At 38.6% G+C, this 144,179-nt stretch overlaps 4 protein-coding genes across 4 annotated transcripts in view; 2 read left to right on the forward strand and 2 right to left on the reverse strand.

Moving 5' to 3' along the window:
* The window catches only part of nefma (neurofilament medium chain a), a gene marked incomplete at both ends in the record, with an annotated part of 3,494 nt that extends 3,448 nt beyond the window's left edge, over positions 1 to 46 (reverse strand). The window contains one exon of the mRNA XM_079256432.1: positions 1 to 46. This exon is cut by the window's left edge and continues 1,004 nt beyond it. Within this exon, the coding sequence (XP_079112558.1) occupies positions 1 to 46 (46 nt within the window).
* A 30,531-nt stretch (positions 47 to 30,577) lies between these two features.
* On the forward strand, positions 30,578 to 103,466 carry ank1b (ankyrin 1, erythrocytic b; the record flags this gene model as incomplete). The annotated part of the gene is made up of 43 exons (XM_079256050.1): positions 30,578 to 30,703; positions 62,067 to 62,168; positions 66,051 to 66,149; positions 66,523 to 66,621; positions 66,920 to 67,018; positions 67,979 to 68,164; positions 68,364 to 68,462; positions 68,620 to 68,718; positions 68,907 to 69,005; positions 69,475 to 69,672; positions 69,951 to 70,049; positions 70,308 to 70,406; positions 70,718 to 70,816; positions 72,007 to 72,204; positions 72,326 to 72,424; positions 72,621 to 72,719; positions 72,933 to 73,130; positions 74,342 to 74,440; positions 74,867 to 74,965; positions 75,061 to 75,159; positions 75,761 to 75,853; positions 76,061 to 76,133; positions 76,311 to 76,331; positions 77,677 to 77,800; positions 77,893 to 77,956; positions 79,792 to 79,904; positions 81,875 to 82,099; positions 82,244 to 82,398; positions 82,571 to 82,782; positions 83,734 to 83,938; positions 84,112 to 84,208; positions 84,292 to 84,520; positions 84,706 to 84,834; positions 86,722 to 86,841; positions 87,901 to 87,985; positions 89,077 to 89,151; positions 90,111 to 90,242; positions 91,137 to 91,295; positions 92,372 to 92,443; positions 98,688 to 99,345; positions 99,430 to 99,565; positions 100,005 to 100,076; positions 103,404 to 103,466. The coding sequence occupies 43 exons, from the start codon at positions 30,578 to 30,580 to the stop codon at positions 103,464 to 103,466; spliced, it is 5,706 nt and encodes a 1,901-aa protein (XP_079112176.1).
* A 5,785-nt stretch (positions 103,467 to 109,251) lies between these two features.
* Positions 109,252 to 113,105, forward strand: LOC306768707 (eukaryotic translation initiation factor 4E-binding protein 2-like). Its single transcript, XM_079257124.1, has 3 exons — positions 109,252 to 109,548; positions 112,529 to 112,723; positions 112,811 to 113,105. The coding sequence occupies exons 1-3, from the start codon at positions 109,413 to 109,415 to the stop codon at positions 112,840 to 112,842; spliced, it is 363 nt and encodes a 120-aa protein (XP_079113250.1). The 5' UTR covers positions 109,252 to 109,412; the 3' UTR covers positions 112,843 to 113,105.
* Positions 113,106 to 114,881: 1,776 nt separating this feature from the next.
* On the reverse strand, positions 114,882 to 122,407 carry LOC306768129 (nodal homolog 2-A-like; the record flags this gene model as incomplete). Its single annotated transcript, XM_079256361.1, has 5 exons — positions 114,882 to 115,034; positions 115,134 to 115,864; positions 116,346 to 116,559; positions 122,231 to 122,247; positions 122,317 to 122,407. The coding sequence occupies 5 exons, from the start codon at positions 122,405 to 122,407 to the stop codon at positions 114,882 to 114,884; spliced, it is 1,206 nt and encodes a 401-aa protein (XP_079112487.1).
* Positions 122,408 to 144,179: the final 21,772 nt, after the last annotated feature.

Genomic DNA, 144,179 nt, shown 5'->3' on the forward strand with positions numbered 1-144,179 from the left:
TAACGCTCCGGAAGGGACTCCCTATCGTGTCCACCGGGTAACTCATCCGGTCAGAGGATGTGCGCAGGAATGATGGGGACGGTGCTGGAGGCGTGTGCGGGTGTATGTGTATGTGTGCGTGTGTGTGCGCGCAGGTGAGGGGTGTATGGCTTTCACAGCGACTGAGACCTCCCCCGTCTGCTCCTTATATATCTGGGGTTGTGTCGCTAACAAGGCAAGTCCAAGCAGTTTTGTTTCGTCCATTGACGGAACGGAGGGGAGGGCGCATCTCCCCCAGGCTGTCTGCTAATGGTCCCAGGTCCCGTTCAGCCTGAACCACGTGGGCCGGAAAGGCTATGTGGGTGTCCGATTTAAAGTAAACTCATAAAATAGAGAGAGAGAAAAACTCGAAATCAACCATTTAGGACGTTAACTAGACGTATTAATTGCAGAAGTGGTGAAGTTGTTTTCAGCACCATGGACAGCGACAAGCAGCTGACAATTATGTTTCATTGCAGATATTTGAATATCGACAGTTTTTATTACCGATTTATTGACTTCAGCTGAAAATTGTTGACTCAAAGTTTACTAAAGGAACATAGTTATGCTTATCTTGAAATTTAGGTCTTCTAAAATACACATTGAATGACTATATGTATACGCTATAAGATAAGATAAGATAAGATAAGATAAGATAAGATAAGATAAGATAAGATAAGATAACATAACATAACATAACATAAGAAAAACACAACACAACACAACATAACATAACATAACATATGCAGAAGCGTAAAGCTGTCCCCATCCTTTAGTGGAGGTTGCACGTATTTATCCATAGGTAAGTCTCCATTTTGTCAAATCTAGAAAGGATTGGGAGGTGATAACATAATTATAGATTTATAATAAATATGTACTAATATATTCTAGTTTTGTTTTGTTTTGTTTTTTTTCAAATTGGTTTAATTTGTTTTAAAACGTGATTAAATGCCATGGTATGATAAAATAGAAGTACCTGCACAATAAACAGCACATTTGTTTTGTAACTTTTTCTTGCTGACTTGACTTTGAGTTAACATTAACATTGTCTGTAGTTTTCCTTCTAGGATTATTAATAATACAGAACATAAAGAGTCTGAGTCAAAAACTTGGATAACAAAATTGTGCTGGTGCAAATAAATCATCTAAAACTTTAATCCTTAATGTGTTGCTGTTTATTAGCAGTTTGAATAGGCTAATAACGAATAATGAGGTGCAGGTTAAAAGTCTGTCCCAGCAATTGCTTCTATATATATTAGTTGTTCATCATTTGAGATATCACAGAATCACTGATAGCAGTTAATATCCTGAAAATGATCAGTGGCTGTGAGAGGGAACTTTTAAATATGCACATAGAAAATGTTAGGAGCATACTGTGTAGAGTCTTTAAGTAGACTTTGGTTTCTGGTAATCACCTGCAAGATGCAACTTGTATTATGCGTATCTTCTTGCCAGAATTATAGTCTTTTATTAAGCAACCTTTTATTCCAGATATTTAACCATCTGTTGGATCTTCATAACATTAGGTGCAACTTACCTGAGATATATTGGTTCATGGATTTAAGGTTGGATCCTCCCTTAAATAGTGTGGTCTCAGGGTGTTGCCTGCTTGAATATTTTCCTTTGCAACCAGCCACTGATCTCCAATCAGTCAAGATGCTTCACTCAAATAGCAGTTCACTTGGATCAATATGCAACAACAAGGAGTTGTCTGGGTGATGCATTAAAAACAGCTGCATGTACATTATTTTATTTATTTATGTATAGATTTTATACAAATCTATATGTGTTATGTGGATTTTTCTTCTGACATGGCGGCTTTTTATTCTGGGGTAAGTTCTTTCCATATAAGCATCTAGATTTCCATGTTCCTCCCTATCCCCTGCAAACTTATTTAAAGCTGAGCTAATGCATCAAACATGGCCAATTTTAGATTGCTCCAGACACAGAAATGCAGACAATGAGAGAAAGAGAGTGGGAGAGGAGAGAGCTAGACAAGGAAGAGGGAGAGGTGGTCTCAATGACATTCCTGTGTCTGCTTATTTTAATCACGTATATATATTGTAAATGAACACGCTCCGCCTACAATCTCCTTGTAAAGTAACCTTCATCAGTGCCCTCTAACTTTTTTCTTTTTTTTTTTTACTGTTGAGGTCCTGCAGGATGTCAGACACTGTCGGGATTTTGGATGCCCTGTGAGGGCAGAAGTGGCGTGATGCACATTTATGGATGAGGGTGTGGGGGTTGGGCAAAAACAGGGGAGTCGTCCAGCATCAGTTTTGGGCTTCAGCGCACTGCAGAAGGGTTGGAGTGTTTTCAAATGGCACTGCAGTGGAAACAAGCTGTAACACTCAGATGAGTCTATCCCATCAGCCCCAGTCTGTCCCAGCAGAGATATGTTCAAAGGACTGGAGTGCATTAAGGGTGCAAGCCCCCCTTAAATGGTGTCAAGGTAAGGGCATCTTTAAGTGCCATAGTGCAAAGGCATATGCAGTTGTATAGGCTGCAATGTCAGCATGACCTGTTATTCAACTAGTATACTGCACCGTTCAGTGGACTAAATATAGAAATGTGTACAAATGATAGTGCGGTATTTACTCCAAAACCACCCACTGGTAACCATATAGTGTCAGAGGTGTAGTATTCCTGAAGTCCTCTGAAATCACTGCCTGCCACTGAGCAGATATTTTTGCTTTGGAATAATCTAAGGGGAACTAATTACGCAATTTCCTGTTAGGGATCAATACTACTACAATACTAGTTCCACTGAATTAACTTACAGACTTCTTTAGTTGCTTTGCTGTAGGCTAATGTTACTTGTTTCATGATTCTTTTGTATTATTACTCTGGTAATTATAATGAGAGTCTAACTTTTTCATTTGAAACACACACTTTTTTCCTAAAACATGAGGTGTTTTTCCAAAAATCTAACTACTAAACATTGTCTTAAAGCATCACCAAAAACTCTGCATGAAATGGTCTAATAAAGCATCTCCTTGTCTTTGTTATCTAAAGTAAACATATTTTTATTCCTAGGTGCTAAATCTGAATAATGTATGTGACTGTCAGTTGCAGTCCTGGAGGAGAAATACATCTTGAGCGAGCACAGAGGTAGAATGACTCTAAGATGAAGACTAGAACAAACACTGGGTACTTCATGTAGATTTATGCTGATGATTCTCCCCTCAGCTCTGCTGCTGGTCCTCACAAGTGTACAACTTGCATGCACATTTATTAACGTGTGTATGGGAGGTGAAAAAGGGGAGATGATTAATGATCCATATCGTGGATGATGTCATTATCGTGATTACATCATACTCTCTTCTGCTTCTTTTTTACACTTGATCTTTTACGGTGTTAAGTTCATACCCAACCGTGATGACTGTGCTTTTCCACATTCTACAGTATTGGCATCAATTTGCTACAGCTGACATCAGTTACCCACCAGCAGTCATGGAGAGGTCATTTACAGCAAGCAGCACATAAACATGTCCAGGTCATAGCTATGCGCAGTAATATAATAGACCTGATGCAATGTGTGCTCGATGTTCTGTAGTGATTTAAGACCATGAACGCGACATGAGAAACCTGTTAAATATTAAAGCGAAAACATGTACAGCCCTTATTTACATAATAAAAATCCACCTTGCAATTCGGACAAATCAATATATTGTTTCCTATTAGAATGAAAAACATTAGAGATGTTTAATCAAGAATATTGTCGCTTCTTGAATTCAGTGACACCAACCTGATTAAAGTTGGAACTTGTTTTCAACAAATGGCACCACTCCTCTTTTAACAATAGGCAATAAAAGTATGGAAGCTTGAAAACCTATTTCAGGATCTCTAGGAGAGGATTATCTCATTCTTGTCGGATTATGTATTATGGTAAATGGAATTGCGTTTATATAGCGCTTTTCAAGTCATGCCAAACACTCAAAGTGCTTTACACTACATGCCACATTCACCCATACACTCATACCCTAATTAACAATCGGGGGGGGGGGCAACACAGAGTTTTATGTCTGTACTTTTGAGAGACTCTGTCTCTTTGAGGGGATTTTTAGTACTTAGTCCTTGTACTAACATGTTTTAATTTCAGCTTATTAGTTTCTTTGAGATGTTGCATCATACTATCATGCCATATAATGATATTTTGTTGTCCAGTCCCATCTATATTGAGATATATTTCTGCTTCAGATACACGATGAGCCAAACTATTTCTAAATTAAATCAAATGTTTTAATTTTATCATTTCACATGTTTCCTATGTTCTATAGTAAACAACGTATTGTTTTATAAAATCTGCAAATGGTTGCCTTGTTTTAGTTACACAACATTTACCCAACATTTAGAACAAGACTTTTGGTTATAGTCTTGGAGTTGGTTTAAACACTTTCGCAGTTTTAGTTTTGTGCTTTTAGTGCTTGTTTTAGTGCTTGAAGCTTTCAAATAGATTACATTTTATAGTTGTTCACATGAAATTTAGTCTGCATCTCTCCATTACATCAGTAGTGCATTTTGATTATTACATTTACAGCTCCCATTTGAGGTTAGTTGCACATCCGCTCACATTTTTCCAGAGGTTTTTCTGCAGCTTTACTGACACACCTATTGATCAAGAAAATCCACATGTGGCTTGTCTTTTAGCTTGAGAGAAAATAATGAAGAAAGATATTGAACCTGCTCAAGCTTAGATCCCATGATTACATTGTTCATGTGTAATTAGTGCCTATAAAGATGGTCCTTTTGGGATATACTACCATTATGATACTTTGAATTTACTGCTTTAAACTCATCATATCCACTGAACTGTAAATGGTGACTCATTAAATAGCAGAGCCAACATCATTCAGTTTAACACAGCTTTCAATAAAAGTGTTATTAATTTGGAAAAAACTGACACTGAAAAGTTATGAAATGTTTTAAAGTGACAAAGAGGTACTGCTATAAAGACACATCTAAAAATCCAAAGCTTAGACTGGAGTTTTAAATTCAATAAAGTAGCAACACTGTCAATATCTTTGAACATATCTAAGTTCTGTAAGGTCTGTGTATTGCAACATGAATCACAATTATATAAACACACAGTGACACCGAATATTCAATGAGCATGAAGTTTATTTGATTAACAACTTTTATAAGAACATAAAATACATGGTACTGACTCCTAAAGCAAGCTGGGGCATATTTATGCTAAGTATCAAAGTTATCTTGATATGCAGTTAATTGATTTCTACAACAATAGAAGTAGTTCCAGATAGAAAATGCTTTCATAAATCATCTTGTTGTTTGCTCCTAAAAACAAAGCCATCATGAGAGAAGTTTTCACATCCTTTACTAACCTCATTTTAAAGGCATCACAACGGAAATGCCCTATGTAGAAAATGTCCAGTGTAACTTTTACACAATTAAAAGTACCTGATAGTTAAATAAGCTCGAGTTCCTTTCCAATCTAAGTTGATCCAGTTGTAATATCCTTTAAACAAGTCAAAATGAGGCTCAGTGGTGTGTATGGCCTCCGTGTGCCTGTATGACCTCACTACAACACCTGGCCATGCTCCTGATGAGGCGGCGGATGTTCTCCAGAGGGATCTCCTCCCAGACCTGGACTAAAGCATCCGCCAACTCCTGGACAGTCTGTGGTGCAACTTGGCGTTGGTGGATGGAGCGAGACATGATGTCCCAGATGTGCTCAATTGGATTCATTCAAAAGCATTCAAAAGTGACCAAATCATCAGCCAGAAAGCGTCGGAACTGAGAAGTGGTCTGTGGTCACCACCTACAGAACCAATTCTTTATTGGGTGTGTCTTGCCAATTGCCTATAATTTCCACCTGTTGTCTCTTCCATTTGCACAACAGCATGTGGAATTGATTGTCAATCAGTGTTGCTTCCTAAGTGGGCAGTTCGATTTCACAGAAGTGTGTTTGACTTGGAGTTACATTGTGTTGTTTAGGGGTTCCCTTTATTATTTTGAGCAGTGTATAATTGCTGAGTCACTAAAACAGGCACTAAAAAGGCTCAATATTTCCCTGTAACATATGTATGAATATAAATAAAAAAGCAGTTTGAACAGTTACAGCCAAGTACCTGAAAATGGTAGTGTTTGCATAAATATTGCATTTACTGTTTGAATTATAACTAGAAAATTGTATTCTACAGTTATATACATTGATTGCATTAATGCTGTTTTTCCATCTATGCGATGTTATCATTCCACAGTTAAAATATCCTAAAGTAGTTAAACATAACTCAAGCTAAAGTGTGTCATTTGTTATCATCATTAGTCAGCATAAGAGTGCTTTACTCTGAGTGGTGCCCTTAGGGATGATTAGCACTCCCATTAGCAATACTTAAATATCAAAGTGTAAATGCAACTTTTATTTAAGTGAAACTTTGATTCAAAATAATTCTTCTTCTATAGTAGATTTGCGCAAAATGAATCAACTATAAGTTAGCTTTATTTGAGCAGAAGACTTCAGGCTGCAGTATTCTGCAAAGGCCAGAGCTAGGTTGGCTCCTGAGATGGATGAGTGAGAGGTGTGAGGCCAAGAGGCTCAGATGGTGAGGTAAGCACTGTGTGACAGGTTGTAGATAACTGTATGGGGTGATGATAGTGGGAGGTCTGGAGGCAGTGATGTCACTATAGGGGGTGTACAGGAAAAAAGAAAGGGAGGAGTTGCACTGAGATCTGCAGTTTATCTGCAATGCATCAGTAGCTCCTTTATCCCCCCCTCCTCCCCCCTCACAGTGTGTATGGATCAGGCAAAGGCAGTATCTTATCTTGTAGGTGATCCTCTGTGGACAGCTCAGTAGCCACAGAAACCAGTCTTCCACAGTCTCCTCACACAGAGAGAATCGCTGGCGAAACCCCAAGAAATAGTTATGTCACCTAACACACATATCGATTACAAAGCACTTGCACACATTTACACACACATACAAAAGTCGATCATTGTGAAGTCGAACCTGGCAGTCTGAAACAGGGCGTGTGGCGGTAATTTATCCTCAGGAGTCGCAGTAACTAAACAGAGTAGCTAATGTTCACTCTTCAATAATGGAAATAACTGATATTACAACATAGGGTGAAGATGTATGCAGACACAAATCACACAAAAAGCTCGTCTGCGTATGTTTAAAAAGCAGCCAGAAAAGTAACAGGCTCTATGTTTCTGTGCTTATTCAATAAAGTCAGCATTAGTGTCAGTGAAATGTATGGCAAACAAAGTGGAGAAGGACGTAAATCTTTTGCAAATATACGAACACACTTAACTTATTTCCTTGTGCTCCAGATATAGAAGTCAATACTATACTTAAGTTGTTTACTAAGTGATTGATATTATTGTTTGTGCTGAATGCAGCATATAGACCAACAGAGTTTGACCTGACAATCAGGCTTTTTATTAAACCCATGGATTATATTAACATTTGTTTTGACTTGCTGGCTTTCTATCATCAATTATCCTACGAGGATTTTGCTGTGTGTTCCAGATATTGTTCTCTTAATGACCACAAACAGAGAGCGATGTTTTAAGGAAGGCCTTGCCCTTTTACTGAACAAATAGTGGTTATTTTAACATCGCTAGCATCACTGGCTTTGTTTTTCCTGTTGAAATATTTTTAGATACTTTCTGCTGATATTCCTTTAAAGTTCAATTGTGCATGGATTTATTGGGGAAAAAAAATTGCATTATTTCACATCTTCATTTTTTGACAAGAGCCGGGGTTGGAGAAATGAAGCAAGTTTTTCGTGTCCACAGTCTGGGAGACTGAGGCAAGGGGTTTTCAGTCAGTTGTAACTTGTAACTTTGCCACCAAATTACTAAACTGGATCTTTTCGAAGAAAAAAAAACCGGACACAATTACCCTTTTTGAGCTTCTGTAGCCTTTATATACAGGTGTTACCTATTAATACAAAATGACTCTTGTATTCATAAGTTTTTAGCCAAATTTGGAAGTAAAGATTTAAGGGACCATGCGAGCAGTTTTATGGTCAATATCGTTTTAATTATTGTAATAGCCCACTGTTGTGGTTTTCTTAATGCATTTTTTACCAATTAGCTGTGGTCATTCGTGAATGTGCTGCACCTGCAGAGCTGGGAGTGGCACAGCTTATAGAAGCCTGCAATGAAATCTATCCATCTATCGCTCTCTCTCTCTCTCTATCTCTTGACAGCCATTTAACATCCCCATGGTAACTGTTCGTCTTACAATATTACACATATTATGTCACCCCACCATTCACAACACGTCTCGACTAACATTCTACAGTTTCACACCCACTTTAGCCTATTCAATCATTTTTGATAATTTTAAGTGAACTGGACATAAATACTTGTATTGTTTGCACTCATCTCTTTTCACAAGCCAAATCAGTAAATATACACTTGACAGCTAAGAAACCTTATATTCTTATATGCAAATTTGATTGATATATATATATATATATATATATGTATATATATATATATATATATATATATATATATATATATATATATATATATATATATATATATATATATATATATAATTACTATTATATAGTGTATATAATATATTATTATGTTTTTTGTAATATTATTACAAATATTATTATTTGCCATAATATAGTTTTTTTTGTTGTTGTTTTTTTTTTCACATGGGGTGTTTAATCGGTGCACATAAAACGATTCTTAGTCGACAAAATGTGCCCTATTTTTTGCTTTCAGAGTGGCCTTTTGTCCCCAAACAATGTGTGTCAGCGTGTACTGCAAGGCTGTGTGCTGTCAATATCTCCCAGCACTGTCATCCAAACATAGGCTTGCAAATAAGTCCACATAGCAGCATCCTCCACAGATTTTATATATGTGGGAGATGCAGTTCTTCAGGGTCAGGACTGACACATGGTAGAGAGCAGATCAGTGTCCTTCTTTCTTGTGTCTTCTTTATTCCTCCCACATGCTGACAAAGGCTTGCCTAATGAGGAGTCTGATGGTACTTCAGACTGACGTCAGCTGCTTCTGTTGTCTGGATAGAAAAGTGAACATTCAGTCGATGACAAGCAGATTATGCGAAATTGCCTCATTGACGATAACCACTCCCAGAACCTGTAATCATTTTATGGTATCATTTTTTTTCTTTTTCATTGGATGTAATCAGTCTGTATACATGTTATATTATTCTATTATAAAACTACTGACTTGACAAGTTTTAATTATATATGTAATCAACAGAGAGAACAAAGCAGTAACCTTGGCCTGATGCAGGGTGGTTGAGTTATGTCCATGATGTGGAAGCTGTTTTTCAGCACACATGGCAACCCACACTAAAACTGTCATGTTGTTGATCATGAATAATTTCTTCATCCAATTATTCTGTCTTTGATCTGTTTAAGTAAAATGTGTTTTATCTCTTTTCATCCAGTCATCCTGCCCTTTCTAATCTTTTAGGCCACTCATCACAGTAATGTATGCAATTTTCCTAAAAATTTTAATCACTCTGCAGCAGCTTTGGACCTACAAGTGTTCAATTTCCACAGTTTTACCTATCTATTTCCAACATACTGGTCATCCACTCTGCTTTTACATCATGTTTTTAATTTGCAGAGTCACTTAGCACCTTGCTTTTCTGCATTTCCCTGCAATCCTTCCTCTGATGTCTTCACCTATGCAGAAGCAAAGTTACTGTCTTCTTGTATCTTCACTTCCTCTTCCATCATTTCTGACATTTTAATGCAATACCTTCTGTGCATCGTCTATCAGGTGCCTGTGCTTTATCAGAAAATGACTTCATTGCATATTTTTTCTTGCACTAAGCACAAGAAGCTTGGGACTAATGGGAAAAGTATAAAAATGCTTAAATGTATGGCTACAGCAATGGCCAGATTGTAAGTTAGTCAGTTTGGCATTATTCATTTTTTAAATTTAACTGAGGAAAGTTGTTTTGAGTTAATATAAAAAAAAGCTGCAAATATTATTCACAGAATGTATCACACCCTCATGACTAAATAAATTAAAATGGTCTCAAATGAATCATCTGCACTTTTCAAACTCGGCTATGATCTGTAAAATACTTTATAATGTGTTTCTTATTTCAGCCATTTAATCACCTTCACCGACAAACCAATGGTGGCCATGCAACAAACCATCAGGAGAACTGAAGACTTGAAGATCCTGCTTGAAGACACTTCTGCATGAAGAGAGGTGGGAATAAACTTGCACTTAGTTGACAAGCTCTACCACAGAATATCTTCCAAATAAAACTGGCTCCTTCACCATCAACCTGTTTATTACAATTCAAAGATCCATTTGGAAACCTGTCTAACCCAGAACTTTAAAGTCTTGCCTCTGATCATGTGTGATTAATGCTGAATGTGGGTTGTTTAAAATCTTGGAATGCTTAAAACAAATATTCAGAAATGATTCCTCCCATGCATCATGGAGTTTGACAGAGCAAAATAGTGTCAGAATAAAGCTTGACAGGTGACGACACAGAGAAGAGCTCGGAAGAAAATAATATCTACTCAGCAGCATTAGGATGATTAGGATACAACACATCTTCAGGATCCAGCTGAGACTGTTCAGTGAGGTGCTTTTTCTGATTGTATTCAAACATGTGCTGTGTTTGAAAACTCAAGGGAAGGCTCACTCATATCCCCAGTTTGGGTCTCTGAAGCAGCTAAGCTTCTCAGGAGCTGTGCACCAGGTGGAGATGTGATTTACAAAGATATCCTAAGGGATAAATATGCTAGATTGTTTAAGCTGGTATTCCTCCTCAGTAAAATCAGGGATAGTGTCTGTGGTAGACTAAGATGGTGGATCTCCAGAGGGTGTCCATTAAATGCTATTATGAGAGTGGAGATCAGTATTAAGCCTCAGATTCAGGCAGAGCATTGCAGATTTGGTCTTTTTTGTAGCACAAATGACCAAGTGTTCAAGATGTGGCAACTCTTTAAAGTTTATTCTTAACAACACATTAAAAACCTGTTTTTTCCTTTATCTCTTTTAGATGATTTTGTCTGTGACTCTGTGCTCATAAATCAATGCTTCGCAGGTTTGGATTTGTGACTGCATGAATAAGCATGTTCATCCAACAGCTCATTGCTTTATGGTAATTTTCTATAAAATCTCCGTTGGATCAACTGTACTTTGCTCTACCTTCCATTTCTTGGCAATATTGCTTAAAAATTAAACTGTCTTGGCTATTTAGTGGAATTCTTTTTTGTCTGTGCCTGTGTTATTGTCGAGGTACGAGGTATCATTTCCAACTGTGAGAACTACTGTATACTGAAAAAAAAAGAATGCATCTGTGCGAGCCTACTGTGGGTCTACCTCTTGTTATTTCAAGCTCTTCCAGTGTTTCCTGAACTCGTCAACGAATTGCTGTGGAGGCAGATTGAGGTGCAGCAAAGAAAGTGGAGTCATGCTGCAGAGGTTGAGCTGCAGAATCATGATACAGCTGAAAGATGGGGGAAGAGAGGCGGGTGCTAGGGGAAGCGAGAAATAACTATGTAGTGAGAACTATGCATTTTAGTGTGTGTGCTTTGGGGATATTAAGTATCCATTTGGAACTCATTACATAACTGTATCTGTTGCTGCAGCACAAATAACGGCGTTGCAGTGAAGAGGGTAGTCTCTGTAGAATCGGTTCACTTTAATAAGAAGTTCTCTTTTCTGACACAATCACTGATGACATTATTGATGACTTCTATGAACGATTCCTGAATGCATGGCACGTGTATGGCACACACAAAAATGAATTTTTTTTTTAGTGAGGTCAGAGTTTAGCTTACAAGGGAGAACATCTATGCAGCAAATGAAAGCATTATGATTTGTAGATTAAACTGTATAAGTGCTCTGCTTCCCTTGCTAATTCCCCATGAGGAAAATATCTTTGGCCAATTTTTCCATGTTTATAAGCTAGTCAATACTTATCTGCAGCTTGCTGCTGAGTTTGTGGGATTTTAGGCTTTTTATTTCTGTGAAGCTGACTTTTGAAAGCATTAACAGCAAGAAGGTGGTGTGTGAACATTAAAGTGATGTGTTAAAACACCAAAACACTGAGATGTTGAAAAAGTAAAAACAGCTTGGAAAATCCAGTCAAATACGTGCATGTGGCAAACTGAACTGAGTAGTAATGTTTTGTTTTTTTGAAGGAGGCTTCACTTTTTGTGAAGGACACACATTTTGCACTGCATGCCAGAACAAAAATCTAAGTCATAAAGTGGGGAGAAGCCCTTGAAGAGCCCTTAGATAAAATTGTGGAGGGGCTAATCTCAGAGCAGGAGTATAAATATAATTTCCAAAATATTTAGTGTTCCCATGAGCAATGTGCCTCAGTGATAGTTAAACGGAAAAAAAAAGTTTGGAACCACTTTCCAGAGTTGTCTAATCCTTCATTCGAGACTTGATCATGGACTCGGTTACCTCTAAATCAAGCTTTAATCCATCACTGTGGTTGGGTTTGAGCTATAGTGGTTGTCTAGTAGCTAGTAGGTACTTGGGTTGGTATGACCCAGGTTCAAGTCCCAAGGCTGGCAACAAAAGATGCCACATCATCTGGTCACTGGAAAGGTGTGTTACCAGATTTAGTGCAAAATGACAAAGAGCATCTAGGAGTACCTACAGGGGTGATAAACTCCAAGTACATCTGATTCATCACATTTATAACACCACAAGCTTCTCACTAAAAAGCACCTTCTTTTTCTCTTGCACCAGAAGTACACAAGAGAACCACTGCTGTGACTATCAACACTCAAAGAACTGGTAGAAAAAAACAAAAAAACCCACTTTATTAAACCTAACACTAAACATAAAGTATCTGGCTAACACCATCTATCTGTTTAGTCTGGTTGGTTTCATGTTGTACATATGACATCATTGATCCAAGTATCCCCAACACTGTAACACAGTAGAGTGTTTCCAAAAATGTTCACAGTATTCTGTCAGAATTTACTTCCTGTGTAAGAGATTATAGTATCTGAATTTATGGCACATGGCATTGCTCTGGATGGTGAGTACAATGGAGATTTATTTATTTTAAGAAAAGGTTAAATAGACATAAAGTACTCCTGAAGAGTTCATTTGTGTCTAGTTAAGCAAAAACAAGCTGTTGTTGATTTTCAATGAATTTGCTAAAAAAAAAACAAAAAAAACAGAGTCTCTGTCTCTGTGGACTTTAAGGTCAAAGGAAATGTGATTCAGATTATGGCTGGAGGTGAACCAGAGTAAATTTATGAGCAGACATTTATAGATTCAGGTGCACAACCCCAGTGTGAGGTGCCAGGATAACAACATATTCAGATATAGTATGAAATCTCGAATGGCAGAGTCACTACCTTTACAAATATGTGTCTAATTGCACATAACTGTATGGTAGTGTATGTCTCTGTCTGCTACAGCAGCAGTTTTCTCTCATATTTTTCAGCCAGTTTATGGTAGTCATAGGTCAGCGGTGTCTAAAATCCCTAAAGCCTGCTGTCCAGCAGGTTTAGGACATTTCTTGCAGCAGCATGACTGAATCAGATTAGTGGGTTAACATGTTTGTGCAGCTCTTGACAACAAGATGTTGACAAAAGCCACTGGATTGGAATCAGGCATGTTGTAGCAGGCAAACATCTACACTGTAGTAGGACTGTGGTTGTCAAGCACTGGAATTGGACACCCCTGCTTTTGGCCTATATCACTGTTACAATGTAACAATTGCTGCTACTGCTGAAGTTGCATCACAAGCTTCTCACCTCAAACAGAAAATGTGGTCAAACATGAATTTAACAAAACTAGAAGACACAATGAACACCATGTGACATACATAAACCACATTTATGCATCTGAATAAGACTGCCTGGATCATCAGTCTTCACAGAGAACTCACTATACCAGTTTTAAATAGCTTTTATCCTGAAAGAGCCGTTTGAGAGATAAAACTGTGCTTAAAGCTTAAGTTGACTGGTTAAGGTTTAGGGAAACAAATGTTTGTTGGCAGTGTTACAACTAAAAATGTGCAAGTATGCGTTTGTGTTTGATATTGAGTCATTAAATGGCAGTAAATAATGATCTTTTTCTCTGTGGGTCATCTAAAAGTCAAGTCTTTCTTCTGTGGTCTTTATATTGATCCATTCTCATTTAATTAGATTTTTTTTCATCCCTTCTCATTCAACCTTTCATCACAGTATAAGCACAAGAGGAAAATGAAAAAGCATCTAGCAATTAGCAATCTTGAATGAATTATAGAAGGAATTGCAGAGATGCTCCATTCTTGCTGTGAAACAGTTTTGGATTGCTCTTGCACAACATGTGTGCATTTATCCTGTTAATGAACAGCTCATACCCGCTCGATGTGCTGTCTCTCCATCTAAGAAAAACTACAATCCTATGCAGAGTAGAGTTGCATTAAGCGAAAGTGGGAATCAATGGACAGAAGAAGGAGAGGTACAGAGAGGGTGTTACCTTAATGGGGATGAGTCATTGTTGTTGGAGCCTTACATCAGCTTTGCGCCTCAGCTTTGCTTCTGCAACTCCTTGAAGTTACCACTTCTCATGTTTTATTAAAGAGATCAAATCTTGCTTCCCTCCATTCCCACAGCTATTCATCTTTCCTTTGTGAGCTGTGCATTATAGACATTTTTCATTGTCATGTGCTGTTTGTAAATTTCCTGTTTTAACTATCATTTCTACAGCCATTTTACCAGATTTCTCCTAACAGCTTAAAAATAAACTTAAAATATTCTAAAATTACTGTAATGTTGAATAAAGTATGTATTTAACTATACCATTTTACCAACAATTAATGCAACTCAAAAAAGAACTAGTTTCCACTTTAGAAATATTACAGAGTTTATTTATTTTAGTTTTATGTCAGGGGTACATTTTTCTCAAACGTCTTTGTCCAATTTTGGTGATTAAGCACGGACACAGATACAGTTTTTTAATGTTTAATAAGTTTTATAATATGGTCTAGTAGTGCTACTGTGCTGTAACATAGTCAGAGTAGTATTCTGCTTGAGTAAGCCGTCTCTTTAGTTTGGGTCATGAAACTCACGCAAGCCTTGCTGAGAAGGGAAATGAATGAGCTGAAGTATACATTTTTTATGAGAATGAACCAGACTTAAGAAAACTGGAGTAGACCAGAAGATGTGTGTGATTTAAATGTGCATTTCAAATTTGACCATTATCTTTACAATACAAAATTAAAATAAGTTTCTCATATCACTCCTTTTAAATATTCACCTACCTCATCCCACTATGTTTTTTTCTTCTTGTTCTCCACTTTTTGGCGTTCAGAAAAGTAGCTATTTATTTGACTGTAACTAAGAAGCATGTTCTTTATTTCTTTGGTTGAGACATAAACAATAAATAAAGTTGAAGTTGAATAGACATCTTTCTGAAAAGTTCAATATTTTGACAAATAATGCAGCTGGACTTGAGAAGTGTAGCAGAGCACTAAAAGGTTTGGATATTTTAGACAGAGACATATGGCTTTCTCTTACAAATATGCTGTGCGTAGAACCAAGCAGAAAGAAACCTGACAGAGGCAAGGGGGCTCCTGTTAGGTGACTCACTCCCCTGTCTCAACGGTGCAGACGTGCTTTGTCTTGGCTAAAAGGAAAAAAAAAAGTAATTCATCAGCATTTTCTACCAGTAAGGAGGGAGAGGTGATTGACAGGGGGGTATTTATGAGTGGTGGGATGTAATAAATTTTGAATGTGGCCGCTTTCCCCATGTGCATGACAATCATGAAGTTTCATCTCCATAAGTTGTGCTTTTTCATTGAATGAAATTTTTTCTGTTAATGCATATCTCTATATTTTATCCACATTTGCTTTTGCGCACCATTCTGTCTGTGTCACTTATACATTTTCTTTACAGCGCTAACCTGAGGTCACTAAAAGCTTACATTTGGCCTTGGAAATCTCATCAATATTTAAAAACAAGAGCAGGTCTGATACATTCAGGCTGCAGTGCCACAAATGCTGACATTCAAACCACAGCATTATACTGCTAGCATGGAAAAAAATCCATTTGTTTTAGCTTTAGATAAATTTAAGAATTTCAGTGTGCTTAACAAAAAAGATTGATTTTCTTTTGTGAAATATTCAGTTTAACCAATAATCTTTTTTTTAATATTATAGTCAACAATACGCAGTTATGGCTTCATTGTTTCAGTTCTGTATTTGGCTAAAGGTGTAAAGATGGTGTTAAAGAAAGAGGTGGTTGTCTCAACTACTGTAATAGCTGTATATAATCACAAATGAATAAAACTATTCAGATTTAAATGGATACTGCTCTTTGCAAAAGTTTGAGAAAGTACAATTTTGCACTAAATTTAATGTTCTCTGCAGCTTATGTTTGCACAATATAACTTTCCAACATGATGATAGAATGACATTTATATGCATTCTTGATACCAGTTTTGTAGAGTAGCATAAAAAGGATAGAAAACCACATTTCACTTCATTCCAACTTTTTCCTGTTCTCTCACTTAACAGCAGGATTTTACTTGGCAGCACAACGTCCCACACTGGCAACTGGGTATCAAAACATTGGCCATACTGAAACGGTCCTGTGATTGATTTAGCAAGGAAACTCGGGAGGATTGTTGTAAAAAAGGGAATTAAACTGTGACTTTTTAAAACTAATTTACCTTGGGATCTGGTTTAAAAAGCAGTTTCTGGCTCCGCAAACCCTGGTTTTATGTGAACGACACGTTCACACTATAGAAAGAAAAAAAACAAAAAGCAGGTATAGGTAAACTTGTCACTGAATGGACATGGCCTAAATGTACATCCAAATAGTTGTATAGTCCCACACAGAGAGTAGTCAGGACTGTTTCTTCCAGTCTTCTACATACTCGTGCTTCACCTTTATGAGACTGTCAGCGGTACCGAGTGGATCCACCTAAAATTAGGCAATAATTGTGAAGCTAACCCTAAAAATGAGAAGTTCAATTAACAACCAATGAGACAAAAACTTGCAAATACACATGCAAAAAGGAAATTGGATTCAGTAAGTTTCAGTTACAGAACTTTACTTCTTTTTTATACTTCTTTTTTATTCTCCCCTAAGGCATCGTAACTCTGTTTTGTTTTACATGTTTCTCTTGTCGTCCCTCTCTCTTGTATTCCATCTGATTCTGTCTCAGTCTTATTTCTTTGAAAGTATATGCAGCTCTCTTGCTAGCAAAAGCAACATCACTGCTCCCTATGTCTTGCACCAAAAAATCCTCCCTGCAGACGCAGCGATTTTCCTGGCTGAGTGCAAGAGAGGAAGGAAGAAAATATAGCTTAATAAAAAAGGAGAAAGGTTAAAAGACACTGTGGTGGAGAATAAGAATTAAAAACAAAAAGAAAAAAAAAGAAAGGATGGCAGAAGGGGGTAAAAGAGCTGAGGGAGCATCCATGGGTAGGGGAGTAGGGGAGTTGGGTGGGGTGCAAGAATGGTTGTGGGATCAGAGCTTATTTTATGCTTTCGTTAACGTGATAAGGGAGCCATTTGCATATTATGGCTGTTTTACAGCACTACAGCCGGGCAAAAATTTATTGCCTTGTTTGAGCTGTGTGTGTGTGTGTGTGTGTGTGTGTGTGTGTGAGTCTGTGTGAGTGTGTGTGTGTGTGTATAGGTGTGTGTCAGCATGTCCTCATTTGACCTAACCAAAATACTCACAGATGCATAGCATTTAGTAAGAGCAGTATTTCAGGGAATGCTGTGTGTGTGTGTTTGTGTGTGTGTGTATATACACACACACACACACACACACATATATATACATATATATATATATATATATATATATATATATATATATATATATATATATATATATATATATATATATATATATATATATATGTATATATATTTCAGTGTTTTATGTCGAAGTAACTTGATTCATCCAATTGTGGTGAACTCTCACTTTTCTTAACTGCCTGGTCGCTGTCAATTCATATATCCTAGATTTCTGTGCAACAGAGAACAAGAGCATGGCACTTTCTTTTAGCCTTTGAGTCTTTGGCACCAACAAACTATGTCTGGGTTAGGCTTCCTTGGGCAAGTTGATCCTTTAGCTTCCCCTGAAGACAAAGGCCTGCGCTATATATAGTACAGGCCTTGTATAGTGGTATATATATATTATATAATCTCACAAATTTACACATTAATAGAGTCAGCAATTTTCTGCCAGCATTACTTCCTGGTTGTTGCAGAGGCAACAGTGTTGCTTTTAGCCTGGACGATGTGTCCTCCATGGTAAAGTAGGCTGGGCTGCAGTGTTTCCCCATCTCTGCTATTGGTCAGATAATGCTAACTCCACCCCTTTTATGTGACTGTGCATTGATGAAGATGGAAAATCCTGGGTTAATAACCAGCTTCATAAGCAATCCCAGTTTACAGTTAACGACCCCCACTACCTTCACATATGGTGTACAACAGAAGCCATCAACTTAACTTTAGTTAACAATAGGAGAGTGTAAAAAGCCAACTTCACATTTTCCAGATCACTGGAACAAATATTTTCTGCCTCAGCAGGTATTTTACAACAGTTCACACATTCACACATCTGTACTGAACAGAGGACTACAGAAACAAAATAAACTAAAAGAAAATATAATCTCTGTTGTAATTGTCCAACATACTGCTCACCTTAATATTTTGGATTTAACTTGACTAGATTTGAGGTTGTGTCATGTTAAAATATATTATGTTTGTAAAAGTTTTCCATTTTTTAATCTAATATAGCTAATCAATCCATTTTCCATTACTTAATATTTCAGTAGCTTACTGTAGTGCATGTTCACAAGTCACTCACAGATCACATCACAGAGGTTTGACTCATTAATCCCTGTCTAGATTAACTCATTTGGATATTGAAGGAAATTTCCTTTTCCCCACCTACAGTATCTTGTTTGGGGTGATGATGGACAATAGCCTGCTCAATAGAAGATTTATTGATTCCTTATATATTAAACAGAATTAAAATTTGACATTAAATTTGCCAGTTGTTGATAAGTTTTACATACATACAAGAGCATCTTGTTTGACAAGCCTATGATTTGTTTTGCAGAGAAGATCTGAGTCTTCACAGCATCAAGTAACTTTATAAGGTGAGTAAAGGTGGAAATACTCTCAACTCATCCCAGAAAAGAATTAAGGGAAATCTTTCTATGTTGGTATCACTTTCAGAGACGTTTTAGACACACATTATCCTTGCTCCCCTCGTCTCTCCTCTCCTTTTTTTCTGCCTCACTCCGTGCACTGAGCCAACGCCCAGTTGCTGCAGTGCAGCTGCCTTCCTTCTCTCTGTCTTTCTGCAGTGAGGAAGCAAAGGGATGGGGAAGTGAGTTTTCTATTCTTGTTTAATATGTAGTAATTTAAGAAAGAATGTAGTTTGACCCTTCTCCCAGTAGATTCAAACTGGTTTCTCTCTCAGACATAAAGGGGACTGTTCTCATTCAGTTAGATTCATGGAGAGAAGAAGTCTGAAAAAGGCTGGAACTGGTTCTGAGAAAGCACCGTTCCAGCAAGAGACAGCTCTCAGATGTTGAGCTTAAGATGTTCTGTATACTGTTCAAGCGGCCCACTTGTCATTAGTCCTCCAACATTTGTCTTATTTGAGCTGTCTTGTACGTAGGTCCATGTAACATTGGGGACTAGACTTTTAAAATGCTGTTCAAAGGGCAGTGACTTCACCAGCATGTCATCCCACTGAATCTGCCACACTGAGACTTGACAAAAAAAAAGAAGAAATAAGAGTCAGAGAGACTGGACGGGGTATTACAAAGTCTGCATGAATATGTCAGGGAGATGTACCCTCGGGATGGAAAGCTGAGCAGTACCAAGTACAGCCCTCAAACTCCACAGACTGATAAAAGTGAATGTACGTCAGACAGTTCTGGCATTCACATCCATTCATTTCTGATATTGAAACCTGCATGAGGCATTTTCCTTTCCTTAAGAAAAAACACTGCAGCAAACAAAACATCAAGAAAAAAACTACAACAAACTTTACTGCTTCCTCTCTGTCGCCTCCTCCCCTCTGCCATTAAACTTAATGACCCCAAAGAGACTTATCTTGATCATCAGATCACCCATGTGTGTCTGAAAGTTTAGAGTGGGTTGGACTTCATTTGGACCAAAATAGAGATATGTGAGCCATAGCTGGGCTTCTGGGAGTAATTGAAAAGTGAGCAGATACTCAGTTTAGATCTTATCTTTTCAGAACGATGAGGCTATCAGAAACAGTGAAGAATTGGCTGAGATACTCGGGGTTAATGATAGAAAAGGGAATAGATATTCCCTCAAAAGACAAAAAGCTTTAATATAAGTGACATAGAGCATATAAAATACACCTGATCTAAGTAACTTTTTCACACAGTGACTAATGGAGGAGATAACAGAGCTGAGGTTGCCATAAAAATGAGTCTTGCATTATTTGAACTCTTATGTTCTTTACATGTTCAGTGAGTATTTTCTAGAGATGAAGTCAGGCTTTTAAATATAGACTGTTAAATATTAAACTCTTTTAACTCTGAAATCTCTTGGTTTGCCTTTACACCCAGAATTGCACAAAAACTAAATATTGAAATAACAAAACGCCAATGAAAGCGCCTGCATTTCGAAAAAAAAGTCTCAAAAAAAGTTTTTACGCTCTCATAAGGTTTATTTTCAGATGTTACAATATAGAAACATGTCACAAAAGTGTAATGGAAACACTTCTTTCACATTTACGTGTCTCCGGACGTGATGTGGGGGGTCATGACCAGTTAATTTACGGTAAAGGTGGTGCAATGCAGAACAAACAACAGAGTTTTAGGAAATAAAAAGCAGAAGAAAAGCTTTGAAAAGCCATGGCAAGTTCTCCACAGCAACTCAAAAACGCCAAAATAACGCTACGTGGCTGCCTTGCACAGAACCAATACAGAAAGAGCCCTTATTCTCAGAAAATCTTGTGAGACGGATGAAATCAGTAGCATATACTTGAGGGAATAATATGTGAGAAAAAGTATAAATGTGGGGGGAAAAAAATGTAAAAAATATATATGTGCATTAGAAAAATTGGAAATGTAAAAATAATGTAGAAATAAATAAAAGTGGAAATAAAATTTATGGATGTGGAAATTTAAAAAATGAACACAGAAAAAAAAATAAAAAAGGAAATAGAAAATAAATATATAAAAAAATGAAAAAACAATGTAAAAATAACAAATTTCAGTGGAAGTAAATAAAAATATATATTTATTTAATTTTATTCAATATGACAGGTTTGGCCATCATAAAAAGGAGGATGGAGCAGTTCCTATTGCAAAATAGAACCAACACAGAAAGAGAAAAATTTGTTCAAGCTCATAGTCATTCTTGGCAAAACTTTAAAGACCCAAATTGGCATGCATGTATTTGATCATTTTATGCTGTCTAAAATTAACATAGTGATTATTTTTATACAACATAGAGTGACATGTTGCATCACGTTCCACCTATGGCTTCCACCTCTTTATACAGTCTTTGGCTTCAACTTATTTTCTGTCTTCACAAATGACTTTCCATTTGTATTGAGACACGGGACCATGGCACTGTACGCAGATGACACAACATTCATTTATCAGCAAAAAATATGAGTCAACTTGATACTATGTTAAACGAGGAGTTTCATTAGTTACACAATGGATTATTGAGAATAAATTACTTATCAATGTAGGTAAAACAAAATGTATGATGGTTGGGTTGAAAATATTTTCTTAAGGACTTCCCAACTTTGTATTTAACTATTGGAGAGAATGTGATCCAGAAAGTAGGAGTTAATTTATTGGGTGTAATTGTGGATACTAAAATGTTTGGAACAGAGAGATAAATAATACACTGCAAAAAATGGCTCAGAGCATGGGAGTAATAAGATATTGCAAGAAATTCATTCCTAGGTTGCTTACCAAAAGATTAGCTCAATCAAAAGTATTACCTTATTTAGATTATGCATCAGTTGTTTGGTCAAGTACTAATGAAAATAATTTACATAAACAGCAAGTTGCACCGAATAAGGCAGCATGGATTGTTTTGGGTTGTCCATATGGAACTAATACAATTACAATTCATGACAATTTGGCATGATTAACTGTAAAATACAGATTTAAGTTTTTTTTTTCTTTTTTTGTTATCATTTATTCATAATATTATAGTTACAAAAAGTCCCGAAATGATTTACAGGAAATTGTGTTTTTTTTTTTGTTTTGTTTTGTTTTTTTTACCAATCAACATTATTGTACAAGACAAATAAGCGGGATGAAGTGTGCTCTGCACTTGTGTGAAACCAATCAGTTTCAGCGACCAGTGTTTTATCTGGCCATAGTTGCATGGTATGGATTTCCTGGAAAAATATTACAAAATGTTTTCAAAAAACCCTTTCTTTTCTTTTTTACAATCCAGACATGATGATGAAAGAGCGTAGATAATATTGAAGTAGTCATTTTAAAAGAACTACAGTTTTACTGAACAATTAATAGTGTTTTTGTTGTTTTTTTCTTTTTTTTTTCTTTATTATTGAGCTGTTGTATTTTATGTTCTGTTTGTGTGTTTATGTGTGATTGTGAGTGTGCATGGTGGATACCATTGTTTACAGAGTTTGTAATGTAATATAGAAGAGACCCCAGGAAAAATTAACTGCGGATCTTAATATATGAAATGAAACGGGGGAAAAAAAAGAAACCTGATAAGATTGGCATTAGGTTTTTTTTTCTTGCAAACGTGATTGGCTGTTCCCGTTGTTTCTCCTTCTGTTGATCGAGTTGCGTTAGTTACCGCTAGCTGGCGCTAAAGAGTGACGCTTGCTTTAGACTGACAAGCCGAAGAAGAGAATGGTGGACATATGGGTTATTTTAAATTAAGTAAGTGTAAATATTTAAATTTCAAATGCAAATTGAGTTGTCAATAATGGTTATAGTAATGGTCACTAAACAAATAGTGTATTTATTTTGCACACATCACTGTGCTATTTTGTTAGGTGACAGAAAAGCTAAAAGGCGTTGCGGAGAGAGGAGATGGCGCCCCACGGGGAGATGCAGGTGAGCTGAAATGCTCAAACTTGTGACTGGGGCCACAAATTAAATTGGAATTGTACAAAATATGGCAGTGGGGAACGTTAGGGAGTTGTGGTTGTTTTTTAGATTCCTTCTCACACCTGAGTCATATTAAATGAATTTGAACTGATGTCAAGTCCTGCCCAAACTTGTTGATTAATTAATGTGATTCAGGTGTGCTGCAGAAGGAAACATCCAATGTCTGCAGCACGACTGCCCTCCTTTAGGACCCACTTTAGCCATCCCATAAATATGGCAAATTGAAATCTTTAGCCCATATATATATGTATGTATATATATACACACACACACACACACACACACACACACACACACACACACACACACACACACACACAAATATATGGCTAAAACTGCCATATTTTCTAGGAATTGATTTCCTTTTGAATCTAAGGAAGGGAACCAATAACTTTCCATTCTTGGAATAACATTTGGATTTTTAATTTGGCCCCTTGGTTTTTTCTAGCAATGAACATGAACAGGCAGAATCTTAAAGAGATGGTCCGTGGCGACACATTCATATATTGTTTCCTGAGAGCTTAAATCTTATGTCAGTGTTACAACATTTGATTTTGGCTTGTGATTGTTTTTCCACTGAATCTTACTGTAGGTATGGTAATGGGTCATGCAGTGTGGTTTCCTCTTAAACCATGCCTTTATTTACCTTGCATGTGTCATTCATAAGTTTTATACCATCTTTTATTCCATATGGCTTTCCTTTCCCATTATACCCTTATCCCTCACCATGAAATGAAATTGACAGTTTCTATGAAGAAAGAACCTTCTTTGTCCTACAATGAGCGGCAGGATCAGACTTCAACAGTGCATCTCAGCTGTACCTCCTAATCTATGGAACAAGCTATTTGCTATTGCAGTTTGCAGAAACACTGCAAAGCAAACACATTTACTGTAATGTAACTCCTAGAAAAAAAAAAAAGAAAAGACAAAGAGAGAGAGGAAGAGAGCGAGAGTGGGAAAGACAGGCAGAATCGATGAGTATTGATTGGAAGCAGTGCGGGTCTTGTCCTCAAGTGCTCTTGAGCTGCTCTCTCAGGGCCTGCCAGGTAATCCAAGCCGCAGAGGTCAGCGAAATTCCTGGCAGTCTCAGCGAGGCAAGGCTGCAGCAAGAAAAGGATGAAAGTATTAGGCTCGAGCATTAGTGGGATCTATTTTAGAGTTAATCAGCTACTTTAAATGTGTCACATATTTTTATCATATGTAAACCAAAGAAGTGTAACTTTTGGTTGAAGATGCACATTTAGAGTGTAATTCAATAAAGCTGGTAAATTTGCAAGGTGCACCATCATCAGCTGTTTGTTGAAAAGGCTTTGACAATGAAAAAGGAGACTGTATTATAACCAGTGACAAACTGCCGTGTGTGCATGTCTCTTCATCAGCATTTCAGGCAGAAAGGGAGAAAGTTTGCATTACTCTTTTCCTGGACAGGAAGATGGTCGGCAGTACTGTGGTGTCTTGGCTTCAGCAGGGGTGACTCTGAGTTAATTTATTGGGTGTCTGCCAAGTGTCTCTCACCCTGAAGCACTTTGGTTTTCCCAGGATACCTCTGATGTGACCCGCTTCATTGATCAGTAGTGATTAACGGAGGAGCTGTCATGTACAACATACCTGTTTTAAAAAGAGCACCTAGATTATTTTACTTACTATAAAACCGTTTAGTTCTTTTACAGCAGTAGGAATTATTTGAGTCAATTTTGTTTTTATAATTTGCTCAGATGTTCTGTTATAATCTGTACAATGACTTGCAAAGATTGTAAGTTTTAGCACTTTATAAGGAAATGGTGGAAGATATTCGATGTCTTACAGAGAGAAAGATGAAAATAGCTGTCCCTCCATTATGTTTGAATGCTTAATATGTATTCAGATCACGTGTTGGAACAAAGTAAAAGTCTTTTGTTTTTTTTAAAGGCTTATTAGCTGGATTATCAGCAATATTTAAAACAGTAAGTCACATATGAATCCCAGACATATTTCTAAATACACAGGAATTGAGAGATGCATCTGGTATTTCAGCTGATCCATTTTACTCAAGCCTTGCCAGAAATGGTTTTCATGGAAGGGTTGATTTCAAGAAAGAATGCTAAATTTCACAGGAACTGAACTGAAAGTCTAACAAAAGGTCATAAAAAGTCACTGGAAAACGTTTTAACTTTGAAACTCAGCATTCTGGACTTGCTTTAGGATGCAGTGACATTTCTAATGCACGTTCTTGGAGCTGTTGCTGCTCAGCAGTTTCCCACAGCTGAGAAACTTTTCTTCTGGGCCACTGTGTAATGTTGCAGCTGAGTTTCACTGTATGCTTAGCGTCACACGCTAATAAGTGACTGATTCATTAAAGAAACACAACATAACATTACCATAAGAAAAGAACGCATGATAGGGACAAAACAAGAGATAAGACAGAAGTATAAGATTATCATTCACTTGCTGGAGAGAGTTCCCAGTACAGGTAGTATGCAAGATGGAACTAGCTGATGTTAGGGGGTGCATGACTGAGAAAGTCTACAAAAGTACTTTTGTGTGTCTTTAAAGGGTTGTGAATCCTTCCCAGTGTCAAGCTTTTTCCACCAAGATCTTGTATTGATCATGGGAGGGTCTAACCACTGCACAAAGTCATCTCCAGGACATCCCAAAGATTCTCAATGGGATTAAGGTCTGGATTCTGTGGTGACAATCCCTGTCTGGAAATTAAGTTTCATGTTCCATGACCATACCCTTTCACAATTTGAGCCCAAATCCTGATGTTGAAGAAAAAAATATATTATGGAAAAAACCTGCTCATCAGTATATTCAGATAGTCAGCTGACCTTATTCTTTGGGTACATAAGGGACCTGAGCAGCTGCTGCAACCCCAGATCATAGTACTGCCTCCACACGCTTGCACAGTAGGCACTATGCATCATGGGTGCGTCACTTCATCTGCCTCCTAGTACTCTGATGTGCTCATCACTCTGGAACAGGTTAAATCTGGACTCATAAAACTACAGGAATCTTTATACTAAATTGAGAACTTATTCTCTGGTTAGCCCAACTAATGAATGGTTTTTCTTCTGGCTGTACAGCTGTTCAGTCCCAATTCCCTGAGCCCCCTTCACACTGTGCAGGTGGAAAGGTTCTCACTTTCACTATCGAACATAGTTCTGCTGTTGTTTTTCTTTGATTTGATTAAAGCACAAGTTTGTCTGTTTGTTTTTCTGTCTGTTTGCAGCATAACTAAAAAAAGTTATGGATGGATATTGTTTAAAATGTTTGGGAAATCTTAAAAAACTGCACATGGAATAAGGAACAAGTGATTAAATGTACGTTGTGATCCAGATCACTGCCTGGATCCAGTGAAGAATTCTTCACTATGGGGTGATTGGAATAATTTTATTATTAGAGATTTTAACTCACAATTTTTGGCAAAAATAAAAAGTAAGTACAATAGGGTGGTGTAGGTCTGTGGTGTCTGAGTGCTTATGAAACATGCTTCATTTTGCTATCTGCATGAATACCTTTATATGTCCTTGTATTATTGGATTTAGCTAAATATTAGTTATTACAGCCCATCTGTATTCTTCTGTGCTCTTGTCCGTGTTTTAAACAGCTAAGTTGCAGTTACAACACAGCTCACAACACAGAAAATGAAAAGTATAATCAGTCCCACTTCTCAGTATTTATAAATGACTAGCTTTGCAGCTGATCTCACTGCAATACCTGCAGTATTCTACTTCCTCCTGTGTGGTTGATGCACACATTGAATATTTGCTGCCATCTACTGTTCACACTGTAAGTGTGTCTTCTTGCAGCAGTAGAAGGAGTTGTAGCAGTCATACCAGTAGGTTGAACAATAAAAGAACCAGTAAGTAGTGGAGAAAGTAGAGAAGTTTCCTCATATACAAAGTGATCGCCACAGATTATTCTACATCTAATGAAAGAGAAATTCTTTCACATATTTTTAGACATTCATAACTTAGCAAGACTGAATCTCAGAATATTTTTTTTAAACATCCTAATGATGTATATTATGAGAACTAAATGTGAAAGTGCATTACTTCAAGGTGGAAAGAAAGTCACGTCCTTTCCTATATCACCCTTTCCTGTTGTTCTTATTTCAGAAAAGGCCGTATGGACTCTATGCATTGGTCACAACAGCCTTGCTGAGTCCCAGAGCGTTTTGTGCTGAGGTAAGTGCAAGTCATCATCAAGGGCAAAGACCAAAGGATACACAGTCGACTTTGGAGTTTGGCCAGATGGCATGTGACACACAACTGGGAAGACATTGTGAAGGATATTTAGGTTGTTTCAGGGGCATCAGTGGAACACATCAAGAAGATTTATTTCTATTAATTTGGCAACACAAAATGGAAATTGATAAGAACGATAAGGTCCACCAATGAAGGAAAAAAACCCAAAGTCACAGATGACAAACCAAACAATTGAAGCTAGATTTAAATAAGGGAAGACATTGCTAATAAGTCATCAGTTTGAGAGACCTACATTTTTTGTTTATCTCTAAATCTGATTTTTGGGCGTTTTGCACCGGGCTTTATTAAGCTTATATTAACTTTGTAGACATAAAATGAACTTGTATTAGGGAATGCATAATGTGCATCACACATTTAGGACAATGAGAAAAGAAACAGAACTGCTTTATATTTGTATAAAACAATGTGTTTTTTAAGGAACACAAGCACCCACATTTACAAACTGATAATGAACCACAGGAGCAGCAGTAACATCCTTTTGCCAGCTGATGGTGTCATAACACAGAATACAACAGATGGCTGAAAGCATTGCAGTGCAATTTGAGGCTTGAAATGGCTTTTGTGTACTTGTAAATCATAGAGCAGCGTCCAATGGAAGTCATTTAATCTACTCAGGGATGTAGAGCATGACTTGCTTGCGATAAATTTTACACTTCCACAACGTCCCATATGTCGATTGATGAAACATAATTCACTCCACTGGCCACAGCACATCTACCTGCATCAGTTTACTTTTCTTTTATGCAATCCTTTACTGAGAAAGTGTAGAATTGTTTAGTCATGGTCATGCATTGTCATTTTGAATCTTAAATCTTAAATCAGCACAGTTTAGATCCTGTAATTGTGTTGTAACTTTTTAAATCAATGCAATAAAATAAGAGGAGCAAACACAAAACAATTGCCTGATTTTGCTCTTGAGTGACCTTTAGCAAAAATGACAACTTCAAAAGGTTTCATGGCATCATCTGGGGGGTCTTTAATTATTGAAGGGGATCTTTTTAATGAAGTGTTTTTCAGCTCTTCCTAAACATTTTTACTCAGACTTCCTTCAAACTTAAAAAGATCTTTTTATGATAAAAAATATTAGTTTGTGATGTTGAAAAAAGTTTTTCAGCTCATCTTGCTAACAGACTTATATTTTTGCCGCAGAAGTACTTTAGCTGCTGTGCAACACATTGCCTAACCTGATGTCATCATCCCTCTGATGCATTTAATATCTTGAACATCTCTTATTTACAGTTAAAGTGACTCTAGCTGTCAGAGCAGAGCCAGAAATAATCTGCAGGTTGGCAGGAGGCATTGTGGTCAAAGTGATGATAATGGGTTTGATGTTTCCTGGAATTATAGGATCGTCCAATCAGGAAGAAGCATTTATCCAGAGACTCTTTATGTTATTTTTGTGAGACATGTACAGACTTAAATAGGCACATGCTTCTCCTTATGGGTGATTTTTTATGTGGAATCAGCACTTTGTACCCTGGTAACCATGACGGCTTTTCCAGAAGAAGCTTTTGCATGAAACACATTCAATTTTTGAAATTGCTTCATTATAATCCATCAGAAAAATTACAAATATGTCACTCGAATAAACACAGTGAACAGTGAAACAACAAAGAACAAAGCGTGGAAGCTGCAAACAAATGGAAAAAAGTCATAACCCAAGCAACAAAGGTCTCAGCTGTATGCATTGGCAGTCTTGTCACATGGCTTCTGTGTTGGAGACTGCTTGTACTTTATGTTGCTACATCATTCTGCAGAAAGATGATGCAGAGGGTGGAAGGCAGAATAGATGAGACAGTTTGAAGTCAAAAGATTTTCCCCACGGATCAGTGAGAATCATAAGACCAATGCACATTCTACCTAGAAAGAAAACAAATTAATATAAAGTATGTGGACTGCGAGATGAAACAGCTAAGATGATAACAAATACTAAGATTTAATTTGATAGATTAGGGATTGTACCAGTTATGTACGCTTATAACATTAAAATAAACCTTGTGTTTACATTAATGATTAAAAAAGTCGTAGTGCTAATTATAAACTAGATGCAATTGTAGAAAACTAACCTTGATTTTAGAAATATGTTTTAGTTTTTTTTGCTTAGATCATTACAGCAAACAAACCATTTTAAGGACTGGTTTAAATTGCTGCAAAAATGACCCCAGTTTTACAAGAATGTATCTTTCAAACATTACGAAAGAGCCAGTTTCTGTCTGGTAATGCTGCTCTCAACTCATTAGCTATTAAATTGCTGCCTCAAACATCAATGTATGTACACCCTCCTGATGGAAAGTGGTGGAATAAAAGGGAAGGGAGAGCACATGCAGTATTAATGAAGAACTCATGTTGATGGATTCTTTTTCTGTTTTTTCTCCTTTAAACATTGAAATTAAAGAGAACCAGGCTCATAGAGTTACAGTGCATGACTGTATCGTTGTATGCCACGTTAACATCAACATTTGATAACCTCTGTATGACACAAAACCTCCTGTTAGCCGTCAGGTACGGTGTAGATATCCATTCTTTTTTTACACGTCTGTTCTTTCTCTCCATCTGTTTTCAGGAGGGAGGTGCCATGGAAAAGCCACGTTCAAAGACAAGGAAGACGTGAGAGAGGGAAAAAAAATAAATCTGAAAGCAAATTGTAAGCCAATCCTTTTTTTTTTTTTGGTACGAATAAGCAACCAATGTTAGTATGGAAGAAATGTTTTGTGATGGGAAGAAAGCTGGAAAGAGATGCAGAGCACCAGTAAAAGACAGACATTTGACAGATAGAAATGAGAGAGCGCTGCAGCATGGTCCCCACTGAGCTGAACACAGAACTGCGTGACTGGTCTCTGCAAGCAGAGGGAGGAGAGAGGAGAGAAGGGAGGAAGAAGGAGGGGGGGAGGGGAGACAGTTCAGTGCAGTGATAGCTGCCTCGATGAGCAGCAGCCGTGGCACAGGCAGCAGCATCAGCACCACTAGCTGAAGCATCTTTCTTTGTGGATGCTGGAGGCTGTCTTGTGGCTGCTGTGAGATCATCTGCGCACACCCACAAATAGCTGGACACAGACGCCGCCACTGCTTGCCTTGTGCGCACATGTCGTGGCCACCAGAGAAGTGAAGCAACGGGGTTCTGGGGACAGAGGGACACAGGAAGAGGAAACAGGGACGACTGGTGGGAGTGAAAACAAGAAGAGGGCTGGAGCGACGGCGACTGGAGCAGCAGCAGCAGTAACAGCGGCACCATGGCGCAAGCCGCCAAGCAGCTCCGCAAAACCAAGGACCTCGCGGAGGCCGCCGCCCAGGAGCAGAGGGAGAAGGAGGAGGAAAAGATAAAAAAGAGGAATCGATCTAGGGACCGCAGGCGCAAGGTATGACTGGTTGTCTCCAGGGACAGTGGGGTTGATGGTCAGTCTCTACCTGCATCTCGCTTTGGCTGTCTCAGCCTGACTGCACCTATTGTGCATGATTGGTTAGAATGCAATTACACACGTATAATTATACAGTTGGTCTTGTGGCCTGAGCTGGAGTGTGCGATTGAGAATATATGTGTGTGTGTGTAGGTTTACCAGTCAAGCATAGATGTTCTGGTACAGGTTGTGTCTGCTGTCAGATATTAAGCTATGTGGGAAATAAAAGGAGGCTTATGCTGACTGTTTGTACCAGTGGGGGTGTGACTAATTCACACTGTTGGTTAAATAACAGAAGATGTCATGTTTCTTTCACCTATGAAGTCTTCAGTAGATGCAGCCTATTCACTTGAATGGAAAAATTGTTCCCGGTACATGTCTTTTTATGGATAAAAATGTAATCCCCTCTCCTTTCTTTTTTTTAGCTCTTCTCTCTCCTAACAAGCCGTGTTGTTCTAAGATTTGGTGTCTTCCCCCATATTGCTTTTTTTTCTCATTGGGGTAGATGTAAAATGGAGGGGGAAGATGGAGGTACAGTGTAATAACAGATGCAGTTGTGCATTTTTAGTGCACGATTGTGTGGCACGGGTCATTTAAAGGATAAATCTTAGTCTTGTCAGTGTTATTTTAGTTTAAAATATTCATATTTAGAATAGCTGAATGAACAGGATGGCACCCGGTGAGCAGAGGAGTTCTCATTCACCCCCACGTCTCGCATCTCTGGTTCACTCTCCCCCAATCCTGCTATGCCATTAGCTGCAGATTTTATTGGAGTTGTACTGCCTTGTACTTGTTCACGGCTGCATTTAAATGATTTTGGAAAACACGGTTCAGTTGTAAAGGGGTTTGTTGGAATGTTCTCCTTTGTTGTGCTTTTTTTTTTTTATAACATTGTGTTACTGGTTAGAAAGAGATCGTATAGGCAACTATGCTTGTTGTCTGTGCATGAAACAGGGTCATATGTTCATAAGTAAGATAGTAAGATAGAAACAGAATAGATAGGTGGGTAAATGGTTTATGGTGTATGGGAAAAATGGAAATTAGAGTACACGTGGAATCAGGAAGGATGTTGATGGAGTGTGCTTGTTGAATGCTAATCAGTGTGGGGTTTGCAGTGCTGTGCGGTTTTTCGACTTATTTGATCTGCTCAATAATTTTTTAAGCTAAATAATTAAGTGGATGAAGTCAAGTCATATTTATGTCCAAAAAGTTGTTTCATTCAGTTATAATACAGTGTTGTTTCTATTACAATGTGAGAGCTTTCAAAAAAGAAGAAATCCTATTGCTTGCTCAGTAAACAGTATTAAAACCTTTAACTTATGAAGAGGAGTATTTTCAAAACCTGCATATTTTGTATGTATTTTTGTTGATTTTCCACAATATAAATGCAGTTTTGTTGACCAAATCAAAACCTTTTGGAAAATGTCTTCCAGAGTAAAGAGTTCAACAAGCTTAAACCGTCATGTTTGCATGGGACGATTTGGCTCATGAAGACAGATTGTCTCCCTCTATTTCCTTGTTATAACATTATAAGAATACACAAAACCAGAGGTGGGTAACTTCAGTCCTTGAGGGCTGAAGTGCTGCAAGTGTTGGGAGTTTCCCTGCTGCAACACACCGGACTCACCCAACTCAAGTCAATGGCTAATTAGCTTGATGTCAAGCTCTACACTAGTCTGCTAATTATCTGATTTGTGTTAGGAGTACTGCAACAGGGAAACTCCAAAAGCTTGCAGCACTGTGGCCTTCGAGGACCATAGTTGCCCTCCCCTGCTACTAAACTCTCCTTTCCATACATGCTAATGGTGGGCGTAGCCAATGTTCTACTGGTGCTACTTGGTAATGGGAATTTTTATTTGTTTTCTATTTTTCTATATTTGTTTTTTATTTGCAGATTTATTCAAGACCAAAGATGCTGAGAAAAGTACACGTTATATAAGGCAACACCCCACGAATACAGAACTTAAGGATATTTTTGGACCAAACTCATTCTGACCTTGAGTTGGTGAGACAACTTTGAGAAGGAGGTGTTTTTTTGCTAAAGAGAATTTTTAAATGTCCAGGATATCACTTTACATTTGACTGAGATGCTTCACATCTGGATTTCAGGGCAGGAAACAGTTATGAGATCATCTGTCCGTCTTGTCAAAAGATTCATTCACACTGTATTTTTGTGATTGAGAATGGAAAAACCCACTTGTCAAAATAATTATATTCATGTTTACTTTGCATCTGGCCAATAGCTACCATCACGGTTGCAGTCATATGATGTAATGATTGTCCAGAACAGGTTTGTCCAAAGTTGGCACTCAAGGGCTGCTGGTCTGCAGGTGTTCAATGCATTCCTGTTCCACACATCTGGCTTCCATTAAATGGATCCGACAGCCAATGATATTTTGCATTATGACTAATCAGTTTGAGTCAGGTATGTTGGAGCAGGGATACATGGAATACCTGCAGGGTTGTGGCCCTTGAGGACATTACCTTACAGTTGACTACTTCATTCTCAACAAAACAAAAAAAAAGAAAAAAAGCATTATTTTTCTATTTTTTTGTCCTAGCAGGCCTGGTTACACTAATCTTTAAAGGGCAATTTCAGTGCAGTGGTTTGTCTTAAAACCAAACTGGATACTTTAAAAAATGTTGTGTTTGTTTAAAGACTAATGTAATTGAATTAAAACAGCTTTTTCTATCATTTTACTTACAAACTGTAAGTTTGGTAAAAGTCAGTAATTATGAAGACTGCTCAGATCTACTGAGGAAGGCTGGCAGATTTCAGGTAAATATAAACAATACAATGATACAAGTTAAATAACAGATAAACTCAGAGGAAAAGTTTGGTATATAATATAAACTATTAAAATAATTTACTTACTATAAATAATAACTTACGAATGGTTAGCGACATTAACATATGTTGACATGGGCTGTGATGCAGGGTGGAAATTCTGCATTAGGTTGATCCAGAAGCTTCTAGTTGCTTAAAATGCATCTCTTTTTTCTCAAATAACTGTAGAATATAACTGTACAAAACAATATATTTGGTTTTGTGCTTTTTATTCAGTTTAGCACATAATGTATCATTCAATTAAAAATATTTCAGCTTATTAAATGGTATGAAAATTTAGTTTAATCTTCTAAAAGATAAGGGATGTTTTTTGCCACATATATAATGTGTGTGTGTGTGTGTGTGTGTGTGTGTGTGTGTGTGTGTGTGTGTGTGTGTGTGTGTGTGTGTGTGTGTGTATTATTTTAAAAAATACTTAAAAATGTACATTTGCATCTAGGTTACACTTATCTAAGCCATTTAATAGAATAAATAACTTTTTAAAGCATGACTTGTATTAATGATTAGCTGGAACATAAATGTTTATTTTAGGCCAGTCTTAATATTATCTGTATATCTTATATTCTAAATAAGAAGAGATAGGGGTCATCCATAAATTTTTATTCTTGCTGGTTGGCTATCACAAGGTTATGGCACATGTCATGCAGCATTTAAAAGAGTTCATAGCAAAACCCCATCCCTCTTTAGCTGCTTCTGACTTATTGGCCCATTTTTTCTCACCTGCAACTCACTCAACTATTTTTATATTCACTATGTATCTGAATCTATGTCTTTTTTTTCCAGTAGATTGTTACTGCTGCCAGAGGGAGTGCATATAGTAATGGGTCAGAAAGGGAGGAGAGAAGGCACGGACTGATCTTAGTGTTCATGAATGTTAATTTGCTCCACTCGATGTAAATCAAACTCAGCAGCATGGGATCTCTCTTCTCTACTCCTCCCCTTAAACAAAAGATTTTCACCACAGTGACAGCAGAGATCAGAAGTCAGGACTCACTGGATGGTATTATAGTCTGAAAATCTACAAAGAAAGTAATAATACTACCTAAGCTTCATCACATGCAGCTGCAGGGTAGTTTGGAGGTGACTGCTGTCATGTTTTTCACTTCTGGAATCCTGTTTTTAATCACCTAATCTTTCATAAAATTGAATGCAGTCTACTTTATCCCAACACTGAAGATCTAAGTTTAAGTACATGATTAACATAATTAATCAAAAAGCAAAATGACTAACGGAGAAATGGGATTTCTAAAACCTGTGTGACAAAAATCCAGCAGAGTAAATTCTGAACAGATGGTCAAACTACTTTTTGAACATCCTTTTAGGTACAGGACTTGGAAAACACATTGTAAAATATGTGTTCCTCAATTATAAGTGCACACAGACTGTATTGTCAAGTCCAGTGTTGTATATGTTCTTAATTTTGACCTTGGAGTTTTATTCTGTCCTGTACTTCTTGCTGCATAACTTGGCACAGTGACACCTTCCTCACACTGGGCAATATTTAACAGCTGCAGGGCACCATTAACCAAAAACTCAACAGGAAGCCTGACAGCTGGTAGGAGTTATCCCCAATCATTCATGTTAGAGCTTTGGGCCTCATGAAACACAAACCTTATCATTTATTTATTCTCTTTTATTTTCTTTCATATTTTTGATTATATCAGAATTAATTCAGAGAATGGGGCTCATAAAAGCTATCATCCACGGACATCACTACTGGTAGCTTTGTTCGTGTTCATCTCCCTGTAAGCAACAACTTGAACCAGTCTGGGACATCAAACCTTTTATTGTAGTACTCAGTGTGAGGCTCCTCAGGCTGGTGCATTCCCCCATTTTCTCTAGGCTCACACTTAATACAGTGATGGATCTGCTAATGGACAGTGTGTGGTCTTTTTTTGTGAGTGTGTGCGAGTTTGCTCATGTTTTCGGAAGACGTTTGTGTGATTGTGCATGGGGGCTCACATGCAGTTTGTGTGTGAGCCTGTGTGGCCTTCAGGGTATCTCATTCCCTTTTTATGTAACCTTATGGGTACCAGACACTAATTAGCCAAAGCACCCTTCTTTCCTCCCTTTTTCTGCCTCTCTGCCTATTTTTGCTGTCATACACACAGCAAAACACAGGAGAAAACTTTTAAGAATTTATGTGAATCCTGACTTTGGTTTTTGTGAGACAAATAATGTGCAGAAATAAATGAATAGAAATGTTTTAAAGAATGCATCACACAGCTGTGACTCAACCATTTCTCCTATGACCAGGGAAAGCAACATTTTAATTGATTTATATTAGGTCAGACAATTATAAACTACTGCAGCTCAGAAATGAAGACTAAATCATGCTCCATAACACAGCTGCTAAATGACTTGATATGCTGTATGTATTTAAAAATGTCAGGTTTAGTACATCTGAACTATACACGAGGAATTTACAGAGAAACATGTTATTAAAAGTTTGCAGACACATGCATATTTTTGTAAGCCAGCATGAGTGTCATCATGGTGGCTGCTTGTGCTTTTTCATCCTCTCAGAGAAAAGGGAGGGTAGGATGAACCAAGGTCGAGCAGAGCAGAAAGCAGCTCTCTGGCCAACCCAAAGATGCTACAGGCTATATTTACCTGGCTTCCTAGGATTACACCTCCTCTTAGAGCAGAGCTTCCCATTTACCTACACATCACTACTGTGTGCGAGCACCTGCTCTGATAGTGTATCTGATGTTGGACTGGATCTCATACCTGCTGAAACAACACGATTCCAGAATAGAAACATGATGAACAATAATTCATCAAACCTTTCTGCTGTTTGATCTAGTGTTTGCCACATGTTTGGTTTTCAAGAGATCAAATGGTTTTTAGGAAAGTCTGCTTTTTTAAAAACAGCAGTTGATTTTTTTTTTTTTTGTTTCTGTTAATTTTTTAGTGATTGTTGGCCATCTGCCTGCACTGGTACACCTCTGGCTGCAGCATATGGATAGTACATGTAACACAAATACACAAGGATGAGCATAGGCTTTCTGCAAGAGTTATAGCAAAGCATTCATCAGCACTGGTACCAAGGCCAGCCTATGTGAAGCTTTGGTACGCAGAGACATGGTTTAATGGCTGGAAACCTTTTGGCAAAGTTTATTGTGACCCTTTGGCCACCTGAACTGCTGCATGAAGTGACAGATGTTGCTGTGATGATTACAATCTGACGCTGCACATGGATGAATGTTGTAGAGATGGATGAGGGCACGTCTTGTTGATGAGACATGTAACTTGCTCCAAAGATCACCATCTAGACGCAAAATGCTGGAAGGGAAATGGCTTGTTGCTTCATTCACCCTGCTTTGTTTTGGCCCAGATTTGAGTGGATGCTAAATTAAATAACAACACAGCATATCTGAAGAGATAAGATTAAACAAGTAAGAAAATATGAGTCACACACTAAATGTGTTCAGAATTACATCTTAGGTTCTAAAGGAAAAGAGGCATATAAAATATACATTTTAAGAGCACATCCTCTTTTTTTTTCTCCCTGATTGACCCACATGTGGATATATCTCCACTAGTGATGCATTTGACTCACCAGAGCTCATTAGCAAAATGATGTGAGCGCTGTTAATTCCAAAGAATCATTAGAGGAAAAGTGAAAGTGATGCAGACTGGCACAATGCCACACACACAGACATGTAGACGAAGAACACACACACACTCACAAACTTCCAGCTATAGCAGGGCATTATGTAATGGAATTAGTGCTCCTGAAGGTCTACACGGATCATGTGGCCTGCAGGAGCCAACTAATGCACTGAAGAAGCCTCTCTCAGCCGTACCCTGACTCCATTACTCTGGTCGAAACATATTTTTACAGTGCATGTGCAGGCTAAGGGTTGTAGTACTTAATAAAAAAGAATAATAAAAAAATATCATATAGTGTACGCCATGTAGTTGTGTTTGTGGATAAATGCAAAATGTGGGGCAAAATTTTGTCTTGTTATCTGTTTTGTTTAGCTCCTTGCGGTTGTTTTCAGGCTCTAAGCTAGCCAAGCTGGATTTTAGAAAGTGATGTTAACATTATGTGCCCTGTACTTATTTTTTAGGTCTCTGCTAGAGAATTGCATACAGATGATTAAATAAGTGTATTCCTGCAGGTCTGTTTGAATACCCATGGAGTCATAGTTATAATAGCACATAACACAAATAAAAACAACCTTTCTGGCTCTTCCCTTCAGAGTGAATATGAACTTCCATTTGGATTCATGCAGCTGTAGCTTCAAAGCTCTTTTTAATCACAGTATAATATGTGAACATTACTTCTGCAAAGACCAATTCTGATTAGTTCAGGCCAAGCGCCAACCTCTAGCCGTTAAAAGTGAAGCCTATGCGGGAGTGCATAAAACTGCCGTTCCCCTCTCATCCGCTAGGGGCTGGCTCCAAAACAGAGCGAATCCTGATAGACTCCCATGTTAAAAAGGTCAACTTCACAGCAGAAACACCCATGTTTACAGCCTGGTTCAAAAATCTATTTTCGGTTTATAGGTCACGTTTTCCTTCATGGCAACTGTTGGGGGAGTGAATGTTTTTTTAACTTGCTTGTTTAAAATTAATTTAATTTCAAAATTCGGCATATTTACGGGCATGTCTTTTTGATTGACCGGTACCCATTCTTCCGCTTCAAGTAAGAAGAACGCAGAATAAACTTGGTTTTTAGTTGGTTAACAACGTGACTTAGCTTTAGCCCGCTTACCTCCTTTAGCTGGTTATCTCCTGTTATCTCCGGGTCAGCTCGGTTAGCTCTTAGCTACAGAAAGCTCAGAGTTCGCTCAGTGTCAATCATCCACCATGACATTCACAGCTGCCCTCTCAGCTCCACCTCTTTGCCCACATTTGTATTTTCCGGGCGAGACGACACGCATTCCCCTGCCAACATGGCGACAGTAGGAACCGCCCACCGAGCTTCAATTCAGCTCTTCAGAAACCTATGGGTGACGTCCCGGAGGCTACGTCCATCTTTTTATATACAGTCTATGGTTAAGGCTGAAAAAAAGAAATAATAATAGAGGTTTTAGTTAAGTCAGCTCCGGCAAGGTCGCTAAAATGACCATTAACCACCAAGTTTGGCACCATGTCTTCCCCCAATCCACAGGTTTTATAAGGTTAATGATATGGGAGGAAAAGCTGTTTAAGCATTTTTTTTAATAGTTTACTAAAAATCTTTCTGTGTTGTAAATTGCTTTTGATTATAGATTCTATGAGCAAATGTAATTTTTATTCTCTTTGTATGGTTTTAGAAGGCTTCATTAGCTAATGTTGCCATAACAGGTTTGCGAGCTGCTTATAATTAAACTTTTTCCTAGACTATATACATTTTTAGCTTGTTACTAACCACTAGTGGGGTTAGATTTAAAATATTTGTATAAGAATTAAGTTCCTACCTTTTGTTGAAAGCTACATCTGCAGTAACTATTTTTGTATGTATCAGTACATGTGTGTGAACAGTAAGAGGGGTTGTTTTGTGCCTGTGGAATTGGTTTTCTCTCCTCTCGCTCATCACTCAATAACCAATCCTTACTGGTGAGTGAAACACGTGTACACACATACGCTCACAAAACCACATAAGATCAAATTAATTGGATACGAAAGGACCATTTATATTCAAAACTTTTTAAGGGTTATGTCACTAAACTGAGTTAAAACATAACGTCAGCAGTTTTCAGTGATCCCAGCAAAGCTCAGCTGCCATTCATTCGCTGATAGCGCTTCACATGCTGATCTGAGAGAGCCACATGGCAGCAGGGTTGGGAACAAAAGAGTCAGGGTAGAGAGCTTGAAGCAGACCGAGACTCAGTGTTTCTGCTCAGTTGACACAAAAAACTTGCGATTCTTTTTTATAACTGTGAATATGATTCCTTCTTTCTCTCTGGTTATCTTTGGTTTTAGGTTAAATATTTTGTTATCCACATTACATATAAGAAGGAAGAGGAGCGATTATACAGCATGTTTGCCTGCTCTCCTTCTCTACTGTGAAAAATGCACTGGGCGGAAAATCCTCACCGCACTTGTATAAATACTTCATTGCTAATTCAATTTTAAACTGCAGATGGACGAGGAAGTGTAACAACAGTTTGTTCCTCTTCTGTGCACTCTATCAGCTATCTGTCCTTCTCTCTTCTTGTTCTCATTTCTTGCTGTATCCATTTCTCTGCATCCTCCCATTTTCTTGTGATCCTTCACCTCTCTCTCCTCCCATTACTTTGTCTTCCTCCATTGTGCTGACTGTCAGCACCATCTTGGAACTGAAATATTAATATTATTTCTACTCTGATTGTGATGGCCCACTTTTATACAGCCATAAACGAAAATGAGAAAAATGGTTTTGATTTACAATGAGAACATTAAATATTTATGTTTAGATGACAGACTTCATTCTAATTTAGCAAGTTGCAATCTAAGTGACCCTACGACCATCCTGAAATTAGCTTCAAACAAGGAAATTTTACTTGAACTGCAAATCATATATTTCAAAGCTTCTTTTTAATAGATGACATGCAAATATCAGTGTGCGTTTCTGAACCATTTGCTGATTATGCTGTTTTCTTGTTGTTTCACACCTTGCATTTATATTAACTGGATTATTTTATCCAAAAGCAACTTTCAGGTTATGACAACCTTTAAGGTTCAGTGCAGTAAAAAAAACCTCCAGTCCAATCATTAAGTGCAGATCTTTTTATATCCATTTAAATGACATAAAGTAGTTATGGTAAACCAATTTTATGCAGTCACATGCATTTATTTTATGTAGTCCATAAATAGGTGCATGAGTGTAAGTGTTGGTTAGACAAATTATTGTTTAAAAGGTGTTAGAAGAGAAGATGTTCCTGAAAAGATAAGGGTTTAAGAGAGTGTTAAAAGATTGTGGCACCCTCCTTTTTCTAACCACCAAAATGTAGGACTTCCCACTGAAACACTGGCAATGGATTTGCTGGGTTTTGGGGGTTGTATGCTCAGTGGCTTGTGTTTAGGATATCTTCTAATATTAATCAGAATGCAGACTTTTCACTGCTTATTGTTGGTACATTATCCAGATGTCAGATACCATAACCCAAAGTCTCCATGCAGAAAAATACTTTGTAACAAAATGATCTGAGCAATTAAACCCTCAAGTTCTAAAGTTTCAGGATGCTGTAACCAACTGTGAGTGATTAATGTTTGGAAGTGGTCATTTCTCTCCATGAAATTGCTTTTAAGAGTCAAATTTTGTTCTACAATAGCCAAGGGAGTCAGTCCTATTGACCTGGCTACTGGTTTGCCTAATATGCCTCAACCTGTGAAGGCCAGAAGATCCAGAAACAGAACAGTCTTGAAATATTGGTTCTTTTAAGAGTCAGCAGAGAGGTAGCTCAGATAAGTCCATAATCCAAAATACACTTTCAAAGCAAAGTAGTTATATGGTTGTGTTTATACAATTTATACTGTACATATTTTGTTGCCCTCCTTCTGAAAAGTCTGTCAAATGTCTGCATACTCAGGATTCAGAGACGTTTAGAAGGATTTCACAGTGGAATCCCCAACTTGCTGCTTTCAGCCGAACAGACTCTGGATCCTTCTCTACCAGACGCTTCAGGCTAGAAAATAAAAGAAGCGGTAAATGGACATGGAAATGTAGTCTATCTTTGACCTCTAAAAGTTTTATTAGGAGCGTATTATTACTGCTTCCTTTCAAAAGCTTCCTTTTTATGTGAAATGTTTGGATTTATTTTCAAATTTTTGCTGTATCATGCATGACCAGCAGATTAAAATAATCTGTCTCCATTTCTGGAGAGTCCATATGTTTGGTGCTATTATTATTGTTGATTAGTTAGCATGTATTGCTTCTGCAGCACATCACACCAACTGCTTATTTACTGCTTGGCCCACAGATTCAATGTCTGTAAATAACATGGAGATTTACTTGCTGGAACATCTAATGCTCACTGGTCCTTTTCTGGTCCCATCTGTCTCTCCATCTCTTTATACTCCTACAACATCAACAAGATCTTGTTTGTGGGCTGTTGGTTCAACACTGATGCTTATTTAATTTTTTTTCCAGGATTTACATTAAACTAATAATATGATGAAAACAAATCTAAATATTCAACAGAAATCAGAAAATCTATTCATGTCCATTAAGCCTGTTTTATTTTCCACCAACTGTAAGCCATACACACATTGCAATGACTTTTATAGCAAACAAACCGGGTACTGGATCACAAATAATTTATATTAAGTAGCAGTCTTAACATGGAATTCAAAGCTGAGATCAATAATTAAACGTTATGACGGTCCTGTGGAAGAACACCATGTGAATCAATATTTATGATTTCAGTATATGCAATATGGAAAAGTTAGTAGAAACACAGGAACACATGGAAGAGTAACCTCTCAATATTTCACTTGAACAATATCTCAATCATTGAACTGCAGATGCAAATGAATAGCGGTGCATTCAAAGGATGATTGAGAGTTTTTTTTGTCTACTAATAAAAATATCCTCCAATTTTTCTACTTCCTGTTAGTCTCTTTCATCCAAGTTTACATGAGCCAGCATCTGAGCCAGGCTGATGAAGAAACTGCAGACAGTGAGATATTCTCTCATCAGCAGTAAGTTTCTGCTGCTGTATGATTCACAATATGATTCATTCATATTGCCAGCAGTCTGAAGCCAGTTTGAGCAGCTGACTAAACTGCCGAGTATCGCCCAGTCTCAAAAGTACCCCACTTGACTTGTCTATTTAATTTTTTCCCCATACCCTGTCTCCAAGTTTTACATACATGGTTTCATGCAACTGTTTGCTGTATCATAACTATGACGCACACAAACAAGTGCAAGCTAGAGTATTTGTGGTTTGTGGCCTGATTCTGATGAACTGGCCAATTTGACTCAGCTCTTTTAAGGTCAAATGACTGACAGGGTGACAAGGTGTGTCCTGCTGGCTTTGCACCAATGGTCCCACAGGGAAGGCAGGCAAGGTGAGAGGAAAAACACGCACCCTCTCAGATATGCATATAGCATACATTAAAAGCACCCGTTAATCCTCTAGTTTAACCGCAGCCTCTTCTCATTCATTACCATTCAGTAACTGTACTCACAGAAGCATGTTCAAACACAGAAGTGATTGATTACTCTGCAGTTTGCATCACCAGCTGGAAGTGGAGAGAAGACAACTTTTACCTCGGTAAATATAGCACAGAAAGTTTATCTGTTTTGGGTTGATGTTTCTGTCACTGTGAATGCGTCTCATTCCAGCACAGTTTCAGAACAGAAACCTCAAACGTGACCCTTAAAACATCTAATGATACTAAAACACTTTGCTAACAATTTCAACTTGGTTTATAGATTTTCTTTGTCTGGTAAAAGCCTGACTTTTAAAAGTTGCTTTTTTTGGGGGACGAACTGTGCACTTTCTGTTCACGTGTATAGTACACACCATAGACAACAAGCGTCAGCAGCTGCTGAAGGATGATTGATGGTGCGTTGAATGAAGTGCAGCTTTCTGAAAATGCAGTGTGTCAGCTTGTCTAGCCCATATTTTTAGCCCTCCCTGGTGGATGAGGTTTATTATAGCCTGAGCTTTAGACAGAGCTCAGTGTCTTCTCATTGTGACATGTGACATAGTCATGCTGCTACCAACTTTGTTACACTGTTCATCATAGGTCTGGGTTCATATTAATTGAGAAATTTAGTGAAATTAAAAAGGATGATGTGAGCACTTGTCAAAATGTACCAATCCTTTATTTATCTTGAGGGATGAATGGAGCTATGCATTGTGATTGATTCAGCAATCTGATTGTTCTCAAAGTGTTAATGTCGCTGTGATTTGTCTTTTTTTTGCTGTTGTTTCATGTGTTTTAAAAAGTCCTAATGAGTTCAGCCCCGAGCTGATGCTGTATTTCAGTTCTTCTCTCTTGCTCTGCATTGTTATGCTGATGAATTGACAGGCTGTGCTTTCACCCCTACTGGACCTTGTGCTTCAGGCCTGACCCTGCTATCTGGAACTTGCTAGGTTGATGAATAGCTCCTTGTGGGCTAAAACGCCCCATACTGTATGAACATGTGCAGAATGCTGAATCATGGAGAGATGCTTTTATCGATTTCCTCCAGAAACGGATGCAATCTTTTGAGGTCTAGCACACCATCAGTGACAACCTGTGGCTGCATGTAAATGCCATTATTGTCTGTTGTTGGTATGTTAAAACGATTAGCCACTTCTGTGATTAAGATTATTAAAACTGGTGATTTGCATCACTTAAAGGCGACGTAATCAAAGCTAATGCACAAAGTGCATTAAGCTGTAAGCCAGAGCTTGGCACAGCTTTCCTTAATGTTATTGCTGTATCATTGCTATTTTTAGAAGCTGCAGGGATCCTTACAGTCATCATGGCAGGTGCGACCTCACAGCTCATCCATGCCCTCTGTGATCTTGCCTTTTACCAACTCCTGCTTGTCCTCAATGACTTCTTCTTTGTTCTCCATCAGCTTACTTGTGCTCCCATCACTCTTTCATCATGTTGCTCACTGCTGTAAATCTCCACCCACTGGGTGATTAGTGATAACCTGCTGTCACTAACACAGACATGCACAGAGGGGAAGCCTTCCTGTACTTTGGCTAGAGATTACACACAGGTATGCAAACATGTGTCCATATACAAAAGTTTTTTTGTTTTTTTTTTCATTAGATGATTACTTATAGACATAAGCTGGGATCAAAGATCTTTCTGGTAAAATGAGTAGTGATACATCTGTGGACTGGGTTGTCTTGCTTTTATACTTGCATAATGTTCCTTTATCTTGTGAGCTTACAAGGTTTTTCTACCTTTTTTGTAAAAAAAGAAAAAAAAGAAAAAAGAAAAAAAAAGATACAAAGTTGAAAGCATATGTACAAACACATAGCCTGTAAGGACATGACCAGATGATTAAACTAATAATGCTGTTTAAACAGGAACGCACTATTATAGTTTTACAAATAATCACTTTATCAGACATATATTTTTTCTGTCTCTTGTGAAATTTTCTTTTTTTTAATGCCCATCAATCTAATTTTGTTGTGTATGTGTGATAGTGAGGACTATATTATTCAGCCTGGGTACAGTTTACACATAAGATGTTGTTTGGCTGCAAGGCATTTGTGTATGAAGTAAACTTTAGGAGAGAAGTAAATGGAGCATTTTTTGATGAGTAAGTGGAGTTACAGGGATATGTGACTGTTGCATGCTCAACATTCTGCAAACACAAATCTGACATGTGCAGGCTTGTATGTGCTGGACTCTTTACATCCTGCAGTGAGGAACATATGTCAGCTTCTATGACCGCATGTTGGCAGCAGGGAGGAGAGCTGTATGTTAGTGTGTGTGGATATGCTGATATTTCTACGCATGAATCATGTGCCAGGTCTACATTTGTGTTTACAAAGTACACACACACACATACATATATATATTTCCTAAAACAGATAAATGGTGAGTACAGTTGTCTGGTCCTTATCAGTGTGCTTGCATAAGTTAAAATGTGTCAGCACTGGAGCCCTCAAAAGTCCTAATTCATGACACGGGCGATTTGGTTGTCAGTCAGGCATCACAATAACGCTGCAGCGCATGTCCCTCATACCAACCATCCTGTGCTTCTCAACCCATCTATATCCCCTCCCTACAGGATTATCTGACATCTATCATCCAACTGTGACTTCAGTGACTGAGTCATTCTGCAATGACTTTACAGTCCCTTCTGAGATGTATGGTTAATTCAGCTTCTTTGTTTTGTTACTTAGTTGTGGGTTTGTTTGTCATGTTGATGCTTTGTTTGTTCAATTGATTGCCCCCAAGTTCTTTCCCTGAGTTTGTTGTACTTGGTATGAGTCAGATTTTTATCTGCCTGATTTCTTGTAATGCTTCATTATGGCTCAGGACTGATTAACAGAAATGGCTCAAGAGCTTCTGCTATGTAGTTTTCTTACATTTGTTATCCCAGCATTCTGGAAACTTATATTTTTCAGTTTTCATTTATTAGTCATAAAATTGCACAGAATTTATTTATTTATTTATATATCTGTTTATTTATTTAAAATTATTTAACAAGAGACAGATGAAGAAAAAAAATGTTATTTGCAATTATAGCCTGGCAAAAAGCAAAGCCTTTTGAGGGACAGGGAGTCATCATTTATAGACATCCATATGTGTATTTTACTATATAATTAATGAAAACGTACCTAGGAAGCACTGAATTAAGACCGTTGCTGAAACATTTCCAAAGTAATGCAGACAGATGTATGTTGGAGCAACACACTGATATGAATATGTATGTAGTACATTAGTTCAAAACAATGTCACCAAGTTTATAGAGAAATGTAGGGACATTATTAATAATCTTTAAATGGAAAATTAAAGGCTGCTATCTTTGGTCATTCAGGTCTATGGATTTATTACTACACAGCGACTGTATACATGTTCTGTTGTTGCTCAACACACACACACACACATATATATATATATATATATATATATATATATATATATATATATATATATATATATATATATATATATATATATATATATATATATATATATATATATATATATATATATATATATAAATGAAGGATACTAATAAATGAAGTCTTCTCTATGCTGTTCATGGCACATACCCAAACAATGTGAGTTAGATTTATTTAGTGATGTCAACATTGATAGCGCTACTCTTACCTGATATATGAGGCTGTACACACATGCACACACAGCCGCAGGATTAATGATGGTTATGAGCATCCAGTTAGCTTGCCATTATTAACACATTCTCTTTTATAAACACCTGCAATTGACACAGAAACTAGCTTCTCTCATTCGTTCAAACAGGACAGTATTAACACCTGTAACGTTAGCTAGAAAAACGTCGGCTAACTACTACCTCAACACACATAAAGAGTAACTAAGTTTAATCGCAGGAGGATTCAGGAGGACTGGTAATCATAAAAACAAATTGCTATCAAGAAGAAGTTAAACATTGTGCAACAAATCTTGGTTAAAGCCAGACACTTGCACTACTATCGCGGTTCAACAACTCAGGCAACGCATCAATCAGCAGAGAGCGCTAAGATTTCTCCCTGTGTGAGTCGGGGAAGGTGGGACAATAGATCAATAGATTAAACCATTACGGCTAGGGGGTGTTGGGCGGGGGTGGTCTTGTGGAGGGGGGGCCCGACAATATTACTTTTTAAACCAGGTAGTGTATAGTTTCTGCACATTTAAAGGTTTTTTTTTTTTTTTTTTTTTTTTAAATTTAAAAAATGCATACACTAAAAGAAAAAAACAAATCAGATAAGGGGTGCTTTGCCTCAGGCTAGGGGTGTGTGTTTATATATACATGTGTATATATATATGTATATATATATATGTATGTGTGTGTGTGTGTGTGTGTGTGTGTGTGTGTGTGTGTGTGCATGTGTGTGTATAAATGTGTGTGTGTATAAATTACTGTCTTCAAGAATGTTTGCATGAGCTAACATACACAGTTTTTCACACCTTTATGACACACTACCTGCAGTAAAAGTGTGACTTTGCGGCTGTGATTTCTTTTCATGTTACTATAAAATATCTGATGACTAGATGTGCCAAATTCCAGAGGCAAAGGGTTTGACCATAGTCTTGGCATGAGATGGACTCAAAATAAACATTTGACATATTGATGGGGGAGGATGGGAAAGTAAAGGTAAGAGTAGTATTATAACAATGTGTTTTCTGCAGAAAATGGAAATAACGCTTTTATTTCCCACAAGTGGGAATTTAAAAGGGATGGGGATATTTTGCTGTGTGGTTGTGTTATGTGTTTATTTCTTTTTTTTTTAACTCAAGGGAAGAGCACTTCTTTAGAATTGAATGTACTGATAGTGTAATTACTGCTCTTTTTACAGATCTTATACAAACTGAGTTGTGTCTAAAGTAGTGACACAGAGCACTGTAATGATGCAATGATGAAGCAAATGCACCTCCAGGTCTTGTTATAATGAAATCAGTGACTTTGCATCAGTTTCTTTGAGCCAGATTCTTCAGCCCCGAGAGGTGCTGCTCTGTATCTGTTCATGACCCCTGACTTCTCCCTGTCAAGGCGATGCAACCAAAAAGAAGGTCTCTCACAGGGGAGCCATTGCTCTAAGACATCTGTCTTTCCCATCACACAAACAGAATGCTCCAACACGTGTATTCTGCCACATGCTTTCTCTTTCGCACCTGACCACTATTTTTTTGGTGCCAAATTTGCCTTCAATTTGGCTTTTCGGTCAAACCACAGCTGCATTTCTCAGCTGCCAAAAACATGTTTTGCAGTTTTATTGCAAAGTTTATTCACTCCTCGGCACTCCAAGGCATCAGTCAGAAATGTAATCTTGTCACTAGTGTCAGTGCCAGGAGTGTTCATCTTGGTCCCACGAGGGTTTTCGGTGTATCCCTGCTTCAACACACCTGACCCAAATTAAATGGATTCAACAGCCAATGAAGTTCTGCACGACTCATTAATTTGAGTCAGGTGTTTGTTGCAGAAATATGATGAAAACCTGCAGGGGTGTGGCCCTTGTGGGACCAAGATGAATAGCCCTGGTTTATGCTACTGTTTACCTTTTCATATAATAATAATGCTGAACAAAAGGGCTACTCAAACATTGATATGGTGAACCGAAATGTTTTTGGCCGGCACTCTGCTAACAGCAACATATGGACTCTTTCATTCAGTGGATTTTACCATCATAGCCCATCCATCCTTTATTTCTCTTTCCTGCTTCCTTTCCCCCTCCAAATCAATCAGTCCCATCCTCCCTTTTCTGACTGTTTTCTGTCATACAGCTTGTCTTTGGCTTGGTGAGAAGGTATTGCAATAGCTGGCCACATGTAGTTTTACATCAGTTATGCACACATGACTTTCAGACATAGTGGCTCCCAGCTTGTCTGTGCCTCCTCCTTTTCCTCCTGTCTTCTTTTTTAAACCGCTTTCCTTTCTTTTTTGTTTTTTCTATTTTTGCATCTTAGTGCACCATTTATTAGTTGCTTGGTTTGCTTCTCTCCAAACCAACCAAACTAAACATTTAGGGGTTTTTGTTGTTGTTGTTGTTGTTTGTGTGCTCATTTTTTCATCTTGTTAAAAAAATATCTGACATTGTTTAACTTCCTAATTCCAATATATTTATGATTTCAAACCTCAAACTGCTTTGTTTCTTGTCTTCACACAGATTTGCCGCTCGTATATTGCTGCATAACTATATTGATATTTGACACAAACACATATAAAAAGGTATGGACCAACCTTTATGGAGAAAACCGTAGATCAAAACATATCCCCACCAATGTTTTTTCACCATCCAATAACTTTTCTACTTTTTATTGCTTCCAAATAGTTTGGATTTGGCACAGAAAAGGGATGCTAGGGATGCTAGGGATGCACTAGCCTCTTATCATTTCAATCTCTTCCTTCTCTGGTGAGAAGTCATGATTTTCTTTTCAGTCTCTTTTCAGTTGTTGTACTATGAACACATACTTTGGCAAGCTTCTGGCTGTAGCTCCATATTTATGGCCTTCTTTTCTGCCAGAAGGCAAAAACTTGTGTTTCCCAAAATGTCAAAGTCCTATTTAAAATGAAAAGAGACTGTTCAAAGTTACACTTGTAAACCTGTAAACCATATTAGATCAAGTAACACATGATTTCACCTCAAGCACTAAAATGCGTTTTAGATGAGGCCAAATCCAGTCTGCTGAAGTGAGGAAGAGGCAGCTCAATTCAACTTCTCAATCATGGCTGTGGTGCTTTTTTTTCATAACACGGAGCTTCCAAAGTTGATTTGACAATCATGTACAACTTTGCACCAAGGGCAGCTATTTTTGTTTAGATTAATCAACTCCAAGCATCTCGGCACATTATTAAGAGGAAAAAAGTGTTTGAGCACGCACTTATCCTCATCCAAAAAAAAAGAAAAAAAGTTTCCAGATGTCCCAGTCTGTTTTTAGTCTGTGGTGACTTTCTGGAAGGCATTTTGTTATAGCAGGAACAGTAAAGCTTACAAAAATAAAGTTGAAGAAGGTATTGCAAGCAAATATGTACAATTCACTTCAATTCATTTAATTTCATTCCATTTTAGTTCAATCCAAGCTTTTATTGTCAATGTCTAAAGTATGCAAGTACATACACAGAGAATGACATATTGTGGACTAGTCCTCTTGTCCCCCACCTGATTCACTGCTGCTGTTGCATAATTTCCTCAGATAAAGACCCATTCATTAGCCTTTCATTCTGAGTGCTTTGATAAAAACTAAAAACATGGTAAGCAGTTTTTTTTTTTTGGTACGTCCTGAATCATAACATACACTGACAGACATCCAACACTCAACAAATTAAGTCTAAAATCTTGTTTTCGTAGTAGTGAGTCAGTGATGGCAATCCACTTCCTGTGTACAATTGAATATAATCACTACAGAACCTTGGACTAAAACTGTTAACTTAAAAAGTTAAAAAGGTTGATTGACAATGGTTGCTTAGAAGGGCATTCAGCAGATGTGTTCTGCCTGAGATGGGAGGGAAGTAGACGGGTCACTAACGGGATCCATCGAATTAACTGTTGATTATGATGTCAAAACTAGTTACAGGGAGTGAGGCAAGAGTCGTCATTGTGAAGGCAAAAGTCTAAGATGAATCCATGAGGTAGAAAAACAAGGTCACACACTCTGTGGTAAAGATGCTGGATTGCTGGCTAAATAGTAACAGACAATCTGGCACTGAAAAAGTGAGAAGAAGACACTTAGATATCATAAGAAACCAGCGAGCAGCATGAGTACAACTGTCTGGCACAGGTGGACGCAACCAGGAGCCTGTTAAGCAGAGCACCAGTCAGACCATGACATGAAAAAGGTGCTTTCAGATATCCACTGAACTGGCAGGAAACTTGACTTTGGTAGAGAAACGGAGACAGACTTATGACGTCATGAGCAAACTCTGAGAGTACATCTTTACCCAGCATGCTTTGCCAGTAGCATTTCTGCAGTGCTCATAAATATTGAAATAATATGAAAATAGGGAGAGAGAGAGAGAGAGAGGAGACAGATTGGAGGAGTGGAAAACAAGAACAGTTAGGTAGGAGAGAAACAGTGGCTGAAGGAGGAATGATGAAAAAAAAAAATGACCGGACAGGCTGTAGAAAATAAAGTTCCTTTGATCCAGGTGTCGGATGCTCCTTTTACTCTGCCGTTTTAATGCTCTTTTGTTGTCTCTGCCTGCTCCTCGTCGCTGCAGGGAGAAATGCTCTTAACAGTAATGGAGTAGTAAAGAGAAATCCAGAAATTATGGAGAAGCAGGAGGAGGTTTAGCTGCAAGCTAAAAGTGGAAATGCATAAATCTGTTACCTGAACGGAAAATTTTCTCGTTGTTCCAATGTAAACCGAAGGATGTGCATCCGTCACTTTAAACTACAGACAAAGCGTGTATACTGAGAAAGTTAAGAAGAAGAATAGTAAATAATTTAGTAGGGCATAGGTACGAGAGTTTCATTTTAGATTAGTGTTGAACTTTTTTGGTCTTTGTTCAAGAGCAGTAAAAACAGACAGCAGAATGGGAAATTACAATGGCATTTTTTATTTATTTATTTATTTATTTATTTATTTATTTATTTATTATCTAATGATTCAATACTTTTGTGATGAGTTTTCACTATAAAAAATCATTCATTGACATTATTTCTAGTGAAATGGCAATCATCATCAAGTGTATGATGATGATGTAGTGATGTCTTGTAAGAGTAATAATGTGCCTATGTACAAAGTCTGTATTTGCATGTTTTTGCGTCCCTCTTCTCGTTATATATATTATACATCTGTGTAAATGTGGCTTGCATCAACTATGCACTGAATATTAGTACAAAATTTACGTTTCTGTGATTGCGTGTGATGAGCATACTTTTAGACAACAGTGTAAAAATAAATAAAACTAAGGTATGCATGCTTTGATTGCTGTGGCCTGCAGAAGCAGTGGCCTGACAGAAGCTATAAATATTTCAGAAGCTCCATTTTAGCACGAAGAAGACAACAGGAAGATCCTCTTTTGGATGTGTCTCATTTTAGGGAGAGAAGGACTCTTTTGTGTGCAGAATACATTCATTTCAACAAATCATTTATCTTTTATTCAGTCTTGAAATGTTAAATATTGTTTAGACGAAAAATAAATCAGCCTTAGATGATCACCCTTTTGTGAAAATAGAGCTTTGTAAGACTGATGTTGGCCAGATTCTGTCTTTAGGATTTGTTTGATAAATATGAAAAAAAAATGTTGTGATGCAGAAGGGAATCAGAAAATCCTAATAGTAATAAGTACAACTAAATGACATTGCAAACCAGTAAGTGCATAGAAAGCAATTGGGGAAAAAAAAGCTAAACTAAATAGTGTTAAAATAAATTAAAACAACCACTCAGCCCAACATTGTGTGTCACCCAAATTGTATTTTTCCTGAATTGCATCATGAGCATATATGCTATGATTTGTTTTGTATTTTATTGTGGTTATAACTGATGGGCAGCAGCTGCTTCTGTATCCATTTGTCCTTGTTTTGATGGGCCTGTATCTGTTACCAGATGGCAGCAGCTCAAACTGGAGTAACAGGGATGAGGATCATCTTTATTAATGTTCTGAGCTGTTTTTGAGGCACTGGGAACTGTGCAGTGCTTCCAGAATAGGGCGAGGGCAGCCGGCGATCTTCTGGGGCCATGTCAATGTCCCTTTGGAGCAATGTCCTCTGGGTCACTGTGCAGTTGTTGTACCACATATGGCAACGTGCTTTCTGTAGAGCACCTATGAAAGGACACCTGCAAAATGGTCCTGTACAGAGAATGTGATCTCCAAAAGCTCTTAGCTCCTAGATGTTAACTTCCTTTATCAAAAAACGGTCATTCTGATATATTTTACCTTTCTGTTTTTAAGCGTCAGTCATTTTCTGAACTGCCACGTCCAATTAAGGGTTGCGGGAAGCTGGAGCCTATCTCAGCAATCATTGGGTGAGAGGCAGGGTACACCCTGGACAGGTCGCTAGTCCATCGTAGGGCCAACACAGGGAGACAAACAACCATTCACACTCGCACACATTCCTAGGGACAGTTTAGAGTAACCAACAAACCTAACATGCATGTCTTTGGATGGCGGGAGGAAGCCAGAGTACCCGGAGAGAACCCACGCTTACATGGAGAGAACATACAAATTCACTGTTTTTTAAATTAATGTCTTCAAGAACGTTTTAATGAAATTCAGTCATTAGGTGTGAGGTGAATTTGCATGATAGCTAACAACAATGGTAGCCATCTTGCTTGTTAGCACAAAGTCTAACTGAACAGACTGCTTCTGTTCAATATCTGTTTAATATCTGTCTGGATGCTTCAGATATTAATACTACAGATAATACATGTCTATATGTCTGACTATTACCATTACTGGATGTTTTTGTTTGTACGTTGCTCAATATTGTAACCAGTTCTCATGTTCTGCTCTCAGTCATGTTTCCTTCATGTGTGATTTCACTTCTGCTAAGGGATACATCACTTAGATGTTTGTTTTATTGTATGAATCCATTAGCTGGTATGTATATGTGTTTGGCACGCATCTCATCTTCAGATACTCCCACTATCTCTCCATTCGGACTGGGTCAGCTCCCAGACTGTACTATTGATTTTTTCATTTTTAGTGCAGCTACTTCATCTTGCCAGTCATTGACACTCTCTTTTCCTATTTCCTGGATGGGAATATGGTATTAGGATGCCACAAGAATAAACTGATGCTACAAATACAACTTCCATGCTGTTGAAAATTGCTGTGTAATATGTGAAGAGTTTTATTATGACACTTCTCTAGTTAGTTAATTTTATAATAGCATTCAGAGTGATATAAAACAGTAATTTGAAGTTTGCACGAGATATATTATTTGTGGAATGAAGTGGGCTTAATTATAGACAATATTGTTTGAGGCTAATACAAATTATTTCACTTAATGAGTTAAATCTGATGTTCTTTTGTTTATTGTTGGCCCCTTTTCTTACAAATAGAAGTTATTAGATTTAAAAGGAATGATGGAAACTAAAGGAATTTTTTTATATTTTGGCAGCAGAATATTGGCGCTAAATGACATTCTCTAATACTGTTTATTGATTGTCTTTCAACACCATCAGCTCTGGATGAAGCCACATTCTTACAGGGGTGTTACATTTGTGCCTCCAGTGGTGTGTGCGTGATGTAAATTTCATCACCGGAGGCTGCGCTGCGTGCAAGGTTCTGTGCAGACAATTCTGCACAAGCATACAAGGAAATTTGTTGTGACTTCTTGGACTTGTCTGCTCACTTGATTTGCTGCAGAGCATACAAATCCCTGTGGGTGTCAAACTATTGGAACTCAGGAAACAGGAACAAACAGATCTGTGGTGACCTCAAGTGTCAATCCTCAACCTGCTAATTAATCGTGCATTACAGCAGAAAGATGAGCAATTTACAACAGTTCAGACAGTGACACAAAGTCTAATCTATACCACATTTTTTGGGTGATAATGTTGATCATAATCGTGAGCTTTTAGTGTATCAGTGACTAAATATTTTATGCCTACAAGCCAGCGTCAGAGAAATGAGAAAATGGCTTCAACATGTAAAAAAAAAACTACCAGTGGATCTGCTAAATAGCAGACAAGAAGCACTGCAGACTTTGAGTCATTGCAATTCTTTTTCACCAGTCATTGTGGGCATTATTTTAAGAAGCTTTAATAGCAAAGTGATTCATTTCTTACCCATAGTAAAGAATCTTTTAAAAAAAAATCCTGGATCCAGGCGATAATCCGGATCACCTTCACAAATCTAATAACAGTTCTTTATTTCATTCATGCCAATTTTGTCAAAATCTGTCTAACTTTTTGAGTCATGTTGCAAACAGACAGATGGACAGATAGACAAAGCAACAGCACCATTTTTCCTTTTTTTCATAATTTTGAAATGCACTTGGCAGCAGAGGCTACCAAGTCATGAACTGCTTTTTGTCCTGCTCACAAACCCAGAGAATCATATCTGCCGTGTGTGTGTGTGTGTGTATATGTGTACATCTACCTTTCTCTATGGGACTGTGTACTGTTATCATTTGTGTCTGCCCCTATTATATGTGTGTACGTGTGCTTGGGAATCTGTCTTCTGTGGTACAAGTGGGTCTTTGCTAAAACCCATGAGGGTTCATTACTGTGATCCATCTCCCTCCCTGTTGGTGCCAACACTAACATACTGTGGCGTCAATGCAGCTATTTTTAGCTTTAGGTTGCATGTGTGTTTCTTTGTTTAATGGCAATTTGTCTTCATTTGTATTTTTCATCATAATGTGAATGATTTTCTTGTTGATTTTCTCAGTGACAAAGAGCTACTATCAGTTGCTGTCCACCATTATTTTTCATCATACAGCTAGAATCATCCAGCTTCAGCTCAGTTTTCACCACTTTTGCTACAAACAAATTGTGAGGAGATGGATTGTTGTGTACATATATTTATATATAATATATATATATATATATATATATATATATATATATATATATATATATATATATATATATATATAAAAACTCAATATATATTGAAAGGCAAACAAAATCTCTGTAAACATGTATTTTGAATAAAGACTTGTGTTTTTTGTTTCAAAAGATGATGACATGCATGTTGAACTCTGGAAAGACATCTCAACATGAGGTGACACAAGAACTTGTTTTAAAATCAGAAGTGACAGAAGCTGTCATGACAGTAAGTCTCCATATTCTGCATTCTGCCAATGACTTCTGTCAGAGAAGACCCACAGAACAAAAAATCATCAAATGCTTCCAGGACATAGAGTTTGTGATATTCCGTCCGAGTGTATCTGGGAGGCATACAGCTTGAAGTTAATACTGGATGCTGTTGAAATATTCAATGCCATTATCTGACAGCAGCAATCATTAAATCTATCACATGCAGTGGATGTTAAATATAGAATGGTGTGTACAATAAGTCTATTTTGTATACCAACTTAATCCAATTCAGGGTCACAGGGACTGAAGTCAATCCCAGCTGCTAACAGGGGATAGGCAGGGTAAACCCTGGTAAGGTCACAGGGTTAACAATGATAAACAGTCATTCAAGCTACTTCTATTGCCAGTGTAGGATCACTGTTTACCCTAATGAGGAGAAGTCCAAATACTAAGTGCAAACTCCACAGAGAAAGATCCCATCCAAGGATTTGAACAACGAACCTTCTTGCAGAAAGGTGATGGTGCTATTTAGCGCATCACAACAAACTGTCCTGTTGCACCATGCAATCTACTGCTAAACCATTAACAGTAAATTTGTCACATCTGATGCATCTGTTTATGAAACTGATCCTTGCACACAATCAAAATATTTCTTAAAATTCAACAGTTTGACAGCAGATGTTATACAGGTCAAGATCCTCGGGGTCATTTTCAAAATTGTTTCATTTGATGGTTTTATGAATAATAAAAAGGTTGGGTTGTTTTAATAAGGGTCAAATGACAAGAAATATATTTTTCTCCTCTCCATTTCATATATCAGGCTTTACAGACCTAATGACTCATTGATTATTTATTCTGTTCATTTTGTAAGAGGTGCAGTGTTTGTCACAGTGATGCTATTGCTTGCAAAATATACCATAAAGAGTACTTTTAGCAAAGATACATTTTTGTGTGAAGCTAATCTCAACATTTTCATGCTGTCGTGGAACTTGTGCTGATGTATTTTCTGAGTTCTGCATCTTGTCCACATTTTTATCAAGTCTTTATTTTTATTTTATTTGTTTTTCATAGAAAATGCAGAATCTTTTGATGATGGCTTTTGCTTAAGTGTTTGGTTAGATTTCTGTTTCCATGGTTACCCGAACTGACAAGTAAATGAATGGTTAAAAGCGACATGACGTTCTAATGTGTTCTGCAATTAGTCAAGAAATGTTTTGTTTGATGTATCTGAAACATCCTAATGTACAAAAAATAAAAAGAAGAATAAAAGGAAAGAAAGAAGAGAAAGTAAAAGTCACTGTGATACAACTTTATTATATATTCATGTATATGTTTGTATGATATTTTTCTTTAAGTACACATTTTTTTTGTTACATTTTTATGGGCAGATATGTTTACAAATTTAGGGTAAAATTAATTTGCTTAATATGTGTTACTCAAACTAAACTTTAAATTTCAGACTAAATGACCTACTAACATTGTTTGAGCAAACAGTTACTTACCGTGTATATGATATGCGCATCATTGCTGTCAATTGTCACTCCTTGCTCATTAACCATTTTTCTTTTAGTTTATTTTTTCTTTTGGTTTTCAATGTTTATATTTATGCTGCATTGCCAGCTGAGCACATTTGAGCTGTCTGTTTCTTTTGTGTCTAATTTCAGGGGTTAGATGTTATTCTGCCTTAGTTAAACAAATGTCATGCACATGTGGCTCTTTCTTTTTGCGTGTCCCTACCACTATGTTTCCTGTCCTTAGTTTTGTGTTTTAGTTACATGTTGTTTAACCCTGACTTTTTAATCAGTATAGGACTTATGGGCTGCTAAAAGTTGAGACCAATGCCTCAGAAACATGGCTCTTCAAGATGACTTGCAGATTATAGTGTGACTGTGGACATTATATTACCAAAAATGGAAAATACAAACTTTGTTTCATTTTATCCTCAGTGCATTTCTTGATCATCTTTTGTGACTTTAAATAGTAACAATATAATTTTTTTTATTACTGCTTCTAAATGTTAGTATAATTTTTACATTGGACATTAAAATACACATTTATCTTGGCATATTGTAATCTACTTTGCTATTTTACTCTAAAAATAAATATAAAAAATAAACTGGAAACATCTTTTTTTCTTGAATATATAGAATAGATTTTGTCGTCATTGAGTTTCAGCTTCAATGGGATTGTGGGTGCTTCACCCAGCGACTGTGCATATGAGTGTAAAAAATATTTAAAAAAGATTCAACAAGGTGTACATATATATAAATAATACATCCTCTTTTATATTATATATAATCTTACCATTGTTATCTAGCTTCATGTTCAAAGTGGAGGCTTAGCAATAAAACAGCAGATTCACTTCAGAGCAGCTGATCATATTCATTTACTGGCTTTGAATTTGATTATTATTCAGAGAACATATTTTCTCTCGTCTTCACAAGAAGTTCTTAATTACCCAAGCTGCTTGAGGTACCTTGGAGGTAATTTGGACATACAACAAAGTTAGTGATACTGACACCTGATAAACTCGATGTCAGTTCATTCATCTCAGAAATTACAGCAGTAAAAACAACAAGCGTCATTGTCAATGCTTATATATGTGTAAATATAGCACAGCATGTGAGCAAGAGACAGAAGGCTGCAGCAGTAGAAGGAAAGTTTGATTTAGTTACAGGCGGATCAGAAGCTGAGAGCTTTTATACAGTGAATAGTGCAAAGAAGGGGGTTTGGTAATTTGATTACTTGGCATAACTGACAAGATGATTGCAAATAAGAGCAGAGGAATAAAAGGATGGATGAAGGGAGCAGAGAAGCAGAGAAAGAAAATGGATTCTAGTCTGACAAGAACAGCATCACAAACTCTGTAGTTCTTTAGTTTCTGGAGGTTGGTTTGGATTTTTAATATCCTGCTGAATGTGGTCAGCTGTGAGCACAGACTACGGTGTGGAGTCAAGTGGAGAATGTGATCAGTAACATACTGCATGTCATGAAAGCAGCATAACGCAGAGGCAGAGAAACATCAAAGTGTAATTTGAAAATGTGAAATTTGAAATGGCTTTTGGCTTTAAAATGACAGTAATAACATAAACATATTTAGCTGAATACTTCAAAAGCTACAACATGAAGTTACAACATATGGTTTCTCTTTTTAAATGACCTCCCTAGGTTAAGATATATGTGAACTTCCTATTGCACATTTTGAATACATTTTCTTTCTGGTTTACTGTCTAAAAATAGATTATAAGAGACTTGTGAGGCGTCTGTGAGCCACATTTTAAACAGCACCAACATCGTGGATCATTAAGTGGAAAGGCTCTTATCACTGACACTGACTGTTTGAAGTCGCGTGTCTTAGTTCTTTCATGCAAAGTATTGTCTACTGTGGCTCTCGTTTTTCACAGAAAAAAAACCAAATCTGAATAATGTTGCTGTTCAGACACAGTGCTGGGGTGCAGGAAAGAAAAAAAAAGTAGGGCAGAAGAAAACAACAGTAACAAAGGATTAATATGGCCGCTGGCCACTACATCTACTGTATGTTGTATTATATTTTACTTACACTGTGCAATAGTGATGCCGGGGTTTTGAAATTTTTATTATATGATTAATTGTCGTTCAGAAAATTCATATTTTATTTATTTAATATCCATTCTTTAACTGCAGTAGTTTTGCAAGAAGTTTGAGCCTGAAGATTTTCATCTGATAATTGTTTGAATTAAGTAAAATTAAACCGTTTTCGTTCGATTAATTATTTTAGGTCTTTGTGTTCTTCTCTTGAAATGTTTAGTTGTGCTGTTCCATTTGGTTTAAAGACAAATGTGGCCACTGCACTGCTGTGGCGTTGGTCTTGGATAAACAGCTGGTGGCAGTATATCTCCATTAGTGTGACACAGACCTACTAAAAACAACTGGGCTTTGTACTTTTCAAATGCAACAGGAAGTTTTGTTCAGATTTGGGAAACCATGACCAAATGCGACTTTTCTGTAAGTTTAACCCAGTTTGTTTGAACGTTTTACTGTAAAAGCTGTTGTTTTGGTTTTTTTTTTTCCCAGGAGAACAGCAATCATGCAACAGATGCTAAACTGTAACCATACTTTAAGATTAACCCTGACCAATTGCAAGTGGCAGGAACTTCAAAATAGTAGATGAAGCTCATACTTGGATTTGTGGTTCAACGGTCTGTGTTGTAACACCTTTATACATGCTCTATTATCATGTCATGGGCTTTTTCTAACCCTGTGATGGTTGCGTAACATCTCTATCACCTTCATATAGTTCAGAATGTACACAGGTTATCATGTTCAAAGGCAAACGTTGATACATTACAATTGTGAAGCCTTGTCATATTAAATTTTTTATTACTGCCTAATTCAAGCCACAGACAGGATTTAAAAAGGCAGAATTAGCTAATTTACAATGATGTAAACGGCTAATTTCACACATTTTTAGCTGTGAAACAGCTGTTTCATGGTTTTGAGCAATATGAGGCTACGTTGAATACACATGCATACAGACAGAGCGTTCTGTTTGCCGTCTATGACATTTACATCTTTCAGTCCAGTTTCAGAGAGCTTGTTGGTGCATACCCAGACGCAGCAAACAAAGCAGTACCACCATGAACCGTGGGGGCAGTGTTATGCAGTATAGCTAACGTATGACTCGTGGAGGAAGGAATGAACAAAAGTGAGTTTTTAGTGGTCACACAGACCATGGCTGTCAACTGCACTGCCTCTTTTTTATGGCTTTTTCTGAATGACCTCCTCCTCTGTCACACTATTTGCTGCAAAACTGGTGTTGAAACTGAGAAGTAAACTCTAAACTCTGCACTGGCCTCTAAAGCCCCGACACAGTCTGCAGAAGTATTCTCAGAGCTGCAGTTCTTATGTTTTCTGGAGCAAGACTGCTTTGGTTTCATCCACGAGAATGAAATTTGTTTTTATGATCTTCCTGATCACAAATATCATGTTAAATAAAAGCTTCATTTACCAGTAAAACACATGGATGGATGCATACAATTGAGTCTGAATTGCTCATTTTGAAAGAGCAATTCATGCTTTCGTCACAACACGATTATATTACTATATCTCACTTTACATCTGATTGGACCAGGGTTCCCTCCAGCGCTTGCAGAATGTGCAGAATGCTGCAGTCCATCTCTTGACAAAAACCAAGCAATGGGAGCACATTACTCATGTACTGGCCTCCCTTCACTGGCTCCCTGTGACTTTTAGAGTCCAATTTAAGATTTTATTCATTGTTTCTGAAATGTTTGAATTTTATGGCCCCGCCTTATTTAACAGAGCTTCTGCTGCCCTATGCAACATCAAGAACCCTAAGTTCTGCAGATCAGCTCCTGTTGGAAGTGCCTAAAACCAGGCTCAAAACTAGAGGAGATAGAGCTTTCTCGTTGGCAGCTCATAGACTGTGGAACAGCCTTCTGCTCATTTAGGACCTCAGTCCAGTTTAAAAGCCCATTTCTTCTCCCTGGCATTTAGAACTTAGCAAACAGGATATCTTGGCTATTTATTGAAACGTTTACTGACTTCATTTTTTTTTTCTCTTACTTGGGTTTTATTGTTGTTTATAACTGTTTTATTGTGTTTTACCTGTTATAGTATTTTCTTTTAATCCAGAGATATTTTTTTCATTGATATATTTGATATGCATACTTGATTTTCATTTTGGTCAGCACTTTGGTCAACAGAGGTTGTGGTAAATGTGCTATTTAAATAAAATTTGAAATGAATTGATTGAATTGAGTCTGTGTTGCCCTCAGAAAAGTCTGTTCTAAATCCATTCACAATGTTCCACATCAGTGTGACCATAGAAGAGTTTGAAACTGGGGATTTCTCCTGCTTATACTTTATTAGAAAACAGTAGTTAGCAGGTTGTTGAAAGATTTTAAAAAAATCTAATTTCTCTGCTAGATTAAATCATATGAAGTGTGTATTTCTGAGAAAGAAAACCCAGCTTCCCAATACATTTGCACATGTGAGTTTTGAACCTTGAAAAGGAGATGTGAGATATAAAAATGTCTGTCATTTGAAAAGGGCACACATATCTTTCAGCAGTTCAGTATAATTAAAGCACTTGGGAATAACAGCTCACACGGATTCATAATTTTACTTATGACAGGGGTGGAGAGAGGGTAAAGAATAAAATACGGCCCGCGTCGCCTCCTCTTCAGGGCATTGCAAACATCTCAGTGTTCAAGTCAGTTGCCTTACACATTTGGCCGATGAATGAATGCAGAAGTGGGCGTATAAACACTGACACATGCTGACAAATAAACCACAGGAGCTTTCCTGCCTGAGATCAGGCAGACAGTGCAGCTTGCGGCACAGTGTTCTGTGAAAGCCTGCCAAACTCTTAGTGTGGGCAGTACTGGGCTGCAAGGAGTCTGACATTTTATCTCTCTTACAAAAGGGGTTAAGAAGCAGTGAACGTACAGTAGCATCATATTTCCTGGATGCTGCCTTGTGATTTAACTTGAAGCCATTTTTATCAGTATAGTGGACCAATAGCTGTAGTTTTACAGGGGCTTTTAGTGCAACATGTTATTGGATATATTTATATGATTTTTGTTTATTAATATTAGTAGAAAAAGTTTGTATTGTTTCTTTAACTTTGAAGAATGAGGCTGTCAAAGAGTGAATCAGTTTTTCTATCAGTACCAACAGATCTCTTTTCTCTATTCATTGCAGGCCGATGCAACCACCAGCTTCCTGCGTGCAGCTCGTTCAGGTAACCTGGACAAGGCTCTGGATCACATAAAGAATGGAATTGACATCAACACCGCTAATCAAGTAAGACACTTTCAGCTATATTACTAGAATAGTAATGCAGAAATCCAGTTGTGTCAGTGGGAGTAAAAACCCACAGATTTCAATAATGAAACAGCAAGTTGAATCATGGCTCATGTCAAAATCTGTTAGGTTGTTTAATTAGTATTCAGTGCACTTTACTAAAATAGCAGCTTTCACTTCAGTAGCTAAACATAGCTCTGAATTACACCACCTGTCAACTTTTTATGCATTTTATAATCAGAAAAAACACAGTTTTAAGATCTTTGTGTCAATCATGTGTCAATGATGGAATCTCTTTTTGATTGTCGTAATTTTACTAAAATGCTTTTAAATTTAAAAAAAAAAAAAAAAAAAAAAAAAAGTGAGTGAGAGAGAGGGAATGTGCAACAGGATGTTAGCCATGCAACTACATTGTTATTTAATTTAGCAAATGTAATTTAATGTAAATGACTTCTTCCAAGTCAGGGATGGGACCACAGGAAATAAAATACAACACACCTTTTCAAAAGAAAGCATTGTTGAACTCAAGCACATATTAGCTTTAGGCCAAGTTTTTAGTGCTTCCCCATATGGCATAAAGTTTTTTATTTACTTATTTTTTCCCAGACAGAAAAGTGAGTATTCATTACATTTTTCCTTTTTGTATTTCTCCATAAAGACAAAAATCAGAGCCATATTCATCTGGTGTTTTGTAAGTTCATTGACATTATTTAACTGAAATATCCCAGGAATGTAAGTACCCAGACTGTTCACATAGAAACCTCAGCGCAAGCGTTTTCTTTTTACCTCTCGACTATTTCCTCGTCTGTCACAGAAAAACCTCTCCACAGAATGATGTTGCCATCATCATAATTGGGTGTAGGAATGGTATTTATGTGGTGATGCCTGGCTTCTCCTCATGACAAAATAATTCCATCTTTTGTCATTAGATTAGAAGAATTTTGCTTCTAAAGTTCTCAGAATCATTTAGGTACTTTTTCTATAAACTCTCAGTTAGCTATCTGCCATATTGGTTTGATTGTTAGTTGCTTTACCAATGGATGTGCAAAAGAAGTCTGAAAGACTTCATCCATTTACAAGAAGTCTGCATGTTTCAAACTTCTAACTGTTTACATTGAAGTGGGTTGGTACTTATTTTTCCTGTATTTTTGCCCAGCACCCTTTTGTAACACAGTCCCATCTCACAGCTTTTCAGACAGTATTTCTGTTTAATGAGGTTTTCACTTCCACACACCATCAACAATAAGATTCAAAAGAAACCTTTATTCGTTCTTAATTTCTGTTAGTAAAAGCAATAAAGCACAAGTGAAGTCTAGTCAAGCTGTAGAAACATCTTAAGCACTGAAGGAAGTGGGATGCAAAGGTTTAAAGTGTTGCATGGTTAGCGTCATAGCATAATTGCCTCACCATATTTTGGCCAAATATTGATATTTTTCTAATTTTACTCTTTTAACACTGATGATTTAGTGTGAATTTTTTTTCCTCCAAAATCCTTGAGCTATGACCTGGACAGTTTATGAGGCTAACATTATGGAAATCAGATATTTCAGATACGTATTTTGCATAATACATTAGAACTAGATGCTTTGGTTATCCATTTTGTAGCTCAAATATTCTAATCTACATCCATAATGCGACCATAATGACAATACGATGAATAAAATGCTATTATTTTAAGTAAACTTAGATGGCAGTATAAATAGTATAAGATAGATAAAAGTCAAATAAGTAAAACTAAGTCAACTTTGTGAAAAATAATTTTAAGTGAAGAAAGTACAGTCAGTAATTTGCTTCTGATCTGCTGTGTAAAGATGTTTATAAACACACTATGCAAGTGGACCAATGGTAAATTATCCGAATGTCTTAATTTACTGAATTTTCTGCCTCAAAAATCTGGAAGCAAAACTCTCAGAATAGTTACTTAATTGGACATGCAAGAAATACTAAAATAAATGCACAGTATTATCACTAGTATTGTTATTATTTGGGAATAATACACTATGGGAAAGTAAATAGCTGCCCCCTGATATGAAGGTCATGGTTATTAAATATTGTAAAAGGAAAATAGTTCTTATTCAATTCCTCCGTGCAATCTGTAAGTGTTGACCATAGTCTTTAAATGAATGCACAGTCTACCATAGTTTTACAGGATTCCCTAAGGAATCACATTTTGCAGAATCAGCAAAGTAAGTAAAAGACTAAAAAGAAAATTAAACATTCATAACTCTTAGACCCCTTATTCACTGCCTTTGTAAAACGTAGTGTGCATGAATAATTGAATATATTGGATTATCCCTCTCTAAATCACCAGTCTTCCTGTCTGTTCTCTTACACCTTGTTGTATCAAAAATCCACAAACTAAACTGAATGCATGGTACTATGGTACTATGGTACTCAATGAGGCTCCAGGGGAAGTCGTGAGTATTAAAAATAAATATATATAACAATCCCCATCTGTGTTGCTCTGCTGATGCAAGAGAGAAGATGAAATTTAAGGAATAGACACCATCTCTGATTCAGACAAGTGTCAGAACCCTCTCATTCACGAATCAATGCAGAAGGCATCCTGTAGCATCAGCTGTCAGTCTGTCAGGTTAATGTAATGAAGCAGTGAATTTCTACATCAATCTCCAATGTGCCAAACCACGAGAGAAACTAAAAATAAACAATGGCTGAATACAAACAAGGACATAAACTTGTTTTAAACTCATGTGTCATGTTTGTAAGTCCTGTGACTTTCCCCCACCTCCCCTCCAGCCACACCATGAGGACCTTGTCGTTAGTTAATAAGTTAAAAGTCCAGAGTGACATTTGCTGTGTTTACTTTGCTGTGGGCGTCTAATATTTTTTGGGTCAGTGCCTCAAATCAACAATGTCACATAACACCAAGTGCAAATCCTCAAGACACTACAGAGCAAAACTAACAGTATTTGGCGACTTGGCCAGGAGAACAGGTTGCAGCAGAATCCTGGTTTATTGATGGTTGTTGTTCTCTGAGCTGACACGAGGGCAGATGTGTTATTTTATATGTGATTTATGAAATTCTGCGCCAATAACCTCGATTTAGATAGAAACCTTTATTATGTTGTTAGTTATATTTCTCTCTTCTGGTTCCCCCTATTTTTATTCAGGCATCTACACTAACCACCTTCCACTGCTGTGCTTTAATCTTTGTGACTGAAAATGCTATGTACATAAAAAGCCTAGATGCGTTTGTGTGAAAGGATGTTCACCAGAGCTCCCTCTTTGTATTAAAAAAACAACCTTAACGTATCCGTTTCAGTCACATGCATATACCTTTAAGAGAGTGTGTGACTGTCACCAATACACTTTGTTTCCCGTCACTGTGCGCCTGCAGTTAGAGAGAGGTCTACCCACTTGAAATGAGTGACACTGCAGCATGATGAGAAGTCTGCTAAACAGAATGGATCACTGGGACTCCTCATGGCCAGAACGGTTACAGCAGCCAGGCTGCAGCTGAAATGTTTGACTCCCAAAGATACAATGCAGAAAAGCTCACTAATCCTCCGCTCTTCATAGTCATCAGTCGCGGATTTCACAAAACTCCTCATGCACTTTTTCATGTTCAGTGCACCTTAATGAAAATGGCGGCTTGTTGCATTGCTGTCAGGGGCATGACTCCAAGGAAGCACTTCTCTTCTTCCTGCCTGCCTCTTAATTTAGTCTCGGTGAAGAAGATTCTCCTGGCTTTTCTGAAGTATAATAAGATGCCCACATGCCAGGAGTTGGGCATAAGACCAGTAATGATCAAAGAATTGTCTATAACTTATTTAATTATTACTGAGTTGTGAACAGCAGTTCAGTGAGTATTCTTTTTCATGTGCATCTCTAATGTAATGAATTCTCTTTTTTCTCTTTCAGAATGGCCTCAATGGTTTACATTTGGCCTCTAAAGAAGGTCATGTCAAAATGGTCCTGGAGCTGCTACACGCTGGCATTGAGCTGGAAGCAACCACCAAAGTAAGTTTCTCTCCCCACCAGCACATAGTCACCCACAAAAACTGATGTACCTTTCATAAGTTAACAAAAATTAAAAGAAATGTGCAATGCTTCTGTAAAGCTATTTTGTACCTGGCTTGTATTTTTTTTTTTGCGTTTTTTCCTCTTTTGTTACTATAATCTAATCAGTCATTGTGATACCTGTACCTGGTATTTACAGTACAGGTATCTGATTTGTCTCCTGAGAAGCAAATGAGCTAAATGCCATCTTACACTTCTGTCTTGCATAGAGGTATTTTGGTGTTGAGCTGTAAGTGTGGAGATCTAGGCCATTAGGCTGCCATAATTGTCCTCTCATTTCCTTTAATTTCCATTTTTTTTCTGTGACCTCCAGAAAGGGAACACAGCTCTCCATATCGCAGCGCTGGCAGGGCAGGAAAAAGTGGTGGCTGAGCTTGTCAACTATGGTGCCAACGTTAATGCCCAGTCACATGTGAGTCTTCATAAGCTCTGCCGAAGTAAAAGCTGTGTAATAGTGTTGACTCATATGTGTGTGTTTTTTTTGTGTGTGTGTCTGCATTTCTAATACAAATGGGACACAGCTGCTAAATGTTTTTTCTACTCTATATTTAAACAAGATTCCAGTCTCTTTGTACAATAATAAAGACTTTTTTGGGATTGTTGTGCAAAATGCTCACATCTCATCTGGTTATATGGGTTGAGGCCCATGTGAGTGTCTGCTTTGTCACGCTGTATATGCAACTGTTTATAATCCACATCTGTCCTAACAGAAAGGCTTCAGTCCGCTCTACATGGCAGCACAAGAGAACCATCTAGAGGTGGTCAAGTTTCTGCTTGAGAACGGGGCCAATCAGAGTCTCCCGACCGAGGTATGAGTCTCTTCAGTCTACTCTTTAATCTATCATTTTGTCTGACTTCTTCCATTCTTCTTCACCTCATATACAGATAGTAAAACTGAGTTAAACAAAAGCCAGACATCCATCCATTTTCTTAAATCCTTCTTCCAATTAAGTGTCACTGGGAAGTTGGAGCCTACCCCAGCAATCACTGGGCCAGTCCAAAGTCCAGACATATCCACTTTTTGCAACTCCTAAAGCTGTCATTTTGTCCGTTGAAATAATGAGTAACATTAAGTGCAACAATCTTCTAAAGGACACAAAGTCCATTCTAAGCTAATATGAGACAAACTTATTAGTAGTGAAATATTTTCCTGATAAAATGAATGAGGCAGACTGGGTTTTTTTGTTTCTATAATATAAAAAAATATGCTTGGCTGTTTTGTTTATATTTCAAGCTAATATAATTAGACAAGAAGGTTTGACATCTCTCACTGCATCCACTCAAAAGGTTACATCATTAAATGGTCACAATTTGCTCTGTGGCTAACCTAACTCTTTATTTCTTTATAATGTCTGCTTCCTGTTCTCATTTTTATTCTGTTCTGCCTTGCTCTCTTTTTTTAATTCATTAATAATGACTAGCCTGAGCAAAAATGCAGTATTGTGAATAGCATCGGCCCAGTTTCACTGAAATTTGTTGAATTGTTCATTGTGTGGAAGCTCAAAGTTTTGCCTTTCAAGCGCTGTATCTTTTCTCAGATGTTAGTGCCATGGCAACAAAAGTTTCTTCATTTTCAAGGGTAAAAAGGGTACCTTCAAAGCAAAACAGAACTTTCACGGTTATCCTGACCCACAAGGCCGCAGGCATGAGGCAGTGTGCTGCATGTTTTTTTTAAATTATTTTTATTTTCCAATGCAACATCATGCAAGAAAAAAAAAGGTGTATTTTATTACTTCTTCTCTTTACCCTCTGTTTGTCTTCTCCCTCAGGATGGTTTCACACCGCTTGCAGTAGCCCTCCAGCAGGGCCATGAAAACGTTGTGGCACTGCTCATCAACTACGGCACGAAGGGCAAGGTCCGCCTCCCCGCGTTGCACATTGCCGCACGCAATGATGACACGCGCACCGCCGCAGTCCTCCTGCAGAACGACCCTAACCCTGACGTCCTCAGCAAGGTACTGTGCCAACATTTGCCGAGACTAGGTCTACTGGCAATAAGGTTTATTATACTGAATTATTTTAAAAAATGCTGTTAAAAATAGGAGAAAACAGTTCTAAACAATTATGGTTTTTAAAGTAAACAGGAGGTTAAGAAACTATAATGTACACTTGATGATTAAACTTTGACGCCTCATTTTTCCCTTTTCCCTGCAGACTGGTTTCACACCTCTCCATATTGCAGCTCACTATGAAAATATGAGTGTAGCCCAGCTGCTGCTGAACAGAGGAGCCAATGTAAACTTCACCCCGAAGGTCAGTTTTTCTGCGTGGACTGAATAAGATGTTAGGGAACAACTTTTTTTTTTCCATCTTGTCTTTATTCATTCTTTATTTAAGTTATCCTACTTCTGATATATTTTTGGTTATTGCTGCTTGATAGATAGTTCATTTGATACTTCTATTCTTCTAGAATGGCATCACACCCCTTCATATAGCCTCCAGAAGGGGCAATGTGATGATGGTCAGACTACTGCTGGACAGAGGAGCACAGATCGATGCCAGAACTAAGGTAGGGTGTGTGAGTGTGATATCATTTAGTGGTGTTCTGACTTTGTGCAAAGTTGAATTGATGCTTTGTAATATATACATGCTGGTAAGCTCATTTTCATGAACAGTTCCTCTCTGATGTGCTCATTGCTATATCAAATGCTGTTTAACTATTTCCACCCCGATATCTATTTTTCTTTCTTTTTCTAGGACGAGCTGACTCCTCTCCACTGTGCAGCCAGGAATGGTCATGTCCGCATTATTGAAATCCTGCTTGAACATGGTGCTCCCATCCAGGCTAAAACCAAGGTAGAGGGACTGCTGCCATGACTCTATCACTCCTATTCAAAAGCTTATTATTGAAGTTTCTTCAGTTCTGACTCCATGACGGTGTAAATAATAGCCAGTTACCAACTTGCATTAAATTTGAACCCAGTCATTCACCCCCAGGGAAACTTACTTCAACCAAAATGTTTTCTCAAGAGCTTTATCAGCTACAACACAAATGTGTCTGTGCAGTAGAAATTCTCCCTGCCAGATCATATGCAAGTAATTTTAGCACAATGTATTGACTCTGGACTCACTTTCATTGACTGCCTTATATAACATACTACATAGGCAGGATATCGTTTTTTTTTTTTTTGTTTGTTTCTTTTGAAACACTGCAATCCATCTCCATATTATGTCTTCCACCTTTCTTTATTGATCCATACCTTCATTTCTCCTTCTTTTCTTACCTTCTCTGTTCTTTGTTCTGATCTTGTTCATTTTACCTCAGAATGGTCTGTCCCCAATCCACATGGCAGCTCAGGGGGATCACATGGACTGTGTCCGACAGCTACTGCAATACAATGCTGAAATTGACGATATTACGCTGGATCATCTAACCCCGCTTCATGTAGCAGCCCACTGTGGTCACCACCGCATGGCTAAAGTTCTACTGGACAAGGGAGCCAAAGCCAATGCTCGAGCTCTGGTGAGGAACTCTTTTTTTTTTTGCTCTGTGATATTTCAGGTTATTTTCTTGAGCAACTTGAAATTCAACAGCTTTGCAGGGAAAAACAAAATACAGGACAATTAGCTTAGCCTCTTTTTTAGTTCCTGAGAGATTGCAAACCCTCTTTTATTAACTATATGTACTCCATGTAATAGTTTTATTATTGTTAATTGTCTGAAGAGTTAAGTCTGTAAGAACAAAAACATCACAATGCTTCAGAACTATGTGCAATAGCTTTTATTTTCTCGTTTTCCCAGAATGGCTTCACACCTCTTCATATTGCTTGCAAGAAGAACCACATGCGCTCGATGGACCTGCTGCTAAAGCACTCTGCTTCCTTAGAGGCTGTCACAGAGGTGAGGTGACCACAGTGGAAAAAGTCTGAATGAATGCTGACCTCCATGCTGAGGTCAAAGTTTCCATCCAGGACAAATTCATAAAGCTGTTCTACTATATATTTTCCACTGCTTTTTTGTCACATAAAACATTACAATATTTTTGTCCCTTTTAGGCCAAATCTTTTGTACCATTCTAATCATAAATGAGCTGTTTCCTGCTTTGTAATTCTGTCATTATGAGCCTTAGTGATCATTTTTGTCTGTTTGTGTGTTTAGTCTGGTCTCACTCCTCTTCATGTAGCAGCATTTATGGGCCATCTCAACATAGTGAAGAACCTGCTCCAAAGAGGGGCTTCACCCAATGCTTCCAATGTGGTGAGAGCTGCTTGTTTACCCTAGAAGTGATAGTTATTAACAGATAATTTCAATTAATCAATAAATAACCAGATTATGGAATAAGATTGTCAAGAACATTTCTAAAGCTGATAGTTGATAAGAATTAAATTAGTCATTTTTTTCTGCATGCGATACAATGAGAGCATGATTAGTTTATGATTTATTTTTGGAAAAAAAAACCTGTTAATCAGATTAGTGATCATTGATCAGCAAGCAGAATCTAAGTTACATGCATATACTTGAGGTAGTACTACATATATTAAGTTACTGACTGGATGTGTCTTCATCAGAAAGTGGAGACTCCTCTCCACATGGCTTCCAGAGCAGGACACTGTGAAGTCGCTCAGTTCCTTCTACAGAATGCAGCACAAGTGGATGCCAAGGCTAAGGTATGCTCTGTGAAGTGTTGTCACTCTCATCAAGCAAAGCAAATGCTGTTTTTATGCATTTTAGCTCGAGGTCAAATTTACTCATAAATCATATTTAGATAAACCTAAATCAAATACATAAGATGGATTGTAAATAAAAAAGAATAAATATGGCCAATAAATTAGAATAAAATCTAAACATAAAACAAATTTAGTTAGAAGTTATACTTTCATCAGAAGCCAAGAAGAAGTTGTATGTCTTATCTAGTAATTTGTATAGTGTATGTCCATAACCTGAACAATGCATCTATGGACTTGGGGCATCCACTACATATACTGAAGTACCTCTTTGCTTCAGTTTAGCCTCCAAAATAAACTGACTATTTAGGTTTCTACTTAGGGTGTGGATATTGAGAGGATAAATTAAGTCAGAGGTTCAGAACATATTTGAAAATGAAACAATAAGACAAGTTAGTGGGAACACAGTTTAATAGGACAACACCGCAGATCTGTTGATATGACTACCGTGTGACAACAGGGTCTGCAGATCACATTTTCCAAGCCATATGATTTCAGTCTTAGTTTTCATGCAGGTTTTAAGGTCACTTTAACTGGGGAATTGTATAGCTGTTAAACAAATTTAAAAATTTGGACCATATAACATGATAGTTTATTGTAAAAATGTGAAAAGTGTCATGTTCTAATGTGACATTTTTTATTGTAAAAATGTGAAACTTTTATGTTTTTCGATGAAAGCATTAAATATAAACTGTATTTGCCTTTGAATGACAAACTGTGGATGCAGCATATCAGAGAAATGTCCAATTTACCAAATAGGAATAAGTCCTACTTCATGATGGTGAAGCTTATAGGACTCTGATATTGTTAAAGTTCCACCCTGAAGCAAGACAGGAGTAGATCCTCATGTAGGCAACTTAATTCCCACTGTTCAAGCAGTACGTAGAGGAGCATTCTCCAAGTCCTCTCTGTTATGTGTTGCTTTAGATGCCAACAAACAAAATCAAAGTAATGAAAACACAATGTTATCATCCATCATAACAAAAGACTGCAGACAGTTCTAAAAGCTTCCATTCTGCAGGTCATGAAATTTAAATAATGTCAATACTAAGTTTATAAGAAATTTATCAGTGTCTTATTTGTTCACGCTCTTAATTATTTGTGTTTTTTATTTAAACTTTTCGGCCCTCCAGGATGACCAGACGCCCCTACACTGTGCCGCTCGTATGGGCCACAAGGAGCTCGTCAAGCTGCTTCTAGAGCACAAGGCTAACCCTGACTCGGCCACAACTGCAGGTCACACACCCCTACACATTGCTGCACGGGAGGGACACGCCCACACCATTCGAATACTTCTGGATGCCGGAGCACAACAAGTCAAGATGACAAAAGTGGAGTAGACTATAAAATTACAGTTTTTTTAAATCTTGTCTTTTTTAGCTTCAGTGTTTGTACTGTACATGTATTATAGTAAGTAATTGTTTTTATTTGTTTGTTTTTTCTTTTGAGCAGAAAGGTTTTACTCCTCTTCACGTTGCTTCTAAATATGGAAAAGTGGATGTGGCAGAGCTCCTTCTGGAAAGAGGAGCCAACCCTAATGCAGCAGGGAAGGTGAGTCATTGTGTGTGTGTCTATACTTTGGAAACAACAACATTGTGTGGAGCAGTTAAGCATAAAAGCTTGACCTCATTGAGCTAATTTTGCTGCTTTATAAATGGGCTGTATGTGTCTCATATATACATGTTTCTGTGTGGTTTTGTACATGCGTGAGTTTATATATGTTCATATGTATGTGTGTGGTTAACAGAATGGTCTGACACCCCTTCATGTGGCCGTCCATCACAACAACCTGGATGTTGTAAAACTCCTGGTCAGCAAAGGAGGATCTGCACACAGCACTGCCCGAGTAAGATGCTCACATATGAGTGTGCACATACTCACACAGGCAGGCTGACACAACATACCAAATGGATCGCCGACAAATGAGTGTTACTCACAGTGATTTATGCAGCTATTTTCGTAGTGTTCTCACACAACAGCTTTTAAAGTTGCACGTGTGCTTAAGAGGAGCAGTGTCCATGCTGCTTTGTGTCTGTACATCCTTCTTTCTTCTCCACAGAACGGTTACACTCCTCTGCACATAGCGGCCAAACAAAACCAGATGGAGGTGGCAAGCTGTCTGCTTCAGAACGGGGCATCGCCCAATGCTGAATCCCTCCAAGGCATCACGCCTCTACACCTGGCTTCACAGGAAGGAAGACCAGACATGGTGGCCCTGCTCATCTCCAAGCAGGCCAACGTAAATCTAGGAAACAAGGTATACTGAAATATGATGAAAATGACACGCCAATAGAGCTCAGCTGTATTCATGTTGACAAGAAGATAGGTTATAACATCATTGGACCTTGTACTCAAACAGAGACACATCACCAAGATGAATGGTTTAGCGAGGGGTCATAGTTTTAGATGCAACAATGAGAAGAATGGTGTCAATGGGAGTGGAGGTGTGGACCCAAATGCATAACTGAGAGGCAGGAAGGCTGAAAAAGTGCTGAGAATATTGTTTTAATACTGAAGAACTGAACGGGGAAGAACTAGGAACTGACAAGCAAACAATCAACCAGAGAAGAGAAACCAAGTGGTGTAAATACAGGGAAAATGAGAGATGGGTGTAACTGATAAGCTAAATAAATCCAGTTGAAATAATGAACGGGAAGCAAAACAGGATACAATACACAGGAGAGCTAAACAGGAAGATCTACTAAATAAAACAGGAAACAAGAACAAAAGACACAAAAAAACCACCACAACATAACACATGGGCAAGGGTAACTTTGAAAGTTCTCTTGTTCTGCTCTATTGGGACATCTGGTGGCTTGGAAGTAGACTCTGATTGGCCATTGTCCTAAACTAACTTCAGATCCCCCAGGGACTGAAAAAGAAGGAAGGGGATGAAGGGGGCGGTGAAAAAGGGGAGGAATAATGGATGTGTGGGCATGAAAGATTTATAAGTAAGGTTGGGATGTGATAAATAGAGAAGGATTGGGCAAAGTAGGAGACGTGGATGATGATGGATGGATGGATGGATCAAGGATAACATCACAGGACAATTAAATATATAAGGATGAATGTATAAATGGATGATCAGAAGAGCTTAAACTTAAGATAAACAGCAGTTGAGTAGAAAAGAAAAAAACAGCTGAGGATCCCCATACCCCCCGGGACCCAGACATTTTTACGATTTACAAGCTTCACATGGTTTTGTAGCCCAGAAAGACTTCTAGGTTTGAGCATAAGGAGTTTTTGCAACCCCTGCCATGCAACAGACTTACAAGCTGTCCAGGGTGTACTCTGCCTTTCGCCCGAAGACTTCTGGGATAGGCTCCAGCTTCCCCACGACCCTGAATTGGATTAAGCGGTTAGGAAAATGAATGAATAAATGAGTTTTTGCAACCCCTCTTTTCAGCAGTAGAAAATATTTGCATTTTGAATTCAGATTTAAAGTACTAATCATTTCCTGTCTTTCAGAATGGCCTGACGCCTCTGCATCTTGTAGCTCAAGAAGGTCATGTTGGCATCGCTGACACGCTGGTCAAACAGGGGGCATCTGTTTATGCTGCATCACGGGTAAGTCACATGTTCTCCACTGGTTCACAGGATAACAAAGACCGTTCCGTTTTGTATAAGTTAAAAATCAACAATGATTTCCTGGATAAAATCCCTGTCCTTTTCCATCTGTGTTAGACTATTTGATAATCAAGATAATCCTGAATCTTCTACCAAATGACAATTAAACCAACAGTAGTCCAGTAAATATAGATGGAAGTGTTTCTATTTTCATGCATAAAATATTGTATTTGTTGTATGTGCTGTGTTATTTGTAAAAAAAAAAAAAAAAAAAATGCATGCAAAATAACATGAATTTAAATAACTTACTCATTTACATTTTGTTTCCTTTCTACACATGTCATGTTTGTTTGTGTTTACAAATGTTTGCACAAGAATCCAGCTGCCAGTCAGGAGGCATCAATAAAATCTCTTTCATCTTCTCAGATGGGTTACACACCCCTTCATGTGGCCTGTCACTATGGCAACATCAAGATGGTAAAGTTCCTCTTGCAGCAGCAGGCTCACGTGAATGCAAAAACAAGGGTAAAATTCCTCACCATTTTCTCTTTCTTTTAAACGCTGCTCTTTCTGCTATTCTTTTGTCTGAAAATGCATTCTGGCCTTTTTTGTTTCTATAGATGGGCTACACGCCTCTGCACCAGGCAGCTCAGCAGGGCCACACCGATATCGTCACCCTGTTGCTGAAACATGGAGCACTGCCCAATGAAATAACTTCAGTGAGACATCCATGTCCTTCTTTCTGGGTTACATAGTTTGCATACTAAATATTCAGTGCTGTATGGATGCGTAAATATTAAATGGAACTCAACTAATAGGCTTTTTTTTTTAATAAAGCTTGTTGCTTGTCTGTGCAATCACATGCTAAAGACAGAAATAGCTTTGAATTTGCATTTAAATTTAATCATAGTTGCAATTTACATGCAGCTCTGCATTCATCTACATGCCCATTGTTCTTGCTGGAATTACTCATGAGTTCCTCATTGCATATATATGAATTACATAAATCACAAGATTTACTATAAACTGGAATCTTTAATTAGGCCTGTTGCATATTTATGCATACAGAGACAATAATATTTTTTTTAATAAAGTTTTTTATAGGATATCATTCCTGGTATTTCATCAGAGCATTGATGCGCATTATTAACCTTAAAATGGTCCATTTTTACAAGTGGCTTTGCCTATTGCATTTTACCTCCTTTGCTTTTCACTGCCATAAAAAGCAGAAATGCTTTAGAAACTGTGCATTAATTTGATTGAAATGTAAAACATCTATAAGAATATTTTTGGTAATGTTTCTCACATTGCTCTGCATAGAATGGGACATCTCCCCTGGGCATTGCTAAGCGCCTGGGTTACATCTCTGTCATTGATGTGCTGAAGCTGGTTACCGAGGAGTCTGTTTCCACGGTGAGCAACACATCCCGCATGGTTCATGCGCATACATGACGAACAAAGCTTCGACACATGATAACTTTGATGTTCAGTCAAGTCAATCACGCTCTGCTCCCTCACCTGCTTGCAAATGAATTCAGCCTAGTCTATTCTTTTCTTTTCTTGCTTTTGTCTGTCTCTGCCATTCCTCTTTACATCTAATTTCCCTCCACTTCTTTACAGATCACCACAGAAAAACATCGGATGAGTTTTCCTGAGACAGTGGATGAGATTCTGGATGTTTCGGAAGATGAAGGTAGGGGACTTGATTGTGTAAAGCCTATCATCTGCAAAGCTTTGATCATTCATTTTCAGCTCTGTTGTTGCTACTTAGAAGAAGACTGCATGGGGAAGTACACTGACATATCGAACCATGCATTTAAATGCTTATATTTAAGACTGCTTATAACACCCTTTTCTGTTTGTTTTGTAGGGGTTGCCCAGCTAACTTTAGGTAGGATTGTGTCTGTCTCTCTGCCTTGTCTGATCCGGTGGCTATTAAACTTGCGCCTTCATTGCAATTTCACTCTCTCATTTTCTCTGTGTGTCACTAATTGTCTTTTTAATCAGTTCTATTCTCAACTCCAGCCCTGTTTGCTGTTCTCTATTTTTATCTTTTCTGTCATATCTCTGTACTCTTCTCCTTTGCCTCCTGTTCAGAAATTTGTAGAAAAAAAAGTCTGTTTTTCATCAGCATGTAGTCACATTTTCCTTTTACCAGTGTTTATTGTAAATGTGTGTCAGCTTTTTATCAGAATTCCAATTTTTTCTGCATATAAAACAAAAATGGCTGCTTTTTCTACATGCAACAGCCTAATTGATCTATTAGTAGATTCAACTCGTGCTGTGAAGCAGCTGTGGCACGCCAGCAAACAACACACACAGTTGCTGTTCATTGAGCCTTTTCCCTACTTTAAATAACTGAATTCAAATCACTTTTTTGCAACAATTTTTGGAAGCACTCCCACATGCAAACCTAATTTATTGATTTATTTTCTTCCAATGTTTTGGTGTTTTTATATTCTTTGATTTCATTATAGCTTCTCCCAAGCAGCTTGTTCTGGTGGATGTCAAATCGTCTGTAAACATCTCCATCTTGTTAAGTGGTTTTTATATGTTGCTCTTACTGTTATAGTTATTATTTAAGTATCATTCCTATTTAATAATTGAGGTGTTTTCTCCTACACAGAAACAACCATCACCACATGTGATTCCATCTTTAATGGGCATGCTCACTAAAAAAGCTGTCACCAGGTGCCTTGCAGTTTGCCGTCCATGCAGTGTCCTTCTAAACTGTTAATACTCACTGTCTTACCAATCCTCTTCTTTCACTCTTTTGGTTTCCATTGGCTCTCATCGTTGTTGGTCTGACTCCATCGCTTTGACTGAAATGTTTGCAGTTGCTTTGTGGCCATTTTTTTTTCTGTGTTTTTATAAAGGTGAAGGGAAGGGAAGGATGGCGGTGTTACAATTATGGTTTTCATCTTTGGATCAAATCATCTGAAACTATTCATATTTGAAGTGGAAAGCTCAGTCTTACAGAAACTGACACTCATGAAATAAATGTTTAAATGTAACGAAATTGAAGGAAATTCCATTGTTAGATATTTTTTAATTGATTTAGGACATATCGTGAGCGAACATGAAAGTTGACACGAGCATCGTTTCCACATACGCCCTTGGACGCATCCTTTTCTCTCTTAACTCACAATCTTCTTTTCTGCAACCTGTTCCATGCCCGTTTTACTTTTTTTCATCTCTTTTCCCCCTCCTCTGACCTTTTTTAATTTTGCCATCAGGAGATGAGTTGCTTGGGATGGATGGAGCTCGTTATTTGAAACTTGACGACTTCAAGGACCAGGATGATGACTTTCTCTCCCCAAAGAAGACCCTCAGAGACTTTGAGGGTGGTATGGGCACCACGTAAGTCATATAGTATAGTGTATTTTGATGGGAGCTGAGGTGAACTGTGCAAACTCTGACTGTATATTGTCTTTCGCTTTCCACTGGTAAAGGCCGTATTCCCCTGCTATCCCTCGGATCCCCTGTGTGTCACCAGAGACAGTTCAGCTGGACCAGGTATGCCTCATTTGTGGATTTTGTGAGCATTTATTACTGTATTCTGCTGACGTCATACACTCACTGGCTACTTAATATGGAATACATTGTTACCTCCGCAGAGGAGGTTATATTTTTATCGGCTGTTTGTCTGTTTTTTTTTGTCTGTTTGTGTTCAGAATAACTCAAACTTTTCATGACATTTTCCGGAGTTGTTGGAAATGTGAAAAGGAAGAACTGATTTAATTTTTTTGGTGATCCGGATCACCGTTTGGATCCAGGAACTTTTTCAAGACCTTGGTGGAGGTTTGCGCTCTCCGAGTGCTTTTCTAGTTAGCACTGGGTTGGATCCCATTTTGCCTTCAGAGCTGCTTTAAGGACACGTTCGCATCAGCCTTTTTGATTCGAATCCAAGTCCATTTGCTCGGAAAAGTCCGCTTTGTTTGGGGAGCTGTGAAAGCACCAAATTAATTCTGATTCGGACCAAAGAAGTGGACTCGGTCCGCCTACAAACGCAGGTCTTGGCACGTTTCAAGCGGGCCAAATACAGGAAGTGGACTACAAAAAAAAAAAGTCACTTCCTGCATTTGACATACCTTTGCATTGTGGGTAAATACATATAGATCGCTTTAAGAGTCATCTGCCTCGTCTGTCGTTCATACTGCGCCCATTTTTGCAGTATATTTCTGCAGTATACTTCCAGAAGACAACATAAAAAACCCAACACAGCTATAGTTTTGTCTCCATGTCTAACTCGCAACATTGTTTTTCTTCTTCACGCGGCTCTTGTCCTCCCTTTTGCGAGATACCAGTGGAGCACCACCTTTGGTGGGAATGGGGATATATTATTGTAAAGGTTTTGCACGTTTGACCAAAGTGCAGCGTGAATGCAATCTAATTCTGAATGGATACACCCCCCTACAACTGAGCCAAATCCCCAATCGGACCAAGTCTAGCAGAATATCCTGATGTGAATGCACCCTAATTTTTAGTAGCATAGATTCATCAAGGTTTTGGAAACATTCATCTGAGTTTTTGTTCCATAATGGCATGATAGCGTTGACACAGTTGCTGTATATTTGATGGCTGTACACCCATAATGAGAATCTTCCATCCCACCACATCCCAAAGGGCTGTTTTAGGTCAAGACTGAGTGACTATGAAGACCCTTGAAGTCCAGCAACGTCACTGTCATATTCAAGTAGCCAGTTGGAGATGATATGAGCTTTTTCACATGTTGTACTGTCCTGCTGGAAGTAGCTATTAGAAGATGGTACAGTGTGGTCATAAAGGGGTGGCATGCTCAGAAACTATATTCTTTTACAATACTGTCTGAATTATGATCAGATGCTACTAAAAGTCTCAAAGTGTGCCAAGAAAATATCCCAGACAACATTACACAACCAACAACTGCCTGAATACAAAGCAGATTGTTTCCACGAGTGTGAACTGTAGCCTCTGTTACTTGTTCTTAGCAGACAGGAGAGGCACTTAAATGCAGGGCACCAATAAACATGCCATGTTTAAAATCACTTAAATTACCTTCTATTTCGTTCCCATGCTTGGTTTGCGGTTCACAAAGTAATCTTGACTATGTCTATGTCTATTGCAGCATTGAACTGCTGCCATGTGATCAGCTTATTAGTATTTGTGTTAACAAGCAACTGAACATGTGTACTTCATGGAGAAACATTTCATGGAGAAACATTTGTCATCACCTTTTCTGTCGCCTTTCTCTATTTTTCCTTCTACCCATTTTTCCAGTTGTTTTCTCTGTCCTTATCTTTTCACTTGTAATTGTGATGCAGCTTTCAAATGTTTTACTGCCTTTCACTTACCCCCCTCTCTCACTTCAGCACACCCCTATCCCTTTGCCAAAAGAGTATGACGAAGACTCGCTGATCCCAAGCAGTCCAGCTACCGAGACTTCAGACAATGTCAGTCCTGTGGCCAGCCCCATTCACACAGGGTGAGCTACTCAAATATTTTACTGGTTTATAATCATCCTTTTTTTAAGGAACTTAACATTTTATTATTTGGTATTTTTTTGTTATGTTTATGATGAGGTTTTGCCGATTCAGCAATATTTAAAAGTATTGCAAATGTATTTTATAGTACTGCATCCATAAAAATAACTAAACGTAAGAGTAGCCTAAATACTAATAATAAGGTTTGCAAAGAAAATGGAAGATAAAAGATCAGATCAGACATACTTCATTAAACCCAGGCTGGGTTATTTTAGTGTTACAGCAGCAACGTAATTGAGTAAAAATTTTGCAGTAAACCTAATCTCAAATATGTGGTTTATGTGCACAAGGTATCTATCTGGTGGCAAATAATTTTTGAAGGTATTTTGTGAACATAATAATGATTGTTTTTTTGTTTAGTTTGTTTTGTTTTTTTTTATCACAAATAAGACAAATAACAAATGCATCTGACAATGAAATTTTACTTAGTAAAATAACAGGTAGGCCTACAACACTTTTTTAAAAAAAAGAGAAAGACACACAAGTGTCTATTTTTTGTAGTTGTTGTAAGAGGAAAAACACAGATTTCCAAATGGGAAATCATGTTCACAAAGTCAACACTTGAGACATGTAGCTGCACTGTTGATGCTGCAGAATGACTCTGCAGCTTCAGTGAAAACTGATCATCATACGCTTTGATTTCATGCTCAGTTGCATCAGACTTTTGTGGTAACTCAGCAGGGCCATTAAATTGGACCCCTAGTCTTATTCCAGCACAGGAAGGGAATTGATTAAAAAATGTATAGCTTATCTTGCTCCTCTGGGATAAGTGACAACATGCCCTCTTTCCGCTCGCTAGTGTTGTGCTTTTTTCTGTTGACATGTTTCCTCATGGACCAAGTAACAAAAGAATTTAGCTCGCAGCAAATTAGTGCCTTGTCAAGAAGTGAAGTGGACATCTTTCAGACTTCTTACAAACAAATGAGGTGCATACATTGTACTCCGTTCTAACAGGATGAGGACTGTGGTTCATGAATTGAATAGTGAGGCCCATCTGAACCTCATTAAACCTATAAAGAATGCTTTTACATGCTGGATGGAAGCGCCATCTTGTGAGGATTTTTCTCCTGTAGCCCTAGTTTGATGCCATTGTAGGCTGGTTAGGTTTTGTGATGTTGGGCTGAAGGGCTCAAATCTTAAGGAGAAATTAAAAGGTGGAAAAAAGAAAATGAGACAGGTTATTATGCTATATACTTTTATATATTATACTATATATTATACTATATTTATGCAGGTAAATATAGTCGATGCTGCTGAATGCAGATATTCTGGAGATTATGTTACATGTACAGTAGATGTGTCCGTACAAGGGGATATATGAGAAAGCACTTGCCAGGACCAGTTGGCGTCTGCATTAACATTATTGATGGTAAAGTTAATGATGCTTGTAATTTTCTTACATTACAATGCTCTGCTGGGAAACTTTGACTCTAAGCATTCATGTGAAGGTACTTTTTAATAGACGTTATTAACCCCACTTTGGCAACACATTGTTATTCCCACCCATTTGCACACAGTTACTCGGTTAAGAATCCTTTGTACCCATTTTTGTCGGTAACCCCTCGGAAATTAGTTTCAGCAACTCATGGAAGTGTTGTACAGGCTGGTTATCATTCTGTGCTTGTAAGTGGTGCTCAGCTGCATCAGTTATGGACAAAAAAACATCCAGCTGCAAAGTGGTGGTCTACAGGGGCAGTCAAAAGTGTCCTGAGATTTCATCCATTAAACTCCATCATTTTAATACAGCCTGATGCTAAATTATGAAAACTTCATTGGGATTAAGTCCCATTAGAAAATCCCAGTAATGGTTTTTAAATCTTGTGGCTCAGTCTTGTTATTTTTATCACTAAATGGAGTCAAGTTTCCAGCTGTTCTTCTTGATTAAATCCCAACCTCACCATATGACACTCAGCTTCCTGGTGAGTTTCATGGTGGATGCTCGTGGAGGCTCCATGCGAGGCAGCAGACACCACGGCCTAAGGGTGATCATCCCACCTCGGACCTGCGCTGCACCAACCCGCATCACCTGTCGGCTTGTTAAACCCCAGAAACTGACCACACCTCCTCCACTGGTGGAGGGGGAGGGCCTAGCAAGCAGGATTATCTCCCTGGGACCATCCAGTATGCAATTCCTTGGGTGAGTCAGACTCTGGGACTGTGAGTCTGGGAATTTGTAGTGTCCAATATCTCTAAAACAAATGTGCGCCAATGTGTATCAATAGTTCATGAATGTTTTGTTTATGATTTTAAAGCTTTATTTAAGCTGTTATTTTCTCCACAGACCTGTGATAGTGGAAATCCCTCACTTTGCCTCACTGGGTCATGGTGACCGAGAGCTAGTGGTCCTTCGCAGTGAAAATGGTTCCGTCTGGAAGGAACATCGCAATCGTTATGGCGATGAAGTTTTGGAAACTATTCTGAATGGCATGGATGAAGGTCAGCTTAATTTTAAAGGCAGCCGCTGTTAATTGATGATATGCCGGCGAGAAGCAGCAGCATATCTTGAATAAACAATGCTTCATGTCCACTTGAGGCTAAAAGTACTTTTTCAATGTGTAGTTTACTTATTAGTTCCCTTCTTTCTTTCCATCCTTTCGCCCGTTTGCAGACTTGGAGAGTCTAGAGGAGCTGGAGAAGAAGAGAATCCGTCGAATCATCTCCACCGACTTCCCCCTCTACTTTGCGGTAGTCTCCCGCATTCAACAGGAAAGCGATCTCATTGGTCCAGAGGGCGGCCGGCTGACCAGCAAGCTGGTTCCCCACGTCGAGGCCATCTTCCCTGAGACTGCTGTCACCAAGAGAGTGAGGCTGGGACTGCAGGTAATAAGATGGATCAGACTACTGTAGAAATGTGGAAGAAGGCTGTAAGTATGGACAAGTTAGAAGACAAAACAAGAGAAAAGTCTTCGATAGATTCAAAGCTCTGGATGCCTTTCTTATTTGTGTTATCAACACAATCTTAGTTTTGTACATCGACGATAAAAGTTGAGCTAATTTTGTAACTTAGCTATTTATGCCAGCACGTTTGGCCCATTTTCTGTTTATGCTGCTTTAAGTCTCTTTGATTTGCAATTTGACAAAAAAATTTGCCTTTAAGTTGACGAGCCGTCTGAATGTGTATGAGCGATGCCATCAGTCATGGAGATTTGGTTGACTGTAGTGCTTTTTGTATGTGGACTGATTTATTCATATGCTGAATTTTGATATTTAAACAATGGATATCACTTGAAATTTAAAACCATTTTAATAAATTATTCTTTTTATAATACAGAAAGATTATGATGGATTATTGCTCCTCCATGTCTGTTGTTTGGCTCACTTGACAACATTTTTTTTTTACATTGTCTGTCAGTGCACTGATGTTACAGTATTGCCAGGAAACTGCATGGGTCTGAGCTTTGCTGTACCTTACGCTGGTCTGTTTATGTTTTCCTTTTATCCAGCCATTCATCACTCCTCAGTTCCCTGATTTAAGTTGTGAGCAACACTGACCGAGCTGATGCACTGATCTGAGTTGGGTCACTTGTGATTATGAATTTGTTGCATGTGTGAGTATGGCTGCGAGTTTGATGGTTCCATTTACTGCACATTTAGTCCTCTATTGCCTCTTTGTGTTAGCTCTACGCCTTCGTGTCATCCTTTTGGACTTGCTGTTCTGTGTTTGTGCTCCATGTTGTCTATCACACACTTTAACATTTTTAACTAAATGTCCTTAAAAATGTTGATTCTGCATCTCTTCAATAAGCTTTTCCATGGACATTCAATCCCCAGGCACAACCTATCCCTGATGAACTGCTGACTAGGCAGCTTGGTAACCAGGCGACCTTCAGTCCAGTGGTTACCATCGAACCTCGTCGGCGCAAATTTCACCGTCCAATAGGACTTCGTATTCCTTTACCACCGTCCTGGAGGGAGAGTCCTCGTGATGCTGGCGAGGGAGATACCACTAGTTTGCGCCTCCTCTGCAGTGTTATAGGTACTATAAAACTCACTGGAAGGATTATTAAAGAAAGACTAAATTTCTACGTAAAAGTGACTTTTAGTCTTGATTTGGTTAGTATAAGTAACATGAATAAAAAGTAGAACAAAGTGTGTAGAAAACAGTATTTTCAGGAGCACGGATGACAAATTGTGGCTGTTTTAATGTAGGTGGAACAGCACCAGCTCAGTGGGAGGACATCACTGGAACCACCAAACTGATGTACGCCAACAGTTGCGCCAGTTTTACCACCAATGTGTCTGCTAGGTGAGAACCAGTCAAAACAAATTCATCACTTGTCACCTCATCTTATATACTGAAGGTCAACTTTTCTCTTTTACTACGTGCAGATTCTGGCTGGCAGACTGTCCACGTACGGCTGAGGCGGTTACCTTTGCCAACTTGCTGTACCGGGAGCTGATGTCTGTCCCATACATGGCCAAGTTTGTTATTTTTGCAAAAATGAACGAAGCGCGTGAAGGACGCTTGCGTTGTTACTGCATGACAGACGACAAGATGGACAAAACTTTGGAACTGCATGAAAACTTCACAGAAGTGGCCCGCAGTCGAGATATTGAGGTCAGCACCAGGGTAAAGGGATATGGTCAGCACGGTATTAAAATGCAAAGGTTTTATGGAAAGTAGTAGATGTTATTACTTCTAGCATCGATATTGTGAATGTGATTATGGCTGCTCGAAGCCATTTCTGTTTTCATGATGAAGAGGAAATAATCTATTTTAATATTCTGTGACCTTGCATACAGCTTATGGAGGGCATGCCACTGCACCTGGAGTGTTCTGGGAACTTAGTGCCCATTCGGAAGGCCACTCAGCAGCCTCGTAGCTTCAGCTTCCAGGCCTTCAGAGATAACAGATTGCCTGTCTCTGTCAAGGTCTGTCTCTAACTGGCTGTTTATATGCATGTTTATATCTCACTGGCCATGTATTCATACAGTGTTGTGGTGTTTTGTTTGTTTTTTGTTTAGTTATCGGGTTCAGTTTATCAAGGATCCGCTTACCAGCTAGTTTCCCTCCTAGGCACCCAATGACCGCCCCAAACACCCTGTTAATATGGTGATTTTGGTGTCTTTTAGCATATCACTGTCCTTATAGGCTGGCAGATGCTTATTCAGCATCTGAATATTTTGAAAATTGTTCCACTCTCTCAGCACTACTAACACACAAAAAACTTTCAACCTAACAGTGATGTGATGTTATGTTGTATTTTTTCCCCTTTTGTATTATAGCCTTTGCATAGATGACATGTTGTCATACTTTGTTACCATAGTTACATGAAAGGAACTTTCCAAGATTTCCTTCTGAACAGCTGATAAAAAGTTATTTGATCTTAGTCACAACTTGAGATAAAATTGCCTCACTAAAGCCAATACACCCCAGTATTAGAAAAACGATGTGATTGTCTGTACTTGTAGCTTTTACAAAAGCTTTATACAGTCTTGCCTTTCACTGACAGGGATGAAATTGGAGGCCTTCATTGCAGAATAAAACCACCACGAGGTCTTAGCAGTACATGCACAAACATCTCTATAGCTAGTTCTAATCTTTGTTAATGAGAACCATGAGAAATTTACACAACAAATGTGAAAAAAAAACTGTCAAAAATTCCCATAATTTTGTTTTAGGTAAAGTGGCACCACATGCCAACACATAAAATCTTAGCTTTTTCAGCAATAAGGCATAGTGGAGGACAAGTGGTTTTGGTAGACTTCAGTATTGGATACAAAATAGAGTAGTATGAGGGAAAAAAACAAAAAGAAAGAATATACTAAATCTTAGAAGAGATGATGCTTACAAGTACATCGACAGCTGAATGTTTGCATAAGAAGATTTATATATGAAAATAGTCCCATCATAACTTTCACTTGTGCTGCCACACATTTCAATCTGAACAATGTCAGCTGAAAGGAGGAATTTGAGTCTATGTTTACTATTTCATTGGAATTTGAAAACATTGTAGAAAGCCATTAAATCATGCCAGTGTCCTGATGTGAAAGCAAAATTTAAGAAAATAAATGTGTGTAAATCCAAATGGTTCACAAATTTTTCCCTTTAATTGTTTACAAGCCATTTCATGTCTGTCCTGTTTCCATATTGATGTATTTTTGTTGTGCTGTATGCATTCTTTTTGTCCATGTGTCTGTCAGTATCACATACAGAACCATTCAGTATCAGCTAGTTGAATTTGTGTAGTCATGCAACAACTACCTATCTAGCTGACAACTCTCTTGGGTAACTGTTTGCATGTCCTGTGACTCCCTCACTTTCTTTGCCTGCCTTCCTTTCTTGCGGCCTTGCCTGTCTGTACGTGTCTGTCTCACTGTCTTTCTTTCTTTCTCTCACGGTCACTCTGTAACTGTCTGGTCTGACAGACGTCCAGGTAAAATGTGCAGGTAAATCTCTCCCTCTTGCCTGCCTGTGGACTGCTTTCATCCCTGTTTCCCCCTGCTTCTCGTCCCATGTTAGTGCGCCACATGCTCAAGAAGCCGTTGAGGGATCTAACGCTCGTTTTGGTCTGTTTTTTCTTCCTCTTTCTACTTCTCTGCTCTGATCTTCTCGTCTCACGCACACTTTTGTGCTGTTTCTTTTTCTCCCTCCTTCTCCTATCCTCTCCATTTCTCCTTGCATATTCCTTTTGCTCAACTTTATTTCTCTCTCTCTATTCCTTCATCATCTCCTCCTCCATTGGCTGTCCTCTTCTCCATTCTTTCTCTCCTCTTTTTCTTGCTCTATTTTTGTTTTCTGTCACCTGTCAATGATAGGTCAGAGATAGCAACAAGGATGCCACTGGGTTTTTGTCTTTTCTCCGGAAGTGCACCAAGTATGAGGACGCACAGCATGTGCTGTGTAACCTGAACATAACCATGCCGCCTTGTGTGAAGGTAAGAGCTTGCCTCCAAAAAGCATGTGTTGCTTACACTTCCCTAGTTGTCATTGTCTGATGAAAGTGAGCTCTGTTTATGCAACCTTCTACCATTTTCTGAGAGATTTTTTCCCATATTGGAAGTCAGGAATATTTGTCTACGGTATATTTGAATCTGTTTATTTTATCATATGTGATTCCAGACTACTTAAAAAAAAGTACTAAATATAGTTTGTTTTCAATTAAAGGTTTCTATTCGATGTTGAGGAGTGTGACATGATCCCCCACATATTTATAGATTTGTTGTAAAAACAAAGCAAATGAGGCAATTTTATCCAAAAAATCTCTAATTGAGTGGTTGCACTGACCTGAATATGCACAGACTAGCCTTCTGCAAAGTCATTGTTTCCATTTACAGATGGAGGGGATAAGGGTAAAATATATACATTGGATTTCATAGGATGCTAAATTTGTCTCCATCCATGTGTGTGAGTCATCATATATGCTGAGTCATTTGCATTTTTTCCTCTGTTTACCAGATTGAAACAATCTGAAAACGCCACAAAAAGTACTTGCAGAACAGCCTTTTATGTTGACTGAGAGATTATATGAGGTTGGAAACTTAAAAGAAAACATTGAAAAGAGTAGACATATGATTTGATTTAATTTGATTTGAGTTGATTTGTATATTCATCTTTAATCATAGTACCAAATTAACTTCCAGTTCCGATCTGACAAATGAGTTCAAGCTTTTTTGGAAGAAATATAAAAAAAAATGGCAACAAAGAAAACAGCTAATTTCAGACTGAACCCTCATCAGGACTTTTGCTGATGACAATTTTCTCTTATATTTTAAGTTACTCCTTTAGAGTTGTTCAGACTCCATATTTCTAAGGTTTTACTTACTTTCTATACTGAGCTCATTTACCGAAATATTGTCATTTTTAATGTATGTCATTTTAAAAATAATTAAAAGATGAATGTTCAGACTATCGATACACAATAATATCTAGGAACATTTTTAAAAGGTTCACATATTCCATTTAATAACATGATAAATTCCCTCATCTTTTCTTAGGTTGTTGGGAGTGAAGAGCGCAGACGAACTTTAACCCCTCTTGCCCTGAGAGAGCGCTACAGTGCGCTGAACGAGCCTGGTGTGGGTGAGTCTCACTGCCTGACCTCGAGCCCTCTCCTAATATACAAACAGTGGAGATGGGCACAGAATGTTGCACTGCCCCTTTACCCACTGCCCTGCTTCCTACTTTGCCCTTTCTATTTGCCCTGATCTGTCTCATGTGCACGCATGGCACAAAGACCAAGCCTTGGATGCAACACACTGCTCTACAGCCCGAGTTATTCGCAGTGCAGTTACAGGAAATTAGGTTGAATGTGAAAAAGACTAGCAGCAGTCTGAAACATGACTAAAAATGGCTCCATGGCACCTGGCGAGTTAGCCTTTTCGTCTTGAGTGTCCTGGTAGCTCAGAACAATTGATGAATGACTTCTGTTATGTGGTTTTGCATGGCGCTGGTGTCTCCACTGCGATTTCCAAAGCATGGCAGCAGGTAATGTTAGCATTAGCACCGTAGCTGAGCTCTGAGAATGGGCAGGAGCTCGCAGTGGAGTTAGACAGAGGAGCCCTGATGCTGGCCTGTAGTAAATAAACAGTCAAGTTGACTGTTCTGGTTGGACTAAAGGGAGCTGATGGTGGGGATGAGGAAAGGCCTTTTCTGTCTATCAAATACACAGCGCTGCTACATTGCAACTCAGTCCCTCTGTAATGGTTACTGAATGCTAGTATGATTAGTGAGACAAGCACTTGTACAAATTCCTGTCTGTCCACATGGTGTCCTAACCCTGGGGGCCATGCTGATAAAAAAAAATGTTTTGTGTGTTGCTTATTTTCTCCAACAGAGCAACAAAGGTAAGTATAGCTATTAAAAAAAAGAATTAAGCCAGTTTTACAGTATTAAGACCACTGAATATTAATTGAAAGTACGGGGGGCCGAGGGGGTTAAAAATTTAAAAGAAACTGTGTACCATTTATTTAAAACACCTATCAGTAATATATGGAAACAAATATTCATTTACAAAAATATTCATTTTTCTGGATAATTATTTAGTATCAACATGACTGTTCATATTAAGTCTATATAGTCCTTTAATTCAGTAAACCTTCACATTGTTGGTGTTGATGAACTAAATGTTACAATATGTACGATTAAAAGATTTTTTTTCTCTCTCTCTTTAGCCACAGTAAATGCCATGGAGAGGACTGAGATCAAAATCAATATTATATCCGAACAGCTGGGTTTGAGCTGGGCAGGTTAGTCACCTCACACCTGTTCACCACTTAATCAGATTATATAAGCATCACCGCATAAAATACAGTTTGTCCATCTTCAGAACTGGAGCACCTCTTCAGGTCGCTGGGAGTTTGTTTTCAGTATTACTGAATTTGGGTTTTTGCAGCCCATAATTTGACTGGAGCTTTGTGTCAAGAGAACATGTCACAGGAAAATTTGTCTGAGTTGTTATAAGTTGCAAGATGGCAGCAAAGCCCTAACCTGTTGTCTTCTGGTGGTTTATCCCTTTAACCCCAGAGCTCATTTTATAGGTTTCTGCTTAAAAATTGCATACCTAAAGTAAAATGAGCATATCTCTTCAACCACAGGGTCTATTTGAAAACTTAGGAAACTTATTAAATGTTTCAAGCTACATGAATATTAAGTTTTACTTTACTTTAGTTTGAAAAATAAATTGAGGGAGCATAAATGAAAGAAGGGAATAAAAAACCTTACAGGATGAATAGAAATATCCCTAAACGCTCCATCACTTCATCACGTCATAGTATAATATTCAAACTCTATCTCTGAAAAGGTAAAGAAATGGCCATTTTGTCACAGTTTGTTGCTATTTGCAATGTTGTGCAGGACAAGTGTCACACTCATAATCAGCACATAAGCATTTCTGGCTAAATAAACACTAGCAGGACATGGAAAGTGGACATCATTTTTGTGGCTATTTCATGTTCTGTCAGGAGAACATAACCTGTATATATCAGTGTTTCCTTTTGCCAAGTCTCTAAGTTTCAACACATTTATAATGAGATTAAACTTTTCTCCTAAAAAACTAAATTTTACTAAACTGTGACATGTGACTCAATAGTTAATGTTATTGTCTTTGTTAGTGTTCAGCTTTAAAGGTTTTGTACTCGTGCTTCCTAAAAAGCTTTTGTTCTTGTCCTTCCTCTTGTTGTTTTGTTTTTACCTATCCCTCTGTCAGAGTTGGCACGAGAGCTTCAGTTCGGCGTCGATGACATTAACAGGATCCGTGTGGAGAATCCAAACTCATTGCTGGACCAGAGCTCTGCCCTGCTCAATCTGTGGGCCAGTAGAGAAGGCAAAAGGGCCAAGAGTAAGTCACACACCACATCCCTTTAAAACTGAGTAAAGCTTTATCTATTCACATCTCATTTAATTATTCCGTGTTTCTGGCTAATCATGCTGCTTTCTACAGTCACAGAAAAAAAACTCTCCAGAATTTGACTGAATTGACAGTAATCAAGTTATAGCTTTTGGTCAACATTCCTTCCCTGTATATTTTGCTAATCAGATAGTTCATATTATGTTGGACCAGCTTTAGCTTTGATTATGGCATTGTTCCCATGATCTTCTGCAATGTTACAAGATTAACATCCTTCCAGTATTGCATTAATTTTGCTCTAAGAGATTGTATTGATGATGGAAAAGTCTGGTCACTGTGCAAAGCCTTCTCCAGCATTTCCCAAAGACATCATGGTGAAGCACTTCATTTCTCTCTCTTCTTACCTTGATGCTGCCATCACTCTGAAACAGTATAAATCTGAAGTCATCAGACCACATGACCTTCTTCCACTGCTCCAGCGTCCTATATTTACTGGACATTGGAGCAAATTGAAGTCTCTTTTCTTTCATTTTTTGTGCCAGGCAGTGTATTTTGTCATCACATATGGCTGTGCTGATACTCAGACCTTGGTGCCAGTTACTTATGCAGTTTAATTGTAAACATTGTCTTTATTTGTAGTAGACTATTTGCTCTGGTCATAAATGCAGACTCATTTTCCATATGAAATATCTGCTAATAAAGAAAGTCTTCTCTTCATATTTCAACTCTGCTAGTCTACCATGTGCAATAGTTTCTAACTTCCCATCTTCCCTGGTCTTCCCTGTATGCTTCTCTTGTTTGTATCCTTGTCCACGCACTTCTCTTCCTGTTTGTCTTCCTCTTTCTGCCTCTGTCTGTGTCTCCCTCGATGTGTCTGCCTCTCAGTGGAGAGCCTCTATGCTGCGCTAAAGAACATTGACCGTGCAGACATTGTCACGTCCCTGGAGGGCCAGGCCCCGCAACCAGGACCCGGCTCTTCAGAAGAGGGGGCCTGTCGACTTGGTGACCGGGACTCCACGTTGCTGTCTCCCAGTGTCATTAATGGTAAGATACACAAAGACATCAAATACAAAATCACCCGGAACAATCAGGTAGCATTTATCCATTTACAGCGAAAAGCAACAGTCTAGAGTAAGACAGCAATGCTCCTTCTAATGATTTAAATTTCCATGGAGTGATGATGCTTAATTTGATAAGGAGTAAATTAAGTTTTTAATCTGGTCAGAAATGTCCATGAGATGGGCATTTTATATAACGGGCAAACTCTGCCATCTGGAGATGTCTGGAGTCCCAGCAAGGTGCAGACAGCTTATTACATGTAAAAGACTGATGAAAACACTCCGGATTTCATGTAGAGTGGGGCTGTACAGCTATTTTATGAGGAAACCAATTAAATAAGAAGCTAGCCCAAGCTGTAGTTTATTAGTCAGGAGTTAGCAGACAATCAGCCGATTGTCTGAATGAGAGCTAGCTGCTGATTCTAACCCACACAAACAGCCACAAGCCCCCGGATAATTTCCCATCTTACATTGCACATGGTTCTAATTTGACGGCACTGAGAGACGTGGGCGGTTTATCATATTTACTAATCCCCATTCACTGAATAAGGAAGTAGTTAGCCTACATCCATAAGAGATTTTGTGTTTGCAGAGATTTTTAAATGTAACATTTTGAATAATACAGTTGGAGCTGAAATTTAAAGTTATTGGAATAATTGTACAATTATTTCTACAGCATGAAAAAGCAAGGTACACGTCGCTGTTTGATATTTGACTTATTATGGGCTATAATGATAAAAAATAAAAAACGCTATTTTCATCAGAAATTTAATTCAATGACCAGTCTGAAAATACAAAAACACACATTTCTAAGAACAGGTATTTAAACAGAAGTCATATTTTAGCAGAGGAATCTTTCTTCTTTTCTTTTTTTCCTTTTTATCATCAAAACCAGCATTCAAACTGGTCTCATCTGCTTGTATAAATCCCTTAATCAGAGGCAGACTTTTCGGCACACGACAATTTGCTGCTGTTCCTATTTACCTTTAACCCCTGAAATCCTCCTTGTTTCCTCTGAGTGTGGGTAACGGCCATTTTACCTTGTTTCTGTTGCCCCACAAGAGATCACGGACACAAGGCCATCACGCCTAGTGCACAAGCCACGAGTTATTAGACCCCCGTTTTTCAGAAGGGGTAAGTTGAAAGGAACTGGGGCTGCATGGTGGTTTGCTGCTCTTGACATGATGATGATGATGATGATGTTTAGAGGACCGAGGAATGGTGTCATTTTTCTACCATGAACCCAGCCTTTGTCAGCATGCACAAACATCCCCCCTGTGGATTCCTCAGCGGGGCACAAGTCATTTTTTTTAAGTTGCACTCTTCCACACCTCATTCTGTAGCCCTGAACATGATGGCGTTCGCTTTCAATATTTAATATGAGAAACGAGGATAATTCCTTTTCACAGATGTATTCAAACCAAACAAGCTAAATCCTAACATGTGGGTAATTATTCATTTGTTTGTTCAATCTTTAAGTGTGAAGATGATATAGATTTTATTACGTGTGGTTGTGTATGTGTGTACACACATGCATTCGTGTGTGTGTGTGTGTGTGTGCACTCATGCCTGTGTGTGTCTGACTGGGATGGATACACTAGTCAAAAGTGGCTCTGGTTCACTGATGATAGTGTTCTCTGGGCTTTCATACCTTGTTTCTATTCTTCTGTCTTTCTTGCTTTCTATCTTTGTCTTTTTCTGTCTTTCTCTCCTGAGAAAAAGACAAAATTTTTAATTCTCTACTACATTTGTCTGATCGTTGACATTGTTGCAGCTTCAATGTCTTCTCAGGCTACAAATTTTCTCTTTTCCTCAGGATTCTGTCCCACTTTCTCTTTTTTCTCCGAACCTGTCATATTTGCTGCCCAGCCGCCCTGCTCCTCCTATTCCTCCTTCTTCTGCTCCTCCCTTCTCCTGCTCTTCTTCCTCACAGCTCTTCCTGTCCGACCTCTGACCTCATAAGACCTCATGTTGACCTCTGGGCCTCCTCTTCTCTTGTCATCTTGTTTTCCCGTGCTCCTCCCCTCGTTCAGACGAGTGGGGGCCCTCTCCTCCTCTCTAAATCCAGCTCAGTGTGTACTACAGTTTGTGCATGTGCATGCTGCATGCTTTGCTGTTACAATATCTGTGTGTGCGTGTGGGGATGTGTGTGGGTGAAAGAGCGTGGAATTCAAACCTGGGTTTCAGCTAAAAGCAGCTACATTTCTTTAAAAGCAGTAAAGGAAAGGTAATTTTTCTTAACTTTTGCTAATAAAAATTTTTTTAAAGGCTGAATTATTAACTAATTTCAGTAAAACCCCTTATCACATCTACCTGAGTTTATTTTGGTGTGTGAAGTGACAGATGTGTGTGCGTGAGGAGCTACAAAGTTCTGCTCTTTGCTGTTTTTGTTTATGACATCCAACTGTGCATGGCATGCTTTCAATGTATGAAGTTCTCTTCACTGTGTACAATGTTCACTCTGTTTGATGGTTGTGTTTTTATTCTTGTGTTTATGCCAAATTAACAATGAAATGTTTCGTTTTCTTTTCCTGTTCAATAAATGGCGTGTTTTCGATGCTACGCTGTAACACATGCACAGCTGCCTTGCACATAATGTTCACTAAACAATGTGGCTGTGACAACATGTCTTTCATTCATGGGCAAATTCATAAACTGTTGAGACTTCAAGCATTACTTACATTTTTTTTCTTTTTTTTTTTTTTTTTTTTTTTTTTTTTGGTTAACATACCTTTTGATAAATTTTACACTAAACCAGGGGTGTGCAACTTCGGTCCTCCAAGGCCGCAGTCCTGCAAGTGATCGAAGTTTACGTGCTGCAAAGCATCTGATTCACATCTGTGGCTAATTGGCAGGCTAGTGCATCTTCATGTCAAGCTCTGCACCAGTTTACTATTTAAGTCTGATGAGTCTCAGGTGTGTTGCAGCGAAAAAACTCAGAATGTTTGTAAGACTGTGGGCCTTGAGGATCGGAGTTGCTCACCCCTGCACTAAACAGTAGGCATTGCCCAAGTGTGATGACACAGTCGCTGGCATCATTGTCTGAACATCATCTGCCAGCTGGAATATTGCTGTGAGGTGTGTGTTTATGTATTGCTTTATGATATTTTGTGTACAGTTTAACCTCACCTGTGAGCAGAAATTGTGTGTCCTCATCTCATCTTGAAAAAAAGCATAGAATCACGTGTGAGAGTGTGTGTAATGTTAGAAGTAGAAGTACTGTTGATGTCCTTGTTTTTTTTTTTTTTTTTTTTTTTTTTTTTGTGCCATTCCAATCTCTCTTGAGTTCATTTGTGCTTCACCACATGTTGTGCCCGTGACACCTGTGTGTGTGCGTGTTTGTGTTCAAACAGGAGTGGCAGTAAAAGTGAAGGACTAACCCAGACTCAACTAACTCACTCAAACTATCATTCTGACTCATTCCTCTCTGCTCACCTCATTCTGATGCCTTCTGATCACCCGGGCCCTGTACCATCCCAGAAACACACACACACAGGTGGTCTTACACACAATTTGCTCCATAAGTGCATAACCTCTCAGAGGAAAATAATTACACAGTAAATAAGTATTTCACCTACTTATCCATTTTTTTCAAAATGATCCTTTCTCCTAGAGTTGTTGTGGATCATGCTAAGTAATAAGGTTGACATGTTTGACTTCTAAGGAATTGAATTTTCGCTGGGTACATGCACTGTGTAGCTTTTGCTGTTATTTCAACCCAAACAGAAGAATCTTGAAGACATACTGGATTCTTATGTAATAGGTTGTTTCCGTAATAACATGTTCACTGTGCTAAAAGTTCAATTAGCCTTAGGCCCTTTGATGCACGAAATACAATTATCTGTCTCCATCACCAGGCTAATGCAAGTAATGCCCCCAAAAAAGCTGACATTTTTACTTTTGCCCTATTAACATGATTAAAACATAGTAAAAGTCATCAGCTGCAGTCATGAATGAAAGCATCTTTACAGCATGAGCTGTTCTGGCAGCCTTGACAAAAGTTACCAGGTTTGTTTTTGTAACGTATTCAGCCTGGTTCTGGCTGTCTCAGAGGTTTTACTGCAGTCTATCATCCTCTGAGGATTAAGTGCTGTGTAAAATAAAGAAACTTACTTTTTTTCCACAGCAACGTGTGCTTATCTTAATAATCCTTTCTTCTTTCAGTTTATATAAATGTTGTTTTTTTTTTATATGTACAGTTATTTATAGTTTTTGAAGTTATACTTTTTCTGTAGATGGTCTGTTCTCTGCCTATAAGGGATAGGATGGACATAGTGGTTTTTTTTGTTGTTGTTCTTGTTTTGTTTTTATCAGTGTTATTGTGACTTAGACTGAACTCTTGCACTTAACCTTGGGTTGTCCTATCAGAACCGCTTCACAACCATGTTTTCTCACACCTACTTAGTTTTAAAATGTTGTTCTATCCTGTAAAATGCTGATGAGACTTTTCTCCCTACTATTCTTCTCAAATATGAATTTTTCTTAATACTGACTGTAGGTGAAATACTTCTTTACTGTTCAAGTTCCACTCATCTGAGCTCATTGACACAGCAATTTAATGAATATATAGATCACATTATGGAATAAAGAGCCAAAAAAAAAATTAATCTAATTTGCTACATGTAATAAACTAGATTAATATGTTAATTAATATAAATTTACAAATATTAATATCTAGATTGTAGCATGAAAAGAAATTTTTAACTGAGTTACTTTAAATACTAAAAGTTAGATGTAAATGTCAGAAAACTGACAAATAATGTGTATGAAACCAAAATTCCCAATCCCTGCGATTAAGAACATTAAAGTATTTTGTGTTATTGTTCTTTTACAACACTTTAGTTTTGCTCAAAAAGATTTGTCATTCCTGAATATATAGCAATGCACTGTGTGATTGTGTGTGTGTGTGTGTGTGTGTGTGTGTGTTTGTCTTCATGTCAGTTGACAGTAATTTAATAAAAACAATAGAAAGTTTAGTATAAAGTAACTCAAAGCTCTATCATCTTGGATTATATTTAAATTTAAAAAGTCAGCAGCAACTACAGTAAATGCTGCTGTACAAGAGGCTTAGCTATATAAAACAACACATGACTTCTACCCATTATTTATATTATATCATTTAATAACATTAAATAGAATTAAAAAGTACTTCACCCTTGCAGGGAGATCATAAAAATGGAAAACAAATTGATAAAATTAGAGTTTTGGGATTCAATGGTTCTGTTTCATATGTGTGTGTGAACATATTTGTGTTTGTGTGTACAGACTTTTATCCAGGTGCTTGGGGTGAAAACATTTGAATGCATGATACTGATGTCACACTATAATACAGGACAATGCAAGAGCAACAGTTACTTGCATTTTCCACTGCAGAATCTGCAAGATGCTGCTGACTCCTTCTGAGGGGCGTGTTATACGGGTTGGAACGATAACATTTAAAACCTGCTCAGTATTTGTCTTGCTGCTTTGTTGAAACAGACATTTATCCAAAATGCTTTCTAGAATAATTAGTCATTCCTAAAACAAAAAGATATCTGAATTGATGGCATCGAGTTGTATCTGGGGTGGAAAAACTTTCTCAGATATTGATGTTGATGACTATCGTGCCAACCCAGCATTCAACATGTAACATGCACTCACCTTCCCTTTCTTTTATTAAGGGACACTTTTTGTTCAACAGGCTCACTTTCTCAAAGTAGTAGTGAAATAGTGCCCTGCAATATCTGCTTCACAAACAACTGGTGTTTCCACAAACCTTTTTCTCCCTCACTCTACACATATTGCTGTGTCCCAATGACAAACCTTTCAATTGGCTCCTTCACACCAGTTGAACAAGTACAAATATATTAGAAAATGTATCTGTAGAAAATATATTTCAAGAAAATAAAAGATTGTTCTTAATTTATTACATCCATAATGTGCATTCTGACTTGTACCTAAATGTAAGAGTAATATTTTAGCAAGGACTTGGAGTCAAATTACTGGCTTTGCATACGTATTTTGTACACTAAAGTTTGGTTCAGACTACAGGAGTTTGGGGCAAAAGTCCATTCAATTTAACCTTAAGAGTTGATCTCAACATGTCTGTCATTACCAAAATTAGGCCTAAAAAATCATTTAAACCAGGTTGGATCCTCCTGAATTCCAAGGTAACATCTAATATGTCCAATGATATAAAATATTATTGATATTTGGAAGCAAATCCTGATGATCCTGGAAAATCTGAGCAACAGCCAAGAAGAAATAAACATTTAACTATTGTTGAACATCAAAACAAAGTAAGCAAACATATCTATGTAGTTCTTGCAGCAGAGTAGACAGCCCACACTGACTACCGTTCCATTTCTCCTTCAGACCTTTTAAACTATCTGCTTTTTTGGTCTCACACTTGTTACAATTTTGGTTGCATTGCAACCATTTTTGCAACCATGCAACCATTTTTTTGGTTGCATCTTAAAATGGAGTCTTCTTTTTGGTCCACTTTAAACACACCTTGATCCCCTTCCACATACACTATTATTCCTTTAAAGCAGCATGAATGCACTTTCACACTGTCTTGCAGACTGAAGAAGAGACATCTGGTCTGCTTGAAAACCATTGGGTCTCAATTTAGTTGCAAGTGAACCATGCTATGATTCGCTTACAATGTGTGAAAGCAATAGATCATCCTGTGCACCAAACAGAACTCGTGATGTAGGAGTCACCATGGCATAACATGTCAGATAGGTCGCTGCCTTCCTGCTGCTCGTACTGGAAAGCATTGTGGGAAAATCACATTAGGTTTAAGCAGCAAAGTCAAGGTAGAAACCTCAAACCTGCATCAACTTGGTGGTGCTCCATTATTTACTTGTGCTGAAGAAGCCACTTTGTTCCTGGATAAGTGAGCTGGATTTTCTTGTGATTAGTGGCATTTTTTAGCGAGCAGTCATGATTATTTAATGTTTAGGGGCTTTGGTCCATTTAGAAAGTGCAAAACTTTTCAGAATTCCCCACAAAATCAAACCAAGTCCCTTGACTGTCGTGGTGTGAATGCACCATATGACCATCGATTGTTATCAGATTTGATTGTTTTATCTGTTCAACTTTAAGTTCTGAAATGCAAACATTTCTAAGTATTTACTTACATAAAGATTAATTTCTTAACTCCTGTAGTCTGAATCTGGTATTAATGAGATGCAATGCTTAATATGTTAATCCTAAATTATCACCCTAGACTCCAAATCCTGTAGCCCTTCAGTGTGTATTGGGACAGGGCTGAGCCCCGCTGTTTCCCTTCTAGGTGGGAGAAACAGTTGACCCAGCACCACCCCACACCCCCCCGTGGCTGTGCCTGCTTGGTGTTAGTCTTTCTTTTGTCTCCCCCCTGTCTTCCCTCCAGGTTACGGGCTGGTCCAGGAGGAGCTTCTGTCCCCGGCCTCCATGCAGTACAGCTTGCCCTCTCCACTGGGCGTGGAGCCGTACTGGCAGGAAGTCTCAAGCCTGGAGTGCGCGCCAATCGCCACCACTGAGGAAGACACATTAATGGAGATGTCAGATGTTCAGGTTTGGCCAGCAGGGGTCAGCCCCTCGCTGGTCACGGTGGAGGACTCCTCACTAGAAGGTAGCAGCCGAGCTGATGACTCAGAAGGCGCCACACTCTCTTTACCATGCAGCTTGGGCCGCCCAAGCAGCGGTGCCAGTGGAGCCAGCGGTTCCATCATGGAGCTGGAGGAAGAGGAGGAGGAGGAGGAGGAGGAAGGGGAGGTTGAGGAGGAGGAGGCGCCACAGGAGCCAGCAAGTGAGCTGGCAGAAAGGGACAGGGTGAGGGCGAGTGGCGCCGTTCCCAAGGTCAATCTAAACGGGCAGCTGGGAGGTCAGAGGTCGGGCGCACGGAGAGGGGAGGCTGTGGCGATGGGAGAGGGAACTAAAGGAGGAGTTGGAGGTGCAGGGCTGGGCTCAGTGGAAGGGATTTCTCTTGTTGCAGGCCAGCAGGGGTATGCCCAAAGGAGCGAGATGATGGGTCTTAGTCGACCCTCAGAGCACAACGGTGATAACCGGTATGTCAACAGGTAACACTTTTGGAGTTCTCTCTGCTGTAGCATGTCTACCTCCTCTCTTATCTATTTATTTCCTCTTTCCAGGATGGTTGGAGGCGGAGCTTTTCAACCTTATTTACCAGACAAGGACTCCCTGCAGGGTTGGGTGGGCTCGGTGTCATCGGGACGTGACGGCAGCGTCCCGGGCTTGCACGTGGCCCAGGAGGCCCTGCTGACTCCGGTGTGTGACACAGGTTACTCTCATGTGCTGCGGGGGCGCCTCCTGCAGGGCACGCAGCCGTTTGACAAGGGGCTGGGCTTCTCTCATCAGGAAGCAGGCCAGCGGGCTTGGGAACAGGAGCAGAGGCGGGGCCAGGTCAGGTTACCACGCCGACCACCTGCCGCTTCCTGCAACCTGGAGGGAGAACATCTTTATCCATCCCGTTACCTTATTTGAATGATCAAATTGGAAGTTTTTCATTCAGTTTCATTTTTCTGATCGAGATCATTCAGTTTCAGTCTCACTGAATTCAACAATCATCAAATTGATGATTGATCATTTTGATCAAGTCACAGAACCAAACTTTTTACTTTCTTTTTTGCAACATTTAAGACTGTAGACATCTTCTCAGACATTCTGAGTGGTTGTGGAAGTATTGATTGTTGCATTGTTTTTTCAGAGAGAAGAGAAGGAGGACTATTCAACAGAGATGCAGTATGTTGAAGAACACGGAAATGTTCTCTCTAGAAGGGTAAGACAATTGTGATTTTATCATTTTTCATTTTTATCGTGTTCACACCAGTGCTTTAAGTGGAACAAAATAAATTATGGTACTCCCTTAATGACTTGCTGTCAGTTTGTCATGCAAGTATGGGACAAAAACATGGCTGATACTTATATGTAGATCAATAAATCGATCTATGGATTAATAGTTTTATAGCACAGAAATGACAAAAAACAAACACAGCAAGTTCTAAATCCAATCCACATTTGCCAAGTTCAAAGTGGACTTCAAGCCTCATTGCATGGACATTAAACATAACACTGAAAGGTAAATACATAAACTTAAACCCTTTCATGCATGAATTAATAATAAAAACAATGCAACATTTTTCACATTTTTGTAAGAAAAAAAAAAAAAACACTGAAGTGGTTTATTTACAAAAATACCCTCTTCATACATGAATATGCAAGAAAAAAGCTTGTAAATAGGTGCCCACTACAGGGCCACTATGCACAAAAGGGTTAAAAACATCAAAAGTTCTACATTTAGACTTATTTAGCTTATTACCAGTTAATTTAACAGTGTATTACTATTACACTTTTCCTCTGTGAAATATGTTTTTCATAGCATTAGGCCTGGTCCATGCAACTTAAAAATATTATCTTATCTTTCATCTAGAAATATTATTCAAAAACTCAAAATATTGACCAGCCATATGCTTAGTTTGCAGCATCTGACCTTCATTGTCTGGTGTAATAAATGACTGTTAAGTAGTGCTACAGTCATCACTCAACTCTGCTCCAGTTTGTAACATTACAGCCACAATAGTTTTTTTTTCTCCAACTTTCCTCTCATCCAAAGCACGTCCACTTCAATGTAAACACAGAAGCGAGTGTGACGTGCGGCGTGACGTTGTGGGCTATAGCAAGCGTTGTGATTCTAAACTGGTCTTTTTTAAGAAATTTTTCTTAAAATCAACAAAAATATAAGTCCCAGTACGCACCATACGCTGTAAAAAATAGTCCCGGTACGCTAAGGGATAGAATTTAAAAGTGCCGGTACTGCGTACCGCTACATGCCGGCCCACTTAAAGCACTGGTTCACACACAAACACCTGTAAACCAGATGACTTGGAACTTACACTACAGGATGAATATTTCACAGTACCCAGTAGCAAATATGCGTTAGAGAATTTTTTTTCCTGTACAAAAGTAACACATTATAACAAACCAACTATGACTCAGAGATGTTCTTTATATGAAAACCTGCAACACTTGTGCAAAATTTTATCCAAAATAAAAATCATAATCAATGGCAAAATCCTCGAATTTGGTACCTGATCTGTTTGGCTAACAGAGTACTGAATGTAAATCAGAGAAGGTGAATGAGCCATAGTTAGTTTAGTGTTCTGGTTTCCTGCCGAGCCTGCAGCAGTTAACTGGTCCGAGTGTTGTTTCCTTCCCTCCTCCTGCCCTCCTTGCTCCAGGTGGGGGTGGATATGAGAAAGGGCGCTCAGTCAGTGCAGCGCACCAGTCTGCGGAGACTTAAACACTGAAATACACATACTGCCGAGTCCTTCAGGTACGGGATACATTACAAGCACTTGTGCATCCCAGTGCTTGGATAGATACCAGTATGGTGACGGTCAGGATTTATTCATTTTTATACAAGCTGTTTTGCTCCTCAAGTTCAAAAGTTGATCTTCAGAAATGAGGTGTGTTGATTAGTAATTAAAAGACAAGCAATGATTTGCAAATCATTTCAGCTTTATAAAATAGTACAAAGACAACACACTAGACCAAATGCAGAAACCGAGAAATGCAATAATTAGTTTTAAGCACAGCATGTACTTATTTTAGATCTGATGCAAGCAACATGTTTTAAAAAAGCTTTGGAAGAGCAGCATGTTAACCACTGTGTTGCATAACCTCGCTGCTTCAGATATGGTGTTGTAATGATGATCTCCTCATAAATGTGTTTCCTTTTCTTTGTGCATCATTGCAACTCAAGCTAACATGGATAGAACTCTTTTTTTTTTTGTTAACTCTGTGCTAATAACGAGGACGGTCACTTGACGTTTAGTCCAAAGGATGCAGCAACCTTAATTCTCAAAAGAAGTTGAAATATTTTATTTGTCAGAGCAGTGTCATATTTGTCCTCAATCTTTGTCAATGTCATCCTGTTCATTTAAAACCCCTAGAAACTAGTTCTGTTAGCCTGAATGGCATATTTTGTAACTTTTTTAATGAAAAGTATCGAAAGGGTTTAAAGAGAATCATTTCCCGATTTTAGATTTTGGTGATATATCAATGTGTAACTAACCCCCCTCCTAATCTGCAGCCTAGAGCATTGTTGCTCTTACTTACAAGGAAAGCTGGCCTGCCTCTGCTCTGATATGCAGTGCCAGCTGGGACATCTTTGTAGCTCACTTGGTATAGCATGCAGCTCATTGACAGAAGTCCTGGCAGCAGCCAGAAACCAGGCCAAGTTTAACTTGTAACAACTGACTGTATGCCATTGCCCCTCTCTCAAACTGGAAATAAGTTTACACATTCTGAATCAAGTGACTCTTGAACACAGGAAGGGTTTTCTTTTAGAGGATTAGCAATTTTTTGCAACAGTTCAGTACTGAGTTGTCACTTGCGCATGTAACATGGCTTGGGATTTCTGTTGTGCCCACCTGTAACGCAGCATCACCCTGCTTTCCAACCTCATCTTACATGAAAGATTTGTTCAAGTACTCTGAATCTTGTGATGATCTGACTACAAGCAGCTGGGATAAGCTCCAGCCCCCCTGCGACTCTGAATTGGATTAAGCGGGTGTATAAAATGAATGGATGGATGGATGTGCCCTGTAATAAAATCTCCAAATCCTTTGTCAACCTCCGATTAGAAACATTAACTATCTGTAAAGTCTTTCAGAAAGTTGTGAAACTATCTTTATAATCTGTGTGCTTATAAAAGACACACTGTCTTCAGAATGTTTATGCTTCTAATTATTTCATAATTAGACCAGTAGTCAATTAACACGTTTTGTTTAGTCATTTTTTTAAGCATGTTGCTGGCTAAAAAGAATAAAAATGAACAAAACTTCTCATCAAACTTCTTGGTTTCCACATTTGATATGTTAGCTTTGTGTTGTTTTATAAGATTTAATTGTTTTGCAAATCATTATATTCTGTTTTGATTAAGACATTTCCCAACCTCTTCTGGAACCAGTTTCAGTATTATGTACATTTTAATTACATTCTTTTTTTTCTTTTTTTTTTTTTGGTCGTCATTGTTTTTTTTTAAAGGTCCAAGTAATAACTTCCTTGTTTGCATTTTAATTTAGTTTGTCCCTGTTTTTTTAAGGACCGGAAAGTCACTGCCAAACCATCCTCCACAAAACCCCGATCAGACCGCAGAGGAAAATGAACAGAGACAAAAGAAAGACAATGACACACATGACAAACTGAATCATCCTCAACCTGTGACCATGGAGCACCACACGACTAAAGAAGAGGAGAGGGGGGGAAAAAAAAGAGGAGTTCAACTTGTAGTTTTATAATATTTGTAAAGAAAACGTCAACTAAAGCATGAAAATTCATTTTTCTACCAAAAAAAAAAAAAAAAAAAAACTAAACATAAATGTTAGTAAAATGACTAAGAAAAAAAAGCAACAAAGTGCTTCCTGTGAACTGTAATCGCATGATGACTGCTGGTGCATGCCCTTTGACCTTTTGAACTGTCATTATCTACAAACTGAAGGGGTACAAGGTACGGGGGCTGGCCCATGTCTGGGTTTCAGGCCTTTTTAAGGACCTCATTCCCCCCAACTGGAGTGGTTTGTGTCCAATAAGTTGAATTCAATAACACTGCAGCCAAAAAAAGTCCCTCAAAGGATGGTTGTTTATTCAGCGAAGCCTCTGCTGAACCTACCAATGCTTCTTTCACTGGACCCCTTTCCCTCTATTATTCTCAATGTGATATATGCACTCTATGCTACGTGGACATGTGTCGGTGTGTGTATGTGTGCGTGCGCGTGTAAATTTCTCGACCGCATGTGTTTTTTGCTTCCGGCTTGGCGCTGAGCCCCTGCTCCATGATTGGCTTGTTGTCTCTGTGATGTCAAGGCGTACTCAGCGCTGGAATGAGAAAGCTGCTGCGCTTCTTGTCTGCGTGTGTACTAGTTTTTCTTGTTCGTTTGTTTATTTCTTTGTGGACAAGCCTGATCCCTGTTATTTCTTCCTTCATAACCAGTTCACTTTGGTTGTCAGCACTGCTTGACTTCAGTAAAGAACTGAACCTCTGTCACCCTCATGTTTTCGGGGGAAATGTGTTTTCAAGACAACAGGAATGTTTTCTATAGAAAAGGGTGTGTTGTTTGATAGCATTGTGCAGCAGCTCTACGAACAAATCTTGACTTTTCCTTCCTTGTATTGTTTTTTTTTTTTTTCATTTATTTCGCTTTGGCTTTATTTTTCCAGTAGCAGATCTCATCTTGAGCCACTATCTTTCTTAGTAGCCCTTGTCTATATGCAGTAAAAAAAAAACAGGCCTCTTCCATCAGTTAAAAAGACTTCCCTGCTCTTTCTTTTTTCTGTTTGCATTGGCTGCAAAGCCTCACTGTCAAACTCTAGCCATTCATTCCACTCTTACAGAACAAGATGGAGACAGCATGGAGAATCTGAGTCTCATGAGGATATTTCATGGATTTCCAGGAAGTGTTTGGTAGCATCATGCTACATCAGCATGTAATCATAATAGGAACTGAGCAACAAGGACAAACAGGTAGCACTGTGATTGTCTTATTAACACTGACCCCAGACTCGTGAACTGTCAAAATAAACATCCACATACAGTGCAAGCTAAAGCACACACACATGTATGAACATGTGGCTGAATAATCATTGCCTGGTCAGATCGTCAGATAGTTTTGCCACAGCAATAAGAACTAACAAAAACTAACAGATGGAAACTGGGGCTCACAATCCCTTAAGGATTAGAAGAGAACAATGTAGAAGATTGAACTCCTCAGTGAAGACAGAGACTCCATCTGGATGCAGCAGCCGAGTTTGGCATCATGGCCGCGCTGCGTCCAAGTGATTCCATCAACCTTGAAGTGAACGAGTCGGAAAGGACACACTGATGCAAGATGAGATGACTCAGCTGCAGCAGTGTGGGGCTGTGGAGGCTTGAGAGGGTTTAAGTTTTCTTTTCTTTCAGCACCAAACGTAGCAAAATATAAACCAGGATATCTGTTTATTTAAAACACAATCATCTGTTAAGTTTGCTGCTGCCCTGAGGTGGAAATCCACCTGCATTTATTTCACTTTCTCTGAGTTTTTAAAAAGCTGTTAGTGTTTCGCACATTTCAAAAACTGGCATTACTGTAAATCACCTGTTGTGCAACACTTTATGCAGAAACCTGATGGCAGCACTATGTAGAGATTGTATCATAGTAGCACACATTTCCTGAACATCGAACACACTATTTATCCCATAAGTACTGTAAATAGTACTGTAGCCTGAATGAGTGCGACACAGAATGAATGAACGCATCAGTTATGTTACACAAAATGCACAGTTTTCATGCTGTCTTGTGCACGAGAACCTCATCTGATAATAGCACATGTTTTTTGACATATCACATGTCCTACTCAGGATTTCAGTTCTGCTTGTCAGAATCAAAATGTTTTTGTTTCATTAAGTTCTGAGTCCTTGAAAAGATGAGCATGTTTCATGACCAGAGTGCTTTGGACAGGGCTGTGAGGACGGGAGAAGGGACGCATATTGGGTTTTGTTGGATGTGTGAAGCGAGGTGTTTTGTGTTTAAATGTGTGTTTGTATGGATTAGTTCTTTAACTCAGATTAAACCAAAATAAATAAACAGCAGTGTTGAGTGTGTCAGAAACTTCCTCCCTTTCAGTGCTAAGCTCCTAAGGTGGCACTGAAACCTCTGCTGGTTATGTTTATTCAGATTTAATTTTCACCACTAATGGGCAAAAATAAACCAAATGGGGTTTGTGTGAGGCACAAACATGACAGTTTCATCTTTTGAATGTTAATAAGTGAGTGTCCTTGTTCCACAAAGTTTTGATTTGAGATGTTTTACTAGGTACTTAAAATCTCACCAAATCAGGTAGAAGCTGAGTTGTTGGTCAAGTTGAAAAATCCAAAAAGTGGCATCTTGCCTTTTTTTTTTTAAGACTCTTTCTGGATCTCATTGGAAAATGTCTCAAGGTTATAAAACAATGGTTGGGAAAAAATTGGAAGGACTGCTCTATGATTACAATCCGACTACATTTACAACACGTACACAAAGTTGTGATGAAAAGTCTGCAGCGTTGAAACACAGATGCTCCATAAACAATCTACAGAAAGTGATGCTCAGACTCACTGTCCTGATATTTATCTTCATAAATCACAGTTAACTGAACTTAATCGAGCATCACTTGAAAGTTAAAACCATAAGAAACTGTGGGATGGAATTATCTCTTTTCCTTATGGATGGTCTGGTGTATTCTCCCTTCCCACTAGAGGAGATCTTTTAGGAAGCATTTGATCTCTAATTTTATTGAAAGATTTAGTTAGTTCCTATCATGGCTCCTGCTTGTTTGACTGTTGTTTTTGTTTGTTTGTGTTAGATTGTAGAGGGCATTCATTTAATTCATTATCAGTCTTGTCAGAACTTGTGGAGTGTATCAGCACAAAATGCAACAGTGAAGTTGTAATCCAGATTCACATTTTTTCCAAGTTTTTTCACAACTTTAATTTATTGTTGCCTTGGGTTAGTTTTCAGTTATGAAGTATGAAAAATACTTTTAAAAATATGCCAAATTACTTTATCGGTCCTAAGTTTTCAGTTTTTTGAAGAAGTTATTGCTTTTGTGTGAAGAATGGTGTGAAGGTGACTTAGACGATCATGCTATTGTTGAATTGTTGACTTTAGCCCTGATCAATTTTTTAAATTTGTTTCGACTGCAGACAAACCAGATTTTTTTCCCCCAAGCCTGATCGTTACGATACAGTGGCTGCTCTATTATTTACAAGTAATTTTGACCAGATGTGTGTTCAGACATGTTCTGTTGACAGAGAACGTGTTGCTGTGGTAACAACATTAACATCAGTAACCACAGACTGATGCCCTTCTTAGCCACATGTTTGGTCAGATGAATTGGATCAGGTAAAGAAAAAACAATTAGAGAGACACTCAGCTGTGGCCACTAATCTTGGAGGCATTTTGTGTGTGACAGTGGAGCTGAGCCAATCCTGCACCAACACTCTGCTGCTATCTGAACTGATTTACTCTAGATCGGATCAGTCTAAAGGATCATAACTTTTACCTCACATTGCTCTCTTCCTAACTTTCCACATCCAAATGTTGAAGACAGGTTTTGTTCTGTCAGTTCTGTGGGATTTCACAAGTATGACTTCAGATATCCATCTGAAGTTAAGTGGTCAGTGAAATCCTGTGCACTCTGGTAAAACTCACCTTCACTGTGTTTGTGTGCTCAGTATGGAAGCGTGTGTGCATGATGATGCTTATTTCAAGATCTTTTTGGATCAGATGGAAGCAGAGAAAACATTTTTACCAGGCATGTGACCGAAGAGGATGTGTAACCTATGATGGTGTATTTTAAAATGAGTATTGTACAAATGTAACGCAAAGAATAAAGATCACCTATACTCCTTTAGTATGGATACATGACAATGTAAACGCAATATCATATTACTCTATCCTAAGGAATGCAACTGCGCACATGCACAAGAAAAGATGTTTTTATGAAAATATATGTATAAATATATGACAAAATATATTTAATTAGAATGCTATGCACCCTCATAGAGTTGTTATGGATGTTCTTTAAGCATTATCTAGACTAGGCCAACACCCACATCATGGGGAATGTAGAGGCTTTGTAGCTATGACCATTTGTTTTCTTTTCTTTTGTATTGTCCTGGAGAGAGGATAACAAACGTCACTATGTATACAAGCCTTTCAATCAGAATTGTTCTGACATGAAGATATGTATAGATCATCTAACCCTGTACACCAGCTCTAACCATTTACAAGACTTAATAAACAAAGATGTGACATAAGGTTTGTGGCTTTCTTTGGTGAAGAAATGAAATGGAAACAACCTTCATCATTCCCTTTGTGACTATCATCCATTGTCAAGTTGATCCACCATGGTTGATGTCTCTTAGTAATAAATTGTATATAGGATTATTTTATTTCTTCTTTAAGAGTTGTTTTTACAAGATATGTACATGGGACATAAAAACTGCTTTAAATGAAGAGTGAACCTTTCTCCATTGTTGCTTAAATTATATATGATTCCAAACTCTTTATAATTTTATTGTTTCTGGGCTTATAAGTATTTTTCTTATCAATTGAAAGACTTCAGAAAGACAATATCCACAGTACATGCACTAAAGTAGACACTCAGTGCAACAAAAGTTAATAAACTTGTAATTCAAACAAGACAAAATTGAATTGCAGTTGCATTGGTCCAAGCAAATTTGCACATACTATATATAGCGGGAATAAGGCTTTGTAGACATGACAATCACATTGACATTTGAGTATTGTTCTTTATTTCTAAATTTGGTTATTGCTGAAATAAAGTTAAATGCTAGACTTCCAATGGAGAACCAGGGAGGAAAGGAGAGGCGGACAGTGAGGGGGGGAAGCAGGCGAGAATGGAATAAAAGAAAAAGGAAACAAAAAACAGCAATTTTACAACCAAAAGCACAGATAGAAAAAACAAACAAACAGCCAATTGCTGTAAAGAATCTTTGCAGTAAAAATCTCATGGCACAACAAAACCGCTGCCAATGTTTATGTAATACAAACTTTGTCATTTTTGTTTGTTTCACAGCTGAATATCGGTTTTATTTTCATTATTTATAATAGAATATTGACCCTGTGTCACCCACCTCTCATAACATAGCAGAGGAGATTTTCCCTGTTGGTTTGTGGACAAATGTTCATTTTAAGCAGTTGGTTTGGCGATGTTACGTTTATTTTATACAACATTAACAATCTGGTCCACGTTTAATCTCTTTTATACAACATTAAGAATCTGGTCCACCTTCCAGCTCCTCCTCTAGCTCCACAGTTTAATAGGGACGTGAGGGAAAACTACAAGTTCCACTGTGTGTGACGCCCCCCGCTTCAGCCCAATCACAGCCCTTCCTCTCACGTGATGTTTTGTAGGAAGCCACTGAGTTGTTTTGGGTCTGTCTCGACCACATGGAGGATCAAGGTAACTTTTGCTTTCCAGCAGCTCCCTGATAGCGTCCTCCAAAGTATTAAAGCAACGCTGAAGGCAGCTGTTACCGTCTGCGGTGTGGAGGTGTCTGAAAGAGTCGAAGATGTCAGCAGGAGGCCAGACCACGCGGAGCAGGGAGATCCCAGCTGTCAGGCGGATCGCCATTCACGATGCTGCCCACATGCCGCAGGACTACTCCACCACTCCAGGAGGAACTCTGTTCAGCACCACTCCGGGAGGTAATCATGTCACTTAGTACTTTATCGAGGTAATAATACTTTTTAGACTTATTTAGAGGTGTGAAATATGTCTAATGTTCCTGTTAACCATATCTGAGCTTCAGGAATGCTTAAAGCACATCTATGTCCTGCTGTGCAATTTACAGCCTTTCTGTCTCACACACACACACACACACACAGGGCCGGATTAAAAGTGCACAGGCCTCTGGGCCCAGAGTGTTCCAGGGGCCCCCTTTAGCCACCGCAACATTGTGAATATTGTGAATGATATACTGTGAAACAACATTTCTAACATCTCTCAGCCAATGGTACCAATAGCAATACACTAGACACTGGTGAAACTATTTGTCTATTATGTACATTTTGTTTCATGTTCAGACTGCTGGTGTTTGCCCCAAGTGGGCTCCTGGGCCTATTGGATAATCCGGCCTTGTACACACATACACACGTTTATTAACTTTTGTCAGCTAGTAGTTTACCATATCATTACATAACATGTACCACATACATAAATGTGCTCCTCCTCTGACTTCACACTTGTACCTTCCATGAAGTTGATGGTTCTGTTCACATCATCTGACACTGTGCTTCATACTAAACTACATGAATCGGTTATTAGAAATGGCCAGATATGAAGAACAGATTTGGTGACATTAAAAAGAGAAGCAACAGCATGTACTCAGTCATAAGCTATTTATAGCGCTGCACTTACAGCTGGCTGTTGTTGAGAGGCAGCAACATGTTTACTAGTAGGTGGGCTCCATGTGGTCACAGTGGCAGCACATTTCCTCAAAGAAATTCCAACAATAAAACAGGAACATGTAATAACTTAGGGTCTTTATAATAAGGAAAATTGTGTTAAATTAAACCTACCAATAAAATGGATTACTGTTCAGCTCATGCAGGAAGCCAGCTATGTTCATCAATGTTCAAAATGTTTAATTCAATACTTAACATAAGCATGAACAGGCTGGAGCCTTGGGAAAATTTCCAGCGAGGTGATAAAACAGTGAAAAAGACCGTTTTCCCTCAGTGGTTGTGGGAAACCTGACACAGATGCACATGTTCATTAGCGCTGATAAAGTGTTCTGTAACATCAGCAGGTGGGACAGTTTAAAGAGATAAAATGAATCTGGGTCACTGGGTAGATGAGAAAAACTAGGTTACTGGTCATGGGCAAGTTGGGGCATGTGTAAAAACTTCAGTATTTTCGTTTTGCTTGTGTGGGAGGTGGAGGGATGATTGAGAATGGTGTGATGATCAACATAATTGATTTAATTTTCATTTTATGGCTTCACAGGTTTGTGTGGAAATTAAAGGTTTGTATTTCTTGTATAGTTATATTGGCTGGTAATTATTTTTGTTACTTCTTTACAACAAAGTCTTTTTGTCTGATCCTTCCTTTGTATTTTAGATCATTTTTATTATAAATCCACACATATATGAGTGATTTTAAGATTGAAAGATTTATTTGATTTGATTTAGTTTTGTTAATCAATCTTTTCTTTATTCTTTTCTTTTTCTCAGTGATCATAAAGCATGTTGAGACATTGATTATTTTCTTTCATTTTATTCTATATTATTGCAGATTTTTTTTTTATATGTTTCAATTCAAAATAGATTATTTTGTGGAATTTAATTTAATTTGCCTATCCAAACAATCATTTGATTAACTTTTTGCATTTATTTTATTTTATTGTATTAAAAAGTGTGTACGATTAATTTTAAGATGAACTACTTAAACTAACTATTTAATTAAATAAATTACATTTATTTTCTTAGATTTAGGTACATTTGATGTCAACATTTATTTCATTTTATGAGAATCAGCACCTCCAAATCTGAGACCATGGTCCTCAGCCGGAAGAGGGTGGATTGCCCCCTCCGGGTCGGGAGTCAGGTCCTGCCTCAAGTGGAGGAGTTTAAATATCTCGGGGTCTTGTTCACAAGTGAGGGAAGGATGGAGTGTGAGATCGACAGACGGATCGGTGCGGCGTCTGCAGTAATGCGGACTCTGCGCCAGTCTGTCATGGTGAAGAAGGAGCTGAGCCAGAAGGCGAAGCTCTCAATTTACCAGTTGATCTACGTTCCTACTCTCACCTATGGTCATGAGCTGTGGGTCGTGACCAAAAGAACGAGATCTCGTATACAGGCGGCTGAAAGGAGTTTCCTCCGCATCGAGAGGAACCAGTTGAGGTGGCTCGGTCATCTGGTCAGGATGCCTCTCTGGTGAGGTGTTTCAGACACATCCCTCTCGGAGGAGACCCCGGGGAAGACCCAGGACACGCTGGAGGGATTATATCTCTCAGCTGGCCTGGGAATGCTTCAAGATCCCCCGTGCAGAGTTGGCAAATGTGGCTGGGGAGAGGGAAGTCTGGGCTTCCCTGCTTAGGCTGCTGCCCCTGCGACCTGACCCCAGATAAGCAGCAGAAGATGATGATGATTTATTTTATTTTATTCACCCATATATAATTTTAAAATGAATTACTGTCATTAAATCACATTTATTTTCTCATATATATACAAATGTTTAATGTCAGCTGATCTATTTAATTATTTCCAAGTTAGATTTAACTTTTTTTTTTCCTTCCAGCTACAGGTCTTTGATGTGTTTTTAAATATTTGTACATTTAATTAGTATTGTTCTAAGATGCTCATTCTCAATGCATCTGTGAGCAGATTTTGGTCTTAGACAAATCTTGATATTTACTTCCTTCTAATTTACATTATTCATGTTCAAATCTATTAGATGTGTTTGTTCTACAATTAAATAGTGTAATTATTCAAGAAATGAAATGATCTGTCTGAGAGATACTAGAAGTGTATGATACTATTTTTCTTTGATCATTAATTAATATTACAATGTAAAACCCAGGTGTTTTCAAATATTGAACACTTGGGTTGGTCTTGGTGCTGCATGAAATTGAGTGTTCGGATTTCTTGACAAATCATGACTTTGCCCACCTTGGCTCCACTTCAGGTACTAGAATCATCTACGATCGGAAGTTCCTCCTGCAGTGTCGGACATCTCCTCTGACTCGTACACCCCCCAACCTGCCTGATATCCCAGGGGTTACCAGGCCGCTCAACCCTGACTCCCACTCTAACGCAAACCAACCAGAACAGACGCCGAACAACAACAACGACCATGATGTGAATACAGAGGAGAGTGCAGGTAAAGACATCTGTAAAGATATATTTCTGTCCCTTGTTATTAGCTAAATGCATTTGCCCTAAATAACCACAGTGTCTTTTATTACAGGGGAAGATGCCCAGTTTGAAATGGACATCTGATAAGAGCCAGCTTTGAGGACAGATATCAGTTTAAATAACAGTTCTGGTCTCATTGAGCCGTATATTTTTTTCAGATTTGTTCCGAAAACAAGTTTGTGGTTTGGTTTTTTTTTTGTAATACCTAACATGTATTAAATTTATTTGTATAAAACAGCATTAATTGATGGATAAAACTTTTTTTCACCTTAATGCATCTTAACTGTATCATCTACCGTAGAACAAGTCAAAGTTTTGTTAAAATTAAATAATATTTTGCGCATGGACTCATTTTTGTCTTCATTCTTTGTGAACACATTTTAGAACAATACTGTTATTTTGTTATTTTACAATAACTAATAACTGTTTATAAATTATTTTTTCCACACACACACACACACACTGATTTCCTAATTCAAAAAGGTGGATTTATCTTTGATTTCTTTGATTTATCTTTAACTTTGAGATAACTGTATGGTTTTTTTTTTCCCATCAAAAACGAAGTCATGGAAAAATACACTTTTGGAACTGAACCATTAACATTTCTTGGCTAGCTTATACACCATAGATTGAAACAAGCTGTTGTTTTTGTTGGTAAGATGTCGCTAAATGAATATGTGCTGTATTAGCTGAATAAGCTAATCTTCTTATGAGAAAGACTAAAAGTAATTTTTAGATTTCAGCTGCTAAAATTACTGAATTTATCTTTTATGTTTCCAACTTATTTAACTGGTTTCTGTGTGTATCAGTGGTGGGAATTACTGCCATCTACTGGATGGGAGTTTCATGTTTTCGAACATCGAATGGTGAGACATTCAAACTAGAGATTTTCACACCTAACAGCTTTATGCTATCACCAGTTGTATAACTCAAACCCGTGGTTTCTCAAAAAAAAAAAAAATTAAGACAAATTACTGATAGTTTTTTAATTAAACCGACAACAGTCAAATTCTCTTTAAATATAGGTTTTTAGTTTATTTTACAGGATTTTTTTTGTGTGTGTTTAAATTATGCAAGTTATGCAAATTTCTACAATCCTATGTTATAATTATACTGACATGACATTTAGCTTTGAGATAGCATACCCCTTGGCAATCAGGAGTTGCTGAAAATGAACCAGCATATCTGTGCTGGTTATTCTAGCATGTACAGCATGTTCAACTTAAGCCCAAAAGTTTTCAAATAGGTTGGCGTCTGGACTCCCTGGTGTCATATCTGCTCCACTCTCAAATGTTGGAGGTGATGATTCACTAGAGTGCATACCAAGACAATATTTTAGTGGATTCTGCACATTTTTTTTTAGAAGTCACTCAATATATTTAGTTGTGTTCCTCATTTCATAAATGCAAGATCCTTACAAGCTTTATATCATAAATGTGACGAATCAGGCTTTCTGACTATGTATAATACAACAGCAAAAGGCGTTATTAATAATACAACACTAAATAGCATAAGTAATAGGTAAAAATAATGAACTAAACACAAATGCACTTAGATTTTGTGTTATAAAATACATCTCACACATTTTTTCTACATTTTTAATTGATATTAAAATCTTTTGGCAGTGAAATTAAGTTGGAAAAGAATCATAAACTTCATTAACTTCTATGAGCAGTTGTTAAAAAAAAAAACAGCAACACAATATCCAATAGACAAAAAGTTTACTGTATTATAATTCATAGTAAACATACTTATGAGTCACTATGACTCAATTTTCTCAAAGCATTTACATCACTTTAATATTTGTCAGTTCAAGTCTTTGAGCTTAAAAAGAACAGTTTGTACGCCGCAGATATTGCGTACAACCGGTTATTCTGTAGTGCTTCAGTTGGTGACCTTATTGTGCTTTTTGTGTTGATTTTACCATTAAATGACACAATGTAGGCCAGCCTAGTTTCTTCCAGAAATGATCAACAAGCTATGTGTCTGCAGTTCTTCAATAAGTAATGAGCAGAGTGGACGTTACTATAAAGTGCCTGTGAATTTTCGTCCTCTTCGGGGCTCCTTTGAATGTGGAATGAGTCAAATGTTTCTCTCATTAAATGCCTTGCAGGTTTGCCACCTCAGTGGCAGCCACACTCCTCCACCACCATGTTCTCATGATGTCTCATCACCATCTTCCCATTCTCGTAGTACAACATCGAAAGTGGAGCCAGGCGTGTGGGTACGCAGGAAACACATGGCACCTTGTCTCTGTGGTGAAGCTTCAACAGGCTCTGGAAAGAGGATAATGAATATAAAACTACAGATTAGAGCACATCTATTCAAATAGAGCATTAAAGTATATGCATTTATAAAGCTTAATTCAGTCTTACCTGGATGTATGCATGGTTAGTTGGGTTAAAAGTCTCGTTTACTGGTGTAGGACAGCTCCCTTCACAGCGGTAAGCATTGTATCGTTTAGGATAGACAATCCACTCACTCCAGTTGAGCTTCTTAAAGTCCACCCACATGTCCACCTTTCTGCACAGACGGCCTTGTTTATCGTCTTCAGCAGGAAAAGTAGCTCTGACCTTTTTCCTCTGCTGACTGTGTTGGTGCCTCTTCGGTCTGCTTCTCCTCGCCCTTGAAGTGGGCATCACTCCCTTCCTGTCCATGCTGACATACTTGGAATGCCCTGCAGTTTGGATCAGCGTTGGCATTTGCTGGCTGCTTGAGTTAAGCCTTAAGAAGACCACCATCATGACCCTGTCAGCAGTGGGGTGCTGGATTTCTTCCTGCACCTTCTTCACCTTCGTGTCATCCTTCTTTGTTGCTATGGTGGCTTCCTGCTGCAGAAAGCAAAGGAGCATCTCTGTCATGTTGAACACCTTCCAAGAGGAAGGTGAGACCATGGAACTGGGATGAGCTCTCAGACGACCCAGGAGCAGCTTATTCGCTGGGCAGCGGGTGTCGGAGCATCGGTGATAGATGTCCACTGACGCGCTGGAAGAATCACTGAAGGCAGGTAGGCGGATGCGAAGTTCTGCAAGTTGGATGCTATCGCTAGCAGACATGGAGGATGTGTCAAAGATGATGGACCACCTCTTGCCATTATGCTGGCAACCTAAAAGACAAATGTTAGCATTTTTTTATTTAGCTTATTAGTTTATCAGTAATGCTTTAAGACAGAATTACAAAAATCGTTAATCATTTTAACCCATGGAGACACAACCCAAAATGATCAGAGAATTCCAGTTCTTGGACTATGCGGTTTTTATAAGTCCCTTTAACGAAAGGTAAAATAAAAAGTACTAAATATTTTGGGGATATTTACCATGTATTTGGCTACCATGTACTTCAACATTTTTATATAATGTAAAACCTCTGCTTTCTGGCTTCAATTAAAGGGCAAACGAAACAAATTTGTGTTTCACAGGATTTTGAGCAAAATTTGTACCATAAAGTTGTTCCAAATGTTTGAAAAACTAGTTATCATATACTACATCACGCTGGTTTCTTATTGCGACTTAAATGAAGAAGCAAAAGAGTTACAAAAACCATTCAAAAGACCAGTTTTATATCATTTTCTGAATTGAAATACTTACTCTTAGCAACGAGGCTGATAACAGAATCGGAGTCGTGGAGTTTGGGGTTTTCCTCCATGGCAGCAGAAGTTCTGACCCGGTCGTCGGTCAGCATGGTTCGATACAGATGCATCATGTAGAGGGGCAGCCTGCTGGGCTGCGCACTGGCTCTGGAGCCGTCGGACCGACCAGCCATCCCGTGGATCAGTGCGTCATGACGCATCCTGGGAGAGGGCTGAGGCACGAGACCCACAGCTAAATCCACCAGAAGAAAAAACGTAAACTCCACTGCTTGACCCTTCATGATCCCTAACTGTGATGCGACCACATCCAAGCCTGAACTCAACTGCTCCTGAGGTGAAGCTGAGCTGCGGGTTTATAACCACACGCCTCCTCTCTGACGCCCTTTGAAGAGATCAGTCAAGCAGAGGACTGTGGATGGGTTTGTGTGATCCACGCGCGCTCAAAGACTTTAATGTGACAAGCTCGTTATGTATCGAAACCAACTGGCCTTTGAAGCCTGAAAGGTGTAAGAGTCAAGCTCTCCCCTAGTTGTTTTTCCACATCACAGATCCCTTTTTATAAGAATCTACAATAATAAAGAGATTATATGTGATTAATTGGGAAAAGAAGTAAAAGAGAGAATTAATCAGAAAATAAGGTAATTCAACTGGTTGCATGTTCAGAGTTTCTGGAGCACAAAACGTGGGAAAAACAGAGGGATGCTGACGTCATGGCTGATAAAGATCGTCATTGTCAACAACTATTCTGACAACACGTGTCTACAATTTTTTTTAAATACATGCAATAGAATAGAATAGAATAGAATAGAATAGAATAGAATAGAATAGAATAGAATAATGAGATGAAATTAAAAATGCTTTATTTACCCCAGAGGGAAACTGCATTGTTGTTGTAGGGTGTTTTTTTTTTTTTTGGATGTAAATAAAAGTAATTATAAGATTTATTTAGAATATTTTAGTGGTTTTCTGGAGGGTGATGGCTGCTGGTTGGAGTCTCTTCTGTCTTGATGTGGAGTTGAAGAAGTCTCTGACTGAACATGTTCTGTTGTGCCTTCAGTGTTGTGTGGAGGATGTGAAGGCTTCTTTAGCAGCTTGTGCAGCATTCTTTTTTGAAAACTCAGCTTCAGCAGCTCCAGTTCTCCCCAGCACAGAACCAGCCTTCTGGATTGGTGTTTTCAGTCTCTTAAGGTCTTTGGCTCTGAGGCTGCTTGCCCCAAAAGATGACTGCAAAGCTGACTGCACTTTCCACAGCAGACTTCTAGAAGATACGCTGCATGTATGTGTGTATCTGAGCTTCCTTATGAAGTAGAGTCTGCTGTGGCCTTTCTTATAGATGCCCTCTGTGTGCATTTCCAGTCTAGTGTGTTGTCTGGCTGAACTCTATTGTATGCATTCACCTCTTCTCCCAGAATGCAAACAAAGTTTTGTTTACTCCTTTTCTTCTTAAAGTCAACAATCATCCCTGTTGTTTGTATTTGAGATGAGCTGATTTCTTCTGCAGCATCTCACGAATTTACTTGCCAGTTCTCTGTGCTCAGCTTCTTGTCCATTACTGACATGCCCCATGACTGCTGAGTAATCAGAGTATTTCTACAGATGACTCAGAGTTGAACTGGAAGTCTGAGAAATACAGTGGGAAGAGAACTGGTGAGAGTATGGTCCCCTGTGGTACTCCAGTGCTTCTGACAAAAATCTCAGGCACACAACCCTTAAATGTCACAAACTGTGATCTGTATGTTGGGTAGTCATACATCCAGGTAGTTTGGAGACATCCATCTGGAAATTATTAAGCTTTTCATTAAACAGAACAGACTGAATTGTATTGAAAGCACTTGAGAAATCTTGATCCTCAAACCGCTACTGGTCCAGAAGAAAGTAGGCTCATTGAAGCAGATAGATAATGGCATGGCATCTTTAACCCCAACCTCATTTCGATAATAAGACTGGAACGGGTCCTGAAAGGTGTTTTCTTGAAATGAGCCAATAACAGCAGACTTTCATGATGTGAGATGTTGCAGCTTGTCTGTAGTAGATTTTTTTTAAATGGTTGTTCTTTTTGGGTTTTTTTTTTCTGGAACGAGGGAGGATGTTTTCCACAGCAGTAGAAATCTTTTCCAACTGAAGCTGGTGTTGAAAAGGTCCAATAAAGTCTGACAGAGTTGTTCTTTGCAAGTTTTTAGAGCCCCGGGGTTCTGCAGCAGTTTCTCAAGTCCAGACGTCCAGCTGTCAAGACGTCCATCAGTCTGGTTCCCCATGTAACATGAAACCTGTGATCTTTTTCATCCCTGACACACATCCCTCACATTGCTGGATTTCTAACATTTTGCTGAAGTCTTCTTGCACTTCTTGATCTTTGTTTCAGGTTGTTTTTGTGTTGTTGTCTATGACTCCCTTTCTCCTCCCCAGCAGGCTTCTTTTTGACGTATCACAGCTTTTTCAGAACACTGGTGATCAAGAACTTGTTATTTGGTAGGGGTCTCACTGCTGAAGTTAACATCCGTCACACTCAGTTATATTATCCTCTCTGTGTGGTTAAAAGAGGACATTCCCATCTGTGGTTTCAAAGCATCTTCAGATTCATTACACTAGGTTTTATCAACTGTGTGATGACTGGTTGCTGCTGAATGGTGGGCTTATAGGTGAAGGTAAAAAGATATGGTCTCATCGTCCAAAAGGAAGCAGGACAGAAAAGCTGTTTAAATTTTAAGCATTTGGATAAAACAAGTCTTATTTTCTCTGGTTTTCTCTGGCACTTGGAATTGTTGGAATATTGATCATGTTGCAGAAAGGTAGACGTTGAAGTTTCCAGAGGTTGCAATGAATGCATTAGGATGCTGTTTTTTGTAGCGGAACGACTGAACTGATGATGTCAGGCCAGATAAACTGCCTGTGTAAATAATATGGACATAATGTAACTTCATTGTCCCTTGTGCAGATCTTCTCCTTCACAGTGGCATGTCCAGGAATGGCACCAACGGTGATTAAAAATTACTACAGTTCCACCTCCTTCAAGCTTTCCACTTACTTTCTTTTTAAAGTCTGCTTAATTATAGTCTTAAAACACAGACATGTTAGAGTCCAGGATGTGACCATGCAGGCATGCCTCACTGAAGCACATAATACTGCATTACTTGTAATGTTTTTGAGACTTCGTTAGCATCTCAGTCTCATTTTGTTAGCGATCTCTTATTGCTCATTTTTCTTCCACAGTTTTTCTCTCTGCCTTGCTTCTGCCATGAGTCCTGTTCACTTCCTCTTCAAAAAGTTGAAGAGGAAGCAAATTTGAGGTGTTAGTATTTGTTCATTTTGGTTTTAGAGAATGTAATCAGTTAATCCTGAACCAGTGAGAAAATGTCTTCTTGAAAAATTAACTTGATGGAGATTGTCTTGGAAAAAACACTTGCCGCCCTTAGAACTGAACAGGACATACACAAACAGAATATTGCACCTGGTGGTGTGGAAACAAGAGACTGAGAGTTATGAGTGTGGAGAAACTCGATTTCTTGTTTTTAGAGAATGAACAGCAAAATAATTGATGGCAGTAGCCCAATAATGATGGCAGCTAAAATGTGGTCAGCTGTAGCCATTGTTTTATAAGTTTCTTTTCTTTTCATAAATGGTTTTACTGCTCTTTGTACAGTTTTTTATTATTGAATTTTCAAAGGAATCACTCAAAAAGATGCACTCTAAACAGTAATAGATACTCAAAGGACATGAAGAGATTGATGAGTCAGCATAAGATCATATGATCAGTTACAACTGACAACAGCATTAAGGGGCGATGATCATTGATCGTTCATGAGACAAAGCTGCACATCTGACTTCAAAGAAGAGAAGAAAGAGCAGAAAGCTTTTCTTGTGAATATCAAAGAAAAGTTTACTTTGCATTAAAAGACTCTTAGTCTTTGAAAGTTCTTTTTTGTGCAGGCAAACTTTAAAAAGAAAGAATCAATGAAATAACTTAAACCACCACATCAAAAAAAAAAGAAGTAGCCTGTTTTTTTGTGGTAAATAGATTAGATCAGGTTATTGTATAATATAACTGTGTAAAAAACCAAGGGTATTTTTTTGTTGTTATTGCCATTATTATTATTTATTGCATATTTGACTGACTGGCCTGTGATAGATAAATAACTTAATAAATTTATTTATTTTGCTAAATATTTATTTATGTATTTTAATATTTGTTTATTTATTTATTTATTTAAAAATTGTATTGAAATATTAAAAATATTTCATTTATTCATTCATTCATTTTCTGAACCGCTTAATCCAATTCAGGGTCGCGGGGAAGCTGGAGCCTATCCCAGCTGGCTTTGGGCGACAGGCAGGGTACACCCTGGACAGCTCGCCAGTCCATCGCAGGGCCAGACAGAGACGAACAAGCACTCACGCTCACGCTCACACTCATTCCTAGGGGCAATTTAGAGTAACCAATTAACCTAACATGCATGTCTTTGGATGGTGGGAGGAAGCCGGAGTACCCGGAGAGAACCCACGCATACACAGGGAGAACATGCAAACTCCACACAGAAAGGCCACTGACCAAACCCCTCCCCAGCCAAGGATCAAACCAGTGACCTTCTTGCTGTGAGGCCACAGTGCTATTATACAGTCATTAAAAATATTTAAATTGGAATATTAGAATGAACTTTATGAATGCATGAGGTTCAGTTTCCACTCCTGCAGCTCTTATTTATTTATTTATTTGAAATAAATAAAAATGTCTTCAAATAAATATTGATCAGTTTAAATAAATACGTAAATTAGAACCTTGAGCTGCAGCAGTGGAAACTGAACCTCATGCATTCATGAAGTTCATTCTAATATTCCAATGAACTTGTTGAATTTTAAACATTTAAAATTATATCTAAAAAGATGTTTCACGTGCCTTACATGCCATTACACATGAATGAGAACCTGCACACTAAATGTTACATTTTGGCGTTTTCCAGCTGATCGGAAACGACGGATCTGTGCAATCAGACGCGCACCTGCAGCAGCAGCAGCTGATTAAAGCGCTTCCACGCAGGTGACGCTGCGTGTTTCGATGAGCCGCGCGGGCCGACATGGACCTGCGTCCGTTCATTTGTTTCATTTTACTGGCAAGTCTGAGAATTTCCACAGGTAATGCAAAGTTTTTTTTTATTTTTTTATTTTTACCATTTTGTAATGAAAACACGAGCAACAGCTCATGTGAAATGTCGCATCCTTTGGACATTTTCACCCAACAAATGCAAAGCAAAACTCCGAACTGCTGTCTGGAGTCTCAGTGTCTGCTTGTAACAGGTAGATTCATGTTCAGGTCTTCAGATTTCAGCGAAAATCAGGTGATCTTCATTTTATTTAAGCTAATCACTGAGTCTGCAGTCAGGTCAGTTTGAGGGCGTTAAAATGAAAGCTGCAAGTTCAAGTAGGATGAAAAGGCGACATGGACTTAAACTTGTAGTGCAAATCCTGTAACTGTGTTTTAGATATTATAGCCATTTTTAATGTAACTTTAACCAACTTGTAACTTGTTTCACTTGTAGTTTCCAACAATTTCAATTACTGTAACTTTTTTAAAACATGCTATGAAAACCTATTACAGCCCAAATGATAAAAAACAAACTTGGAATATAATCCTTTTTCCTTCAATCAGTGTCAAATTGCAACAGTGGCTTTCAAGAATTCATGCATACTTGTTCCAGATAGTCATGACTTGACTTAGGTGCCGTGCATGGTTCTGTTTGAATGTCACCAGGACAAATTGTAGGGTGCCCTAAAGGCCAGTGGCAGTGTGATGATGGCAGCTGTATTACTGATGCATGGAGGTGTGATGGAGAGGGAGACTGTCTGGATGGATCTGATGAAATGGACTGTGGTGGTAGGTGTTGTTCTCACCCTCTGCCTGTATTTACCTGTGAAGCATATCAGCAGTCATCAGCATATTACATTAGCTCATAGTTTAGACTTGCATTTCCTTTTACATTGACCACCTTTCCTCTTCAGCTCCTGCAGGTTCTGACTGTCCTCCAGGTCAGTTTCCTTGTTTGGACACGGTCGCCTGTGTTGATGCATCGGCTCGTTGTGATGGACAAATCCAGTGTCCAAGCGGTTCTGATGAGGAGAACTGTCCAGTGACAGAGGCCTGTCAGGATTCTGAGTGGATGTGTAAAAACCACATCTGTATCTTGAAAGAGCTGCGCTGCAACGGACAAAATGACTGCATTGACAATTCTGACGAGGAGGACTGTGGTGAGGAAAGATTTAAAAAAAAAAAAAAAAAAAAAAAAAAAAAAAAAGTCTGACTCTTTGGTACTGTATAGTGATGTTGTTTTTGAGCGGTTTTATAGTTCTGTTTAATACATGATAAAAAATGAAACTTTTGTCAACATTTTTTTTAAGCTGTGCTACTTTGCTTTTTCCAGTTTTGATAGAAACAAATGATTGACCTCCCTGATTGACCCCTATTTTTGCAGGTCTGTGTAGTAAAAATGGTGTGCGGTGTCCTGAGGGGATATGTCTGTCTGCCGAAGAGAGGTGTGACGGACAGATGCACTGTTCTGACGGCAGCGATGAGCCGATAACCTGTGGTAAGTTTGATGGGGTGGAGGAAACTTGAACTGGCTGACAATCCCCTGCATGTTTAAAAGTTTCTGGTGCTCCCCCACTGATATTTTTTCAATGTGCCCTTTGCAGGCCGTATATGCTCCATGAACAATGGCGGCTGCAGCCATACATGTACAGATGAACACTGGGGAGTTCTGTGCACCTGTCCTGTTGGATATAAGCTATCTCCTAATGGAGCAGTGTGTGAAGGTATGTGAGGTGCAGTAGTGACATTGAATATCAAAGATTTTGTGGGCAGCATCTTCCCCCACATCACAAAATCTAATGGTATCAAATGAATTGGCTCAAGTAAAAGTGCTTTATTGGACCCCGATTCTATAAAACTTCCAGAATATCTAGCAGGTCTCTAATTTTTCCTTCTCTAATATACCTTTTTTTTTTTTTTTTTTTTTTTTCTCAGATGTAAATGAGTGCGAGTCACCTTTTGTGCCATGTTTGCATCACTGCACAAACACCATTGGATCCTACTACTGCCACTGCAAAGAAGGGTTTAATCTTGATGGAAGCTCCACGTGTCTGGCTTCAGGTTAGGTTTTGCAAGTCTGTCCAAACTGTTTTTGCTTGCGTATCTTCTAAGTTGTTTAAATACCCACTCCGTCTCACCTTGAGACAGTTAAATGTACTACATGGAGACACTGAACATGCTGCACAATGCAGATGATGTAAAGTGTAAACTCCTGGATTTAGTTTCACTTTGGGAAAAGTTCAGCCCGACAACAAAGTGCATCATGACAAAAGACAGCTGATACTTCGAAAAGTGACTTTGACATAGATGAGCTTTGTACAAAGGATTATTTAAGATAGAGTATACAGTGGATCAATTCAAATCTAAATAAATTTATCAACCAAGATCTTTATCAAACATCAATAGGTTGGATTCTTTGTACAAAACATGTAACAAATAAATGTATATAAAAAAATTGCAAACATTTTACACACACAGATGCTGCATACGGTTTTGAAAACAAAATGGTACAACAAAAGGTCATTTTAAGGAGCAGGTAGTGTTCTGTTTACATTCTTTTCTGAATCTTTTTCAGGGAATACTACTCGATTGTTGATGGTGCAGAGGAGTACCGCTGGACTGCTGAATGTAAAATCTCAACAGTTTGACAGTATAACGACTTCAGTGTTTGATCCAGTTGCCTTAGCGTTTGACATCTCCAGAGAATGGCTCTACTGGGCTGATAGCCAAGGCAACATCTACAAAAGTAATGGACGATACAGCTGGACAGCCTATGCAGGTGAGCTGACCCAAATTTTTAACTTTTCTGATATTCTCATCTTGAGTATCAATTCCATTGGATGCATGCAAAATGTTAAATTGTGGATTGGTATAACGTATTACTTGAAGACAAATGGAATTAAAACAAAATTACTTTTCAACAGGAGAACCTGGTATTAGAAGTTTAGCTTGTGATTGGCTAAATGGATACCTGTTCTGGACCAATCAGAAAACTGAATCCATCTACATGCAGGCAGTTGATGGGAAAAGTTACACAACTCTGCTAAATAAAAACATCAGGCCATCAGAGTTGGTGCTTCTACCTGTTGAGAGGTAAGTTGGTATCTCCTCAAATTTAATTTTCAAATTGACTTTATAAAATGTTATAGAAGGATGTTACTTGGCAACATAATCTTCACAAAGTGGACAATGAAGTAAAGTTTTCTCCCTCTCCTAGCATGATGATCTGGATCAATGAAGATTCAGGTGACAGAATGACAATAGAGAAGTCATGGATGGATGGCTCAGATAGAAGCACTCTGTCAGTCATCACTGCCCAGTCTGCCCACAGCCTCACTGCTGACGTAGCTGCCAGGAGGCTGTACTGGCTTAGTGACTTCAAGAAGGTGAGTTTTCAATCCAGTCAAAAGAAATTAAAGTTCAACGACTACTGATGTGGGTTGTATTAAATCCATGTGTTAACTGCTTACATGCTACAAGGTAGGCCTAAATTAATGAACTTGGGGGGAAAAAATAAAAACTACAAATTGTTGCAAATGTCAAGTTAAATGTGGCAAACTTAAAATTGTGGTTTGTCAAACTGCTCACATGTTAAAGCAACTTAGTTTATGCAATGTTGCTTCGAGTTCCTGAAGCAGATTTTTTTTTTTTTTTTTAGCGAGTCATAATAATTTTATTTTGTAATTACAAAATGTGCTTTTTAAAATCTTGTATCTTTTAAGGTTGTCTTGCACACGCAGTACGAGCCATGCTGTGAAATATTCCGTTTGCATGTTAGTTTACAGTAGTTTTTGGATTGTTGTCCAGTTTTGTTTTTTTGTTTTTGTCTTTTTGGCAAATTTTTGGACTTGAATTTGATATCTGGAGAAAGTTTCATTTTCCTGATGTACCTAAACTACTCTAAAGCCATTGTAAGATTTTATTAGCCATATTTTATATATATATATTTTTAACATAACTTATCATGCTAATCAAAGATATGATGTTAAATCAGGGCATCCCTCAACCATTTTGTTTTATTAATTGCATAAACCAGCCTAAAATAACATAGATTTTGCATGATCCACACATTCATCATGACATCTTTCACCTGTTGTGTTCCTATATGCATACAGCTTAACGACAAATCTGTTTTTAGTCTGTAGAGAGTGTAAAGGTGGATGGGACTGGTCGCTACTCCTTCACTGGGTTATTCAATAAAAGACCAGCTCTGAGCCTTGCTGTGTTTGAAAGTATGTTCTACTGGATTGATAACAAAGGACTGTGGCAGGCTCCACTAAACTACCCAACTCAAAGGAAATTTCTCTGGAAAACTGAGATCCCGCTTGTGGCTGTTTACCATGAGCTGCAACAGCCACAAGGTATGCTATGGAGTTAATGGGCTGTCTTGAGGTTATATCAGCAACAACTGCTATATTCTATATTTTATGCTATTCTACGCTAGTCATTAAGGCGCTTTTATCCAAAGCAACGTACCTATGTGTAAATATATCATTTACAGCCAAGTGTGTTCACTGTGTGAAACTAACAACAAGGAATATTTAAAACGAGTTGTTAAAGATTATTTTGTATTTTCAGGCTCTTCTGCTTGTTTAAAGAGTCCATGCAGCTTTTGCCAGTTGACTAAAAGTGACCCTGCAGGATTCACTTGTGCTTGCCCCCACTTCAAAGTGCTGTTGCCTGATGGGACATGTCGGTGTAGGTTGACTTTTTTTTTTTTTTTTTTTTTTTTTTTTTTAAACTTTCTAAAGGAAAGTTTTCTAGCAGTGATTTGAGTTGATTTCACCTTAATTTTTCCTCATTTTATTTTTCATTTTTTGTTTCGTGACCATGTCAAAGTTCTGTCTACATTCAAGTCGTGCTTTAGTGTTTGGGGATGAACAGAATAAATGTTCGCGTGCATTTTCCTTCACAGATCCTCGGTTTATATACGCTACCATTGCAACAATTAATTTGCTGGAGTTTCGAGGAAGAGAATCGATGGAAATCCAGCTGTTTGCTACAGATGATGGAATCATGTCCTTTGATGTAGACTGGAGCAGAAACTGGTTGTACTGGACCAACCAAACTGGTCACATCAAACGCACTAGTCTTACCCAGGTCAAGACTGAAGTCATCCCAACACCTTTACCAGGTTAGTGAGTTGGATGTTCTTGGTTTAAACATGCTCATCTCACAAATTTAGAGATGTTTTTAAGCTTATCATTTGATACATGACACATTCTGGCGAGCTGAAGCATTGGTTTGTATTGAAAGTGTTTCTGCAATAAACCAGTTGGTTATTGTCCCTTTTTATTTTCCTCAAATTTTCTTTAGTTTGTCTGATGAATGTGGACCAGAGGAGTGGAAACCTTTACTGGGTAACATGTGATGAAAACAGCATTGGCACCACCACTCTTAGCAATAACAACCCACAGCGGCTATACCACACAACAAAGGAGATCCGCAACTTGTATCTGGACTGGCTGAGGGGTGGGCTGTTCTGGCTGGAAGAGGAGCAAATCTTCAGCATGGACATGTTAGGAGGCAAAGCTACAGAGCTGCTGCAAATAGCAGCAGGGGTCAGGGGCAACATGGCCTTTGACATCAGAGCCTGTAGTCTGCACTGGAACTCAAAACGAGGAGGTTGGTGCCAGACACAGCTGAGGGGTGGGAGTTACTTTTTCATGCTGTCAAATGTTTTAAAAAAACTTGGCTTAAGATTAAAACATGAGCAAAAATTTGAACAGTGACATGTGTGAACATTCTAGGTCAAAGTAACACTATATTCAGATTGTACAGTGGGATTCAGTATATATTTAGATGGCATATTTTATCTTGGCAAACACCAACTTAAACAAAAACTGGTACTTGTCATGAGCATAACTCCTACATTTAAGTCCTAAAAAAACAAAAAAAACAAAAAACTCAAAGCCTTCAAAACATGCTCAGTTTCTACTTGGGTAATTTAAAAAAAAAAAAAAAAAAAAAAAAAAAAAAAAAAAAAAAAACTTGACCTCGACACTTAACCAAACATTAGTTTTATCCACATAGAAATTCAAAATGTCCAAAGTCTGGTATTTGATGTAGGTAGCAATATAAAGCTGTCTGTGGAATTTGGACAAATATACTCTTAAACTTCTGGTTGGACAATTGATCTGAGGTGACTCAAGATTAATTGTTCAACCAAGTTTATTTTATTTATTTTTTTTTGCTGGGCAATCAATCAAGTTCAACATACTTATTTTCTTGACATGAAATTTCTGAACATAAAATTGCCAGGTTTTTTTTTTTTTTTTTTTTCCTAATGATGCCTTCTATCTATTCATCTGTCTTTCTGTGCTTTCTTTTTTAGGCCTCACAACATTGAGTTTGCTGCATGAAAGAAGTCACCAGGCAGGAAAGAGGTGGAACATTTCAGGCTCCATCGTAGCTGCCTTTGAGCCTTACTTCTTGTCCATATCTGAGGATGTAATGACTCTGTGGGATCGGCGTGATGGCATCCCAATTCAAGATGTAACTGTTGGAGGTCGACTGCTATCTGTAATTGCTGCACTCGGGGACGTTAAAACAGGTTAGATTTATTTACTTGTATCTGCTTCCAACAAGATCCCTTGTTCATGCCTTGGCTTGGGGGAAGTTCAGTGGCCTTTTGGTGTGGAGTTTGGATGTTCTCCCCATGAATGCATGGGTTCTCTCCGGATACTCTGGCTTCCTCAGACGATAAAAAAAACAAAACATGTATGTTAAATTAGTTACTCTAAATTGTTTCTTGGTGTGAATGTGAGCATGAATGGTTGGTTGTCTGTGTTGGCCCTGCAATCGACTGCGAGCTGTCCAGGGTTTACCTGCCTCTTGCCCAAAGATTACTGGTATAGGCTCCAGCTTCCTGCGAGCCTGATTTGGACTAAGTGATTAAGAGGTGCAATGCAAAACTGAAAAATGTCAAACCTATTAAGTCAAAAGATTGAGCTATAAAGCATATTTCTTTAAAATAAAGTTTTAAAAGAACAAGGAAATAATGGGAGAGAAAGTTTTTGCAACTTTCTCAGGAATCATTTTATCTCTCCGTAGTTCCTAATACTCCAGTGTGCAGTTTGCCATCTTTGTTGTGCCGACACTCTTCGCTCTGCCTCCCACAAGCTCAGCGGTGTGATGGCAAGAAGGACTGTCCAGATGGAGACGATGAAGAATCTTGTGTAGTCTCATGTCCATCTAAAGGTAATGTCAGTCTGAAATGCATCCATCACTTACACACACACATGTGGAATTATCTGTGTTTACTGTCTTTCTCAGAGGATTTCAAGTGCAAGGACCTCAGTAGTTGCATCCCCAAAAGTCTTCTGTGTGATGGCCGCGCTCATTGTCGTGATGGCTCTGACGAGGTTAACTGTCCAACTGTTGCATCTCCTGTAACCCGGGAAAACCAATTGAAATGTCGCAGTGGCTCAAAACCATGTGCAGATGGATCAGAGTGTGTTTTATACAGTCATGTGTGTGATGGAGAGGAAGACTGTGAAGATGGATCGGATGAGCTGGAATGTGGTACGTTGTCATTGGACAAAACCTTGAAATGATCTGATGGAGCTGAACTTCACACTGTGGCGCCCTTTATTTTTAAGATGTTCCACAAGAAACGAGTTCCACAAAACAGAATGTGGATCCATCAGATGAAATGCCGCCTGGTCAGACTCCACCAGCCTGCAGCAGCCCCTCCGTCCCATGTCCTTCCTCTGCTCGCCTCTGTGTTTCTCCAAGTCAGCACTGCGATGGCGTTAAAGACTGCCCTGATGGCTCTGATGAAAAGAACTGCATTCAAAGTTGCCCCTCAAAAAGTACGTCTGTTTCGGAAAGTCTTGATTCAAGGTTTTTTGGTGTTTTGAGGTATTTTTAAATGAATCTTGCCCAGTATCCATGACTTTGTCAGATTTTTACGATTAACATAGATGTTTTCAACTAAACTTTCAGATGATATTCTTTGCAACGACCGTCGACGCTGTGTCTCAAAGAGCCAAGTTTGTGACGGCAGCTCAGATTGCCACGACGGCTCGGATGAATTTAACTGTAAGACTCCAGCTCGCAGTTCTTCACCAAAAAACATGGTGAAATGTGGTTTTGGGTCCAGAATGTGTTGGGATGGAACGGAGTGTGTCTTCCTGACTCATGTTTGTGATGGAGAGACTGACTGTCAAGATGGGTCAGATGAAGAAGGATGTGGTGAGTATTTGCATGCAAATCAGTTTTTACTAATGAAGGGAATCACAATTTTAAGTGCATCTTTTAATGTTTCTGGTTTTTGTCATATTTCTAGATGTTGATCAGACTGCTTCTAATGCTCCGGTAAAAACTGAGCAACTGAGTCAATCTCCTGCAGTCATCCAACCATTTACTCCACCTCCCACCAAACCACCATGCATCAGTCCTTCAGTTCAGTGTCCAGGTTCCTCTTTGTGCATCAAACCATCTCAGATGTGTGATGGAAGGAGAGACTGTCCTGATGGATCTGATGAGAAGTGTGTGAAAAGATGTCAGTCTGACAGTAAGTGGTGTGAAGCTGTAATCACCACTACATGTATGACTAACTCCATTTTCCACAGTGATATTGTTGGAGACTTGGCCAAAGGTTTTGGTTTAATTAAACATTATCTCTAAATGAGGAATAACATTCAAACCATAGTGCAGTAATAAACTCTGACTTGCATATTAGGAACTCAATGTTACTTAAATTCCTGAGAAAGAATAGAACTGACACAAGGTAAAGGAAGCCACAGATCTAATGGCATGTGGAAATGCATCCCACCAACTTCAAACCACAAGTAATGACGTAGAGGAGACTGCGTTGCTGGAAGGGATGTGTTTGTCAGATTTTTGAGAGGAACACAGAAGTTGAAGCCTGCATTCCCCAGTTTGAATAGCTGGGTTCAAACTCCACTTTCACTCTGAATTTCCACAAGTAACCAGATTTTCTTCTTGGTTGCCAAAATACAATTTCAGTCGCTAAATGTTTTCTCAAAGTATGCAGTGGAAATTAAATGCAATTCTGATGATGCCTCAATCTTTTTTCTACCCCTGCATAGCTGACTTCCGCTGCAAAGACCGTCGCAGCTGCATCCCAAAGAGCCAAGTCTGTGACGGACGCTCTCATTGCAATGACGGGTCGGATGAGGTTGGCTGTTCAAGTGCTGCTCTTCCTGAAACTCCAACAACTGTCCTGAAATGTCGATTTGGCTCAAGATTGTGTCAAGATGGAACTGCTTGTGTCCTCCTGAGTCATGTTTGTGATGGAGAGAGAGACTGTCAAGATGGCTCAGATGAAGGAGGATGTGGTGAGAGTTGATTCAAAATCTGTTTTTGAAACTCTTGTGCACATTAAGGGAACATGTTCACCTCTGCAGCTGATAAACTGACTTTTAAAATTATAAGTTTCAAAGCAGATTTTTCAACCTTGTTTCTTTTCTCTGTATTTCTAGATACAGAGAGCACTCCCAATGCTTATGTGAAAAATGAGCAGTTAAATCAATTTCCTGCATCTCTTGAAACATTTACTGAACCTCCCACCAAACCACCATGCACCAGCCCTTCTGTTCAGTGTCCAGGTTCCTCTGTGTGTGTAAAACCATCTCAGATGTGTGATGGAAGGAGAGACTGTCCTGATGGATCTGATGAGAAGTGTGTGAAAAGATGTCCGTCTGACAGTAAGTTGTCAGAATTTTATCCCGTTTGCAGCGGTCCACTTCAGTCTGATTGTTTATTTTACAGTTAAAAGGCCAAATCTAACTTTTTTAGTGTCTTGTTTTGCATATTTGATTACTTTTCCGACAGCTGTGCATGAGCAACGAAATATACTGACAGGAAAATGTAAGGTGTTTTTATATTTGAACTGAAAAAGGAATTTCAAATTGCAGAAATGCCCTAAAGTTTTTTTTTCAGTGGTCAGACTGACTTGATCAAAAATTTGTTGCACAAGAGCTTTTCAAATGCACAACAGAGTATGTAGATTTGTTAATGACTTTGGGTTTTTATTTTGAACAAACCTGAAGAGCCAAAAACCAACTGGATTGCTGTAATTAATTGCGACAACTCAAATGCAGGCTTGGAAACTAAGATTTGTGATCATTGTACAACATCCTGACGAGCCTACAGGCTTTTTGTTTTCCTCCATTTATCTTTTTTTTTTTTTTTTTTTCTTTTTTCTTAAATGAGAAACTCCTTTTGGTCTGCATTGTGGTAGGTGTTGGACGTGAGCTAAGTAACATGAATGTATCCATTCTCAAACAGGCTGAACAGGACATTCTGACAAGTTGACATCAAATTCACTGAGATCACTTTGATAGGTGGTTTCAGTTCAGAGGGGTTTACAGTGATAATGAATTTTTATCACTGACATGGTTGTAAAGCTGATGAAGTTTGCATGGATGGATGTTTGTGTGTTTCTGAAGATGAAAAGATAAAGGTGTATTGATTAAGCAACTCAGACCTGATTCAGCTTGTTTTCTTTAAATCTATCTTGTATAGCTGATTTCCGCTGCAAAGACCGCCGCAGCTGCATTCCAAAGAGCCAAGTCTGTGATGGTCGCTCCAATTGCTACGATGGCTCAGATGAGCTTGGCTGTCCCAGTGTAGCTGCACGTGCACCTCAACAAAACAAGATGAAATGTGCCTTTGGGTCCAGACTCTGTCAAGATGGGACAGAGTGTGTCCGCCTGAGTCATGTGTGTGACGGTGAGAGAGACTGCCAAGATGGATCAGATGAAGAAGGATGTGGTGAGAGTTGACTCAAAATCTGTTTTTACAGCTTTTGTGCACATTAAGGGAACATGTGCACCACTGTAGCTGATAAACTGACTTTAAAATAATTTTTAAAGCAGAATTTTTAACCTTGTTTCTTTTCTCTGTATTTCTAGATGATACAGAGAGGACTCCCAATGTTGATGTGAAAAATGAGCAGTTACATCAATTTCCTCCATCTCTTGAAACATTTACTGAACCTCCCACCAAACCATCATGCACCAGCCCTTCAGTTCAGTGTCCAGGTTCCTCTGTGTGTGTAAAACCATCTCAGATGTGTGATGGAAGGAGAGACTGTCCTGATGGATCTGATGAGAAGTGTGTGAAAAGATGTCCGTCTGACAGTAAGTTGTTAGAATTTTATCCCGTTTGCAGCGGTCCATTTCAGTCTGATTCTGTTCAGTTAAAAGGCCAAATCTAACTTTTTTAGTGTCTTGTTTTGCATATGTGATTAGTTTTCCAACAGCTGTGCATGAGCAAAGAAATATACTGACAGGGTAATGTAAAGTGTTTATATTTGAACTGAAATAGGAATTTCAAATTGCAGAAATGTGCTAAAGATTTATTTCAGTGGTCAGACTGACTTGATCAAAAAATTGTTTTGAATTTCAAAAGCTCTTGTGCAACAGAGTATGTAGATTTGCAAATGACTTTGGGTTTTTATTTTGAACAAACCTGAAGAGCAAAAGCCAACTGGATTGCTGAAATTGCAACAACTCAAATGCAGGCTTGGAAACTAAGATTTGTGATCATTGTACAACATCTTGACAAGCCAACAGGCTTGTTTTCCTCCATTTTCCTTTTTTTTTTTTTTCTTCTTCTTAAATGAGAAACTCCTTTTGGTCTGCGTTGTGGTAGGTGTTGGACGTGAGCTAAGTAACATGAATGTATCCATTCTCAAACAGGCTGAACAGGACATTCTGACAAGTTGACATCAAATTCACTGAGATCACTTTGATAGGTGGTTTTAGTTCAGAGGGGTTTACAGTGATAATGAATTTTTATCACTGACATGGTTGTAAAACTGAAGTTTGCATGGATGTATGTTTGTGTTTCTAAAGATGAAATTGTGGAAATTAATTGCAGTAAAACTTAAACTCCACGGAGACATAAAACCGCACTAAACATTTTTAATGCTGCACAGTACGTTTGACACTCAGGTGTTTCACTGCTGCAACAAACCTGGCAAGCATCAGACTTAATTGGCAGACTTGTGCAACGTTTAATATCAAATTCTGCATAAATCTGCTTTTTACCTATTGATCTCAGTTGGGTGTGTTGCAGCAGAGAAACTCCAAATACTCAGAAGACAGCAGCACTTAAGGACTGCAGTTGCCCACCTCTGCATGATGTTATGCTTATGATTCTCGTCATAATGGTTTGAGTCTGATTTCATACTGTTAGTGCATTAATTAGTAGGAGTGGCAAATCAAATTGAAAAAATCAAATATTGGGATATTTTGCTTCACAAAATTAAAGTAGATTTTTTTTTTAAACTTTTTTTTTTTTTTTTTTTTTTTTTTTTTTTTCCCCCAAATTCAAATTTTGTCTTTTTTTTTTTTAATGGTTTTTCCTTGTCATGGACATTATAGCAACAGAATGATGGTCTGGCTTCTGTGTTTTTGCCTAATTGAAATTAGGAAAAGTGACTTGCAAAAAATGTTGTACTTTTTTTTTTTTTTTTTTTTTTTTTTGTCTTCAAAAATCAGTAATATCAAAGAACTGTGAGAATTGCAATTAAAATCAAATCTGCACCCGAAAAATTTGGCAGCGAATCGGGACGAAAGGATATAGTCACAGGTCTGTATATTAGGATCTGCACCACTTTAATTACTTGGGTGACAAATCAGTCTTTGTATGACTGGACATTAAAAATGTGTACTTTCATTTACTGCCTTGTGAATTTTCCTAGCATAGAAAAGTTGCACATAATATCAGGGAACCTGAATTTCTGGTGATATTTATCATGATCTAAATGTTCAGGAATTTTATATTATTGCTGTTGAGAATTTGAGCATTTAATTGAAAGCAGTGTTCAGAAAACACTTCATTTCAGGAGCTAGCAGCAGCTGCCACGTTAAATGATTTGCCGCAGGCGGTCAATTCTAGTAACAAAAAGATAAAGGTGTATAGATTTAGCAACTCAGACCTGATTCAGCTTTTTTAAAATCTATCTTGTATAGCTGACTTCCGCTGTAAAGACCGTCGCAGCTGCATTCCAAAGAGCCAAGTCTGTGATGGTCGCTCCAATTGCTACGATGGCTCAGATGAGCTTGGCTGTCCCAGTGTAGCTGCACGTGCACCTCAACAAAACAAGATGAAATGTGCCTTTGGGTCCAGATTATGTCAAGATGGGACAGAGTGTGTCCGCCTGAGTCATGTTTGTGACGGTGAGAGAGACTGCCAAGATGGATCTGATGAAGAAGGATGTGGTGAGAACTTAGTTAAAAGCTATTTTCAACAATAATGCAAACTTAGTAATTATCTGTACAGTTTTGACAGAAACGTGTCTCACAAAACCTCTGGTTTTGGTCATGTATTTCAGATGCTGCAACAATTGTTCCCAACCTTTCTGCAGAAAATGAGAACGTGAATCAATCTCCTACTCCTTATCAACCATTTACTCAGCCTCCCACCAAACCACCATGCACCAGTCCTTCAGTTCAGTGTCCAGGTTCCTCTTTGTGCATCAAACCATCTCAGATGTGTGATGGAAGGAGAGACTGTCCTGATGGATCTGATGAGAAGTGTGTGAAAAGATGTCCGTCTGACAGTAAGTAGTGTGAAGATGTGAGCTGAACTGAAGTCTTTCATAATGCCTTTCCTACAACCGTCTCCAACCAAGTCCTACATATTTAAGTGCCAAATGAGGGAGGCGTGCATGAAGATGACCATTTAAGTATCACTGGTGTAACTGAAGATGCTGAGTGACTTGGATACAGTTTCATTTGTGAATACTGTGACTTTTCATAGCTGATTTCCGCTGCAAAGACCGTCGCAGCTGCATCCCAAAGAGCCAAGTCTGTGATGGTCGCTCCAATTGCTACGATGGCTCAGATGAGCTTGGCTGTCCCAGTGTAGCTGCACGTGCACCTCAACAAAACAAGATGAAATGTGCCTTTGGGTCCAGACTCTGTCAAGATGGGACAGAGTGTGTCCGCCTGAGTCATGTTTGTGACGGTGAGAGAGACTGCCAAGATGGATCTGATGAAGAAGGATGTGGTGAGAATTTAATTAAAAGCTATTTTCAACAATGATACAAACTTAGTAATTATCTGTACAGTTTTGACAGAAACGTCTCTCAAAACTTCTGGCTTTGGTCATGTATTTCAGATGCTGAAACGATTGTTCCCAACCTTTCTGCAGAAAATGAGAAGGTGAATCAATCTCCTACTCCTTATCAACCATTTACTCTGCCTCCCACCAAACCACCATGCACCAGTCCTTCAGTTCAGTGTCCAGGTTCCTCTTTGTGCATCAAACCATCTCAGATGTGTGATGGAAGGAGAGACTGTCCTGATGGATTTGATGAGAAGTGTGTGAGAAGATGTCCGTCTGACAGTAAGTAGTGTGAAGATTTGAGCTTGACCGTGAAGCTTTTTTTTCTTTCTGCATTTCCTACAACAGTCCCATACTATGTCCTACATATTGAAGTGCTAAACAAGAGAGGCGAGAATGAAGATGACATTTAAGTATCACTAGTGTAACTGAAGATACTGAATGACTTGCATACCTTTTCATTTGTGAATACTCTGACTCTTTATAGCTGACTTCCGCTGCAAAGACCGTCGCAGCTGCATCCCAAAGAGCCAAGTCTGTGACGGACGCTCTCATTGCAATGACGGGTCGGATGAGGTTGGCTGTTCAAGTGCTGCTCTTCCTGAAACTCCAACAACTGTCCTGAAATGTCGATTTGGCTCAAGATTGTGTCAAGATGGAACTGCTTGTGTCCTCCTGAGTCATGTTTGTGATGGAGAGAGAGACTGTCAAGATGGCTCAGATGAAGGAGGATGTGATTATTTACTGAAAGGTTGTAATCTAATTTATTAACTTCTGAGACATAATTTATTTTGATCATGTTTTGTAATTAGTTTTTTTTTTTTTTTTTTTTTTTTTTTCACCCAACTTCAGATAGCTTTTGTTGAAAATGGTCATCTTGAGCAAGTTTCCACAAAATTAAAGTTTTCTTTTTCCTTTAAAAAAAAAAAAAAAAAAAAAAAAATCTTTTCAATGAAATTATTTCATACAATATTTGAAAATGTGACTTTGAATCTTTTGCCTTTTTTGTGCAGATGGTACGGAAAGTGACCTCACCATCGCTCCCACCAAACCACCATGCACCAGCCCTTCGTTTCAGTGTCCAGGTTCCTCTTTGTGCATCAAACCATCTCAGATGTGTGATGGAAGGAGAGACTGTCCTGATGGATCTGATGAGAAGTGTGTGAAAAGATGTCCGTCTGACAGTAAGTAGTGTGGTGTGGCATCACAGCAGCACACAATTTTTCCTATGTAAATCTAAAGGTTGATGAGAGATAAAATTCATTTTCAATACAACATGGAAGTTTAGTTGTTTCATGCTTTTACCTACAGTCTACATTTTGAGTTGTTTACAGCACATCTTTTTAATCTTTGAATAATATTTTTACTGTTTTTTGTTATAAATTTTGTATAGCTGACTTCCGCTGCAAAGACCGTCGCAGCTGCATCCCAAAGAGCCAAGTCTGTGATGGTCGCTCCAATTGCTACGATGGCTCAGATGAGCTTGGCTGTCCCAGTGTAGCTGCACGTGCACCTCAACAAAACAAGATGAAATGTGCCTTTGGGTCCAGACTCTGTCAAGATGGGACGGAGTGTGTCCGCCTGAGTCATGTTTGTGACGGTGAGAGAGACTGCCAAGATGGATCAGATGAAGAAGGATGTGGTGAGAATTTAAACTATTTTCAACAATAATGCAAACTTAGTAATTATCTGTACAGTTTTGACAGAAACATGTCTCACAAAACCTCTGGCTTTGCCGAAACGATTGTTCCCAACCTTTCTGCAGAAAATGAGAAGGTGAATCAATCTCCTACTCCTTATCAACCATTTACTCAGCCTCCCACCAAACCACCATGCACCAGTCCTTCAGTTCAGTGTCCAGGTTCCTCTTTGTGCATCAAACCATCTCAGATGTGTGATGGAAGGAGAGACTGTCCTGATGGATTTGATGAGAAGTGTGTGAAAAGATGTCCGTCTGACGGTAAGTAGTGTGGTGTGGCATCACAGCAGCACACAATTTGTCCTATGTAAATCTAAATTACACAGAGGAAACATAACCAGTCCTAATACTTTTATTTTACTTTTCAACTTGCAAAGCTGACTTCAGATGCAAAGATCGTCGTAGCTGCATCTCAAAGAGCCGGGTGTGTGATGGACGTTCTGATTGCCACGACAGCTCAGATGAGGTTGGCTGTCCAAGTGTACAAATTTCTGAAACTCAGACTAAACTTCTGAAATGTCGCGTGGGCTCGTGGCCTTGCCGGGATGGGACGGAGTGCATCCTTTTCAGCCACGTCTGTGATGGAGAAACAGACTGTCAGGATGCATCAGATGAAGAAGAATGTGGTGAGTTTTCTGAAAACTTCATTCTTGCCTGAAAAACCCTCTTAACACTTAGCTAACAACCCACTGTGGCAGATTGGTAAAATGTTCTGGTTTTCGTTCAGTACTTCTGCAGCTATCAAATATTTCAGTTCTATTACTGGGTAAACTTTTAATACTTGTGAAAGTTGAACCAAAACTCCACGACTTCACTGTTTCCTCAGAATTCTTGAAACCAACTCAATTTAAGGCAGTAATTTTTTCACTTTGTAGTCAATCTATTTGTTTTGAGTAGGAGCTAAAGGTTCTTTTAACTCTTGTATAAATTCTAGATGCTACAGAGTCTCCTTCCTCTGGGAAGCCATCTTGTAGCTTTCCCACAGTTCAATGTCCAGAATCAGATGTTTGCGTGGCCCCAGCCCAATTTTGTGATGGAAAAAGAGACTGCCCTGATGGATCTGATGAAAACTGTTTGAAAAAGTGTATTGACAAGAGTAAGTACCCATTCTGTATTTCCCCCCGAACCAGCTTGTATTTTTTTTTCAATTTTTTAATCTTATGTTAAATGAAATCCTTTCTTTTGTAGCTGACTTTCTCTGCAAGGACCGTAGGAACTGCATCTCTAAGAAACTGGTTTGTGATGGACGCTCTCATTGCCACGATGGCTCGGATGAGGTTGACTGCCCAAGCGTGATTACTCCTACACCTGAGGCTAATGTCTTGAAGTGCCGTATGGGCTCAAAGCCATGTAATGATGGCAAAGAGTGTGTTTTATATAGCCACGTCTGTGATGGAGAGGAGGACTGTATGGATGGCTCCGATGAGGAAGGATGCCAAGAAAGCTGCAAAAAAGGTTGTTCTGCTTAACTCTTATCCAGTTGTGATTTTTCTATAGCTTCTGAAGTTTAAAACAAGGTTTCCCAGTGAGGTGGGGCAGATGTGATTTAGAAGTCAGCAAAATCAGGAGTCAAAAAGGTGTATTGTTCAATACACTGAAGATTAGCTGTGAGGTCGTTGATCTTAATATTTGACTGTTCCCCAGGTGAGTTTCAGTGTTCCCATGGAAAAATGTGCATCCCTGAAGCAGAGGTATGTGATGGGAAGTATCAGTGTCGGGACCAATCCGATGAACTGGACTGCTGGGAACAAACAAAGAGCTGCGAGTACCGTTGTGCTGATGGCAAGCGCTGCATCCCAAAGAAATTCCTCTGTGATGGAGAAAAAGACTGCATGGATGGTACAGATGAATTAGGTTGTGGTAAGTTTCCAAAGCTTTTTGCTATTTTTTTTTTTTAATTTTTTGATAGTCAGGAATTCCACCATTGCTTTTTAAAAGCAAAGTTTCAAACTACATTAATGAAAAGCGTTACTATCTCTATATATGAACTTCTACTTCGTTCAGCATTTTGTAACAATCAAAAGGTTTTTACTATCATTGAGTGCTGAACCTGTAAAATGTTTTCATGAGTTTAACAGTTGACCTTTCCGTCTGCAGACTCTAATCCTGCTCCAACATCAGAGTCTCCCCTTTTCCCTTCCACACCAGCATGTGTCACTCCTTCAGTGCTCTGTCCAGGATCCTCACTGTGTGTTTCTCAAAATCAGCTGTGTGATGGGAAAAAAGACTGCCCTGATGGATTTGATGAAAATAACTGTGTGGTTCAATGTGAAAATTCTGGTAAGTATAAAAACAGCCTTGGGCACTAATGGCAGTAGTTATGTATGTATTCAGCAAGTTGCAGTACTACTGTAGTCAGATATTTCCACAGTGTCTCCTGTAGCATGTGGACTGCCTCATGTTCCTGATTTATTTCTATAATCTCCCCTCAGATGATTTCTTGTGCAGTGACAAGAGGAAGTGTATTCCAAGTATACATGTGTGTGACGGGCGTGCCCACTGTCCTGACGGCTCAGATGAGAAGCAGTGTCATTCTTCTCCCACTTGTAGGTCAAGAACAATAAAATACAACCCAATAACAAAAAGCAGATAAATTATAGGGACATTTAAGCAAACATACAATTAAAACTCACTGTACCCTCTGAGGCACACTAGTGACTTGGATATGTCATGAAGTAACATCTTCTTTAGTGGCAAAATTTCCTAAAATTCTTATTCTGTCAAAGAGAAAAGGAAGAAATCTGTTTACCTATCTATGATTTTAAGCTATTTCAAAATGATGCCAAGTTGACTTTATCCCTCTTTCTCTCTGCAAAGCCAACAGCAATGTTGCCAATGCCAGGTCAGGCCCTTTGAGGTGCCTTAAAGGTTTCAAGCCATGCAAGGACGGGCTGGACTGTGTCATGTACAGCCATGTGTGTGATGGCGAGAAGGACTGCAAGGATGGGTCAGATGAAGAAGGATGTAGAAGTCAGTGCAAAGCAGGTGTGTTTTGTCTGTTTACTACTGGGAAAATGGTTGCTGTCAGAGCGGTATTTAAGATGCATTAATTTACATGGGTTGTAAAAAGTTGAGTTTGTCAGCATTTTAAACAAAAAGTTCCCCTCCAGGTGAATTCCAGTGTTCCCATGGGAATCGATGCATCCCGCAAGAGCTGGTGTGTGACGGACAGAACGACTGTCAGGACCGATCTGATGAAATGAAGTGTTTAAGTCAGAGTGAGGGCTGCCATCAGCGCTGCGACAACAACACTCGCTGCATACCAAAGACCTTCCTGTGCGATGGCGAGAGAGACTGCATCGACGGGTCTGATGAAGAGAAATGTGGTGGGTGTCTTGGGGCAACTTGGACCGCCACAAGCAAGTTTAATGTTAGATGACTCATTTCTGCTACTTTTTTTCCAGGTTTGGTGGCCTGTGGGTTCCACCAGTACCGCTGTGCTAGTGGACAGTGTGTGTCCGAGGCCCTGAGATGTGACGGATATCCTGACTGCAGTGACCGCTCAGATGAAGTGGACTGCAGAAAACCTCCACGCTGCCCGTCACAGCTTCGATGCCCAGGAAGCCACGAATGCTTGCAGAAAGACTGGCTGTGTGATGGTGAGGAAGACTGCAAAGATGGTTCAGACGAGAAGGTGAGAAGCAGAATGTTGGAATGAATTATTGAAGTGAGTTTGTTTTGCAAAGCTGTGAGCAAACTGACGGCTCTAACTTGTATCCAGAACTGCATCACTCCATCAGTTGAGTGCAGAACATACCAGTGGCAGTGTGATGGCGGCCGCTGGTGCATTCCTCTGTCCTGGAGGTGTGATGGGAAGGAGGACTGTCATGATGGCAAGGATGAGGATAAATGTGAGCTTGTGTGGTACTCAACATGACTCAGTGATTATGGATCATTCCCTGATGACCTAAACCTTTCTTTAGCATTTAAACATACGTATGTGAAGATTTGAATACTGTCAAATGGATTTTAATCATATCAACAAATTCATCTTTGCTCAGGTAGCCAGAGAAAATGCCCCTCTCACCTTTACCAATGTGGCAGCGGAGAATGTTTAGACCCAAGCCTGGTCTGCAACGGCCGTATAAACTGTGCAGATAGTTCAGATGAGGGTGTTGGATGTGCTCAACGCAACTGCTCCAGTCCATCAGCTCCTCAGTGCGATCACCGCTGTGTCAGCACCCCAAAAGGACCGGTAAGTGTGTGTTTCTACTCTTTGTTCTGCTTTTTCTACAATCACAACCTAATGGTAGCAGGCAAGGCCATGCAGGAGAGGAAATAGTTTTTAGAAATATTCTTTTGAGATGTGTAATCATGTTTTCCTTCCAGAGATGTTTCTGTACAACAGGATTCATGCCACAGCCCATCACTCAGTCCTGTGTGGATCTCGATGAGTGCAATTCAGCATCAGGTCCTCTTTGCAAGCACCTTTGCCTGAATATCCCCGGATCTTACAGCTGTCGTTGCCACCCTGGCTTCTACCTGGAGCCTGACAACAAAAGCTGCAAGACGAAAGGTGCTGTTGCACTAGATAGGAAACAAGCCAGCTGTGTTGTATATGGATCATTTTGGCTGAGCACACCCCAGCAATTAACATTCATTTACCATGATGGATTGAAAGAAAAATGTTTGTTATATTGAGCTAATTCTCATAAGCTGACATATTTTCCCATCATTGTCCAAAAAGTTGCATTTTGTGCTATAATCATTTTTCCTTCTGTAGATGAGCCCTTACTTCTGGCATCTGTGCAGTCTGAGTTGTTACTGTTGAAGGTCCATAGCGGCACCCTGGACCTTTTTGCCTCCACTGACCGGCCAGTGTTCTCTTTGGATTATCACTGGGCTCAACACAGAGTTTACTGGCTGAGCACAGAGTACCAGAGCGTCCACTGGACTGAAATGTCAAACTCAAACAAAGGCACATTTATCAAAGGTACAACTGCATCTGAACACTACAGCTGAATCACTGCTTTTCTTTCATGCATTTGTCTTAAAATTGCTTACCATTTGGATTTTCTGCTGTTTGCATATTCTTTAGGTGTAAAGACTAATTCCATTGCAGTAGACTGGGTTGGAGGGAATCTATACTGGTTGGATGGACTGCATGGACAGATTCTAGCGGCAAAGCTTAGTAATGTCATGGTGAGATCTGAGGACTGTACTGTGGTTCTGGGTGAAAACCTGCAGCAGCCAAGCTCCCTGGTTCTGCTGCCACACAGAGGGTAAGATTTCAGCTCAGTTTCATGAGGGAGAAACACCTGGGGGGGATTTAAGAAGGAAAAAAAAAAAATCTACCTTGCATTAATGTGCTCAGGTTGATGCTGTGGTCTGAGATTGGCAGCGCACCACAGATCGAACGGTCTGGGATGGACGGTTCAAAGAGAAAGGTAGTGGTGACCCAGGACTTGAGTCGGCCGGTCGGTCTGGCATATGACCTACTGGATAACAGGGTGTACTGGGCTGATGAAAAGCTGCACTGCATAGGCTCAGCGTCTCTAGATGGAGACAACATCAAGGTGACTAGAAGTTACACAAAGTGGGTTACAAAGCTTTAATGGGGAATTGATGAGTTTTCATTTAAAAAAAAAAAAAAATTTAATATTGGATTAAACCCGTTCTCCCAGCGGTTACTTATGACTAAAACAGCAATGTTGTTGTTTCATTGTTCCATTAGATCCTCCAGTTGGCTGAAACTCCAAGCCCCATCTCGGTGGCGGTCTTCAATGATCGTGTCTTTTGGTCCGACTCTAAGAGACGAACAGTCCGTTCAGCTGACAAGAGGACTGGGAAAAATCAAAAGATTCTTCTTAAGAGACCCGGGCAGCCATTTGGACTGAAAGTGAGTCTGCCTTTTTGATGACAAGGCTTACACGTCTTCAAAAGGATTGAAAGAGATTAATTTATAATTTCTTACACTCTCATCTAAGTCACGTAGGTTCTTCCTGTTTGGCTTACTGCTGACTCAGTTTCCTGTCTCCTCAGCTGATCCACGCCCTCGCTCAGCCAAGCGTATCCAACCCTTGTGAGAGTCTTCGCTGCTCCCATTTCTGCCTTCTTTCTCCAGGAGATGAAGGAAAATCTGGTTCTCCAGCAGCACCAGCGGGAGTTTGTCGTTGTCCAACAGGACTGTTTCTCTCCCAGGATGAGCTCACCTGCTCTCTTCCACAGGAGTCATCTTTCATCCTTATGTTGTCCAATAAAATGGTCTATCAGGTGACTGTCAGACTAGACTGTCTGCAGGGTGTTGCTTCTGCTAAATAACACAAACCTAAGAATTTGACTTATCCTCTGGTTTTGGTTGATGCACCTTCTTCACCCCCATTTCTACATTTTGTTTTCCACTTTCAGATTTACTTGCGCTCTATGAGCCGGGATGGTGTCGCTTTAGAAGAAATGCCAAAAGGAAGATATTTTGCCCTCCCTGGCAGTGAAGAGCCCCTGGGGCTAGACTTTTCTATCCCAGAGCTTTCTCTATTTGTGGCTGATTCTAGACGAGGATCTGTGGACAAGCTGAGACTCAGCAGCTCTGGGTCCCAACCAGGACTTGCACTTGCTGGGCAAATCGTAAAGCTGACGGTATGTATAACATTCACAGTGAATGGCTGGTTCTTCAGTCCTGGAGAAGACTTGGAATAATTGAACTGAAAACAGTGGTTGTTTTTTAGTTGTTTTCAAGTGTTTAATTACTGCATGGTAATGTTTTCTGTTGCACAAGGACGATTCGGTCACAGCTCTGGCAGTTGACTGGGTGACCTCCAACCTGTACTGGAGCAGCAACAAGTGGTCTGACATCCATGTCACATCAAGTCAAAATGGCCACACCACCTCGCTGCAGCAAGGATCATTGGTGAATAAATGCTGATATTCTCTCTTTAGTGCATTGGCTCTTTCCTGTTAACGCTAGTATCCAGTATCTTCCTAATACATAGTAATACACAACTGGTAAATTTTGGAAAGCATTAACTAAGATAATTATACATTTTTAAGACATTAATAAACTGTTAAATGTG

This window comes from Telmatherina bonti (assembly GCF_933228915.1).
Source record: "Telmatherina bonti genome assembly, chromosome: 17".
NCBI classification, from domain to species: Eukaryota; Metazoa; Chordata; class Actinopteri; order Atheriniformes; family Telmatherinidae; genus Telmatherina; species Telmatherina bonti.

Coding starts and splice junctions, on each gene's coding strand:
- LOC306768707 (XM_079257124.1), top strand. CDS start 109,413: ATGTCAGCAGGAGGCCAGACCACGCGGAGCAGGGAGATCCCAGCTGTC. Junction 109,549..112,528: donor GTTCAGCACCACTCCGGGAG/GTAATCATGTCA, acceptor GCTCCACTTCAG/GTACTAGAATCATCTACGAT. Junction 112,724..112,810: donor GAATACAGAGGAGAGTGCAG/GTAAAGACATCT, acceptor CTTTTATTACAG/GGGAAGATGCCCAGTTTGAA.